Source organism: Rhinopithecus bieti, unplaced genomic scaffold (assembly GCF_001698545.2).
Source record: "Rhinopithecus bieti isolate Rb0 unplaced genomic scaffold, ASM169854v2 scaffold_30888, whole genome shotgun sequence".
NCBI lineage: Eukaryota > Metazoa > Chordata > Mammalia > Primates > Cercopithecidae > Rhinopithecus > Rhinopithecus bieti.
The window spans coordinates 973,128-1,081,689 of NW_016813548.1; the positions used below are offsets into that span (position 1 = coordinate 973,128).

Genomic DNA, 108,562 nt, shown 5'->3' on the forward strand with positions numbered 1-108,562 from the left:
TTGATGGGTGCTGACGAGTTGATGGGTGCAGCACACCAACATGGCACAAGTATACACATGTGACAAACCTGCACATTATGCACATGTACCCTAGAACTTAAAGTATAATAAAAAAAAAAAGAAAAAATGTTTAAAGCAAAAAACAAAACACCAAAACCCCAGACCAGATGGATTCACAGCCAAATTCTACTAGCCATATAAAGAAGGGCTGGAGCAAATTAACTGAAACTCTGAAACTGTTTCAAAGAATTGAGGAAGAAAGACTACTCCCCAACTCATCCTATGGAGCCAGCATCACCCTGATACCAAAACCTTCCAAAGACAAAACAAAAAATGAAAACTACAGAGCAATATTCCTGATGAATATAGATGCAAAAATCCTCAACAAAGTACTGCAAACTGAATTCAACAGCGAAAACACCAAAAAGTTAATCCACCATGATCAAGTTAGCTCCATTTTTGGTATGAAAGTTTAGTTCAACATATGCAAATCAATGAATGTGATTTACCACATAAACAGAACAAAACCACATAAACTAAAAACAAAAACCATACGATCATCTCAATAGATAAAGAAAGAGCTTTTGATAAAATCCAGCATCCCTTCATGATAAAAACCCTCAATAAACTAGGCATTGAAGGAACATATACCATCTATGACAAACCCACAGCCAACATCATATTGAGTGGGCAAAAATTGGAAGAATTTCACTTAGAACTGGAAGACAAGAACTCCCATGCTCACAACTCCTATTTAACATACTACTGAAATTGCTAGCCAGAGCAATCAGTTAAGAGAAGGAATTTAAAAGCATGCAAATAAAGTCAAACTATCCCTTTACAGATGATATTATTCTATACCTAGGAAACCCTAAAACAGCCATAAGAATTCTGGAAGTGATAAATGATTTCAGCAAAGTTTCAAGATACAAAATCAATATATAAAAGTCAGTAGCAATTCCATACACCCATAACATTCAAGGTGAGAGCCAAATTAAGAATGCAGTCCCATTTACAATAGCCACACACACAAAAATTAAATAACAAGGAATACATCTAGCCAAGGAGGTGAAAGATCTCTACAAGGAGAACTAAAAAACACTGCTAAAAGAAATCATAGAGTACACAAACAAATGGAAAAACTGTCCATGCTCTTGTATTAGAAGAATCAATATCATGAAAATGGCCATACTGCCCAAAGCAATTTACAGAATCAATGCTATTCCTATCAAACTATCAATGTCATTTTTCACAGAATGACAGAAAAGAACTATTGTAAAATTCATATGAAAATGAAAAGGAATCTGAATAGCCAAAGCAACCCTAAGCAAAAAGAGCAAGTCTGGAAGTATCACATTACCCCACTTCCAACTATATTAGAAAGATACAGTAACCAAAACACCATGGCACTAGTACAAAAACAGACACATAGGCCAATAGATCAGATTAGAGAACCCAGAAATAAAGTTGCACAACTACAGACATCAAATCTTCAACAAAGTCGACAAAAATAGGCAATGGAGAAAGGACTCGCCATTCAATAAATGATGCTCAGATAGCTTGCTAGACATATGCAGAAAATGAAACAAAACCCCTACCTTTCATCATATATGAAAATTAATTCAAGATAGATTAAAGATTTAAATGTAAGACCTCAAGCTATAAAAATCCTAGAAGAAAACATCGGAAACACCATTCTAGACATGGGCCTTAGGAAATAATTTATGACTAAGTCCTCAAAACAATTACAATAAAACAAAATTGACAAGAAGGACCTAATTAAAGAACTTCTGCACAGAAAAAGAAACTATCAAAAGAGTAAACAGATATCCTGCAGAAAGGGAGAAGATATCCACAAACTATGCATCCAACAAATGTCTAATGTACAGAATCTATATGGAACTTAAACAATTGAACAAGGAAAAAAGAACTCCTTTAAAAAATGGGCAAAACACATGAACAGACACTCTCAGAAGATATACAAGTGGGGTCAACAAATATATCAAAAAAATGCACATCATTGCTAATTAAAAGAGAAATGCTAATCAAAACCACAACAAGATGTCATAGTACATGAGTCAGAATGATTATTACTAAAAAGTCAAAACACAACAGATGTTGGTTGGGCTGTGGAGAAAAGGGAATGTTTTTACACTGTTGGGGTGGGAATACAAATTACTTCAGCCACTATAGCAAGGAGTCTGGAGATTTCTCAAAGAGCTGAGAATTGAAACTACCATTTGACCCAGCAATCCATTACCGGGTATACATCTAAAAGAAAACAAACTGTTCCACCAAAAAGACGCATTATTTGTATGTTCATTACAGCACTATTCCCAACAGTAAAGGCATGAAATTAACCCAGGTGTGCCCATCAGTAGTGGGTCACATAAATAAAATGTGGTACATATAGACCACGGAATACTACACAGCCATAAAAAGAATGAAATCATATCCTTTGGAGCAACACGGATGTAGCTGGAGGACATTATCTTAAGTAAACTAATGCAGGAACAAAAAAATAAAATATCACATGTTCTCACTTAAAAGGGGGAGCTAAACATCAGGTGCTCATGAACATAAAGATGGCCACAATAGACACTGAGGACTATTAAAGATAGAGAGGGAGGACACTATGTAGCCAGGTAACAAACTTAACACATGTACCTCCTGACTCTGAAATAAACGTTGAAAATAAGTAAATAAATAAAAAATAAAAGAATTCCATAGGTTTCTTTGAACAATCTCAAGCATGAAAATCTACCATATATACCAATTAAATATTTTATTTATGGCATATAAAATTATAAAGCAAAATATTACATTTTAAAAGCTGAAGACTAATAATTTTAGATTTTCTAAAAACCTGTGTTCTCTAAGTAGCATAGCACATTGTACATAAGGGAAACTGAATAAATATTCTGATAAAAAAATGCTGTGTTTTACAATGTTGGAAAACATTTTCATTTGTATGTTTCTCATTCACTTCACAGTAGTCCACATATCAATCCATCTGCTATCCTAGATGATGTCACGTTGTTTCTGTAGGTACCAGCAATTACTTACTGTACCAAAATTATGGATTAAAATCTTGAATTGATGGACAGATTCTGGCAAAGCATCATAGATACTTTATAGCATAGTATATGTTTACTAATGTTGTGACCATGTACATTCTTTGAGGAGGGGATAGGGAAATGTAGCAATATATATTAACTACAATTTTATGCTTTTTAGAAACAGAGAGGTACATACTATCTACACGTGACATCTAGATGTGTCAGTGTATACATTCACTATAATACATATGTACTTACAAAGAGAAATGTATTCTTCTAGTCATCAAGAATATACTAGTTTTATACAAAACGATAGCTATCTAAACCAGATGGGAATAAAAAAATCACTTACCCACATGATTACTGTTGCAAGAGTCCTTTGAATGTCCAGATTTATAAACTCCAACATGGGCAGAAAGATTGATGCCCTAAATGAACATCACCACTGCCACCTGCCTGGGGGATGTTAATATGATCTAGCATCACAAACGCTGATTAAATCCAGGGCTTCAGAGCAAAGTTTGCTTTGCATCATCAGCACGCTTTGATTCTGCATCATTGAATTTGGGTGCCTAGTCAATTCCAAATTGATCTGATAATGGAACTCTTCCTTTTTTCATTCTGTATAAATAAAACAAGCCCCAAACAAGCCTCTAGACAGGTGGTTTATAGTACAAGAAAGCAGCCGTATGAGAGTCCCAGATCTTGCACATTCTCAACAGTAAAAAGTTTCTGAGATGAATGTTAATTAAGAGTCAGTCATGGTTTCTTTTTAAAATAATGGTAGAACGGAGGGTCTATCAATACTCAATAACCTAGCATTTTTTAGTGTTTCACCAATTAAAAATTCCCATATCTACTTACTTTTTTTTCACTGCTCAGCAGCCTATTACACAGATTCTACTAAACTTGACTTTCTTGTAAGTTTCTAATGCTGCCCATAACCCAGACAATAAAAGATTTAGGAAGTATAATTAAACATTACAGCCTAAGATGCCTACCTTAACCAATATCCTTAACCTAATTTGATTGTCTTACTGCAATTTATAAAAATGATGCATCAGTCTTGGGGTTAGATGTGTGGTAGGCCAGATATTCTCATCAAAGGCCACATCTGACTTGAAAAGCTCTTAAAAACTACAAATACACAGGCTCTACCTTGAGATTCTGGTTTAAGTGTCACAGAAAAGGAGACTGAGCATTCTTTTTGTTTTTAACTTCGATAACTGTTGGTTGAAATAGTTGAGAACTATTGGTTTAGAATGAATATATATTTACATACAAATCAACATAGGTAGTGAAAAGAACAAAGTCATTATAATAGCCTTGACTCAAAGACCTTCAGAAGCCTATTTTTCTTGCTTCTATAGTAACCTAAAATAAATAATAATGTGGTGGTGGTGGTGGTGTGGTGTGATTTTTAAAATTTCATTTGGATTCTCAGGTTAAAAGATATTTTATAATAAATCAATAATAGCAACTAGAATTCATAGAGTGTTCACTATATGTAAAGCTCCATGCTATGTTACTTTAGAAGTTTCATCTTACTTAATCCTTATAACCCTTGGAGGTGCATATTATTACACCTATTTCACAGATTAGGAATCTGAGACTCAAGAGAGGTAAAATGATTTGCACTAGGTGAAACCAAAACAGCTTAAAAAGCAAATCTGTATAGAACATCTTTCCCAGCATCCTTCTGCTTTCCAATTCTACATTCAATTTCTCAACATAAACTGATCTGGTTTTATATCTACTTATCCTGGAGTCCAGTCAACACATTTCAGAGTGTAAGAACTGTCCTTCTCGGCGAACTAAAGTAAAAAGTTGAATGCTGACACAATTATCTGTGTTTTGGTTTCAAAAAACATTTTAATAATGGGAGCAAACTTCAAGAGAATATCCTCAAAAATGCATACTAATTACTTTCTCTCCTTCCCAGAGGATATGAATCCTAAATGAGATGCTTCCTGCCTACAGAAGAGCAATGGAAACAGAGAGATATTTGAGGCCATAAATATGCTTTGGGGTGACAGTTTACAGGATTTACTTGTACATAAATCATCTCAAAAACAGACCTAAATCCCAAGCATTTCCATACAATTTTCAACTACTAGTAAACAGCAATCCTGAACAAAAACACTCCTAAAAGAAAATGAAAAGACCCAAAACAGTAGAATCCTTTACCATAAGCTGATACACAAAGTTTGTTCAAAAACAAAAATTTCTTCCAGACTAAATGTTTCACTAGCCTTCTTTGAGCTGAAGAGGATGTTTGACCCATAAAATGTCATGCGGATGGGTAGAAGATGAAGCTCCTATGAGTATAGCCCTTAGCATAAAAAATAAAAAATCATGTTTACAAAGGTTGCATTATCAATTTATCCCATTCTTGTTTCACAAGAAATAGCTTTTCAGAAATCAAGATTAGGTTCATGTTTGTTTCCTTCACAATCTTTTATAGAGTAGTTTTAAGCTAATGATTAGTGAAAACACATATCAATGAGCCCTTCATCTTCAAATATCAAGTGAAAAAGTTTTCTAATATGAGAAAGTGAGAAATTCTTCTGTTCATATCATGTTAGATCTTTTCTAGAAAACTTGATGCCACCTCAGCATCTTATCTCAAAGTCAGAAAAATAAACTGGGTTCACGGTCAAAAAAACTCTTTGGCACAAAAAACTATAATTCAATCCTTTTTGCCTTCCTCCAAACTAGTCATCAATTCAGTAAGATAAAATTTATCTTGAATAATGTCAGCTTCCTGTTTTTTTTTGTTTCCCTTCTTAACTGACTGCATTGACCTCCTATGTAGACAGACTTTATGGTGTACTTAATAAAAACACCACAGTGGAAAGGCTGACAGAATCGAAGTCAGAAGACTCCGGTTTGACTCGAGCTCTCTAGTCCTCTGCCTTGAACCCATGATGTAGTCTAACATCTCAATTTCTTCATCTCTCATATTCTGATTTTAATGCCAACCTGAGAAGATAGCTTTGAGAACAAAATACAATAACACACATTAAAGAATTTTAAACAGAAAAAATATGATCCTATTGATTCGTCTGTGAAAGAAAGGACAGTAGTCAAGTTTTAAAATTCTAGGTTATTCACAATTTATATTCAAATTTCAAGTGTGTTAAGAAATCCCGTAGTCATAGTCTTGGACCTTCAAAGCTTTATGAGCTCAATATTTTCCCAACTAATGTGACTGTACCATTTTTCAAATGTGAGCGTCTCGCTGCTTAGATATTCTATAGAGTAAAAATTTGGAAGATGATGTAGACTATATTAAATTTAAAAATATAGTGACACTGTTAAAGCTAATTTGGAGCAAAGTTAAATTTTAGTTAAGTTTGTAATTACAACTGTATTTTACACTTATTGTTTAGAACAAAGGTGATGCCCAAAATGTAATAACCATATTTTAAACAAACAGAAAATTTTTACTTAAGGGATACTCTGATGCTATGATTTTCTATATCTTTATCATTATGAGTAGTTATAAAATAACAGATTTTCCTCATTTTGTCCTAAACAGCAACCACCCCAAATTTCTCTAATAGGAGAAATATTAAATCAATTTTTCTGTTTTTTCTAATCTTTTTAGATAATCTCTAAAAAAGAGGAAATATCCCTCTCCTGCCACCCTCCAACACAAATTCTGATTTTTATGAGGAAGAATCTGTTCTACACATACTCTTGGCCTGTCTCTACTCCTTCACTGTCTCTGCCACTCAGGAACACAGTGGTATATCTGACAAATGTGAGGAGAATAACTGTGCATGTAAAACTCAGCTCCACCCAGAACAAGCTGGCCCCCAAAAGTAGAAATTCCTCTCACCTTACTCCATCTTCTGTGGGAAGGTGATCCACATGAAAAGCATATTTCCCCAACTATTGGGTAAGTCAGCACAGTTCTTGGGTGTGGATATCAGACCCATTTAGCTCTTACAATAAATTACATCTTCGTACAGAGTCTCTATCAATAAGAGAGTTGGCATTTTGGCCTGCAAATTTACTCTTTATTTGTCACATTGTGTAGAATGGGTAGAAAAGAATGTTGCTATTATTGAGGGCTCACTTTTCAACTCCAACAATCTGTCTTACAAATTCTTATCAAATTCTAAGGAAAAACTAATACTCAAAACTATGTATTTTCTTCACAGAACATGCCCACTGGTGAGATATACTTAGTGGAAAATGTTAGCTTCACACTGATCTTCTATTTTCAAGTTGGGTGCTCAAGGTGCTTTGGACTAATTAAGAAAATTGTGAAAAATATATGTCAGCAAAGAGCTCATACAATCATTTTTCTCTATAGAAATAGCATCAGTCGGCTGGGTGTGGCGGCTTACACCTGTAATCCCAGTACTTTGGGAGGCTGAGGCGGGTGGCGGTGGATGCACAAGGGTCAGCGAGTTCAAAGGAGCGGGCAGGCCTGGCGCAAGATGTGACACCCCCCGATCCTCGTACTAAAAAAAAAAAAAAAAAAAAAAAGAGCCAGGCTTGGTGGCACACTCCTGTAATCCCAGCTACTCATAGGCTGAGGCAGAGGTTGCTGTGAGCTGAGATCATGCCACTGCACTCCAGCCTGGGCAACAGAGTGACACTCTGTCTCAAAAAAAGAAAAAAGAAATGGCATCAGTCTGGGCCCCCCAAATTATTTGTTCTTCGTCTTATAATCAAGCTTGGATCCTTTATTTAAGTTTCCTAGTTAATGTTATGGCTTTCAGAGAATTATCAGTTTATTTTTATTCTGGGTCCAATCCCATGTGTAAATATTACTTCTACTTGCCTCCCATTATTAAAGCCCTTTTATTGGCTGTCTTTCCTAGTCTCACTTACCTATCTTTCAAATAAATTACTTGCATTCAAACTAGAGGGAGCATCTAAACGATAATGCACCTCATTCTATCTACAGGCAAGAAAGATATTTTATTTCTTCAACTGGGCCACCAAAGCAATTTATCTTCTATATCATATCATGTTGATATGGTATGATATAATTATATTTATCATGATACAGAAATTGTTTTTACCTCCTACAATGTGGAATTTCTTTTAAAATATTAGTTTGATGTTCTCAGCACCTATTATGATGTCTAGAGCATTGTAGGGGCTCAATAATTTCTTATTACATAATTTTTAAAAAAATATATGACTGCAATAAAGAGCCTAATATTTAAAATATTATTTGATCTCTTCAAATACTTCTAATACTAACAGTGAGAAATCAGTAACATGCAGAAAAAGACAAATATATTTTGGGTAGGGTAAAACTAAGCAGTGGTTGAAAAGTGGAATATTAAGAAGAAATTATAACCATGCATTAGGCTTGCCAGTTAAATCTGTCATGTATCATAAAGTAGTTGTTTTATATGAAAATCAATATGTTCTCTAAAATATGTCTTCCTATGCAATTTATTCACTCAAAATTTAAAAATTATTAAAAATAAGTTTACCTGGTTTTCATAGCATTAAAGATGTCTATATTTATTTCACACATTATGCCCTACTAATGTCAAAATATGCTATGTGCACATTCTTTTCTTGCCAATAGACAAATTTCTTTTCTCACATAAAGGTTTGAATAAGTTAATGGTAAAAAGATTTTTTTAAGTACACTAAAAAATTAATCAACACTAATCCATGCTTATATGCCTATACTATAGGCATCTAGGCATCTACATATGTAGGCAGATGCTAGAAGTGAATAGTCACCTTGAGGAAGAGAAAGACCCTCAAATCACAACTGTAGCTATGTCAAACCTCTGCCATTGTTTTGAGTTCTTGCTTAAATATTTAATCATGACCCCATAATTCAAAGTAAGGGTATAACTGAAAAGTGAGTGCATTTTTAAATGTTAGTATTCAAATGCTACTGTATAAGGTTAATATATCTAGGTCATCAGAGTTAGATATTTAATGTACATTATCTGAAATAAAATATTCATATCATCTTCAAATATAAATAAATGAGTTCTTAAATTTCTTTATATAGTTTTACCAACCAAAAATAAAATACATACTCAAAGATACATAAGCATATTTCATATACTACTAAAAAATTAGTACCAAAATTTCTGTTTAATTATATCCAAAAATTAAGACCAAAATGAAAGCATAAAAGGAGCACCCAGCTTGGAATCAGACTCAATGTCTACTCTCTTAACCTCTATGAATTTCAGTTTCGCCATCAGTAAAACATGAACGATTGCATCTATAGCTCTCACAGGTTTACCCCCAGGATTGAAATAGAGAATATGTTAAGTGTCTAGGATAGTAATTGGGACCTAATGTGCATTCAATAAATGTTTCTACCATTTCCATTTAGTTATCAAATTGGAAACTGATCACTTATATATGCTATGTAAGTACTTCTGTAGGACACTTGCAGAGGGTAGAGGAATAAAATAAATGCATGTGTCATTGAGGCTACTGATGAGAATATACCAACTCATTTTGCCTATCAGTCCTGGCATTTTATTTTTATCCTGTCTCGTCTAAATCAAACCTTTAAAAGAAGTTGAAATTGGTTTATTTTATAAAAGATATGCTCCCTTCTAGATTAACATACATCATCCATTCCTAGCTGCAAAGGACATGAAACTCAGGCAAAGGCCACATTTCATTGATTAACACAGAAAAGAGAACTTAGTAGCATAAATGTCTCTTAACATTCTTAAACATTTCCATATAATTATTTGATTTTCTATATAATTTAATGGAAGCATCAGAATAAAGGTGAAGTGTAAAGGTGATTTTTTTAAAAATGGGTATTTCACAATGAACAAAAAAATTCAGATTAGCCTTATCTTCTCTGATACGTCAGCTGGAGCCAGAAATGTAATTTCGGAAGATGTGATGAGGCAGCCCTCTGGAGCATAAGCAATTCATGAAGAAACTGAAAGCTAAAGCCCATCTGCTGACAGCATTCTCAAAAGCTTGGGCTAGAAGTATTTTATTGAAGGAGCATATGAGTGACGGAGCACAGTGTTCACTATACTCAACTATATGCTATCTATAAGAAACACAATCTAAAAATAAAGGCATGGGTAGGTAAACAGTAAAAGGATTTTTTGAGGTACACTATAAAAACACTAATCAAATAAAGATGAGCTGGCTATATAACATTTTTAAATGATGTACTTAAGATTGAGGAATATTACCAAGAATAAAGAAGAACATTTCATAACAGAAAGTCTTAGTTTGTCAAGAGGATGTAACCTCCTATTTGTGTATATGCCCATAATTAAGTTTCAAACTACATGAAGCAAAAAGTGCTCAGAATTGAGGGAAGAAATAGATAAAACTAATGTGGATAATTTAAGATATTGACATTCTTCTTTTGGTAATAAAAAATTAAATATACACAAAATTAATAAGGCTATAGAATAGCTTCACCTTGTTAGCCAACTTAACATAATTGACATTACATTACACTATAACAAACAGCAGAACACACATTCTTCTCAAAGGTGTATAAACAAGCCACCCACTAAAATAAACAGACCATATGCTAGCCCATAAAATAAATCTCAGTAAATCTAGAGAGACTGAAATCACCTAGAGTATATTCTTTAACCACAAAAAGATTAAATATCAATAACAAAACCACATCTGAAAAATCTACAAATATTAGGAAATTAACATATTTCTAAAGATATGATGAGTCAAAAACATCACAACGAAACTTGGAAAATATACTGAAATGAAGAAAAATGAAACCACAACATATCAAAATGTATAGATAGAAATCAATGGAACCAAGTAGTGTGCAAAAGTAGACCCCATATATATGTTTAATCGTTTTTTTTACAATGTTGTCAGTATAATTCAGTGAGGAAAAGACAGTCTTGTCAACAAATGTTGCTGGCAAAAACTATGTTCATTTGAAAAAACCTCACACCTCACACAAAACCTACCTTTAAATACATCATAGACCAAAACAAAGAATCTAGAATTCTGAAATTTCTGGGAAAAAAATTAAGAGTAGGCAAAGATTCCTTAGATAGGACATCAAGAGAGAACTAATTATTTGTACTATTAATAAAGAGGCAAGCTAAGACTAAAAGAAATTATTTGTAATACATATATCTGACAAGGGACTGTTATCCAGAATACATGAAGAACATCTACAACTCAATAATTTTAAAATTTTAATTTATAAGTTTAAAATTATTGAGTTTAACAGACACTTCACAAATGGAAAATCTATAAATTGCCAATAAACATCTGAAAGATACCTAGCTTCACCCATCATGAGTAAAATACACATTAAAATCACAATGAGACACTATTGCATACACACTAGAATGGCTAAGATTTTAAAAGATTGACAGTACCTATTGTTGGGAAAGCCCTGGGGCAACTGTAACTCACATAGACCATTGGTGGGAATATAAAATGTATAAAACCACTTTGTAAAGCAGTAAAATATTTATTACAAGTAAACATACCCTTATTATACAACCCAGAATTCCCTTCTTAGGTATTTACCCAAAAGAAATGAAACATAGGTCCACACAAAGGCTTGTTCACAAACATTCAAAGCAGTTTTATTCACAATAGCCAAAAGCAGGAAGTAATCCAAATGTCCATCAACAAACAAATGGATACACAAATTGTAGCATTTCTATGCAATGGAATACTACTTAGCAATAAGTAAAACCTATTGATTTATAAAAAAAGTAATGAATGAATCTCAAAAACATAATGCAGAGTTAAAGAAGCCAGACAAAAAGAGTATATACTCTATGATTCCTTCTATATAAAATTCTAGAATAAGAAACCTAATCGATAGTGAGGAAGGACATGTTGGGGATCATGGGGGTTGACTACAAAGGGGTATGAGGAAATGTTTTAGAGAGAGATATTCCATATCTTGATTATAATGAAGGAAATTACATAGTTGTATCAAATTTATTGAACTGTACAACTAAAATGATTGTACTTTATTGTGTGTAAATTATACCTCGATAAATGTGATTTTTAAAATCCACATTCACAAAAGATGTCATCTTATGTTTGTGATTGAGAGCAAATATAATGATCAAATAAATTTTTTTCAATCTATATATATCTTAGTGTCCATTCCCCTAGAAGCATTTCCTGAGACAAAGATTTGAATGAAAGTAATTTATGTTAAAGGTGATTATATGAGGCATTAATAATGAAGAAGTAAGGAAGTGAATATCTGAAGCAGAAAAAAGTAGTTTAGTAAAGTGTGTTCCATCAAGCAAGTTACTACTGTGGGGTTTGGTGAATCTGTATACAATACACACATGAAAGGTATCCCTCTTGAGATCATTGGATGAGGACTTCTCTGGTAACTTGTAGAAGCCTGTTCTTGGGTACCAAAGAGCATTATTTCTTGAGCACTTCTGTCCTGCTGTACAGTTAGCAGAGCAGGCTCCAGTGGACAAAGAAAGCCTTCAGGGAAAGAAATCCATGTGCTGGCAGTTGGAAATTGAGCTAATGTGGACTGCAGTGATAAGGAAAGTAGTGACATAGACAGAACAGTGTCATTGTCTGCTACAGCAGTGCCGGAAAAGAACACTCGATAGCTTAAAGTTCGTTGCTAACTCAGGAATTTTAGGCATATAAATATTAGAGTTAAAGACAACTTTGTATCCCTTATACATTTATTTTCATTTTGTTTTCAAGACTAACACACCTTTTACAACTAGAAAGATATAAGTCAAAATGAGCTGACCACAAATTTGAAAGTCAGGTTTATGCCATTCAAATATGCCGGAAATAGTCAATATCATATAATGTTATCATCAAATTAAATACACATCATTGTAAAAAAAAAAGATACAAATACAGTTAATAAGTGTTTCAATTATTAATTCCTGCAGTAGTCTTTATTTGGCATTGATAACTACATCGTCCCGAGGATCCCTTATCAGCAGAAATATATTAAAGGATACATATAGTATTTAAGACACTTAACTGTTATAACTACCAAACTATTATTCTACAACAGAATACTAAATGCTATCCCAGAGGCCTATAAATATTAATATCAATTTTCACATATGAAATGACACAATTAAACTTGTTATTATTTTGTTTTGTTTTTAAACAATAGTATGAGGAGAGTCAACATTAACTGATGGCTATAGCGGGGTATTCAACCACCACATATATTTACATTTCTAAGTAAATATCAGTTCTACATATTTAATCTTCAAGCACAATACTTTTGAATCAATTGTCCCACTAAAGTACATCAATATGAATTAAATGTATTAGCCAGTGTACAATGGCATGCCCAATTACATAATCAATTTTTTCTAGACAAACAGATTATTATAGCCTTTCCATTGTATGATTTGTAGTTTCTTTCCTGGTTTTCAGTTTAATTGCACATTTCAGGGAAACCTGAGTACAAGACCAATGTTAGCGCTCACAGATTTTGAAAAGGTTTTGTAGATTAACAAGTAATTGTGGTGACAACACCTGATTTTAAGGTATGCCCCAAGTATGTTTCCAGACACTTTAGGATGATGTAATATTTTAAGTTTAAATTAATTATTGTATTGTTCATTGAACTTTTATTCAGAAGTTTAAAATATATAAAAGTTATAACCGTCCAGCCACCTCAAAATAATTTTTTAATTGCAGATGGTTAAGTATAAAATAATACTTTTTAAGTAATCCTCCAAAAATCTTTCAAAATTTTCCTTTATTAATTTAGCTAATTAGCGAGTAGCTTCAGTCCCACCAACCATTTTCTATTTCCTTAATCATTCAATTTAGTTGTTCTTAACATTTTTTTACTTTTAAAACCCCTTTCGTAAATATGTTGGAAAATAGAATGTCTCTTCCAAGAAAAAGGAATATATGCACAATTTGGGGAGTTTCATGGTCTCCATAAAAGTCAAATTCAGAACCTCTGTCCTATTGGCAGGTTATATGTAGATCTACTTAGATATGAATAAGAAATGATGGTTTAAAATGGAACATAAATTTACATGTTCTATTTTTTTATTTACTTGTCCCTTTCAATTTACTTAATAGTAAATTTTCTCTCAAATTTTCAACAATGGATGAATATAAAGCAAGTTTTACACTTGTTGAATGAGTTCTTCATATATTTTTAAATAATGGTATCAAAAGAAAATAACTGTGTAAATCTCATAATGCTTCTAAGAGCAATTAAGTGACTGTCAGAATGGTCCCAAAGAAGATATAGAGTATTCAAAATATAAAATTAATTTTCCCTTCTATGGATTCCAAAGAGATAGATCAAGTGTAATAGAATAGAGATCAAAGGGGGCATGAACATCTGTAACTTTCTACTAATGTCAAAGCAGATTTTCGAATGTTTGCTTTTATAAAGCATCTATCTTTATTTGTAACCTGAATATAAAAAATAAATAAGGCATCATTAACTCGCTCTTTCACACATCATAACCAATTCAGCCAATAAATCCTAGGCTCCACTTTTGTCCTATATGGAGAATCTAATCATTCCTCACTACTCACACTGCTACCACAGTGGTCTAAATATAAGCCCTCATGATCTCTCCTCTGTATTATTATGCTAGTTTCACATCTTGCCTCACTGCAGCCACCCTTTCCACTTACAATCTATTTTCCACAGTGCAGAGTGGTCCATAAAGGTAAGGCAGGTAATAGCATTAGTTCTGAATATTTATTTTACATTTATAAGTAAAGCCAACATTCTGCTCCCTTTCTTAGCTAATTTTCTAAGATTCTCTCCAGTGTTCACTCTGCTCCAGCTACTCTGGTCCTTTTGCCTTTCAACAAAACCACATCAAGTGAGTCCCTGTCTCAGACACTTGGAATTGCTATGCTCTGTTTTTTGGAATGCTTTTGTACTAGATATCCTTATGACTAGCTCCCTCACTTCCTTCAAATGTTACCATGGAATAGAAAAGCCACCTTTCCAAACCATCAATTAAAAAGAAACTAATAAACCCCTACATCATACCTCTCTTTTGTCTTCATAACACTCACTACCACCAGATGTACTGTTTATTTAGTGACTGCTATCTTGTCTTACTGGATTCTCAGCTCCATTAAGTCTGGCAGGGACTTTGTCTATATTGTTCACTACTGTATACTTAGTACCTAAACTGGCACATGACACATGTAGACATTCAGTATATATGTCAAATGAATACATGAATGCTAAGATAGAAAGTTACACAAATGGCTTAGTTCTGTCTCCTTCTTGGCCTCCTTCATGTCCTATTTCAGAGACCCAAGCAATGGAAATTTACTATAGCAATGTATATTTGTGAGGAAAACCTCATAAATACCTGAAGAAAACAAAACAAAAATCCTGTGATCCAAAGAAAACAAAATTTACCAGGCAATAGAAATTTACCAGACAATGGAAATTTTACTATATCTGTGGAAATTTAGGAATTTGGGACATATGTATAGACAATGACCCTAATATAGAAACATGATTTTACAATTATACAAGTAGGACCTCTCAGAGAGAGTAGAGAAAGTATAGTCTGGTATAACAGAAGAGTGTTAGATGTGTAACTGATGAGTTAGGTTGAGTCCTATTCCCAGGGAAATGCATCTCCATAGCACAGGTGTGTAAGATTTCCTAAAACGTCTGTTTCTTTCAGTATGTCAGCATTTGAAACTAAGTTCTACACTTATCCACAAAGTGTAAAAAGTCTTCTGTTCCTTTCAGTATGTCGGTGTTTGAAACTAATTTCTACACTTATCCACAAAGTATAAAAATTCCATTCCAGAAGGGGAAGGGGAAAGAATGTTGAAGGTGTGATTTGCAAACATATTTACACTCAACCCATCTCCTTCATGCTTCTATAATTGTCCTGTGAATCTAAAACCATTACTTATGAAAATTATTTAAGCCAATATTAAGATGTTGAATTTCTATTGGATGGGAAACATCATAAAGGTTGCAAAATCCTCTCTACATTTTAATAGACTACCTTGTCCTTCAATATAGGTGTCTCTATATTAAAACCTGTTTCACAGTGTGCTACCATTCTACTTTTTCCAAAATATATACCATCAAATTCCATCAAATGAATAAAATGACATCTAGTTAATGTTAATTAGTCACATAATCAACTGTAGAAAAAGTAATTTTACCTTTCTGTAACTTAACTTTTTGTCTTAAACCCAAATTCTATCAGATGGAGAACACACAAAATTTCAGCCAATCGAAGTCATTTTCAATCTCTCTAGGGATTATTCGAACCTGTTCCAAAGGTTGCATACAACTTTCACAGGGCATATATAATGCCATGGTGTTGGCAGAAGCTAGCACCCAATTCTCAATCACTATGGGCCCACACTGGCCTCCCAGAAACTCACATCCCATCTAGTCTGCAGCAGTCAGATCTGGTAGATGGCTCCTAAATACTTGTTGTTCCAATCTCAAGGCCTCTTTGGTACTCTGGGCTTCATCAAGTTTATGCCACTCTGCTACAACAGAAAACTTCCTGCTGCTCTTATGAGACTTTTGACACTCCTTTCCCAATGGCCTAGCTACTCCATACAGCCATCTCAACTCTGCTGCAAGACTTGCTGTTTCCCCATATTCCATTCCGGGAGGAAGTATACCCCTGCTGTCAGATCCCAAAGCCCCAAGAGGTCAAGGCTCTTTCCCAGGGCCACCCCAGCATTTATAATCTTGCCTCCACTAGTGAATTCCTTTTCTTCACAGTGTGAATACAGAACACCTATTTTGAGTTGGTGGAATGAGTGAGGAGGAACTGGCTCTGCATGACCTTAACTTTTTCCAAGAAACTCTATTAGATATGATGCAGAATTTATATCCTTGTGCTTCAAGACATTCCTTTTGATATGCATAACTCAAGTGGAAAGAAAACAAAGCAATAAACAGAAAAACTTTTTATGTCAAGATCATTAGCTCTACCAAATTTTCAAAATAAATTTGCCAAGAATTTCCAATTTTCTTATTTGTTTTTTGGCTCTGCTACAGCAAAGGCCTGAATGTGGAAAGCTGTAGTTGCCTAAGTTAGGGGAAGCCCACGTGGTACAAATAGGTAAATGTGTGTATGGGGATTTTGGGGGCACATACTGCAAAAGGCCCCAATAAAAGTAACTGCATGAATAATACCTCACAAATGCCTGATGGAAACAAACAAAAATCCTGTGAACCAAAGAAAACGAAGATCATTTTAAGCTCAACTAAACTTGTAGTGTTTTGTAATTTATAGAGAGTGAAATAGTTTAGACTTGAACATGTGTCATTTTAATAAAATTCACTTTTTTCTAAAATTGGGAGAAAAATGAAAAGGTGACCAGGTTCAGTTAATAACAGAAAGTTCATACATTGAGTTCATAGATTATTTATAACATGCTAGAATTTGAACATGATTCTACTTAACATAATGGAGTATAAGTTGCCTTCACACTTATGGTTCTCTTAAAGAATGTTAATTTTATACATGAGCAAAACATGAGTAACTTAAAAAAAATAAGTGACTATAAGTATCACTGTCACAGTCAGAGTACCAGGGCACAGCAGCCAAAAGCATTCAGTGTATTCCAATTCCTGTGTTTGTTTATAGAGCTGGGTTTCTAAGAAACTTGAGACAGTAAAGTAAACAAGTTGCTACCATTTTGGGTGTGTGTGTGTGTGTGTGTTTAAGAATAAAACCTTGAAAGCAGGAAAATGAAACATATCAGAAGAAAGGGTTTGAGCAACCTTTTCAAGGATCCTCAACTCACTTAAGTTTTTTACAGAAAATACCCTCATGTGTTTTTGTTTCGACTCTGTGAGAATACCCAATTCAAAGCCTGTCGCAGAAGGGCAGAAAGACTATGATACAAAATTTAAAAAGTTGAAAAAAGCCACATTAAAATTACCTGAGTCATTTTTGAGGACAACTTAAGTCACATTGCTGAAAGTTTCCTAAGCATGCAGTAGCATTTCCCTGAAATGAGATTCCTATGAAGGAATCTTGGGTAATTCTGAATTACATTATAGCTCCATTTATCCCTAACCTGCAACTTTCATATGTATCAAGCTCAGAAACAACTCTGGCCCTAAATCAAGAACGATTTTATAAAAGGTAGTTTGGAGAACAATGCTAGCTACCACAGCAGTGTATTGGCAGAGGCAACTACATTGCATAGCTGGTTTCTGCCTGAGAGCCACCAGGGCTGAAATTTGCCACAGGATTATGAGGGGGACCTGAGCAAATATGAGAAATAGCGAAAAGCCGAAGAAAAATAAATGAGTTAAATGAATTATTCATCTCTTTTCGATATAATGATACCATGCTTATGTTTACATTAAATGTGCTAATTTTGTATAGAAGTGTCTTCAATTCCATTTGAAAATAGAGTAACAAAGAGGAGTAACAGTTTAAAAAGTCAGTGTCTGGAGTCTAGAGGTGAGTTTTGACTCCTTGATTTATCACTTAAGAGCTGTGCTACTTCGGGCAGGTTACTTCATGTTTCTAAGCATCTGTCTCCTCTTGTAATACAGGTATGAGAGCACCTTCCTTACAGAGTCATGATGCTTAAGTGAGGGAATAGGTAGAAACAGATTAGCACAGTAAATGGTCCACCCTTATGTGTTCAACAAATATTAGCCATTATCATGGACTTGTCGCCTTTCTCTTTTGGGTAAGGGGATTAGTAAAAGAGAATAGCAATTGTTTACCTCTCTTACAAAGCTTGTGAATATTTTTAACCTGCTTAGGCAATGTCATTTGGCCATGCTTTCTATCAAAAATTGCTATAAAATGCAAAACAAATTGATTTTGGTAATAAAACTGGACTTCAGAAAATTGACATGGTAAATTTTAGCAGTAATAGAAACAATGGTAGATTTTTTATTTAAAAAAATACCTATTTTGGGAGGCCAAGGCAGGTGGATCATGAGGTCAGGAGTTCAAGACCAGCCTAGCCAAGATGGTGAAACCCCATGTCTGCTAAAAATACAAAAATTAGCCAGATGTGGTGGTGCACACCTGTAATCCCACTTACTTGGGAGGCTGAGGCAGAAGAATCGCTTGAACCTGGGAGGAGGAGGTTGCAGTGAGGCGAGATCACACCACTGCACCCCAGCCTGGGAGACAGAGCAAGACTCCATCTCAAAAAAAAAAAAAGAAGAAGAAGCATTTACTCAGCAATAGCTGAATTCTAACAACTTCTTACATTATTTCTTTAAATTATCACAATAACAAGGGCCAAGTTTACTCTTGTGTTTGAGTAGAAGAATTGCATTCTATTTATCCCTTTGAACTCCAAGATCAGGAAATAAAAAGCCAGAGACTTTTTAGTGAGCATGTGAACAGAGCTGTATGTCTAATTCAGTAGCTGGAATTTTGGGTAACAACACCTGGCCTCTGATGGCAACAACTACTCCAGCCACCAACAAAGTCTCTAAGTCTTCCACAGTCATCACATCTGGGAGCTTTACAGTGATCTTGCAAACCATCAGTGATAAAAGGCATGTTATCACTGATGCAGAATTATAAAAGTACTTTTGGACACCTGGGTAGTTGCTTGACACTAGTACTCCCCTAACTTAAGGCTGTTTCTCTAGACCTTGCTCACGGAGCAAATCCTAAGTAAAGCTTTTATTAGGAGGTTTCTGTCTTTCCCATCCTAGTAAACAAATTATAAATTTGTTAAGTAAAATATTCGGTATCATTGCATATAAAACTTAATGATACACTGCAGTTTTAGACTGTTTGTCTTACATACCCAACCCCCGCAATCATTCTTTCACATGCATGGAACTCCTGAGAAAACCCAGACCTTTCAGTAAGTTTTTCAGGATTTGATTCAGCCTATACTCAATTTTGTCATCTAGAGATTCGATAAATGGTCATAATTTTATGCAAATTATTTATTTTCAATTTTTGAATCCATATACTAATTTGCATTTTATTTGAAAAATGTAAATGAAATAAATGTAAAATAAATAGACAGTTGAACAGGTAAATAAAGGTCTAAAACTGGTAGATCCACCAAGTCTTCCAATGGTTTTTAACTACAGCCATTAGAATTTGTTTCAGGCTAAAGCTGGGCATTCATAGCTGATGGTGGAGATGGACATTGCTATTCCAAAGAGCTGTTTATTGGTTAGGCTGCTTCTTACATATAAAGCAGTGGGAAAAAAAAGTGAAAAGAAAACACTTTCTCAGGCTTCTCATGATTTTTTAATCTATTCTGTGCAAAAATATGGCTTACAATTTATTGCTGAAATGTAGGAACCTAAAGATTCCCAGTCCACACTTTTAAATTTAACAAGTATCTCAATTACTTGCAAAGTGATCACTTCCAGAAATTTACTGTGTGCCAGGGATGCCCTTCCACCTGTTCAGAGAAATTCTCCCAAGAATCATGGACCCAAAAATGCCCAACTGAGAACATAACATGACAATTCATTGTTTTGTTTCATAAATAGATAAACCAGTAATTTGTATCATTTTCTTCCATGAGGCAAGAAGCTACAACAATCATTACTTTATAATAATTTTGATTTTACTAAATTGTTTTTGAAATGAACAATAGGAGATGACAAACCCATGGTTTGTATCAGATACTAACCATTTCCACCTGGAAAGTTTTTTTTGCTGTACTTCAACAAAGGCGTGAAATAACATTTAAGATTCTAGAGAATGTTATTTTCTTAGTATTGCTTAAAGTTTATTTTTTTCCAAATAACAAAAGCATTTTCTAACACAGTTAAAACTCAACCAGTGTGTTTAAACAACAAGTGGATCTAACAGTTTTCCTCTAAGCCTTTGATCTTGATATTGATCACCTTCCTTCACCCATTTCTGTGTCTAAGAAAGGAAGAATATAATGGGTGCAAATACATTTATTTGAATCAAAGTTCTATATCATAATAATTTTTCTCTATTACAGATAGATGTGTTGTTGATATAAAAGTTCTGGATGAGTGTCTACCGGCCCAAAATAAGGGTCCTGAAGGTTTGGATTTTTTTTTAAATCAAAATGCTTGTTGGAAGTTTGCTACATCTTTTCTTATTGTTTTTCTTCTAAAGAAAATCTCAGTAAAACATTTCAGTCTATGAATGTTAGTTAACTGTGTTCTGTGTTTATAAAACTGTATAAGCTACATTTCATTGGGAGGTTAGAATGCAATATAGAGGGTTGGAGACTGAAGCACATTTTTATCTCACTTTGAATTTTGGATTACAAAATGACAGGTTAGACCATACAATGAGAGTCATAGTCCACTAATCAAGTGATCCTTTAAAAATATATGTATTTTTTTCCTTTCTCACTTACTCTCATGTTTGCTAAGAGCCAACTAAGTAATGACTTTTGATAAATAAACTCCAGAATGACAAGATTTAATCTATGACAAGTATGTTCAGTAGCCAGGACTCATTAAGCTCTTATTGCCTATTGTGCCAGAGACGCTGTTCTGACAGTAGCTTCTAAATTCCATGGTAAATTAATTAATATATTGATATAAATGGTCATCTAGATATTTTGCAGCATTTCAAGAAATGGACATTTAACAGAGTAATGGGTGTTCGATTTGCAGTTGACTCTCGTTAATCAAATCGGCTAGTGAGTTCTCACTTTAGAACTCTGTGGTTTTGTTTCTCTTGCTGTACTTCTATTATTTTCTATATGAAAACGGACTTATTTCTAAGTACCATGAGGGGAAGATAATGAATTTGTGTTCTTAATTTGACATCTTTTGTTAACCTCTGAAACACTTCAAGTTCCGATTCCTAATTCGTGGCTTTAGAAATTGATCACCTCACATATTTTTTCATCTGGTTATTTTGCTGAGATTGTGTACAGCAATTATTTTTTAAAATAAAGTTAATGTCCATAAACAATGTTATATATATACATATATATCCAATCTGCTATAGGTAAATTGAGCATTGAAGCCCTCCAATGTTATCACAATTTCTTCAGTTGAGTTGAGTTATTACAGTATAATCAGGAAAATTCAGCCACAATCTTCAGGCATCTTGACTCTTTTAAAGCAAAAAGAATGCCTTCACTTCTTTTCTTCTGCTAAATAAAGACTGGTCAGGAAATAATTCAACTACATATAATTAATTTAGGAGACCTCAATTATCTCCTTATGTTCATTGATTTTTGGTATTCTTGAATAGCATGACAGCAAACCAAAAATGTGTGCGATTCTATATGCCACAAATTCCCCAGGGTTCAGATTGAAACTCTTAAGTTGCTTTGACTAGGCAACTAACAGCAGTTTAGATAGTTCTGTACAAATTTAGAGATGCAAAGCCATGACCATATTCCAGCACATTCTTCTTGTCAGAACCATTTAAATCACCATCTTACACAAGTACATATTGAAACTCAACTTTAAGTGTTTTATTTTTATGTACATTTCATTTTGTCCAGAAATAAAATATCTAAATACAGACAGACTGTAATGTTGTATATGTATAGCTTTCAACAATACTTGATCTGAATAAATGCTCTGTACATTAAGTTTGTCTTTTTAATGGAGTTCACAGCTACATTGATAAAATGAATTCCTCATATCCTTTTTTCTTAACCAATAACAAGCAGAGAGACAAGTACAAGTTAATATTAATAAGCAGCTCAAATAACACTTGGTTAAACTATGTACAATACAAACCATTCATACAAATGAAGACTAGGATATTGAATTTGTTACAATATGTGTAGTAAAGATAAGACAGACACTTATAACTTACATGGTGTCTGCCAGGCATTTCCCTTCTTATATAATGATCAGAACTTATTTTAAGCAGCTTTAGCTGGTCTCAACTTCACAAAAGTCCAATGATTGGTGATGAAAGTTGTTATACCAATGTCTGCCCACATGTAAATTCCAAATGTTTGCTCATCTTTACTGAGAACAGGCCCCTTTCATAGAAAAAAAGAGCCATCTTGGACCACCTTGAATGTGCCTACTGTATGCTGGAAAGAAGTTACTATATTTTGTTGTGTTTGTAAAATAAAGAATACTGAGCTCTAAAGACACATTTTTCCATTTTAACAAGCAGATACTCCTACAGTAGTATTTACCAGTACAGCTACTCCAAGCAGTAGGAATGCATGAGTGGGGATTATTGATTAGCATGTACTCAAGACTTTAAAAGAGATTTCCATAACAGCAAGTGTTAGAAACATTCTCCGTCTAGTTAATCCTTCTGTTTGATGATAGTTGATCCCTGAACCATTATGAGTCAGACAATGAAAGCCCTCTCAACAGGAATCACGATAGATGCAAGCTGAAATGTGCATGACAGTGTGTTTGTGTACCTCTATATGTGAGAGCATGTCTTCAGGTGTGACTTCAAAACCTGTGATGATTTACAATTATACTGAGGGATGAAGCTGACTGGGCAGAAATTACATCAGATTGTTTTCCACTAGTGTATTTGCAGCCAGTTGACAAGAGCAGCAGTGTAGACACATTCCAGGCAACAGATGTGACCTTCTTCTTTGAGGTATCAGCCCTGTCATATGACCTTTAATTCCTCAGGCTTTAGTCTCACCCCCATGTTCACCTTCATCCCGAGGGGAAGTAAGGTGTGTCACTGTGGTAGTTGTAGTCAGGGCACACTTTCTGTACCAGTTTATAATCTGTACTATAAAAGGAAATGTAAATACAGATCACCTTAAAGGGCTTGGAGCAGAGCCAGGATACATGACTTTGGGTCTGCTCCTGGTAACAGGTTTTTGAAGGGTCATAATTGCAGAGTGTGTTCTTGGTAGCCTTGTCAACCTTTTCATATTCAATGCGACAATTGAAAGACTTGGAATCTTTGGCATCAATCACAGTTTGTTGTGCCAAGTCAAATTCCACGATTTTTGTAGGGGGTACCAAGCTGACAGATACATTCCCTTGACCAGTTGAATTATGCCTGAAATAAACACTAAATGTTCCATTGCCGTGATCTACAATTTTCCCAGTTATCAACAGGTTCAGCTTCACTGTTTTGATGTTGGAATGAAAATCGCCCCATCCAAACATTTTCTTAAACTTGCCCGTTTTAACAATGGGCCTTCTCTTGGCCCTGGGTCGAGGCTCTTGAAGGTCTGTGGAGTTCCTCAGCCAGTCCCAGAGGTCTTGCTCAGAATAAGGTTCTGGGGTGTCATATCTCAGGTCCAAATCTGTATCGTTCTCTTTGCCACGAAAAGTCTGTGACAAGAGTCGGCTGATAGACAAGTCTTTGCCGCTTTCTGTCCATATATGCTTTAGTGTGGATTTGCCGCTTCCTGATTTCAGAAGTTCTGACTTTCCACCATTCGTTAAATTGGCACATGTGACCTGAAAACAGAACAGAAAAATGGCATTTACATCTCTGCATCTGAGAAGAACACCGAATGCATAGATCCAAGCCTTCTCTGAGTCTCAGAATTAAATAATTACACTTCTTTTTTAAAAAGCACCGCATCTGAGAAGAACACCCAAAGCACAGATTCAAGCCCCCTTTCCCAGAGTCTCAGAATTAAATAATTACATTTTAAAAGCACCATCAGCATCTGGCCAATATTTATTAATATGTGATAAAATACTTCTATTTTTGTATAACAATGGAAGAAGGGAGATGTGGGTGGAAAAACTACTAAATATGACCTAAAAATTATATAAAACCATTGGTTAATGGAAGAAAAGGCCACCCAGCATGAATAAAGCAAAATGAATTCAAATATAAACCAAACTAATTACTTCTTAGCACAAAAATCCAAACTTTTGAAATCAAATTTTATAAATCATTACATTCTTTTTCTATTTCAAAGTTACCCTAAGCTTTAAAACTGTATGATTCTCTGGACACATAGAGGAAGACAGCACACTCCAGAGCCTGTTGAAGGGTGGAGTGGTGAGGGGAGGCAACTTAGAGAACGGGTCAATAGGTGAAGCAAAACACCATGGCAAATGTATACTTAGGTAACAAACCTGCATATTCTGCACATGTATCCCATTTTTTAGAAGAAATAAATATAAACTGTGTGATTCTCAGACATATGTCAACTGACACCCTTTAGACTATTTAGTTATCCATATTATAGTCATATTAGAAAAGTTAGTTTTGCAAAAGGACTCCACTATGTTTTAACTGATCAAAACAATGTTTACTACCACCTATAAATAAGCAAGGAATATATTGAATAAGACAATTTTTTACCTTGCAGGGCTTATCATGTGGTCTAGAAAAGTGACTTTTAGTAATTGTCAAGTCTAGAAAAACCAACAACATGCGGTCAATGACTGAGAGGTCACTTTAGGGTAGATTATGAGAGTCACATGCAGACACTGTTCTCCTAGGACTCCAAGATTATTTCTTAGGAAAGAATTTTATCTCAAACTGCACAGAGATACAGAAGAACCAGTGACCACAATGACCACATTGGCCTATAGTTAAAGCAGTAACTTCTTATCCTGACGTGGAAGAATCAAGGACAGGAGCTAACAGAACTAAAGACCCACAGGAACTAAAATAGCCAATACCAGTAAACCACTCAACATGCGGACTTGCTGTTTAAGGTACGGCTGTTGAATGGAGTCCCCAGCCACCCATTAAAAAGCCACATTTCACAATAAACTTATATTGCCGTGCCCCTGGAGAACCATTTCTGAGTCTTGTCTCAGATACCAGCCTGATTACTACTCGGCAGCTTCATTGGACCCTCCATTCTCCTTCCAAACTGTTCTTACAATGAATGGTCATTCCTGGAAAGCTTTTTAAAATTCAGGCCCATTAGGAATTATAACTGTGTTCCAGAGACACTTCCCTAGACTTAGCTGTGTGGGACTCATGTTAGGATACAAATGTGACCTGAAAATAGCATTTTAGTCAACCATTTGTTGCTGAAAGGATGTGTTCTCAATCTCTGGGGAGCAAGACCATAAATTTTAGAGCCAGACTCCCTGGAATTCCCTCCCAGCTCTGACACTGCCAACCTGTGTGCCCTTGGTCAAGTTACTTAAATTCCCTCTGCCTCTGTTTTCTGAATCTGGAAAATGTAGGCAATATGATATCTACTTCATAAGTTTGTGAGGATTGAATGAGTTAAAACAGGTAAAACCTTCAGGACAGTGGCTAGCATTTGGAGAGGGCTCAATAAATGTAGCTATTATTGTGAATACTAAGGTGATGTTTGAAGACAATTAGAGAAAGAACCCAAATAATACATATGGAGATCTTGTCTGGGAGAAGATTTTCCCAGGATTACACAGCCAAGTGCTTGGAATGTGTGTGTGGTGGGGTTGGGGGGCGGGGGGGAACGGGCTCCCCAGGGACATGGATGCAGAGAACCTTGGTCATCTAAACTAGAACAAAAGCTCTTAGATCTTGTAATCCTTCTTTTCAAGCCAGGAAGTAGTCTCCTCTTTGCCCTCTTCAAATTGAGGTAATGTGAGTGTAGTTGGACTATTCTCGCCACAGAAAGAATACCAGCTGAAGCTGTAATCTTCCTAATAATGCTGAGCTTAAAAACCCTGAAAGTTTGTCTCCATGAAAATTCATTGCATCTGAGATAACAGGCAACTTCATCATGCGTTCATATCCCGTGACAGCACCCTGAAAAGTCAAAACTGAAACTTTGAGTAGGTAACCAAAAAACTGTCAACTCTTTCAGGCTGCTAGCTTGAGTACAGTTACATCTGCTGTGATCCCCGAGGCAATGGTAATGGCTTCATGGAAAGATGCAGAGGGTCATTGTGTGCAGAGATGAAGGAAGAATAGATAACACTGACCAATGGAGAATTAGACTCTGGATTATTGTGGGGGCAAGGTCACATCTAAGAGAAACACAGACCAGACTCGTGTATACAGTCAGTCTTTTTAAAGTGTCAGCTACCCACAAAGAGCAAACACCCTGATGTGGAGTCAAATATGGCTATCAGATGGCCACTACTAGTCTTGAGGAAAATATAGGAAATTGAGAGAAGGTTATCTTTGCTGCCAACATTTTATTAGTTTTAAGTACTTCCCCTTCACTTTTGCTCAACCCTTGCTTTGCTATCTCTTCTTTCCCCTATGTACCCAAACTCTTTCCTGTTTACAGATTTTCTTCATACCAAAATATTATCCCAGAAATGGACTACATTCAAACAGTAGAAATGACTAATAACAGCAAAATGGTTGCTTTAGCACAAGCAATTTTTAATAAGAATTAAATATTAATTTCTAGTAGGATAAAGTTGAGAGGAAAAATATTCCTTGAGAGAAGAGGATTATGTATAGGAATATATAAGTTTTCTTAAGGAAAAAGCATTAAATTTCCAATCTATCCTGACAATAAAGCCATTGCATTAAGGAAAAAAATGCTTACTCTCACATCAAAAGTATAATCCCTTGCAGTTCCAGAGTTAGTATTTTCATTACAGTTATAAAGCTAATAAAACAACTACAGCTTTCCCACTAATTTTCTGAAGGTATTGCATTTCAGAAGATGCTGTTTTTCTATAACACAGAGTAGCTATAATGTAAAATTTAAAACTAACATTAATCAGTAAAAATAATACATACCTTTGGATTTGGGAGAGTGTGTGTGTTTTAATAAAATCTAATTGATTAAACATCTGAATCTGCACTTGCCTAGTTACATAAGCATTGCCCTTATCACAGTTCCTACATTTATGCCTCAGTATAAAACAAATACATGTGTATCCTCTTCTCTTGTTTTTGCCGGGAATTATATAGACAATTTCCCATTGTTTGTGTAGCAAAAAGAATAAATAAAGGCATGCATTTAGCAGTGACTTAGTACTTACATCTCAGCATAAGCACAGGGCTATACTGAGATGCTTTCATGATGCACTGGCTAATGAAGCAGTAATGAAATTATCCCAAAGAAGGAGGAGAAGAGGGATTTACAATTCAATTTACCAGTAGCATGGGGGAATGAAAGGAAAACATGGAAGTAGTGAATATGGTTTCAAGAAGGAAGAATCAATCTATTCAAAAAGATGCTAAGACTCCTCTGACAGGCAAACAAACCTCTGATTTTCAGGTAGAATAGAAAATGTTTAGTTCTAAATTATGTTATCCACAGCTGTAGTAATTATGAGCATGCACTCTGGAGTCAGACTGCCCGAATCCCAGTCCAGGCTCTGATCTTTTAACAGCTGTGAGATGTGGGCAAGTTACTTAACTTGTTTAAGTTTCACTGTTTCTCTCTTCTAGGGAATAGAAGAATAATATCAATCTTCTTCACAGGGCTGTTATGAGCATTAAATAGGGCACTCCATTTAAATTACTAAGGACAGTACCTGGAACACTGTTCAATATTAGTAGCCCTAGCTGTTGTCACCAGATATTTTTACCTCTGAATCTCACTACATAATATTTTATGTAAATTATTAATTTGTAATTGGATTTAAAAGCATAAAGCATTCTTGAAAGAAAATCTCCCTTCAATATAACCACAAGCTTAAAGCAAACAATTCAAAACAAAGCATGCTGTCGGGGAAAGCGGGAAGAAGAAAATGGAGAGAAAATGAGCATAAAGTTGTAATCAGGTTGAAATAAATTCTAAAGATCTGCTGTACAACATTGTACATATAGCCAGTACTGTATTTTACAGTTTAAAATTTTAAGAGGGTAGAACTCACATTAAGTGCTTATACCACAATAAAATATTTTTTTAAATTTATATTAAGGATAGCATCGATATATATTGAACTCTAAACAAACATGAATTGAAATGCTGAAAAGGAAAGAAAGCAAGCATTTATTTTTGAAAGTGCTGCTGTGACTATCTAAAAAAAATGGCAAGTAAAGTTAAGTGGTTGAACGCAAGTTAACAAAGGATGAGCATAAATTTAGCTATGAAATAGCTTAGCTTCCAAATGCAATGAATTATTTGCCTTCAGTGATATAATGGGAACGGCTTCAAGCGGTGCTGTCAGGAAGCCTCTCTGGAACATCTCAGTGTGGGTAAAGAATCAAAACAGGTTTCAGCTGTAATCATCATTAACACTGTCTTAAATATTCCTATTCCCTCAGTCCTTGCTTTTTACTTAGATTGGGAAGGGAGTAGGGCAATGTCTAAAAGAGAATGTAAATCTGGAAAAACCAGGAAGGTTCCTTAGCAAAGTCCCCAGAGCTGTTCAATACTAACAACTCCAATTTCTTTTGTCCTATTTACAAAATAGCTGTATCATGAGACTACATGAATATTGAATGGAATAAAGAAATGCAAACATAAATGGCACATGGTCCTGGCTCTCAAGAAGTTTATAATCTACTGGAGGCATCAATTAAGCCATCACAGTGTGATGCGACCAGCACTATGTGTAACATTCCGGCAGTCATCGTCAAAGTTGAAAGGTAGAGAAGGTATAACAAAAGAGATGATCCTTAGATGTAGCACATAAAAGAGGCTTGGTAGTCGAACAGCTAGTGCATGGGCCAGAGGAGTTCTTCCAAGAATAAAGAACAGGGCCGGGATGGTAGCTCACGCCTGTAATCCCAGCACTCTGGGAGGCGGAGGCAGGCAGATCAAGAGGTCAAGAGATCGAGATCATCCTGGCCAACACAGTGAAACCCGTCTCTACTAAAAATACAAAAAAAAAAAAAAAAAAAAAAAATTAGCTGGGCGTGGTGGCACGCACCTATAGTCCCAGCTACCAGGGAGGCAGAGACAGGAGAATCGCTTGAATCCGGGAAATGGAAGTTGCAGTGAGCCGAGATCGCACCACTGCACTCCAGCCTGGCAACAGAGCAAGACTCTGTCTCGCCGGGGGGGAGGGGGGGAAAGCAGACAGTTCAAAAGCACAGAGCAGAGAAAGGACACATCAAATGTAACAACGAAAAATAACTTGTTATTTTCTAACTAAAATTTTATATTCATAGACAAACATCTCTCTACTCCACCTAACCCCACCCCCAGTCTCTGGTATCCACATTTTACTCTGTTTTTATGAGTTCAACTTTTTTACACTCCACATATAAGTGATACCATGCTAAAACAGTAGATTTTAAACATTCTCACCACATACAAAAAATAAATATGTGAGATAATGCATATGGTAAATAGCTTGATTTAGCCATTCCACTATGTATACATATCTCATAGCCTTATACTGTACACCATAATTATATACAATTTTCACCTGTCAATAAAGAACGTGGAAAAAAAGAAAATAGCTTCTTACTGCTGAACCCTAGGGAGCATTACTTTAGAGGAGAAATAGAAGAGCTTGCCAAAAACGTGTAGAAGGTAGGCTAGGGCCAAATTGTAAGTGCTGCTGAGGCATTTAAACTTAATCTTACAGGAAACAGGGAGTCACTACATTTCATTTTGTTTTGTTTTTAAGTAGGTCATCCTGGCTCTAGAAGAATCGCTAAGTAGACATTGAAGGGTGATTTAACAGAGAGAGACCTTGAAGGAAGGGAGACTAGTTAAATAACTAATTGCCAATCCTTCATTTGAAAAAGAAGTGAACCTGAACCAAAGCAGTAGCAGAGAAAAAGAGGAAGAAATGATGGATCTAAGAGACAATTCAGAGGTAGGATTAATTCAGCTTGATGATTCTTGGCTAAATAAAAACATGAAAAGGTTGAGAAAGTGTGCTTGCATCTGTAAGGAAAACAGTAGTAACAAGTTGGCTGGAAAATAAAATTAAATCTCATAGAAATATTAGGAGTTGAAGTGCCTGTGGGAAGTCATTCTGGTGATGCCATCCACTAGGAAATTGGGAACAAGGATCTGAAGGTCTGGAGACATGAGAGGGATGGTGATGTTGATTTTGTATTATGAGTAGATGGTATTGTGCAAGTAACGTGTGGTAATAAAGAAGTATGCTAAGAATACCTTTAAAAATGTTAGCACTTTGAGGACAGGCAGAAGAGGAGCCAGGTTGATCATCAGAAGTGGTAAGGACTATGGCATAAAGATGATTACAAAAAAACAAACAAACAAAAAACCCTGACAACTTCTAATTAATCCAATTTCAAAAAGGCAAAGCATGTGAAACTTTTTCTAAAAACATTTTCTATATTATAATGAAAACACCAAATATACTTCCTGAGTATAATTTTCCCTGTCAAAAGTGGCCAATGCCCATTCCAAGGGGGACCTTGCTCTCTAGTTCAATGATACCATTTGCACAAATTTTATGTGTCTCATTGTTTTAGGAACATTGAGAAATAAAGATTCTTAACGTAAGTGTATGCATTTCAAAATGCATGATTCTTTTGAGACTATATAAAAATAGGAGCAAAGACAAGGGTCATTTTCTTCAGCCTTAAACAAAGACCAAGTTTAGATCTAATATCAAAGAGCATACCTGGGACACAACCTGAGTTTGGGGCTAGAGCAAAAAAACTACCATCGGATGGTGGAAGTGTGAGCACATGAAGAGTTTCCACACTTTGGCCGGGCGCGGTGGCTCACGCCTGTAATCCCAGCACTTTGGGAGGCCGGGGCGGGCAGATCACGAGGTCAGGAGATAAGACCATCCTGGCTAACACAGTGAAACCCCATCTCTACTGAAAATACAAAAAAAATTGGCAGGGCGTGGTAGCGGGTGCCTGTAGTCCCAGCTACTCGGGAGGCTGAGGCAGGAGAATGGTGTGAACCCGGGAGGCGGAGCTTGCAGTGAGCCGAGATTGCGCCACTGCACTCCAGCCTGGGCCACAGAGGGAGACTCTGTATCAAAAAAAAAAAAAGAGTTGCCACACTTTGCTCTAGCTCCTCCTCTACATGTCTTGGGACCATAATTACACACTGCTTGTTCTAATATCATCTTATAACAGGTTTATAGTAATAATGTCAATATATTATCTTTGAAAACATTGTTGAAAGACACCATTTGGGGGGGAAAACCACTTCTCGACTTCACTCCCACTTCAACTATTCTGGCCTTACATGACAAAATGTTTACTTCCTTATATAAACAATCTTCAACTAGAAGTATCTCCAAACATTTGTATACCTCTTTTTATAAATGAGAAATGAGATGTTTTAACTTTTGCCAACCTGCATGTTTTACTGTTGATCTATATTAGTATTCAATATAAACAATCTCAAGATTGCTTTGAAAATTTTATATTTATTTCACCAAATGTATGAACACAAAAAAAAATATTAAAAAAAAAAAAACTATTGCTTAAGCAGCATTGCTCATCAGTGAATAAGTAACCAACAAACTAGCATTGCTCTATAATTACAACTTCATTTTAGTGGTTTATGGCTACCTATGTTGAATACATGTTGCATAATATTGACTACTCTTGGGTACGGGGACACTGTATCCCTGACATTGTAATTAGCACTTTACATATGGCATTGCATTACATTTAGACCACACACACGCACACACTCACTAACTCTGAGGTCAATACCAAAGTCTTCAGCTTACTGAAGAGATATGGAAACTCAAATAGCGTTTTTCCAAGATAACTACTGGTAAGTTACTTTTTCCTATTCCATAGCATATATCCTTTATTTTTAAACAGTCATTTTAATAATGAAAAGTTTTTATTGTATATAAAATATTTTATTTTATTTTAAAATATTTACATAAAATAAATTTAATTATTGCTTTATTAAAGCATGTAAACATTTATAGGAGATTCTTATAAAATAAAATGTAAAATATTTTCTTCATCATCAACCCCTGCTCCCTCGCAATCCCACCCCCTCACCCCCCACAAAGGTAAAACCTGTTCAAATTTTAGTATATATTGCTCCTATTTTCATTCTTTTTCATATATAAATATCTTACATACACGGTATCATATTTTGCAATTAACAAAATATCTTAGAGAAACATCTCTGCTAGCATATTCAGATATATGACCTGTATTTTATTAACTAAACATTCTACAATACACATCACCTTTACTTTAAACTTAAGTATAGATAGAATTCTATATTATGAATATGCCATATTTTTACATTTTATATATGTTTTGTCTGATAGATCCTTAATTATTACATTGTTTCATAGCCAGGTTACACAATTACTATTTTAGCCTTGATTCCATTGTTTTCTTTGTTCATTGCTGTTTCAGATATCCCACTCCTCTCTCTCTTGTTGAATTTTCATTTTTCTGGGTGTATATATTTGTATGATTACTTTAAAAGAAGTTCATATAGGATAAAATGAGTTGTTCATACCCAAGAGTGTCTTTACTGACCGTAGACTTACATGGATAATAGTATTCCTTCATCTTTTAATTTGTTTTCCTTTATTTTCTCTCTGCAAAATTTTAGAATGTTCTCTATCTCAGGCACTCTGAATCTTACAAGATAGATTACATGGTGCCCATGTTTTCACTAGACCCTTTCTTAACTAGTTTAGAGAAAGGTAGGCAGCTATTTATAGATGTGTTAGACTCTTTTTCATACAATTATCTCAAGAGTTTAGTTTCCCAAGACTATAGTCTTAAGAATCTTTGAGGGACATTCTTTCTATTTTATGCCATGTGTATCTTGGCAAAAGATATACTCTAGCATAGAGTAAGCACTTAATAAATTTCCTGTATGGTTCATATTCTTAGTTACATCTATTTTAATAGTGAATGTTAATTAACAATCAATATTTTAGGGGGACACATGGCACTCAGAGATTCCTTTCTTACAAATTTAGAGCCTGTATTTTATTGATAATACCCAAAGTACCTGCATTTTACATAAGCCAGAGGAAAGAAGTTAGTGTTTAAATACATCAAAAATACATTCCTTCCTGTAAATCAAAACAACGGTGATATATCACCTCACACCTGTCAGCATAAATATTATGAAAAGGTCAAACAATAATCAGTGTTGATGATGATGTGCAGAAGGGGAACAGTTGTACACTGTGGATGGGATTATAAGATGGTAGACAGATTATGGAAAGCAATATGGAGATTCCTCAAAAACTACAAATAGAACTACCATTTGATTCAGCAATCCCACTTCTGAGTTTATATCCAAAGAAAATGAAATCAGGGTCTCAAAAAATCTGCATTTTATGTTCATTGCAGCATTATTCACAATTGCTAAGATAGGGACCTAAGTGTCCATCAAGGGATGAATGGAAAAAGAAGATATGAGCTATATAATGAATGAGAAATATGCATAATGGATGAGAAAATTATTCAGCCTTAAGAAAGAAGGAAATCCTGTCATTTGTGGCAACATGGATGAACGTAGAAGACATTGTGCTAAGTAAAATAAGCCAGATAACAGAAACAAATACTGCATGATCTCACTTGCATGTGGAATCCAAATAAGTGGAACTCAGAAACAGAGTAGACTGGTATTTGCCAGAGGCTAGGGAATGGAGGAAATTGAAAGATGTTGGTTAAAGGATACAAACATTTGATTATATGATGAGTAAGTTCTGGAGTTCTAATGTACAACATGGTGACTACAGTTATTAACAATGTATTCTATACTTGAAATTTCCCAAGAGAGTAGCAAAGTTCTCACTATATACACACACAAAAATGGTAACTATGTGAGGTAATGGATATTTTAATTAGCTTAGTTGTGGTAATCATTTCACAGTGTATGCATAAATCAAAACATCACATTATAAGACTAAGTATACACAATTTTATCGGTCAATTACATATCAATAAAGCTGAGAATAAATAAATAAATTTAAAGGAAAAAAAAAACAAGCAACAAAAAGGTACATCATTTCCTTCATGCAGAGCAGTACTTCAGGTACCGCAGAGCTGCATTAACAATGGAAAAGCAGAAAAGGAGCTTCATGGCTCTCTCTTAAGCCAGTAGGCTCCAGCCTGTATTACATAGGAACTAACAGAATGGGCTTTGCAGTCAGAGATCACAGATCTAAATGCAAATTCTGCTACTTCATCATTGTTTACCCCTTAGAGCCACATTTTATCCAATTAAAAAATTGAGACAATACCTAACTCATTGGGTTTTTGTGAAGACAAAACTAAAAAATTTGTATGTAGTGCATATCATGGGGATAAATACATGCCTGTATTTATTCTTCTTGCCAACCAAACAATGTGAAGCTATCTATATAATTCTGGGTAACAATCAGAGAAGAAGATATGCATTTATTTCCTTCATTTGTTTTATACTAAGGTATAAATATGGGGGTACAAATATAAGGCATAAATATAGCGTTATATGCAGTTTGAGCCCAACATATGAGATCTATTATGCCAAGTTAGGTTATGAAACCCTCAAGGAGAAAGGAAAATAAGGCTTTCAGAATGTACACTGCTATTCTATTCTTGTCTTCTGACTGGAAACATTACATCAGCTCAAATAGTCTAAACAAACTGAAGTAGGAATTAGCATAATTCTGACAACTCTGTGGTCATCTTTAGAGGTACAGTCACACACCTCCTGTTGATGCTCAAAGATGGACTGTATATACAATGGTGGTTCCATGAGATTATAATGGAGGTGAAAAATTTCTATCACCTAATGATGTCTTGATGATGCTGACCCTGTGTAGACCTAGGCTAATATGTGCGCTTGTGTCTTCATTTTAACAAAATGTTTAAAAGCAAAAAATAAAAAATAAAATTTTAAAATAGAAAAGTTTAGAGAATAAGGATGGAAAGAAAGAAAATATTTTGTACAGCTTTATAGTGTGTTTGTGTTTTAACCTAAGTGTTATTACACAATAATCAAAATTTTTTATAAAGAAAAAAGGTACAGTATGCTAAGGTTATTTTAAAGAAAAAAAAAAGAGAAAAATAGGTGGCTGGCAAGATGACCAAACAGGAACAGCTCCAGTCTGCAGCTCGCAGGCAAGATCAATGCAAAAGGCAGATGACTTCTGCATTTCCGGCTGAGGTGCCCAGATCATCTCATTGGGAATGGTTAAGACAGTGTGTGCAGCCCATGGAAGGCAATCAGAAGCAGGACAGGGTGTTGCCTCACCCAGAAAGCACCAGGGGTCGGGGAACTCCCTCCCCTAGCCAAAGGAAGCTGTGAGAGAATGTGCCTTGAAGGATGGTACACTCTACGCTTTTCCCATAGTCTTTGCAATCCGCAGACCAGGAGATTCCCTTGGGTGCCTACACCACCAGGGCCCTGGATTTCAAGCAAAGAACTAGGTAGCCATTTGGGCAGAGAAAGAGCTAGCTGCAGGAGTTTTTTTTCATACCCCACTGGCGCCTGGAACTCCAGTGAGATGAAACCGTTCACTCCCCTGGAAAGGGGGATGAAGCCAGGGACCCAAGTGGTCTTGCTCAGTGGATCCCACCCCCAAAGGAGCCCAGCAAGCTATGATCCACTGGCTTGAAATTCTCGCTGCCAGCACAGCAGTCTGAAGTCTACCTGGGATGCTTGAGCTTGGTGGGGAGAGGGGCATCCACCATTACTGAGGCTTGAGTAGGCGATTTTCCCCTCACAGCGTAAACAAAGCTGCTGGGAAGTTTGGACTGGTTGAAGCCCACCACAGCTCAGCAAAGCCACTGTAGCCAATGTGCCTCTCTAGATTCCTTCTTTCTGGGCAGGGCATCTCTGAAAGAAAGGCAACAGCCCCAGTCAGGGGCTTATAGATAAAACTCCCATCTTCCTGAGACAGAGCACCTGAGGGAAGTGGTGGCTGTGGGCACAGCTTTGACAGACTTTGAGACAGAGCACCTGAGGGAAGTGGTGGCTGTGGGCACAGCTTCGACAGACTTAAATGTTCCTGCCTGCTGGCTCTGAAGAGGGCAGTGGATCTCCCAGCTTAGCACTCGAGCTCTGCTAAGGGACAGACTGCCTCCTCAAGTGGGTCCCTCACCCCTGTACCTCCTGACTGGGAGATACCCCCCAGCAGGGGTTGACAGACACCTCATACAGGAGAGCTCCAGCTGGCATCTGGCAGGTGTCCCTCTGGAACAAAGCTTCCAGAGGAAGGAACAGGCAGCAATCTTTGCTGTTCTGCAGCATCCACTGGTGATACCCAGGCAAACAGGGTCTGGAGTGGACCTCCAGCAAACTCCAGCAGACATGCAGCAGAGGCGCCTGACTGTTAGAAGGAAAACTAACAGAAAGGAATAGCATCAACCTCAACAAAAAGGACATCCACACAGAAACCCCATCTGAAGGTCACCGACATCAAAGACCAAAGGGAGATAAATCCACAAAGATGAGGAAAAAACAGTGCAAAAGGCTGAAATTCCAAAATCCAGAATGCCTCTTCTCCTCCAAAGGATGACAATTCCTCACCAGCAAGGGAACAAAACTGGATGGAGAATGAGTTTGACAAATGGACAGAAGTAGACTTCAGAAGGTGGGTAAAAATAAACTCCCCCAAGCTAAAGGAGCATGTTGTAACTCAATTGCAAGGAAGCTAAGAACCTTGAAAAAAGGTTGGATGAATTGCTAACTAGAATAACCAGTTTAGAGAAGAACATAAATGATCTGATGGAGCTGAAAAACACAGCACGAGAACTTTGTGAAATATACACAAGTATCAGTAGCCGATTCAATCAAGTGGAAGAAAGGATATCAGAGATTGAAGATCAACTTAATGAAATAAAGTATGAACACAAGACTAGAGAATAAAGAATGAAAATGAATGAACAAAGCCTCCAAGAAATATGGGAACATGTGAAAAAAACAAACCTACCTTTGATTGGTGTACCTGAAAGTGACAGGGAGAATGAAACCAAGTTGGAAAACACTCTTCAGGATATTATCCAGAAGAACTTCCCCAACCTAGCAAGACAGGTCAACATTCAAATCCACGAAATACAGAGAACGCCACAAAGGTACTCGTCAAGAAGAGCAACCCCAAGACACATAATTGTCAGATTCACCAAGGTTGAAATGAAGGAAAAAATGTTAAGGGCAGCCAGAGAGAAAGGTCTGGTTACCCACAAAGGGAAGCCCATCAGACTAACAGTGGATCTCTCTGCAGAAACCCTGCAAGCCACAAGAGACTGGGGGGGTCAATATTTAACATTCTTAAAGAAAAGAATTTTCAACCCAGAATTTCATATCCAGCCAAACTAAGCTTCATAAGTGAAGGAGAAATAAAAATCCTTTACAGACAAGCAAATGCTGAGAGATTTTGTCACCACCAGGCCTGCCTTATAAGAGTTCCTGAAGGAAGCACTAAATATGGAAAGGAAAAACCAGTAACAGCCATTGCAAAAACATACCATATTGTAAAGGCCATTGACACTATGAAGAAACTACACCAACTAATGGGCAAAATAACCAGCTAGCATCATAATGACATGATCAAATTCATACATAACAATACTAACTTTAAATGTAAATGGGCTAAATGCCCCAATTAAAAGACACAGACTGGTGAATTGCAAAGAGTCAAGACTTATCAGTCTGCTGTACTCAGGAGACCCATCTGACATGCAAAGACACACATGGGCTCAAAATAAAGGGATAGAGGAATATTTACCAAGCAAATGGAAAGCAAAAAGAAAAAGGTAGGGGTTGCAATCCTAGTCTCTGAGAAAACAGACTTTAAACAAACAAAGACCAAAAAAGACAAAGAAGGGCATTATATAATGGTAAAGGGATCAATGCAACAAGAAGAGCTAAACATCCTAAATATATATGCACCCAATACAGGAGCACCCAGATTCATAAAGCAAATTCTTAGAGACCTACAAAGAGACTTAGACTTCCACACAAATGTGAGAGACTTTAACGCCACACTATCAATATTAGACAGATCAAGGAGACAGAAAATTAACAAGGATATTCAGGACTTGAACTCAGCTCTGGACCAAGAGGACCTAATAGGCATTTACAGAACTCTCCACCCCAAATCAACAGAATACACCTTCTTCTTAGCACCACATCACACTTATTCTAGAACTGACCACATAATTGAAAGTAAAACACTCCTCAGCAAATGCAAAAGAACAGAAATCATAACAGTATCTCAGGCCACAGTGCAAACAAAATAGAACTCAAGATTTAAGAAACTCACTCAAAACTGCACAACTACATGGAAACTGAACAACCTGCTCCTGAATGACGACTGGGTAAATAATGAAATTAAGGCAGAAATAAATAAGTTATTTGAAACCAGTGAGAACAAAGACACAACATACCACAATCTCTGGGATACAGCTAAAGCAGTGTGTAGAGGGAAATTTATAGCACCAAATGCCCACAGGAGAAAGCAGGAAAGATCTAAAATCAACACCCTGACATCACAATTAGACAAACTAGAGAAGCAAGAGCAAACAAATTCAAAAACTAGCAGAAGACAAGAAATAACTAAGAGCAGAGAAGAACTGAAGGAGATAGAGACACAAAAAATCCTTCAAAAAATAAAAAAATCAATGAATCCAGGAGTTGTTTTTTTGAAAAGATTAACAAAACACATGACTAAGCAGACAAATAAAGAAGAAAAGAGAGAAGAATCAAATAGATACAATTAAAAAATGATAAAGAGGATGTCACCACTAGTCCCATAGAAATACAAACTACCACTAGAGAATACTATAAATGCCTCTACACAAATAAACTAGAAGATCTAGAAAAAACGGATAAATTCCTGGACACATACACCCTCCCAAGACTAAACAAGGAAGAAATTGAATCCCTGAATAGACCAATAACAAGTTCTGAAATTGAGGCAGTAATTAATAGCCTACCAACCCAGAACCAGATGGATTAGCAGCCGAATTCTACCGAGGTATGAAGAGGAGCTGGTACCATTCCTTCTGAAATGATTCCAAACAATAGAAAAAGAGCCTCAATTAAAATGCCCCAAAAAAAGTTTGGGGCATTTAACTCATTTTATGAGGCCAGCATCATCCTGATACCAAAACCTGGCAGAGACACAATAAAAAAAGAAAATTTTAGGCCAATATCCCTGATGAACATTGATGCAAAAATCCTCAATAAAATACTGGCAAACCGAATCCAGCAGTACATCCAAAGCTTATCCACCATGATCAAGTTGACTTCATCCCTGGCATGCACGGCTGGTTCAACGTACACAAATCAATAAACATAATACATTACATAAACATAATCAATGACAAAAAACACATGATTATATGATTATCTCAATAGATGCACAAGGCCTTTAATAAAACTCAACACCCCTTCATGCTAGAAATTCTCAATAAACTAGGTATTGATGGAACATATCTCAAAATAATAAGAGCTATTTATGACAAACCCACAACCAATGTCATACGGAGTGGGCAAAAGCTGGAAGCATTCCCTTTGAAAACTGGCACAAGAAAAGGATGTCTTCTCTCACCACTCCTATTCTACATAGTTTTGGAAGTTCTGGCCAGGGCAATCAGGCAAGACAAAGAAATAAAGGAACTCAAATAGGAAGAGAGGAAGTCAAATTGTCTCTGTTTGCAGATGACATCATTGTATATTTAGAAAACCCCATGGTCTCAGCCCAAAATCTCCTTAAACTGATAAGCAACTTCAGCAAAGTGTCAGGATACAAAATCAATGTGCAAAAATCACAAGCATTCTTATACACCAGTAATAGACATAGAGCCAAATCATGAATGAACTCCCATTCATAATTGCTATAAAGAGAATAAAATACCTAGGAATACAACTTACAAGGGATGTGAAGGACCTCTTCAAGGAGAACTACAAAGAGACTTAGACTGCCACACAAAAGTGGGAGACTTTAACACCCCACTATCAATATTAGACAGATCAAGGAGACAGAAAATTAACAAGGATATTCAGGGCTTGAACTCAGCTCTGGACCAAGAGGACCTAATAGGCATTTACAGAACTCTCCACCTCAAATCAACGGAATAAACATTCTTCTCAGCACCATATCACGCTTATTCTAAAACTGACCTCATAATTGAAAGTAAAACATTCCTCAGCAAATGCTGAGGAAATCATAACAAGCCACTGCTCACAGAAATAAGAGAGGACAAAATAAATGGAAAAAAAATTCCATGCTCATGGATAGGAAGAATCAATATCATGAAAATGGCCATACTGCCCTAAGTAATTTATAGATTCAATGCTATCCCCATCAAGCTACCATTGACTTTCTTCACAGAATTAGAAAAAAACTACATTAAATTTCATATAGAACCAAGAAAGAGCCCGTATAGCCAAGACAATCCTAAGCAAAAAGAACAAAGCTGGAGGCATCATGCTACCTGACTTCAAACTATACTACAAGGATACAGTCTCCAAAACCAGTTTTGGTACTGGTACCAAAACAGTTATATAAACCAATGGAACAGAACAGAGGCCTCACAAATAATGCCACACATCTACAACCATCTGATCTTTGACAAACCTGACCAAAACAAGCAATGGGGAAAGGATTTCCTATTTAATAAATGGTGTTGGGAAAACCAGCTAGCCATATGCAGAAAACTGAAACTGGACCCGTTCCTTATATCTTATACAAAAATTAACTCAAGATGGATTAAAGACTTAAACATAAGATCTAAAACCATAAAAAATCCTAGAATACTTAGGCAATACCATTCAGGACATAGGCATGGGCAAAGACATCATGACTAAAGCACTAAAAGCAAAGGCAACAAAAGCCAAAATTGACAAATGGGATCTAATTAAACTAAAGTGCTTCTGCACAGCAAAAGAAACTATCATCAGAGTGTACAGGCAACCTACAGAATGGGAGAAAAAAATGCAATACATCCATCTGACAAAGGGCTAATATCCAGAATCTACAAATAACTTAAACAAATTTACAAGAAAAAAACAACCCCATCAAAAAGTGGGCAAAGGATATGAACAGACACTTCTCAAAAGAAGACATTTATGTGGCCGACAAACATGTAACAAAAAAAAAAAAAAGCTCATCACTGGTCATTAGAGAAATGCAAATTAAAAACCACAATAAAAATTTAAAAAGTCAGGAAACAACAGATGCTGGAGAGGATGTGGAGAAATAGAAATGCTTTTACAGTGTTGGTGGGAATGTAAATTAGTTCAACCATTGTGGAAGACAGTGTGGCGATTCCTCAAGGATCTAGAACCAGAAATACCATTTGATCCAGCAATCCCATTATTGGGTACATATATATATATCCAACGGAGTATAAATCATTCTACTATAAAGACATATGCACACATGTTTATTGCAGCACTAATCACAATAGCAAAGACTTGGAACCAACAGAAATGCCCATCAATGATAGACTGGATAAAGAAAATGTGGAACATACACACCATGGAATACTATGCAGCCATAAAAAAGGATGAGCTCACGTCCTTTGCAGGGACATGGATGAAGCTGGAAACCATCATTCTCAGCAAACTAACACAGGAACAGAAAACCAAACACCGCACCAAACATCACTCATAAGTGGGAGTTGAACAATGAAAACACCTGGACACAGGGAGGGGAATATTACACACTGGGGCCTGTCGGGGAGTTGGAGGCTAGGGGAGGGATAGCATTAGGAGAAATACTTAATGTAGATAACGGGTTGATGGGTACAGCAAACCACCATGGCAAGTGTATACCTATGTAACAAACCTGCATGCTCTGCACATGTATCCCAGAACTTAAAGTATAATTTTTTTAAAAAAAAGAAAAATTAAAAAAAATTTATAAGTTTCATGTAGCCCAAGGGTACAGTCCTTATAAAGTCTACAATAGTACAGAGTGGTATCCTAGGCCTTCACATTTCCTTACCACTCACTGATTCACCACTAACAAAGAGACAATAACCCAGAAAAAAAATAGCTTATATTTTATATTACATTATTTTAAAAGTTATAAGGAGTATCTCATCTAAGGACCCGTGGGTACATGGTTATAATAATGAACAAAACATTTAAAATAACATATTGAAAGACTATTTCTTTGCTAAAACAGATACTTCAGCATCACTTTTGTATTACCCATAAAACGGTTTGAATTTGTCAGTAAATCCACATGCCTTTCAGGAAGAGAGAAATGTTCTATATGTAGAAATTGCTTCTTTCTATCTGAATTAGTGGTCAATATAAATGATTTTTCCATAACAAGGCTATTATATGAATGGTCATAGACAAATTTTTAGCTTCTTAAAGTCAAAGTGCAACTCTGTCTAGAATGAAACAAATGAGGAAGGATTGACTTATCTTCCAACCATATTTTCAGAGTAGTATATGTAAGACATTTGTACCTATTAGACATTGGTATTCATAACATACTTACAGATGTTCTCATATACAACTGTGGTGTATAAAAACATACTTTGTAGCAATAACACAGCTTATCCAATAGAAGTCCAAATTCCTAAGAAAATAATGACTTTGATATTTTTGATACAATATGCCTACATTAACACACACTGATTATCCAGAGTTTCATCTGGAAGCCTTTTGTTAGAAGGAAGCATTATATAAATTAAGTAATGGAGATTAGTTGTCAAGGAATAACATTCCTGTGTCATTTAGATCTTAGATTGATTCAAAAACTCTTCTAGTGTCTTTCTGATCAGAGTATTGTGCATGGACAGTGCTCAGAGCTTCCCAGGTGCTGAGTGGCCAATGGCAGTCAACTCAGAAATAGAAAAAAAAGGTAAAGATCCTGGAAATAGAGCCTCTCTACACTCCTGTAAAAGTCCTGGAAATCTCCAACTCTCTGAAGCAGAGCAAATCCAATGTTCTATTGTGACATTATCTAAGAAAAAATAAAATCTAGTAGATAGAATGGACCTCTCGCCCTTTCAATAAAGGTGGGTGATGCTGGAGTTTGAATTATATAAAGAATTTTTTACATTAAGTAAATAAATATTTTGTGTGAATCATGCCTTGACCAGAGCAGAAAAATTTAGTAAAAACACATCCAACTTTAGAGTTACCAGGCCCTACAAATGATTTTTTTTTTTTTTGTTTTTTGTTTTTTGTTGTTTTTTTTTTCTCTTTTTTTTTTTTTTTTTTTTTGAGGACAGACTTTCACTCTATTGCCCAGGCCGGAGTGCAGTGGCAGGATCTCAGCTGACTGCAACCTCCACCTCCTAGGTTCAAGCCATCCTCGTGCATCAACCTCCTGGGTAGCTGGGACTACAGGCACCTGCCACCACACCCGGCTAATTTTTGTATTTTTAGTAGAGACAGGGTTTTGCCATGTTGCCCAGGTTGGTCTAGAACTCCTGGTCTCAAGTGATTTGCCTGCCTTGGCATCCCAAAGTACTGGGATTACAGACATGAGTCTCCACGCCTGTACTACAATGGGTTCTAGGCATAGCTCAGGGAAGACACAACTCATGCACTGAGAACATCAACCACCACTATTTCTATAACAAAACTATTCCCTTGAGAATTCTTTTTAAAAGCTCTTCCCTAAGAAGATAACATTCCTTGACCTTCTGTTTCTCCCTTGCAAGATTCCTAGCACAGGATTACTATACTCTGCCCTCTGCAGACCTCTTAACCAGTTACTGCCAGATTTGGAATCAGATGCTGCTGCTGTCCACAAGCCTGGGCTAGATTTTGCTTTGGTCTTGCATCACCCTTTTCTTCAATTCCCAGGTTCTTAAAGCATGGTGTGTGAAATCTCATACTAAAGAGACATGTGCTGATGAAAAAAAGATGTTTAGCCAGAGAGATCTCATAAATAAGCAAAAAGATGGCCTCTGGATTTAGATTCTGTTAAGAAAACTTAATCAGACATAAAACTGAGTGGTGCTTAAAAGAAAAAATATCCCTTGGTAACAAAAAGAGCCAAGTCTTAAGTAAACAGTTCCATTAAATCAAAGAAGGGTATTCACACAAATATCATAAGATGAAATAGGTCATAGAGAGAATGAGGCAGATATAACCTCAAAATGACTGGAGATGCTGTAAGTCACAATAGAGAGGTTGGATGAAAATTTGTATATATCAAAGCTCAGAAATTCCCTCAACCCTCTTTGAATGTAGCTTAAAATAGCTTACTCATAGGCAAACAGAGAACAGGTTGTTGGGGAAGACTTTCCTCTCCTAGTATGTCCCTAAACTCACTGACTTCAAATACTGTGAGGTATTTTAATTACCCTTTTCAGGCCGGGCGCGGTGGCTCAAGCCTGTAATCCCAGCACTTTGGGAGGCCGAGACGGGCGGATCACGAGGTCAGGAGATCGAGACCATCCTGGCTAACACTGTGAAACCCCGTCTCTACTAAAACATACAAAAAACTAGCCGGGCGAGGTGGCGGGCGCCTGTAGTCCCAGCTACTCGGGAGGCTGAGGCAGGAGAATGGCGTAAACCCGGGAGGCAGAGCTTGCAGTGAGCTGAGATCCGGCCACTGCACTCCAGCCCCGGCGACAGAGTGAGACTCCGTCTCAAAAAAAAAAAAAAAAAATTACCCTTTTCAAAGAACTGGGTAACATTCCAGCTGCCGCTAGAGGGCACAGCTAGGACATATGACAGCTGCCTCTATTCATGGTGCTGAAAGACAGGATTGTGTCACTAAGGGTCCCAGGTCTCTTTGAAGAAAGATGGACCAGCAACTTTTGTAGTAACTGCTGGCTGAGGCACTCTGTGGGAGCCACCTATTCTGTGAGCTTTAGTGACCAGGAAGGAGCAGCTATTGTTCAAGGAACTACTACTAAAAGCCATCATCTACTAAAGAAGTTATTGTGGGCCCTATTCCTGATAGAAAGGATGTTCAAAGATAAGATACACTTACTATTTATTTATTTATTTATTTATTATTCGCTTGCTTACTCATTGGAAAGTAGTCTAAGTCAATGCAACATGTGTCTGTATCTCTAGCTTCATGTTAGCTACTTTTCCCTTTAGTCTCAGGATTTTTGCACATCAAACTTTTTCATGTGCTCTCTTTATTCCAACTTTAGAACCTGTGTATAAGCTGCTTCCCCTTCCTGGAATCCTTTCTACCCATTCCCATTAGCTAAGCTAACTCCACATTATCTAGCTCACCATAAACTTCATTTCTACAGCAATCATTGATTCACTTATAGCACCCTATACAAATCCTTCATAAATATTATATATCTGGCAGAGATAAAGGTGTTTGTATTGTAATCCTTTGTGGAGGTTTTGTGTAATTCTGTAAACATGCACAGTGACACAAGAAAAAAGGTGGCATTCTTCTTGGAAAATACAAGTGACTACTACAGGCCATTTTAACCAAAATGTTGTATCAAAATCCCCAAATAAATGTATTTTTACTTAAGACAAAACTGAATAAGAGCAAAATACCTAGATGAGCATAAAACTATATTTTGGTGGGTTGACAAACATTAGCAAAACTTAATAAAATAGTGAGTATGGTCTCTTCAGTGGCAAGAAAGTTAGCATCATCTTCTATATTTTCTTCCTTGAATTTCTGGAAATTTGATCCTAATGTGGTATTGAAAAGAATACTGATAGAATTGAAGCAGAGAACAAGAGCCTGCCAAACTTTCTGGGAGCATTTCCTTTGCACTACTCAAGTGGACATTTGTGTTGACAAATAATAATTGCTTTGAAACAGGCAGTTAGACACGTGTTAGGCTATTTGTTTGCATAAATGCCTATTTGCTTGGGAAATGCAGTGGGGTTTTCAAAATGTGAAGCAAACACAATTTTATGAGTATGTTTGCAACAGTTTAAAATAGAGCTGTAAAAGTGTTCATTAACAGCACAAATTAAAATGATATTAAAATGTGAGTATTGAAGGCCTTTTTGGCTTCACTCTACAGTTGATAAAGTGTAAATAAACACAGTTTGACTGTGACATTTTTGCTCTGTGGCTGTGTCATGAAAATCCATGACCGTTGAGAGTTACAATCACTAAACATCTGAGGCTGGAAGGGGCCATTGAACATATTTTATAACTTGGAAAGCTGAGTCCCATAGAGCTAAAGTGACTCACAAAAGGCTATCAAGATGGTTAGGAGCAGAGCCAAAATTGTGATGAAGGTTCTTTAGCATCCAGCCCACTCCTCTTGCATTCCAAGATTTTCCTTTATTGAGAGCTTGTACTTAATGTCTTCTGCAGAGCTTTTGGAGCTTCAAAGCTCCAGAAATCAAATCACTTCAAAACAAGGAACTTGCTTAACTTTGCTGAAAAGTTTTAATTTTGTGAAAGGAAGCGATACTAGAAAATTGGCATCATTTGCAAACCCTAAAAAAGAGGCATTAACCTAGTCCATTGCAATTACACCTCGGGGTCTCTTGGGTTGACTTTGGACACAAACTTGTGCACAGACCTTCCCAGGCTTTCATCTGAACAGTGAGGGCTGTGAGGAAGGAGAGAATTTTAATGGCAGAACCATTGTAACAGAATTTCAGCCAAGGAAATTATAACACAGAGGGAATTATTCTTTAGGCTATGAAGGGAAAATGTTTTATATGTGTTTCCCAAAATCTCATTCATTCCTATTTTCAGAAAGTTTGCTTTTAAAAGGGAAATAAAAGAAAATGTCAGATATTCTATTTTATCCCAGCCAAAATAAATAAATAAATCCATCAGCAAGCTTTTGTTAAATAACTATGATATTAAAATTTAAAAAAAAATTATTCCAGGGAAGCCTTTCTTTTGCATACTTTAAATCCATCTAAAAGTCAACTCACTCCATATAACCCACATCATCAGTACTTTTTACCCTCTAATGAATAAAGGTCCTGGTATTTTGGAGGCTCTCTCCTGCTACAAGCCTTGAAAGTCAGTAACTCTCAACAGGAAGTACTAAAGTAAACCCAAGGTAGCTTAATCTGTAATATTTACCAAGGATCATGGAATTTGCAGTAGGCGTGGTGAAATTAAATAGCATGTTCTAAATGTACCATTAATTTCATTTTTAGTTAAAATGTTTATTTCATAGTTTCACATAATGTTAAAGGAAGGTATGAGATTTATGGTTTATTTGAACTGGATGATTGTTTAAACAATCAAGAAATGCATTTTTAAGTGAAACTGTCTTGCTTTAAGTAATCTTGGTTCTTAAGTAGACTGCAAAGATTATCCATCTTAATTTAAATCTGCACAAAAAAGTATTTAGATTTTTTATATTGATATAATTTTCCAATTTACAGAAAGTTACAAGAAACTTCCATATGCCATTTACCGAGATTCACCAATTAGTTTCATTTGATCATGTTGCTTTATTGCTCTCCTACTCTCTCTCATATTTATGCACATATGCATGCACGTGTGTATAAATTTTCTGAACCATTTTGAGAGTAACTTTGAGACGTCATGCCCATTTACCCTTAAGTAGGTCCTGGAGTAGACCCTAAGAAAATTATATTATCTTTATACAACCACAATAGAACTATCAAAATCAGGAAATTTAACCTTGATATATTACCATAATTTAGTCTATAGCCATTATTCTAATGGCATCTGTTACCCCATTATGTCTACCAATTTTTCTATTCCAGGATCTAATCCAATGCATGCAACTGCATTACATTCAGTTGTCATGATTCTACAGCTTATTTCCCTTCTATTTCTGGTTCTTTACATTTTTGAACAGCATAGGCTATTAATCTGTAAAATGTCGCTCAATTTGGGTTGTACTGATGTTGATTGCAAATCATTTTATAGTAAAGCTCTAGAACTTTAGATTGACAAATGTGATATTAGAGAAAGTGTACTCCTTGATTTGAGTATATAGGAAGCGGTGTTTTTAGTAGTTGCAGAGAGTAAAATATTATTGTACTATGCAAAATCATTGCCTAGTAAGTCATTTAGGCTCTTTAATATAATTTAACAGGTAATTAATTTGCATTATATTCAATTGTTTTACTGATAATAAGCTCATTAAATCTTGTCATTTTGTGGTCTGTTTCATTTCACATTTTGTTTAAATGAGGCTAATGTTTTTTTAAAATCCATCTCCTGGATTTTCTAAACTTATCTTTCAGTCTAAGGCTGACATTCTTTTGTTTTAATCATAAAGAAATTTAAACAAATATTTGCATAGTGTTTATCATTTCCATCACATGTTAATACATTATGTGAGTGGATTGATCCCCACAGATCTGCCTGGGATGTAGATACCAGTAACCTAATAATAGAGTAGAGAAATATAAGACCCACTGCCCCAAGAGACGGCCTTAGAATCACACATCCAAGAAACAGCATTTGGATTCTTATCCTGCTCTTCTGACCCAAAACCACAGGATTGTTCTGCTATTACCAAATGAAAGGTGGTTGTACTACCTATTGCTACTTAAGACTGTATATTATGGTGATTCAGTTCATTGAACAGGCATGAACCAAGAATGGACATTTAATGACATAGAGGTATTTTCAGGTTGCAATGCTGGAAGCCCAATCCTTGAACTTCAAGTTAAAGTGTAACCTCCATCATCACTCTCCAAACGGAGCTGACAGGCAGATCATACTGTTTGTAATATACCAGGTGCTTACACAGACACTCAAAGATATATTCAGCAAGGACTTCATAGCCAAATGACAATTAATTGTGAAGCCATAATCTCTTGAACCTAAATGTTCTTATTCTAAATTAGAGATGTAATACCCCGTCCCAGTGTTATTTTGAGAATTAGAATGTATATGAGGTGTTCTTCTCAGATATCAATATTTTTTATTTCATTTTTACTTATTAATAATATTATATTGATCTATGTAGTTAATTTTGTATAAAAGTATTTCATTTCCATAATTTAAATTCATGTTGGAAAACATTGCACATTTTAGGTAGCATGGCATAGTGGTAAGAGCCTAGATTCTGGAGCCAGGCTGCAGACTCACAGCTCTTAAGGCAGATGCCTTTTTTTATGAGAGCTCCCTAAATGGTGACTTTCCAAGTCATTTTGGCAACCAGAATGCTGTTACCTTTTTCAAATGGTTATCCACCAAATAAAATATAATTTTCATTAATAATCCTACTTTTAGAATGTGAAATTATGACTTTGCACATAGATTTTTGGTTGTTTTCTTAATAACATATGGAGGAAAAATACCACCCAATGTCCCCACTAGGGTTGTGCTATCCAAGCCATAACATTTTTGATCTATGCTTTACAGAGTATCCCATTAGAGTTCCAGAGAAACCCTTACTTTCTATTATGTCAATGACACCTTTGCTGGCCTGGAGCCATCATCAGCTCTTGGAAAGCTGAACCATGAAGCAATATCTCTGTAACTAGGCCAAATAGGCCATGACCTGACAGGCTGTAAAGCAGTCATTATCTCCTATTAAGTCTGAAATCTGCATTTTGCATATTTTAAAACAACTATCCAGTTGTGCTACAAAGGTATATCTGCCAAATAAATAATTAGATTTTTAAGAGACTATAAAGGGGACCAAAATGCTTTCTACTATGCCAAAAACAAAGTCAATTCAGATTTTATTTTCTCTCCTCCCATATTTTTATCCTCACTCTTTGGCAGTGAAACCAAAAATATTTCAGTAACAGATAAACAGACTTCCATTGCACAATTTACTGTATAAAATCAAGTCTGGGTTGACGGCATGTGAGTGCCAAAGCATTCTGTGTTGTAAACTGTACCCTGCTTCCTCATACAGTTAGGTAGAAAGCTGCAGATGGCTGGCACCTAATATTTGCTTGGTTTGGTGGATGTGATCACAAAAAGTGTGTCACAAAATGTAAAATGACTGAATGGGTCACCTAAATGTCAAAGCTCAGAAGAGATTTGCTTTTCTGGTTTAAAATTTAAGTGTTTTTTCCCCCTGCTTCCTGGAAATGTCTAAGTAACTCATTTCATACCTCTTTAATGGTAGAGATGCAAGTGACTTTAGAAAGATTTGGAAAAGGATTGAAATATAACTATATAAAATATCCTATTAACTCTTGCCCCTGTTTTACATTTTGAGAAAGATTTTAACTAAACTCTTGATGTCATTAACTATTTTCACTTCAGTGAATTGTAACTCCAGAAAATGTGCAACTACTCTTTTCAACAGGGGATTAAACTTTCAGGGAATAAATTAAATTGGGTTAAAATATCTAACAGCGTTTTCAGATGAGTGCTTTATTCAAGTAGCACAGAGACATGTTAGCTCTGAAATGAAACTCTAGTTAGGTAAATAACGTTTGTCAAGAACCAATTGCTCAGGTGCTACATTGCTCTAAGCCTACTTTATTAATATTGGTTTGCGGTCTTCAGTACAGTGCAGAAAGGAATTTTAAATGCAATTACAGCTAAGCTAGAAGGCCACATAACTATGTTTTAATCAAAAGTTGAGTTCAAGCCTGCTTTACATATAATATGTTCAAAGAAATATCTTTTTCACTGTAAGTAAAACTGCATAAATATGTTGAGAGAGAGCAAACTCATTTCAAGTAGAAATGTAAAGGAAGAACAGTTCCACATCATAAGGAATATTATAAGCAACTAAAGAAGTATTGTATCAGAAATAAATTAATATATTATTAAACATTAAGAGATACAACTTTTTACATCCTGAGTCAAGCCAAAATAAATGTATATAGGGGCTCTGTGTCTATGTGTATATGTATACACATACATATCTATATGTTGTGTGTGTGTGTATATATATATACACAGAGACAAGAATACACCCACATGATCCAGTTTTTATTTTAAAGTTTAATATTTATTAGGAAAACCTAGAATCCATTACTCTCAAATCCACTTTAAAATAGACGTGAATGATGTAAAGATCAAGAAGTTTGTCATTATTAAATTATATTCACAGGTGGTAGAAAAATAAGTTTACCACATATGTACCAGGAAGGAGCTAGCATCTCCTAGATGGGAGCACAAGTCTCATTAGTATTACAAAAGATTTCATTCCACTGCCTTGTGGCCCAGAAAATGAAGGCACCTTTATTCTGGACTTCTCAGTGAAAAATCAAAAGTCAGAAAAGGGACTTAGATGGTAGTCTTTAACGATTCAAAGTTATGATTAATTCAGTGATGGAGCTTCAGGAATCTTAGATACATCTAAGGGATTTTTTTTTTAATCCATACATTATCTCTTTCAGCTGAATCCTAGGAACATTTTGCAGAGGTTGACTCACTAAAGATCAGTCAGTCAATTTGTTGGCGTTTCTTCATCAATCTCAGAACTGTTATGCTTTGGGGAAACATACATAATAAATCCTTCTTGTTTTGAGTCTGTAGGCAAATACAGTGACCAAAATACCACTCTTATTATTTTCAACATTTTTTTTCTTAAAATCAGAACAAGAATATAGGATATTAATACAGCTAGAGACACATTTAACTCAAGAGAAAGGATGCATCACCTCCAAAGTTATATGTTTATGTTTCTTAGCAAACCTACTAAGGGAAGAAACATAGGGAAAGAAAGATGTACAAACAGAAGTACTTGAGTAAGAGAAGAAATGGTTACATTTTCAATCACATTCACCCAGTAACTTGCATGCTATTACTTGGGGTGCAATTCAAAATGATTAACAACTATACAACATGAAAGTGGGTACTGGGGCAGCAGGGCAGTATCTTGGAGCCTCCCTGCTGTACTAATCAACCCTTTAGATATTGTGCATTAAGGAGCTGAAGAAATAATCCTGGAGGAAGGGCTAGAGACTAGAGTGCCCAGTGCAGCAGTGGGAGGAAAGGATTGTGGGGGAGGACACTCCAATGGCTCAGGGCAATGAATGTTTACCAACTAGTACATCAGTTTTTAAATATTTTATTGCTGGCACATACTAGTTAAATATTCCCTAAAGGTTTTCTTTTTTTAAATCATGTACTCTTCATTGTTCGTCAGCCTAGAAACACAGATATATCCCAGTAATACCCATTTGACACCAAAATCCAAAGAATTCAAAATGGCTAAAAGGCAATGAAAAGTACAGAAACAAATTTTCACAAGTTTAAATTTTCTTATCTTTTATGTTTGCCCTTTGGTAATGCAGAGGTAGAATTCTTTTGAATTATTGCTGTCTGATACAATAAATTGTATAAAAATCTGTACTTAATAAATTTAGTTATAAATTGTCTAAACAAAAGCTTTTGTCAAACTGACCTTTGCATGACGTTATAAAACAACGTTAGTGCCTTTTTTCTCCTTGATTAATCCTAATCCCAGGGTCTAAGGTTTGGGAAAATTATATTGGCTAAACTCCATTTCCTAGCACTTTTTATACAAAGAATTTCAGACTAAAGCTATAGTCAGGGCCAACTTAAAGGGGAGATGATATGGGAAGACTTTCTGAAGTTTTGAGGTTGGCAATATGAAAAAGAGTAAGATATGAAATTTATTCTGACACTCACATTGGTTTACTGCCATGAGGAGTTTTAAGAATAATTTGAGTCCTGTGGTTCTGGGTTTCTTAATATCCAAAGATGCTGGTTTTTTCACCTTGTCTGCTGTCCCTCTTTTGCCTTTGCCATGTGAAACTCAACATTAGTGCTCAGCACCCACAAGGCACCATTGTACATATATACACATGTACATATGAATGCACATATACACGTATGTATGTATGCACATATATACACATACATATGTATGCACATATATACACATGTATGTGTGTGCACATGTATCTATATTCATATATCTGCATTGACACCTAACACATTTTTATATATGTATATATAAATGTATATACACACACATGATGTTTTATGTGCTCAGCACTAAGATTTCAAATCAGGATTTCAACTTCTTATAATGCTATTAATTTGGGGACACCTCTCTATTCATCTCTCACGTCAGCTGACTGGTCTTGTTTGCTGTCCCACATCCATAGTCAGTCTTTTGCATTGTAATTATAAGTCTGCCATTTCCCTCACCTAGAATGTTCTCTTGAAGACTCTCACCTAACCTGTGTTTTTTCCACAACCCTGGTGGCTCCTAAATCATGACTCTAGGTAACCTTCCCAAATCATTTTATTTTTAATTAAGAAACAATAATTTTGGCATTTTTGCCTTTTTATAACTGATTATAGCAACCTGAAAGGAGACCTGGCTTAAATTCGAGAGCCAAGAGTTCAGATCCTGGGGAAGTAGAGCAAGATGGCCAAATAGAAGCTTCCTCCTGACACCCGATTGTCCTCCCTGCAGGAACACAGAATTTAACAACTATCCACATAATAAAAGCACCTGCAAAAGAACCAAAAACCAGTATCTGGTTTCAACTTCATATCACTTAAAGAGTCACTGAAGAGAATAAGAAAGACAGTCTCAAATTTTTGATGCTACCCTTCCCCCATCCCCTCACAGCAGTGGGCCATGTGGTATGAAGAGAGAATCTGGGCACCAGAGGGAAGGAGAGGGTAGTGATTGTGGAACTTTACATTGGAACACAGGGCTGCCAAAACTAGACAGGACTTAGCCAGCACCCACAGAGGGAGCATTTAGACTAGCCTAGCCAGAGGGGAATTCCCTATTGCAGCAATCAGAACTTGAGTTTCAGCAAGCCTCACCACCACAGGCTAAGTGCTCTGGGATCCTAAATAAACTTGAAAGCCTGTCTAAACCACAAGGACTCCAACTCCTAGGCAAGTCGTAGTGCTGTGCTGGGCTCAGAGCCAATGAACTCAGGGTGCATGTGACCTAATGAGACACCAATCAGGGAAGCTAAGGAAGTGCTTGTGCCACCCATCCCCCAACCCCAGGCAGGGCAGCTCCGAGTTCCAAAAGAGACCCCTCCCTTCTACTTTAGGGGAGGAGAAGGAAGAGTAAAGAGGACTTTGCCATGCAACTTGGATACCAACTCGACCACAGTGTGATTTGGCACCAGGCAGAGTTGTGATGCCCCAATTCCAGGCCCTTGCTACCCAATGACATTTCTAGATACAACCTAGGCCAGAAAGGAGCCTGCTGCCTTGAAGTGAAAGAGCCAGTCCTGATAAGATTCATCCTCTGCTGACTAAAGGGTCCTTGGGCCCTGAATAAACAGCAGCAGTAACCAGGTGGTACATACTGCCGGCATTGGGTGAGACACAGAGATGTGCTGGCTTCATATGTGACCCAGCAGATTCACAGCTGTGGTGGCTATGGAAACACCCCTTCTGCTTGAGAAAAGTGGAGGGAAAAGTAAAGGGGACTTTGTCTTAAGCTTAGACACCAACTCAGCCACAGTGGGGAAGAGCAATAAGCAGGCTCTTGGGGTACCCAATTCCAGGCCTTGGCTCTTGAATGGCATCTCTGACATATCCTGGGCCAGAGGGGAGCATACTTTCCTGAAGGGTGAGTCAGTCCCAGGCCTGTCAACATCCACCACAAGCTGAGTAAAGAGCCCTTGGGCCTTAAGTGAATATCGGTAGTACCCTGACAATACTCTCCATGGGCCTGTGGTGGTGATGAACATAGGAAGAAGATCCTTTCCCTGGAGAAAGGGAAGGGAAGAGTGGGAAAGACTTTGTGTAGTGGTTTCAGAACCAGCTCAGTTGCAGTAGTTTAGGGCACCAGGTAGGTTTAAAAGATTTCAACTCTAGACGCTGGATCCTAGACAGCATCTCTGAACCCACCCAGGGCCTTGGTTGGCTGACACCTGCTAATTGTAGAGTCCTACCTAGTTCCTTTAGTATTCAAGGCAATAGGCAAACAGTGGTTACAGGGGCCTTGAGCAAGACTCAGTGCTGTGGTGGCTTCAGGTTTGACCCTGTGCAGTTCCAGCGGTGGTGGCCAAAGGGGTGCTTGTGTTCCAAGCTCCAGGCAGCTCAGAACAGAAAGAGAGACTCCATTAGCTTGGTAGAAAGTATGGGAAGAGAACAAGAGTCTCTGCTTGGTAATCCAGAGAATTCTTCTGGATCTTATCCAAAACCACAAAGGTGGTCACTCTGTGAATCTGCAAGAACTACAGTGTTATTGCACTTGGGGTACCCCCTAATGCAGATATGGCTGCAGTGACCAAAAACTTACATCAAAACACACTAGTCTCTTTGAATATCTGGAAAGGCTTCCCGAGAAGGATGAATAAAAACAAGCCAAGGTTGCAAAGACTACAATAAATCTCTCAGTCTTCAATGCCCAGATAGCAAAAAAGAAATCTGCAAGCATCAAGACCACCCAGGAAAACATGACGTCACCAAACAAACAAAGGCACCAGGGACCAATCCAGAAAGACAGAGACATGTGACCTTTCGCAAAGAGAACTCAAAATAGTTTTTTTTTTTGGAGGAAATGCAAAGAAATTCAAGATAACACAGAGAAGGAATACGGAATCCTATCAGATAAATTTAGCAAAGAAATAGAAATAAATAAGAAGAATCCAGCAGAAATGCTAGAGTTGAAAATGCAACTGATACACTAAAGAATACATCAGAGTCTCTTAATAGCAGAATTGATCAAGCAGAATAAAGGATTAGTGAGCTTGAAGATAGGCTATTTGAAAATATACAGTCAGAGGAGACAAAAGAAAAAAGAATAAAAATGAATGAAGCATGCCTACAAGAAAACTTCTTATAGAAAATAGAAAGACTATCTAGAAAATAGCCACAAAATGGTAAATATAAGATTTATTGGCTTTAAAGAGGAGGTAGAGAGAGATAGGGTAATTTATTCAAAAGAATAGTAATAGAGAACTTTCCAAACCTAGAGAAAGATATCAATATTCAAGTATAAGAAAGTTACCAAACACCAAGCAGATTTAACCCAAAGAAGACTACCTCAAGGCATTTAATAACCAAATTCCCAAAGATCAAGAATAAAGAAAGGATCTTAAAAGCAGCAAGAGGAAAGAAACAAATAAGAGTTTGAATTCCGACTCTGCAGTTTACTAGATGCTTGACCATGAGCAAGGTGGTTAACCTCTCTGAGTTTCATATTCCTCAACTGCAAAATTAGTCATGCTGATAGCACAATTCATGGGGCTGACACTAGAAGTAAATGAGGTAATGTTTGTAAAGTTTTTGGTACACAGTAATTATTTGATGCAGAGATGTTATTATTCTAGGATTTTTTATGTTTTCATTCAATGCTTAGTCTGTGCTTTTTCTTTTTCTCATTCTATTGAAATCTTATCAGGAGTGGAGAGTAGTCATCCAGTTCTTTTTGTAATCCCAAGACACAGAGGGAAGAATTTTCATTTAGTGGGCACTATTGACTGACTTTTTGAAGGAGTTTAAGCTACTCATTTGTCAAAGCAGTTGATTTACTTTGCTATCTTAGAGCATCAGGGAAATGCTGCAAAATGAAATCTGGTGAGATCATGATAGGTACTGACACAAAGATTTATTATCTAGATGAGATATCTAATGTATATTTAATTCAAGGGAATGGCCTTGTAAAAAATATTGCATACCTGGCTGGAAAAAAATAACATAAAGAGAACTGATCCTGAAATTATGCATACTGAATTCAACATTGATTTAGGGGTACATACTTGTGTTCATTTTTGATCTAAACATAAAAATGCCTGAATCCAGCTCCTATCAGTCTATACCAGAGCTGTAGTCACATTAGCACATGTCAGTTAAATCAAGCCCCACTTCTCATCTCTCTTTTGTCAAAGAACAACCTTGAGCTTTCAGAGGAAATAAAAAGACAAGCTGATCAAGAATTTCTGGTTGTGAAATCAAGCGAATGGCAGATAATGTAAACATAATTGTCTCACAACTGGATGGCATTCTAATCAGAATTCCTGACACTGGCCCTTTCCTGTTCTATCCCAGGTTCCCTATTGTAACCATATCCTTCCCAAAATTTGCTTTCAACAATGACTTTGTAATCTCTTTTGAATATCACTTACCCTGGCATTCAATTCCTCAGAGGTCAGGCTTCATTCCATTTACATGACCCTCTTCACCTTCAGTTCCTTCTTGAATTCAAGTCCTTGTTCGTTCTGCAGCATTCCCATCCCCTCACACACATATGTATGCATACACACCCCCACATGCACACATTCATGCTCCCAAGTGATAGCTTTCTTCCCATACCCCAAAAAAGCATGCATACGCTTCAGTCCCCAGAGCAGCCTCACTCCTTCCATAAATTGTGCCAGCCCATATTGACACCATTATTCTGACACTTCACCTGACTGCTTGTAATATGACTTAACTGTGTTTTCCGGCTATGGCCTATGTTTCCAAACCAGATTATGAGCTTCCAAAGACAAAACTTGCTGCCTTTATTTTAACTTACATGTCTGTCTCAGTGCTAGGCCTCTAGAAAGGATATAGTAAATCCTTTCATGGAAAAAATATACTATTTTGCATTAAAAATAAATATGTCTAACCCATGCTGGACTAGCCTAACAATAATATGTTACTAACTTCAAAAAGAAAAGTAAGAACAAAGAGAACCAAATATACAAACATCTAGAAGACCAATGGGGTCGAAAAATAAGTATGTCAATAAAGTCTTTGTTTTCTTCTCCAGGTATATTGAGAATCTAGGTCACTCGTAGGCAGTCATTACTTGGAAATGGTTCATCCTTTAGTTTTCCTTTTAGTAGGAATACTCCAGGGAGATAACTTGAAAGTTATGTTGCCATATCTAAATTTAAAACTGCTGAAGATAGAGCTATAGCAGAAAACTGTAGGAAATAAAATCTACTTTCCATGGAATACAGTATCCTTGTGTTATCACAAAACCGTAACAGTTGACATGCTTTGTTCAACAACCATGTAGGAAACTCTGAAAAGATTTATGTGTTTGGCAGTTGATTTTGGCCTTCAATGTCATTTGATTATCATGTTTCCCCTTGATCTCGTTTTCCTGAAAAAGGAAATTCAAGGCTTAATTCCTCAATCTGGAAAAATGCTTCTTTAAAATGTACAATGTGAATAGCAGAAGACAGAGAACAAACCTCACACATTAGTAAACTATCACTCCTCTCCCATGGAAGAATTGATTAAAAGATGAAAACCCACCACAAGATTTCCAGATAGGCAAGGAAGCCCATTTGCCTCAGTTGCCTGGAGACATTTTAACAGTAGGGACTTTGAGCTTTTAATGAAAATCAGGTTGAACACAGTGTGGAATCAGGAAGCTACCCAACCTTTCTGTCTGCCAGAATAAACTGCTCCACTTGCAGCACCCTTCCTCTTCTAATCAAGAGCTCAAACACCCCCACGAAGTCACAAAATTGTTCTTAAAACCAATTCTGATGCTTAAGAACAAGGCTTTAAAACAATATCAATACAGACACTGCCTAATTATTCAATTCTGTTCATAGGGCAAAGGAGATTCTTTTCTGACCCCTGTGGTGATTAATTTATGCCCCGAAGCATAAGATTTGATTACCCCTCTCTTAGCATGTATAACTTGTGAGCCTTATTACTGGTCATAAAATTATTCAGCCACTATAGTTGGTTCCATGGATTCCTGAGGCAGTAAGTTCAACTACTTGGCTGCCTGCTGGTAAAGATATATAGCCTAACATTAGCTCAGAATTTACCTGCGACTTGTTTTAACAGTACAAATTTGATGTAAATAATTTCTAGATTCTTAGAAAATCATTGTACTTTGATTTTAAAAAAAGGACTAGAAAAACAATTTATCTATAAAGACTTAACAGACTCATATTCACCAGTGTTCTCATAAAATAGAATGTTTTAATTGAAGTGAATGTTCTGATTTAGTCAGAAATCTTTTGGGTTTTCCACTCTTGTTTAAATTCTTTAGAAAACATATTACAGTCCATGTTTCTGGCTCAGTAAGTACAATATAGTGTGCTGAGTATAATTAATACTTCTCTGATAACTGTAACCCCCAGAGTGCCTCAAAAATCTTCATACTGAACATTAATTATGATGCTACAGAGAGGTAGATAGTAAAGAGGAAAGAGTAGGTTTGCAATGCACAAGTTATGCAACAAATCCTGGAAATATTTAGGCTCTTTATTTTGGTTTTATTTCTTTATACTCATCCCACCAAGAATTTGAGGCACCTAATACACCACCTAACAATTTTAAAAACTGAAGGTATCAAGGCAAAGGGAGCATGTGAATGACATACAAATCAACAAATAAAAGGATAAGAAAAGTACTTTCAAAAAGGACTACCATACAGTACTAAAAAGTGGTAGCATACACTGCCAAAACAGGTAGGGAAATGAGATCAACCACAAAATTCACAGTGTTCAAAAGACTGAAAACAGTAACAAATACTCTTATTTGGAGAAGCACAGTTTTTTTCTTAATTATGTGTACTGTCACAGTCATATAATTACTATTTTAAGATAAACTTTATCATAAGCTAATTTTATGAGGAATCTCATAAAAAGGACACTATTTGGACATAGTGTCCAGTGCTTCTCACACTTCAATGTGCATATAGATCACCTCAGCCTCTGGTTAAAATGCAGATTCTGACTCAGTTCATCTGCAGATAGGGCCTGTGGCTCCGAATTTTTAATAAGCTCTTGGGTATTGTCAGCATTGCTTATCATGGAACACATGTTGAGTAGCAAGATACAGAGAATATCAAGGTTGTTCTTGCTAACAATCCATCAAAAGTGAATTTCATAATTTCCTTATAGTGTTCTTCATGGTATAATAATAACATACCACCAGTTCAGTAAATGCAATTCTGTTAAAAAAAAATTGTATGGGGGATATAGAGAAACATGTATTCTAGGCCAGGCTTAGTGGCTCACACCTGTAATCCCAGCACTTTGGGAGACCGAGGCAGGCAGATCGCCTGAGATCAGGAGTTCCAGACCAGCCTGACCAACATGATGAAACCCCATCTCTACTAAAAATACAAAAAATTAGCTGGGCGTGGTGGCAGGTGCCTATAATCCCAGCTACTTGGGAGGCTGAGGCAAGAGAATCACTTGAACCCAGGAGGATGAGGTTGCAGTGAGCCAAGATCGTGCCATTGCATTGCAGCCTGAGCAACAATAGCAAAACTCCATCTCAAAACCAAGAAAAAAAGAAAGAAAAAGAAAGAAAAAAAGAAACCCATGCATTCTAGGTACACATATCTCTTAATGTATTTTGACCAAATGACAAAATTTAGAACACCTAGATAAGCAAAGGGGAAAAAACATATCTTCCTTCGTGTCAGTTGAATGAATTAACTAATAGACATCAAGTTCCTCATGTTTTATCATTTTTCTGAATAAAGAAAAGAATTGAGAACTCTTTATAGACCATCATTTGGCTCTTTGTCACTATAGTGATTCCAAATGTAGGATGAATCCTTTGTAATAGCATGTTATAAATATTTTCAGCTTCAAATTAATCCAATTTAAAATTTGCATATTCATATATATGAGTGCATATTTAATTATTTAAAGATTAATGTTTTGTATCCTAGCAAAGTTTTAAGCATTGATCATTTTCAAAAGAAAAAAAAGCTTTTATCTGCATTATTTAAGTAATTAAACTATATGAAAGTAAAGAATAAAAAAGGGAAATTCTAAAAGTTAATTGTTCCTATAATACAATTTATTTCTTTTTTTGAAGTGAGTAATTAAATAGTAGAATTACAAAGTTAAAAGAGGCCTCCTTTCTAGAAAAGAAGAAATCAAAGCTCAGGGAAGTTAAGTGACTTTCTCAAGGTCACGCACCTAGCAAATCCTAGAGTCAGGCCTTTGAATATTAGACAAATGCTTATCTCTCATATGTCTTACTGCTTTACTCTCATTATTCAAACTGACCTACAGATCCTGATGGATCTGTATGAGATGATGATCATTATATAAATATAAATATAAATATAAATATATATATACTCATTGCCATTCAATATAATGGTAAAACCAGAAAAAAAGTAGAAAGTACCATATTCCATTCACTGACTAATATATACTGAGAACAAACAATGTAATAGTCATTGACTTGGAAGCAGAAGGACAGGATGCAATAATAGCATTGGCAAATCCTTGTGAAACATACTATTTAGATGGGGTAAACATGCACTTATAACGTATCTTAATAATACAGCCTGAGAAGTATTATGCTGTAAATACATAGGAAATGTTGTCAGGAATTAAAGGATGTGATATTTAAGATGGGTCTTGAACATTGAACATTATTTTGGCCAGGTAGAATAGAAAAGCTGGGCCTGCCAGAAGCTTAAAAAGTATAATATGTTAACAAATGACAAATAATTTCCCTGTAACTGTAAGAAATATTGGGTGGAGTGAGTGTGAAGTGCTAGAGAGCAAATTAAAGATGGAAGTCAAGGATACATGTTTCTAGCTTAAATAGTAAAAGTCAAGCTAGTATAGTCAATAGTCATTAAAATACATTAAAACATTTTTGTTTTTTAATTTGTATAAATTTATGGAGCATGTGTGCAATTCTGTTACATGGATATATTGTGTACTGGTGAAGTCTGCGATTTCTGTGTATTCATCATGTGAATAATGTATATTGTACCCAATAATTTCTCATCACTCACCCCCTTCTCATTCTCTCACCTTTCTGCACCTCAAAAACATTTTTTAGGCAATGAAAAGGAATCTCTCTAATATAGTCAATCTGCTCCTAAGAGGGTCTCCTCCTCCCTCTTCAATGGGGTACCCACAGAGGACACAGCCTTAGCCTCTACAATTGTCAGATTAGTCACTCAGGAATGGAAACAATTGGACCAGTCTTGGTAAGGGAATATTCATGTTGTTGAGCCCAGGAATAGTATCTAGTTTTGCTTCTATGGCCACCCTGTCCATGAATCCATTGAGCAGGAATGAGAACGGCTAAGGAGAGAGCAAATTGACAATCAGAGGATGGGTCTTCTATTCCAAATGGTTGTTCTGAGCCTGTTCTCTGGTAGTGCCTTTTTTGAACATTTACATAGAATGTGACATCTTCACACTCTGACCATTCCAAACAGATCACTCAAATACTTCAATCAAGTTTTCCTCTCAGCACTCAACTATTCCTAAGGAATTCCCCCATGAGGGCTTAGTTATGCATTGAGGGAGGAGAGGTAATGCAGAAAGACTACGTGTAGTAAAAGTTTGAGACATCTGCTTCTGCCTTCTGAATCTGCTTAAGCCTGCTCTCTAATGTATTATTCCACACATGATAAATTGTTGCACACATGCCTAATCAAATAGTTTGTGATGGCAGCTTAAATTGCATGGTTACTTGATGATCCATGTTCAGGTATTCCAATGCTACCAAGGCCTGATAGCTTTGCAGGAACTATTTTTTGAAAAGAGGTTAGTTAACTGCAGAAGTTGACATAGCTTTCCTCCAAACCCTAGAGATTATAACTCTGATTCTCCTGTAAGGGTTTTTAAGAAGTTCCACAAGTATCTCCATTTCCAGATACATCAAATATTATTAGGTCTACTGGGACACTAGGCTCAAGTAGAAGAGTAGTTTGCACTACAGTGTTACTAGCTGCAGAGGCTTTTCTATGAGATGCCTTTTCAGTTACTCAATAGACACAGTGGGAAAATGTGGTTTATGTTGTCCCCCAAAGCCAAATAAGCTAACCAAGATTTGTACCACCATAATCTTTGAGGACTAAATTAAGGCAGAGAGAAATGTTGACATAGCCCTGAGGTAAGACTATACAGATACACTGCTGATCTTACTAGGTAAAAGCACACCGCTGCTGGTGATCTTTGCAGTAGTTACAGAAACAAAAGCATTTACCAGATCAATGACTGTGTACCAGGTCCAAAGGGCTATGTTGATTTGCTTCAATAATGAAACCATATATGGAACCACAGCTGCAGTTGGAATCAATGCCTGATTACATTTAAGATAATCCATAGTAATTCTCTAAGATATTTGTATCTTCTTCAAAACCCAACCAAGGGAATAAAATGAGAACATAAGGGAAATAACCATCCCTGCATATTTCAAGCTTTTGGTGGTGGCACTAATCTGCAGTTTCTCTAGGGCTGCAGTACTACTTTAGGTTCACCATCCTGGCAGGGATGAAAAGTTTCAGAAGTTTATACATGTCCCATCCTGCCAGAAAAACTTTCACTTCAGGAATCAGGGGTCAATGTATGGAACCTGACAGTTGTCATATGAGTGTGTTGCAATTATTCACACAGATGCCAGAGAAGTAATTACAATATGGATCCATGGACCCACTAGAGGAATAAGCTTTGTTCAAAACTCCATTCTTTAATTCAGGATTGAGACTTCAGGGAGAGTCAGCACTTGCATAAACCTGTGAGTGCAGCCTACAATTTTTTATACCTTACATGCCTGACTTGCTTTACCCTAGTCCTGGCTCTGTGTCAGGACCAGCACAATCTCCACTTTGACTAGGTGATTGCAGTAGCATTTTGGGTCCCATGAATTAGTATACATTTAGACACTAAATTTACTAATCCCTATGTATTTTGGGTATTTCTCTCTCTCAAGTGTATAGTAACCCTATTTAGTGGCTGCAGGTCCTTTTGGGTAGAGCTTGAAGGAAGATATTGTATATACTTGTGAAAGTGCTTTAGGATTTACCATTAGGAGGATTTTGCCTCCAGTTCTGAAAGCTGACTTAACCTACGAACTCGGTGAGAGGCCAGGACGCTTCATTGTGGTGATTCAAGTCAAGTTCCTGGCCACAAAATCTACGATTTTGTCTTTTTTTTACAGATTAAGTGATATTTTAGGAAAATGTTTATATATTTGCTTTTATGAATACCATAAATATCTATAACCAAAAACTCCATGCAGATGAATAAAAGTGCTCCATGCTACTTGGCTACTGCTGCCTTCTACTGATGGTCTCCCCTTAATTCTAAAGGTTAGGCATCACCACTTGGAATTACCTTGCCCCTGTAGAATTCCAGAAACCCCAGTGAATTCAGGAAGTTATCTCATTGGCAGCATCTCCCACCATCATCTCTGGCTTATAGAAGACAGTGACTTCTGGGGTATTCTGTTCGTCAATGTATTTCTCAACGCCTAAGTTAAGAGAATGTCCTTTGGGATCTCTCTAGGAATACAGTGTCTAGTGTGGTGGTGATGTCATGGGGTGAGAGAATTGATTGTGCAAGACACATGGACTAAATCTACTCCAAAATACCTACCTACCTCCATATGGCCTTTTATTCCTTCCTTCACAGTATGCCACAGAAGTTCTGGGATTTCAACCTCAGTGAATGTAGGCTACCACCGAGTTAAAGTTTCAGTTATTAACCAGGTAAATTTTTACAACCACTTTCAGCAGAAAACTGGAACTAAAATACTAAACAAACTAAAACATGAAATTACAAATTTCTGCCAAGTTAACCATAGCAATAAGTTTGACCTTATCTCATATACATATATAAAATTATATATCTCCTCCTTAGTCTAAAACCCTTGAAACTGCTGCTATAAATTAGCAAAATATTTCATTCATTCTAGAATAGAAGTTGTCCTGCGTCAGACTTCATTTTTCCTCTGGAGTGTTCTGATATCTGATTCTAGTTCTGGGTCTGGAAGTAATAGGAATGGGTTTGGAAAGAAAAACATCCCTTTGTACTGCAAGTTCCTCAGGTGAAATAATTGAACAAAGGGAGAATAGTGTAATTTATATTTATTTCTAGTGGGTTGGCCCCACAATAATAAGAAATAAAGTCTTTCAGGGCTGCTATGAAAGCTCTCTGATTCTCTAACAGTGATTTGAAACAAGGGTTTAAAGAAAGGAGTTTGCCCTTTTCTTTTTTGAAAGCTCCTCAGTGAAGTCATAAAAAGCTATCCCACCCATTTAATCCCTCCAACAACTTGCTTCAGCAGACACTTTATTTCAATCAACCAGATAATAATTTGAGTGCCACTACATACTATAAGCAAAAAGATCAGTACTGCTTCCAAAACAAAGATAAATACATAACCAACCCAACCCCAGAATATAACCCAATCCCAGAGTGTATTTTCTGTGACTACTCATGATAACAAGCATACCATTATGCAGGGTGTTTTCAGGAAAATGAAAACCAAATCAGGTATTTCAATAGAGTGCCTATAACATAGGGAATTGATTTCACAGGTATTAAATTAGGGGACTGAGAAAGCATGAATGGAACACTAAAGTAGCACAGACATAATAATTGTAGAAAGCAGCTACCATGACTAAACATTGAGAAATATGAGAGGTGTTGTAGTGATCAGAATCTCAGAAGTTCATAGGAAGGGCTGGGAGTTGAACCTCTGAGAAAAGGTACTGCTTTGTGGATGCTGGTAGCTCTAAGGAAGTATGATGAGACTGGTTTGGGGAAGGCCAGGATAAGTTTCTATTCAACTTCAATTACTAGGGATATGCTGACAGAAACAGCAAGCAAAAAGGGAAAGGTAAAATGGGCCCTCTCCTCCTCCAGCAATATCTAGCCTCCTCATGTGCCCTCTATTGGCAGAAACTAACAGGAGGCCATCTAATGGAGGAGAACAGGACCCTGCAAATCCTATCCCTGTACCACAAATCAGAGTAAGGAAGGATAGTTTTAGAGCCCAGAGGCAATAGTTTGATAATGAGTACATATTTTATATGAAGAAAAAAAATCAGAGAAAAATTTCATGGAGTCAGGAACTAAGTTTTACTCTCATCACATCTCTAACTGTGAGAGTTTTAGCCAGTAATTTCATTTTTCTGAGCATCTGTTTCACTTGAAAAATCTCTAGAACAATACCATCTATGCCTTCCTAGCAGGAGGCATAATGTAAGTGAAAGCACTTTAAATAAGTATGAAGTACTATGTAATCATATGCTTGTCTCACTATTATTGTCCATACTAAATGGAGCCAGGAAAATAATAGATGAGTGATACTCATAGATAATCTTAAAAATCTTTATTTAGATGGTTTTATATTCTTTCCCATCCAACCAGTCTATGTAAGGCACACATATAATAGTTCAGTAAGGCCCATGACTAGCCTCCCATTGATGTGCTAACAAGCAGTAATGTGACTCCAAGGACAGAAGCAGAGGGAATGATAGGACATCAGAATCTTACCTAATTCCTCAAATAAATGTCCAGTTTGAATAAGTGAAATGTAACATATATTTTTTAGGTTTTATTGTATTATTGACACAATCGTTGTATATATTTATGGAGTACAGTGTTATGTTTCAATACATGTATACAATATGGAATGATCCAACTAGGATAATTTGCATAAATGATTTTAGGTGACAGAGAGCCATGTACTATTTCTACATGACCTGATCTTCTTGCTATTCTAATCTTTGAGATGCCAAAAAAGCACCAGAGAAAGCTGAATTTGAAAATTTATTGCCTATAGAAATAATTAATTCATTAATTAAAACTAGATCAACATAACACAGACAACAAAAGTTAGAATACAGAGGGCTTTTTTTTTCTTTAATTGGGATCATGAATAATTATTTGGGAAAGAAATAGTTAATAGATAAATTGGTACATTTTATTCAATAAATTTGCAAGTTAGGAAACCACAGAATTAAATAAGGAAGACTGTTCTAGATGCTTATCAAAGACTTTTGGATAATCACCCACAAAGATTCAGAGGTTCATTCCAGACCATATAGAATAATAGACTTGATTGTTATTATTTTTAGAATTTTGGTTCTGCTGAATTAAACTGAAGAATCTTTCTAAAGTAAATGAGCACTTATTCAGCCAACAAATATTTACTGACTATCTTTGTAACAAATGTGAGGTTCTGAGGATACAAAATGGGGAAGAGTTCCAACTTCTACATAGATGATTAAAATACAAGTGCAGAAATTCAGTGGGAGAACACTTAATTTTACCTGAAAGCCCTTGAAAGAGATTCTTAAATGTGACATTTAAGCTGAATCTCAAAAATTTAAATCAAGTTTGCTGTTTAAAAAGTAGTAAAAGGGCAATAAAGATAAGGCAGCTGCATTACAAAGGCAGAGAATTTTGAAAGAAATCAACATATTGGGGTACAATAAGAAGTACTGTCTTGTAGGAATTTAAGATACAAGAGGGGCAAGAGGAGGGAACAGGCAGTCACAAGAGATTAGACTAGAAAAGGAATCATGGCCAATGAATGACAGGATTTGTTACGGTGCTAAGGAGTTTGGACTCGATTCTACGGAAAGAAGGATCCCAATGACATCTTTAATAGGGGAGAAAAATGATCTAATTTATTAATGTTCATGAGATGATAATTCTGATACTATTATAGAATTACATTTTATTGATGAGAACCAGGAGTTATGGAAAACTATTGCAATCGTCCAGGCAAGAGATAAAGGTTACAGTAAAGAGAAGTTTGGTCTGGAGATATGCCTTATATACACTAACAGAATATGAATATGAATAAAAGGAAAGGTTGGAAGGTGATTTGGTGGTTTTAAGATTAGGAGTTGAGAGAGTGGTGAAACTTTCCAAGTGTGACTGTGTTCCAGAAAAGCATTATTTATAGACATAGAAATTTTAATTTCATCTAAATTTCATATATCATGAAATATTACTCTTTTATTTTCTTTCAACCATTTAAAGATATAAAAATATTCTCACTTTACAAGGCCATGCAAAAATAAGCAGTGGACTAGATTGAGCCCAGAGACCATCATTTGCCAATTTCTGTAATAGAGAAAACGTGGGAAGGAACAGTGCTCAGGCTAAATTTAAGGTGCTATGGGATAACCCGGTAAAGATGTCCAGAAGGCAGGTGTACAGCTATGGACTTCAGTAAAGGGAGCTACCCCAAATTCTCTGCAAACACTGCTCTTCATGGTCATAAAGAACCAAAACTACTTAAGAAGGCAAATATAATAAAAAAGTGAAAGACCAGAGTGTACTCTAATGCTGCTTTTAAAGTACTTTTTAATTGAGGGTAAAGCAACATTTGAGGTTTTTATATTATCAAACCCAGACACTTATCTCTATAATAGGCTGTTAGAAGCCAAGGCCAAAGAGGTAAAGCATTTATGACAGAACTTATAAAAGTAATGAAAGATGATAGAGTACAGGAACTGTCTAAGAAGCAAATAATGTTTCATTCTTTATGAGTGAAAGACAGAAATGAAGCCTGATTTAATTTTAGAAAAGGAATTTCATTTGTTACCTGTCAAACACTGATGCAAAAGATAAATAGAAGTAATAGAAACCTCCTTCTTAGGCAATATGTAACACTACTCCACAACATTATGCTTGTTAAATAACATTCAAACTGCTCATAAACGATCCTAAATAGGAAGAGTTTACAATTCAATTTGGTAAAGAAACGATGACAGTTTCTCTCAGGTGCCTCACTGGAGAGCTTTTAAACATGTGCTCTGCTGCCTTTCATAGGCAGAGTAATGAAAAGTAAATTTATCTTCAGGTTTCACCATTCATTTGGTTGAGGTGCAGTATCTCTGGTTCACACTGGATTTTTAACACATGAAATATTTCCTAAACCAAGTAATTTGATTCTGTGAAGATAATAACCACAAGCAGTGTAATTAATTTCTTTTATATCTTCCACATAGTAAGTGGATCTTCCCTTTCTATCCATAAGACAAAGACAGCACAAATCACCATGAAGAGCAAGGTGCAACATGAAGATTAAGAAATCTTCCATGATATTTTGGATTGCCCTACAATAAAAGGAAATGTTAAAATCAATCTTTTAAAACCATGTCAATTTCCAGTGTGAAGTGGCCCAAATGGAAGAACACAGATTTAGTATTTTAACCTATATTTTCCCCATCATCAAAACCCTATCAAAAAACTCTTTGATATAGTACACAATGTGTTGATATATTATTCCCTAGCAACTATATTTCTTAACTGTTGCAAATTCTTTTAACATTCAAATTAAAATGCTTTAGTGATAGTTGGACAATGGCTCACAAAACTGTCATATCTGTTCAAAATTACTTTTTTTCATGAGAATTACTGCCAAGTTAATTCCTTCTTAGCTATTCTTCTGCAGAATAATAATATTGTTGGTATACTTGCTGAGATAAAACATTGACACTAAAAGAACATTTCACTATGTGAATTTGCAAAGGGAAAATCAGAGATAAAACTGAACAACAGCTTTTCTAATAAACAATTAGTAGTTTTAAAATCTTAAAATAAAAATATGTATGTTTCCATTTGTGATAGTCCTGAAGCATTTATCTAACCGAGTATGAGGCAAGTTTGTGATAATAGAAGATAATTAGAAACAAATAGAAACCTGTTTTCATGTTTAAAATGAAAAATCATGAGAAAACCTAGACTTTTCCATAAGACATCTCAACAACTGGATCTAAATGAAAAGAAACCACAATCAGGTTTTGTTCACTATATAATCGACCAAAAAAATTGATCTGTTCTAATCCTCCAAATTTAATTATTTGTATCACTAAATTGGCTGAATCAACAAATTTATTTCATTGTTAAGACACAGCTTTAAAACATTTTCTTTGCACAAAGAATTTAAGCAGCATACTCTACTACAATGAATAAACTTCTGAAAATAAATTTTTACCCTGATATAATGGTATAATGGAATGAATATGGGCTCTAGAGACAGTCTAGGCTGAATTCAAAACCAGCACAAGTGGCTGATTAGCTATGTGTTCCTGGGAAAACTACATTAATATAATAGACTACTAATTCTAATTCCATCTAGCCTAAACTTGTCATAACCATAAACTTAAGATTCCAGATTATCCATAATTATATAGATCTGTGGTTTTCAACTTATCACTCTAATAGCCTTCTTCATATAGCAATAGTTTATTACTCTGAAATAAAGTTCATAGATATTGTAACCTATGTACACTACAAAAAATCAGTATAGTACCCCATGTCTTTCAATATGTAAATGCATAGATACTACTATTCTACAAGACGTGTTGAAATCAGATGCTTATGCCTATACATAGAGCAATCAATAAGATAGCAATTATAAATATAGATATATACTGGTATGAGATATTGGCCACACCAATTTAAATACCAGGTGTGACATTACCATCAATGACTTGATTTTCTAAAATGGTGAATAGCTATTGGTATAGTTCTGAACAAAACAAGTACAACATTTTCTTCAATATGTGCAATAACTGTATTCCTGAAAAACTTAGTGTACAATAAAAGTATGCAAAAAATGGTTTGTATTTATATATAATATAGAATTGAAAATAGGTTTATTACCTCCATGAATTTTCAGTTGAGTATTCAAACACCACATGGAATATTGGTGGAAATATTTGTCGTGGTTCAGAACTCAGTCATTCATTGTAAGCTGTCTAGTATCTCTGGTTCTGAAAGCCTCCTAGTAAGCTTTTTATCTCCCTCTTCTACTTTTGCTCTCTGAACCGTCCTTTTCCCATCAATTCTTCATATAACAACCAAAGTGATCCCTTTAAAAATGTTGATCAGACCATTTTACTTGGGTAAAGCCACCAATGATTTCCTGCCACACTTAGAAGGCAATCCAAATTATCTTGCATGACTTTCAGGCTGTAAACGATCCTGCCTGTAGGAGTCATCTCTGTGATCTCTATTCTACCAGTGTGTCCCTCTTGCTCCACGCTCCAAACACACTGACTCTCTTGCCAGTCCTAAAATTCATCAAGTTTATTCTAGTCTTTGTACTTGCAGTTTTCTCGCTCTCTGGAACATGCTTGCCTGAGCCTTTCTCTGGCTTCTGTATCCTACCTCACTTCTTCACCTGAATATTGAGTACGCATTTTCCAAAATGGATACTTTCTTCACTCTCCTCAAATCATTATCCTCTCCATCTCATCAATGGTGTACAAATTGAAATATCTGTTTACTAATTATCACACAAACAAGAAAATCTCAATTACAAAAAAAAGAGACACACCAAGTTGTTCAGGCTAAAATCTCTGACAATACTCTTCTCCTTACCCCAGCACTTCAGTCTGTCTAAACGATGAGTGAGTCTTCTGTCTAACTCTAAAATATACCACAAAAAGCAGCCATGGCTACTATTGCAGTCTGAGCCACTATCATCTCTCACCTATACCATTTCACAGGCCACCTAACTGGTCATACTACTTCTATTCTTACCCTTATAATCCATTATCCATGCAGCATCCACAGTGACCTTGTAAAAGGATTAAAAAACATATCACTCTCCCATTTCAAACCCCGAACTGGCATCTTTCACACTGAGAATGGAGCCCAAACTCTTGGCACCATAATCTACAAAGGTCTTTGACAATCTGGTCCCCTCACTTCATCTTTCAGTTTTTTTTTTGTTTGTTTTTGTTTTTGTTTTTTAAAACAGAATCTTTCCCTGTCACCCAGGCTGGAGTGCAGTGGCGCAATCTCAACTCACAGCAACCTCTGCCTCCCTGGCTCAAGCGATTCTCCTGCCTTAGCCTCCTTAGTAGCTGGGATTACAGGCACCCACTACCACGCCCAGCTAATTTTTGTATTTTTGGTAGAGACAGGGTTTCGCCATGTCAGCCAGGCTGGTGTTAAATTCCTGGCCTCAAACTCCTGGCCTCAAGTGATCCACCTGACTCAGCCTCCCAAAGCGCTGGGATTACAGGCATGAGCTACCATGCCCAGCCTCACTTTTATTCTACTCACTCTCTATACAACTTGCCTTCTTTCTGGTAAAAGAAAAAGTCACACTCATTTCTGCCATAAGACTTTTGCTCTATACTGGAACTATATGCCTGGAAATTGCTGCAACATATATTTGTATGACTGGCTTTTGCCTATCATTCAGGTGTCCATTTTAAAAGTTATATCCCCAGAGAGATCTTTCTCAACCTATGGGGTCTGAAAAAGTCCATGTTTATTCCAATCACAATATCTTGCTTTATTTTCAACCTAATATTGTCATGTGGCATTTTCTGGCTTACTTAGTTATTTAGTAATACTCCTCCTCAGAATGTAAGACCCATGAAAGCAAGAACCTTGATGGAATTAGTCATTAGCTTGTACCCAATGTCTGCATAGTCATTAGAGTGAATTCAAACAAGAATATCTGTTGAATGAATCAATGGATGAGTGGCTCCATTTTCTAGCAGGATCTCCTGGAGAAAATTCTTTAGCTTCATGATTTTCAAACTAGACCATGTGCACCACCAGAAAACATGAGTTAGTTTTCCAAAACAGTTCACACCAGAGGAAAATGTAGCACATCTTCCTGAAACATCAGTTTTATGTGAAAGTATTTTAAACAACATATTTATATCATATAGATAAGAATATACAAGTTAGAGTGCACTCATGAATTTTTAATATGAAACAAAACTTGAAACTTTATACTATTAGAAGTTACTTCAGACTGTGCTTCCAAATCCCTGGACACATGGTGTTATTTTCTTTCAGTTTTAAGGAGTACATCGATATTTTTACAAAGAATAAATTAAGAAGCAATAGAATTACTCCATGAACTTTCACTTGGGCACAGCTGAGAATAGGATCCACGTTTAATCTCAGTTAGAAAATTTCACTACAAAGGGTAAGCAAAGCTTCCTATTGATTAAAATTCAACAATCTGAATCTTAACATTTGTAGGGTATTTTTTCTTTATAAAAAGTTTTGAATGCTGACAGTACTTGTCAATGGTAGTAAATGTTTAACTATGGCACAAAATACTTAGTATATTAGAAGTTAAGTTGGAAGACCAGAACCAAGAAATATCCAAAATTCCTTAACAAAGAAGGCTGAAATGGTTCATGTCTACTTAACCATAGAAAAGTAGGAGGTAAAGGTCATATAAATAGCAATGTAGTTAAGGCTAATGATGGCAATCTGATAAATAAGGGATAAAGAGGTGTTTAGCAAGCATTATGATTGCAGTAAATTGTGACTTCCACTAAAGTTATGACATCCAGGAAAAAAACATAATAACTCTTGTAAACAAACCACATTCTGTAACATGGTAAAAGAGCAAAGTCTAGCATTGAAAACTGGCTCCATCAATCAATAACTGTGTGGCTTTGACCAAGTTAGTAACTTCAGTTTCGCCACCTGTGCTATGAAGATAACACTAACTCTTAAGAAGGTAGGGAGGATTACATGAGACAGTAAACTTCAAAGACCTAGCATTCACCAAGCCCTTAAATTGGAGCTAATATTGTTATAGCACAATGTACCTACCATTATAAAAATTAAAAGTACCATATTCTAATTCCAGATTCAATGTAGAAGAAAATTTGGAATAATATCAGCAATGAACATCTCATGCTTTTTCCTAAAAGGAATGTTTTAATAAAAGTTGATATTCTAGTTCTGCCAGACATCCAAAATTATATCCAATGCTTTTAAAAGTCTAAATCCTCTAATACTTGGTTTTTAAATAATAATGTATTCAGAGATTTTCTTTCCTAGGTAGACTGAATTATCAACAGAATCCCAAATCCTGCCCTGAAGTATTCATTTTAAACTTAATTTAACAGTTATTTTTTACTCTCTTCTCATTTTCTTCAACTTTTTTTCATGTATACAACTCTGAGAAGTTAGCAAGCCAGCTGAAAGCAGATGCTATTTCATGTGAACTGTTTTATATGAATTTCTAGTTACACTGTGGTAGGAAAGAGGTTGGCATAGAAAGTAGAATGAGATGAATTTTAAAGGTACTTGACTTTTGTTAATTATAATATTATGAATTTTTTAGCTCCTTTCCTGCTAGAACATATAAAAATCAATCAAATGATGAATCAAATATGAAAAAAATAGATGCGTTATTATCACCTGTTCAAGGAGAAATGAAATATTAAGAATTCAAAGTTTCATAGTTTTCCAGTCTGGTGTGGAACTAGGACTATGTCCAGACTATACTTTTTAAAGAGCCTCTTTTTCTCTACCATATGACCAAGTTGAAAATGAAATCACCATTCCCAAAAAATGTCATCCCAGAGGTTCCCCCAGAACCACCTAGCTATACTTTCTGTTGAGACTTCAAAAATTCATTTGACCTAAAGACAGTCATGTTGCTTTTACAAGCATCCCTGACATGGGTGTCAAGGGACAATTCAACCCTCCCCCAATGCGCATAGGGGCACCTGAATCACAGAGACCACTGTGCACCTGCACTTGGGAAACAGTGGATTGCATTCCAACATCATGAGCACTTTCATGACATGCAACTTGAGGAAATGATCCACAAGAATGTATCTGGTCTGCCCCAGCATGTTCCAGGAGTGACAGATCATCATGAGTGTCCCAATCCATCAGGGCTGGCCAGTGGATTCATTGCATATTCAGTAAATAAGACAGTGCTTTGTTTCAGAAAACTGTTTTTACAAATGTAATCCTGACATGACTTTTTCTTCAAAAAATTCAAAGATATATACTTTAAATTATACATTGGATGATTACATGAGTAACAGGAACCATTAGTGGGGTGGCAACATAATTTGTTGTCCAAACTGGGACACTTTTAGAGTGACAAGAGAAACCATTAGTAATTACACCAAACTGAGAGGGAAAGAAACCATGCAGAGATCCCAGGAGAAAAATAGTTCAAAGCAAGTATGTACTTATTTAAACAAACTTGAAAACCAACGTATAAATGCTGTGCAGGAGTGATATTCTGTAATGGAAGATGAACAGTAATAATATACAAGAGTTGAAGAAAAAATAACAGAAAGGAAAAAATATTTATTGATTGCTTTTTCTGACCTGAGATTTTAAACACTGAAACTTCAAAAACAATAATACTTAATGATAATGTCTTAGACAACAATCTTGTGACATAGATATTAGTCTTGTCTTAGAGATGAAGAAACAAAGTTTTAAAAGAGTAAGTATCTTGCCAAAGACAAACAGACAGGAGTTAGAGTCAAACACAGCCAGCTCATTCAATGTTTTCTAGTGTCACTATGATTTAGACATTACATCTCCATTTTCTACATGAAAAAATTGAGACTCAAAGGCAATTCCCTGTTGAAAGAAGCATGATAGAAAGGGATGCTGTGTGTAAGCATCCCTCTCTTACACACAGAAGGACACATGTATAATTTGGAATGTGGATTAAAACTCAGGCCTGCCTGACTCTAAAGTCAATGTTTTCTTCCAAATCTTGACTTGGGCTTTGTTCACAGACTGAGGTTTGTTTTTGTTTTGGGGTTTGTTTCTTGGTTTTTGTTTTTGAAGCAAATGGAAAATGAGACTCTTCCCTTCTTTTTGCTTTGACTCTGCTTAAGTTCCATTTCCACTCTAAATTTTTCCTCCTTGCTCCTTCACTTGCCTCTTCTATCTCTTTTCCTAAAAGCTCCTTCTAAATATTTAATCGAGATATCAGCCATGGGCTTGTAGGAAGACTTCATTTACTTGTAAAGGGCTTCTGTAATGCATCCTTTGCATCACTTACAGGCGGTGTTTTGTCTAAGGGTGATTTGTTCAAATTCCCTTCTTCCTTGTCACATTCATTCAGCACGGGTCATTTCATCTCATCTTCCAAACAACCTACTTACACACAGCATCCCTTTCTATCATGCTTCTTTCAACTCGGCTTTAGAAGTTACCATCACCCTTTTCTAAATAGCACAAAAATGTATGAATTACAATTGTGTACAAAAGAGATACTGGGAGTTAGACTAACACAAAGCACCCAGTCAATATGGGCAGGTTGAGAGGCAACTATGGAGACTTTTCCCATAATATTTTATGAGAAAAGTTGAGTAGCACTTTTCCAAATAATAGGCCAAGAAAACTAAACAGAAAAAAAGTAGTATAGCTAGAGCACATACAAGTCCCTCCTGAGTTCTTACCTAGGAAGTCTTGTTCTGTTAAAAAGAAACCAACAATCCTTTGATTCTAGTCACCAACTATTACATTCCTATAGACTGCTTTCTAAAGTCAAACATCCAACAAAGCAAAACTTGACCCCATTCTGCCTATTTCTCTCCAGTGCTGTCACCACTACCTTATTGTCAGCCACCACTGTCTCTCACTGGTGGTGCAATAGCTTTTCAATCATCTTCAAGCCTCCTTTCTAGCTTACGTGTGTGGTTAATTCTTCACTCAGCTGCCCAAGTAATCTTCTAAACATGTTCATCAAATCATTTCACTTCCTTATGTAATACACTTCAATTATATCCCAGAGAACAAATAATAAAATCTGAACTCTTTATCCTGGTTTATAAAGCCCAACAGAATCTAGTAAGCCCTTCCTGCCATCTCATAGCACTCTCCTCTCTGCTCACTCCAACCTCCCTGACCATCTTCTGGTGCCTAGAACCTGCCAAGCTGGTTCTAGCCCCAGCCGCCTTGTGCTAGAGATTCCTACAGACTACAAAAGTATCTCCCCAGATCATTGCTTGACTGGTGCCGCTTGTCATGCAGACATTAGCTTGACAGTCACGTCCTTCCAGAGACCTTCCTTAACCTAGAAAGCAGCCACTCTGTGACCCCATAACAGCATTCTCCACATAGCACTTGATATTCTCTGATGGTTTATAAACTGTTTACTTGTGTTGTAGTTGTGCATTGCTTGTCTTCCCTACTTAAAATTTAAACTCGATTAGGTTAGAGAACATGCCTATCTTACTCACCATTGTACCCCTATACCTGGAACATGTGGTGATAACAGGACTTAAAAAGTATTTTGTGAATGAACAGATACAGTAGTTAAGCAGCTTATTTGCAAATATTTGCTTTACCTTTATATGGTAGTTTCAGTGGTTAAAATTTTTCCATTTCTACTTTTCAATTAAAAAAATTGTATTTGATAGCAAAAAAATACTTTATTATAATTACATGTGCCTTTTTAAAAAATCATGTTTACCAATACCAAATTGTGTAAATTCCTTAATTTGTTTTTGTAGGGGTGACATTAAGAAGTTCTAGAAAGGGGAGGATGCAGTGGCTCTCGCCTATAATCCCAGCACTTTGGGAGGCTGAGGAGGGTGGATCACCTGAGGTCAGGAATTCGAGACCAGCCTGATCAACCTGGAGAAACCCCGTCTCTACGAAAAATACAAAAATTAGCTGGATGTGGTGGCTCATGCCTGTAATCCCAGCTACTCGGGAGGCTGAGGCAGGAGAATTGCTTGAACCCAGGAGGCGGAGGTCGTGGTGGCTGAGATCATGCCACTGCACTCCAATCTGGGCAACAAGAGCAAAACTCCATCTCAAAAAAATAAAAATAAAAAAATTAAGTAGAAGAAGTTCTTAAAAGAACTCATTGGAAAGTTAGGATTATACCCTGTCTTTCAAAAGGGTTGGAAAACACTAGGGCTGAGAGAGCCATATGCTACCCCAATCAATTAGACTCACAGTCAAGTGAATCTACCAATTGTTAACTAAAAGAAAGTCTCTAGAGGAAAGGAGTAACTCACTCCTTGAGGAGACTTTATTCAAATCTTAATGAATGGCAAAGGAGCAGTGCAAGATCCTATGAACAATTGGACACATCAAAGTTGGGCAAAGCAAGCATTTTCAAGAAAGTCAGTGGGCCAGGAAAGGGAAGCAGCAGGTTATTGATGTTGGAAGGGATGTCACAAACAGGGCAGTAAATGCGTCAATATGAAAATGGAACACTGATAAGCAGACATCACCAGGATTATTTATTTCTCAAGTATGCTGTCAAAAAAATCACACTGAAGACATATATACAAGGTAAACCACAATTTCCATACAGTTTCCTTTGTTCCAAATGCACTTTATTCCATTTAATCCTATTGACATTTCTTTACTTAAATAAAATTGTTTTTGTCTTTGAACTTACAAGTTATCTATGCTGAACTGTTTGTTGATATCATTAATTCCCTGTATTTATTAGTATTCTTATTTCTTGCTTGAAATAAGACATTAAAAACCACTCCTGGTCAATCACCAATATTAACACAAACTAAAAATACTAATCACAGATATCTTTAAAAACGTAGCAACCTACATGTGAAATAATTGGGCTTAAGATAGAAATAGAAAGACCACGGCTATAGGAAAATAAATAGCTCACCAAATTTGTTCATGCAAAGCATGTATATCCCATTTACTAATAGACTTTCTGCTGCTTCTACTGTCTTCAGTGCTCAAAAGAGGTTTCTAAGCAAAGGGAGACTACTAAACAAGATAATCAGGACTTAAGTTTAACGAATAACCTAAATCCTTTGCACTCTTCTGGCAGATGTTAGCAAGGGACTCAGTAATAATTATGACTTTGGAAAGCCTGCCACAGGGGTATGAGTCTAGATTGCTTTATTAAAATAATCCAATCTTCTTTCTCAAAATACTCGCATTACACTATTATAAGAAAAGAAAGAATCTGAGAAAAGTGGTTAAAAAAGGAAAGGCAATTCATATTCACCTAGGCTTATTATGCTCTTAGTAAGGTAACAGTAAGCCCTAATTTGCCTGACTCAGCTCCGCTTTATGCCCGTTGTCCCAGTGCAGTTATTAATAGTGATGTCTCCTTTTGTTCTCGAAAGTGTTGCAATTTGGACAATAAATTATATGGCCACCCTATACGCTAGGTAGCAGTCACTAAGTCCATGACAGATCCATAGACAGCTAAATATGTGTATTTTCCTCTCTGTTCCACCATTCTCTGTTCCCTAGAGGCTGATTTCTATAAATTGCATTAGTGGATTCCCTTCTGGCTGAGTATGGCCAATCAGAAGCCCCAGCAAAAAATGGGAGAGTGGGAATCAAGTAAAGTCAGTGTATTTACTTTCTGTTCTCATGCCCTACCAGGCTACGGTTCAGTTTCATTCTTCTGCCAAAGGCCACACTTCCAGAAGGCACTCTCCTATACCCTAGCACTATTTCTGGGTTCTGGAAACTTCACTCCCCTCACTCCTTCTGGCCTATGCATAGTGAGAATCCCTCACGGTTGCTGGCCCACAATACTTCATATTACCTTGTAGGCCCCCTTTAACCTTGCCCATACTTGTATAAAGGGTTGCTTCCCTCAATTTCCCATTTGAATGTGCCCTATGTTTCCTGCCAGTAAACTGACTGATAGAAACCTTTTTTTCCCACTTCATCTACATAGAATGTAGCATGTAATAGAAAGCACACCTACTTTACTTGTGTAAAAGACTAGGCTCAGCGAAGCTACATTATTTTTTCCAGCTAGTACAGAATAGAATGAGATTCAGAGATGAGTGCCCTTGACTCTGAAAACTATGGGTTATCCTCCTATATCAAGTTAGTCGTCCTATATACTCTCATTCTATAGATTAGATAATGAAGGGTACAATACATGCTTTAAAAAATTCCAGAGACATATGAACAAACGCTCAGTCAACAAACATTTTTTGAAAAACAGACCACTATGAATTTGGTGCTGTAATAATTAAGGACAGCACCAGAAGAGATCAAAAACAAAGACCATGGAAAAGGAAGGTACCTAGAAACATTAACAGATGTCAATTTCAAAATGTAACAATACAGTATCCAAGAGCATCTTTAGAAGGATGTGCCTGAAAGCTATAATCCAGTTCTGCAAATTTACCAATTACTTTCTGATAAATTGAATCCTAATTATTAACTGTGTCATACAAGGAAAAAGTATCTGCAATGTCAAATAAGGTTTCTCAATAAGACTAGGAGATGATGAGATGAATAAGAGCAGGACTCACAATTCCCCTTTCCAGCACAGGACTGTCTGATGAATGCCAAAGCCTTGTAAGTGAAAAGAAGATAAATGCATGTGTCTAATTTGAATACGACACACTAAGCTAAAACATTACTTACTTTCTATCATATCTTTGCCTGTCATGCAACAGATCAATGACCTGTAATCCTTTGCTTCTTTAACTGTACTTCCCAATTCTGCTGGCAAGCAGACACAATCTAATGATTGGTTTGGCCTAAAGCAAGGAAGATACGCAAAACAAGGACAGAAGCAGCAACCTAATATATTACAGTAATGGAAAAAAAAATGAGAACCACATTTACCCAGATATATACTATAGGACATTAAATAATAGAAAATAACATTTAAAATGTTGAATTAGCTACAAGATATGTAAATGAATTTATAATGAATCAGTTCCATGACTTATATTAGTGTTATTTAAAAGTTTATATTTCTGCTTATCAAGTTTCTGAATAATCAGTCTTACCTGCATCAAGAACATCAGCTCCTAGAGCATCCTTTTGCTCAGTCTTCTGTGCATTTTGAAGACACCCTTATACACACAGACCTCTGGAAAGTAAGCAAAAGCTCCTGTCCAAGATGCCATGGAGAAGCAAGTAATAATGTACATTTCATAATGATTACATTTATACAAAGAACCATAACAATTTTCACATAAGGAATCTACATTTCGTGACATAAAAAGGTTTGACTAAGATTCTCTTACCTCACTTATTTAAAATCAAATCAACTATGCATGAATTCGTACCACTTGGGAAAAAACAACAGAGCCCGATAGCCCTGATTTTCAAATATATTAAAATGAAATAACAGTTATTTTTGTTAAGTCTGACCAAAACACTTATTTCTAGGAAGAAATAATTTTTCAGAATGTCTCAAAAGAGAGATAGCAGTATCAATGATAATGATACTAGCTAACCTTGAACATTTACCATGTACCAGCACTCAATGAGGTGATGTACAGATATCACATTGCTCTATAAAAATCTCATCAAGGTTATTATCTCTATTTCTCAAATGAGAAAATTATGATCAGTGTGGTTATTTAACTTGCCCAAAATCACTTTGCTCCTATGTGGCAAAGGCAGTATTTAAACTCATTTCTTTCTGATTTTGTACCCATGCACTTTCAGGGACAAAAATGTCCAAAGACATAAATGTTACAGGAAAAGAACCATGTTTCTATGATTAGAAAATGAGGTAAAATGATGTTTTAATATAACATTTTTCCCAAGCAAATGTCTACATGTTGACTTTTCACAAGCTAAATATCAAATGGGAACAAGTTAGTAATACTAGGCCTAAAATTAGTCCTACTTATTATTAAAAGATTTGATGAAATTTGGATTCTCTGTCTCTCATGTTAGCATTCCTCCTTCTTGGAGCCCCCCTGCTCCTTTTCCTCACTCACCTCCAAAAGCTCACTCAGGCAGTGCTCAATCCTCTAAAACCCAAAGTTAGTCTAATGGTCCCAATACTTCACCAGTCACCACAGTTTACATGCATGGTATCCCAAGAGCCTCTGCACTGATGCATTACATGCTGTAAAGTCTACTGAAAGGATTAAGTAGGAAGGTAATGAACAGCCTTTACATATAGACTGAGGTCAAAAGGGTGTCTTGTTTTGAGACTGAGACCTTTACTTAGCACTTGCCAAACTACATTCTATGAACAATGACATATTTTGTCTTCATGAAAATTCTATCTTGCCAAACAGGACAACTTCTTGTCTGCTTTTTTTCATTAAAAAAATAAAACTTCTTATAGGCATCAAAATTATTGTCATTTGTTTATGGTAATGTGTAATTCAGAATAAAATGCAGCATCCTTGGCCATAAATACAATGATGGCATAAATGACAATGACAACAGTTCCAGTTTATCATAATGTTAAGTTGGTTTGAAGGAACCTAGATTCCAGTTGTGTATGATATTCCACACATGGTATTTTAAAGATTATTCTCCTCTCTTCCCTAATTTAACAAGATTAGAACTAAAGGCAGATGAAATAATGCCACTTGTCTCTTTGTCTTTAGCACATTTGTGGAGCTAACTTTCTTCACCTTTTTCTCATTACATATCAGAACAGGAATATAATTCTGATATGAGCAATTACTTAAAGAAACTATACTTTTACCATGTATAGATGACTTTTTATTCAGCCACAGTTCTCCACTGCTTCTTTAACAAAACCAGGCACTATATTATTTTCCCAAAGGTCATATCCAAGTGTAATAAGTACACCTGATATTTTCTGCATTATTTGCATGTAATTTGTTTATGCCTAAACAGGCTTTGATTTTGAAGAGTACAAATCTAATTTAAATTTTCCTGAACTACCGCAGAGAAATGATAACGGTTCTTTTTGAATTTTGACAGCAATACAGAATTTTCATTAGATGTAAGAAAAGAAACATCCAAACACTTGAGGAATGAAACACATTCTAAATCCAAACTAGAAAGAGGAATCTTGTAGGTATAAAATATCAGACATGTTTGCTAAACTTAAGGTCATACCTAACAAAGAGCTTTAGAATATTTAATCAAATACTTAACTTTTTTAAATGGCTCTTTTGATTGGGATAAGAGAGGAAAATAATACATTTTTCATTTTAAAATTAATTTTTGTGGGTATATGGTAGCTGTATATATTTGTGAAGTACAATGAGATGTTTTGATATATGCATGCAACATGGAATAAACACATCATGGAGAATTAGAGTATCTATCTTCTCAAGCATTTATCCTTGGTGTTACAACCAATCCAATTACACTCTTTGATTTGTTTTAAAATGTGCAATTAAGTTATTCTTGACTATAGTCATCCTGTTGTGCTATCCAATAATAGGTCTTATTCATTCTTTCTGTCTTTTTAACCAATTAACCATCCCCCCCTTCCCCCCGCCATTCCCTCACTACCCTTCCCAGCCTCTGGTAACCTTCCTTGTACTCTCTATGTTCATGAGTTCCATTGGTTGGAATGTAAATTAGTACAACCACTATGGAGAACAGTTTGGAGGTTTCTCAGAAAGCTCAACTTTGAGCTACCATATGATTCAACAATCCTACTGCTGGGTATATACCCAAACGAAAGGAAATCAGCATATCAAAGAGGTATCTGCACTATGTTTTGTATAGCACTGTTCCCAATAGCTAAGATTTGGAAACACTTAACAGTCCAGCAACAGATTAATGGATAAAGAAAAGGTGATACATATACACAAGGAGTACTATTCAGCCATAAAAAAAAATGAGATCCAGTTATTTGCAACAACATGGATGGAACTAGAGATCATTATGTTAAGTAAAATAAGCCAGGCACAGAAAGATAAAAAATCACATGTTCTCACTTATCTGTGGGATCTAAAAATCAAAAGGAAACATTTTAATCAGCCAGGAATGCCTCTGTACTTCAAACATACCCAATTAAAAAAAAAAAAAAAAAAAAAAACTCATTTGGCTTAGGGTATTATAGGCTATTAAAAGCAAATGCACATACTAAAGGATAACTCTCAGTTATCAGTTGATTAAACTATTGTGTGAATGAATTTAAAGGAGCATCATATAAGGGAAGGTTTTGAAAGGAACAGGTAGAAACTGTTCATGAGAGACGGAAGCCAAGACCACTGACAGGAGAGGGAAGGGACAAGAAAAGTAGGTCTAGGATGCAGAACAAAGTTCTCTTACTTCTAATTCTGCCCAGAGCCATCCCCAGATACACCAATTGTAGTTGTACAATGCGACACGGCAATCTGCGCTTGAAATCAAACCCACACATTATTTATGTTGGAAGATAGTTAAATAATTAACACAGCAAGTACATCTTATGGAAGGGCCTAAATATGACCAATGGGACAAAATTAATAGATTTAAAATAGGCAAACAAAATGGTTTCCAGAGGAATATAATAAATAGCCCACGAGACATTGGACACAGAAAGAAATGATTTGAAATTTTCTTCTCACCATGACAAAAGTTGGTTTTAAAATATAATTAATGATTAGATCTGATTTATTAAGGTAAAGCCTCTCCAAATGCATAGTCTCTTCTTGCAGTTACAGTTCTGTAAGTATGCTGGATGTTAGCAAGACTATCATGAAGCTCTCAACATCCAGGATCATTAGTACTTAGTATCAGGAGACTTGTATTTTCTCTTTTATTTCAAGTGTCAGTTTCTCCTTCCAACATACATACCATCTTGAAACATACTGAAGGAAGGAGACTAAGAATTAGTAAAACCAGAGTATGGCCTGAAAGAAAACAGTCAACAAAGAAGGAAGAGTGAACCTAACCTTTCACATCAAGTATCACATATGAAAGGCCAGGATACCATGTCAAAAGTCTCCTGAAAATAAGCTCTGGTAAACACACACATACTATGTGGTGATCACAGCTAATGGTAAAGGTGCCTCATGGGCAGGAATAAGACATTAACAAACCCAAAAACAGCCTGGCCGTAGAAAGTTGCTTCCTGAAAAGGCAAACCTGTGAGCCATAGAGGCACTTCACCATCACTCATACAACCCATCTTTTCAGCTCATTTCCCAGGGATTCTCTTCTCATGTCCCATGCATCAAATTTAATTATTTGCTGTTCTCCAAACATGGTACAGTTCTTTCGTCTCTCTCTACCTGAAGTGCTGTGCCCCACCAAATTTCCATTTCTAAATCCTTCCTGAACTTTAGTACGCAACACAGATGCCATCTCTATAAAGCAGAATCAGGCTGGGTGCGGTGGCTCATGCCTGTAATCCCAGCACTTTGGGAGGCCGAGGTGGGAGGATCACGAGGTCAGTATATCGAGACCATCTTGGCAAACACGGTGAAACCCCGTCTCTACTAAAAATACAAAAATATGAGCTGGGTGTGGTGGTGGGCGCCTGTAGTCCCAGCTACTGGGGAGGCTGAGGCAGGAAAATGGCATGAACCCAGGAGGCAGAGCTAGCAGTGAGCCCAGATCACACCACTGCACTCTAGCCTGAGCAACAGAGCAAGACTCCGTCAAAGAAAAAAAGCAGAATCATAGTAGAAATAAGCTCTCCTAGTCTGAATTCTTATAATTATCATTCTATAACAATGTCTCTAGCTTCCTGGGCATTGTCTGTTTCTTGTCATCTCTATTAATCTCTAAATTCCTTTGGGGTTAATATTTTTCATATTAAGCAGGCTAGTGTCTTGAACATAATATGTGTCAATAAATATTTGTTAAATGAATAAATAAATGGCAAGATGATCTAGAACAAAAAAAAGCTAGCTTGGTGCAAAAGTAATTGCAGTTAATGACAAAAAAATTGCAATTACTTTTGTGCCAACCTAATAGATCAAAGAGCCAGGAAAAAAATGTTATTTTTTAACTAAAGATATTTAAAGACTATAAATGGCAAACCCAGAAATGATCTTGTCAGTTGTAGCATTTTACCAGAAGAAACCACACTGGGCTGATGCATTTTCTGCCAACCAACCACTGTAGTACTGCAGTAATCTGACCCATTCCTGTCTAAGAATTCTAAATCACAATGGTAAATAACATAGAAAATTAGATTTTGGGAAACTTTGGAGATATAGCCCCACTCTTTTTCTGAGTCACTAAGGAGCACTGTGCAATTCAGCCAGTGTAGTAGTTTGGATGTTTCTCCCCTCCAAATCTCGTATGGAAATGTGATCTCCAATGTTGGAAGTGAGGCCTAATGGAGTTGGATCCCTGAGAAATGGTTTGGTACCCTCCCCACAATAATGAGTTCTCACTCTATGCATTTATGCAAAAGATGGTTGTTTAAAAGAGCCTGACATCTTTGTTTAATCTCTTACCATGTGACACACCTGCTCCCACTTCACCTTCGACCTGGATAAAAGCTTCTTGAGGCCTCACCAGAAGCCAAGCAGATGCCGGTGTCATGTTTCCTGTACAGTTTGCAGAACTCCAAGCCAAATAAGTGCCTTTTCTTCACAAGCTACACAATATTCCTTTATAGCAATGCAAAACAAAAATATACCCAGCTAGTTAGGAGCTGAATGACAGCTAGAACGCAGATTTATTGAATTGAAATCAAGGCTCTTGGTGCTGGAGCAAGCTGCCTTGTGGCAAATTCATCTTCTCTTGATACATGAAAATATTCAACATCACATTCTAATGACTTGAACTATTAAAAGGTTAATAATGTGTGCATTTCTTTAAATGGCATATCTTGTACTGCATTTCTGAAGAAGCATCACTCATCCTTTATAAAATGTTACAATGATTGCTTCTGACTGATGGTCAATACTTCTATTTATTCATGCCCAGAGTCTAGTTGGTGGGTACTCATTTCCATTAAGCACTAGAGGCACGAGATTATATTTCAATTTTGTATCTGTATGTTGATTCCACTGATGCTTATTTCAAGTGATTTTTCCCCAGATAATAAGTCTTGCCTCTTATTTGTATGACCTTTATATGGAGCAAAGGAATTTGGTAAAGTAAAAGTGATATCTTGTAAATATTCCAGAGTCTTTATTAAACATTAAAATATAATCATTTAATCATTGTGTGAGTACTGTAAATAATTTCCAGAGGAGTATAGCCCAAATCAGCTGTGTATCAGAATCCTTTAGTGTGCTTTTAAAAAACATACACTCCTGATCTCACCCTAAGACCTATGAAGTCAGAATGCATCTTCCTAGGAATCTGATCCCAAAGAACTTCTGATGCACAGCTAGGTTTGAGAATTACTATTCCTAAGGCCAGAAGAGACTTAGAGAGGTTTGAATTATTTTCCCACCTGTGATCCTCAGGACCTTAAGTAACCACATTCATCCTCACTGCCTGCTCGGCCCCTCCCCTTGCCCTTTCAATGAAACAGGCATACTCAAGCACAATGGTGAAGACGATCAATCACCCCTCACACCGGCACCCATTCAGACACTTCCACTGGCCTGCTCACCCTTCACTTCTCTTCTTCCTCCTGTTTTTCTCCTCTCCTGCCTCCCTGGCTCTTGCTCCTGATAACTGTCCTGAGGACTTCTGGTTCTGGATCTCAACTTTCAGATTTCTAGAAAAAGGGCAAAGCTCAGTCTCATTGCAGTAAATGAGGCACATATGGGCTGGACAAGTTTCTACAACCTCCCAATAGTAGAGAAAGACTGGAAAAATATAGATGTCATAGGCCAGATAGGCATCATGGGATCTAGGATGCAGCCTGACACAGGGCTGATGTTCCTCAAGAAAAACAGCCACACTGTACTAATAATCATAAACTTTGTAATGCAGTATAATAAAGATTTCATTTCACCATATATTTTATATTATGAAATCAAAATTTAGATATGACTGTTAACACTGAAGAAATGCCTGAACAATTGTAATTGCCCTCTACATGCACACACCCTTCCCAGAAATCCTGTGACTTACTGTCTAGTCATAGAGACAAGGGGTCAGTGGAGGCAGCAAAGGTCAGGCCAGTGGCACAATTCCAACTCATGGACTTCTGAGCAGCTTCATTAAACTATATATTACAATTTATGTCATACATATAAACAAGGTCCCTTTGGTGTCTAAGAAGTTAAAGAAATCCACATTACTGGGTAAATTGTCTCAAAATATTACTTAACTTTCACAGAAAGAAGCATAAAGCAATTCCAGTTTATATTTGGTATTTTTGCATCATATATCACTTTGGTCAGAAAATAAACGCTTACATATGAAAGATGGTGTGATATGGTAGAAAGATCTCAACATCTAAAAGTAAAAGAGATGGATTTATATTATTATAGTTCTGAAGCTAAATGACTTGTGCCACTTAATGGTGTCATAAATATCTATTCATCTAACTACTTAACACAAAGGGGCTGGCCAGGGACAGCAAAGCACTGTACTGGACATTAGCGCTGGCTCTGTTCCTAGCCAGTTGTGTGTTTGAGCAACTCTCTTTACCTCTGTAGCCTCAGTTTGTTCATCTGTAAAACATCTAGTTCGATAGTCTCTTACCCTGTCCCAAGTGAAGTATTCAGAAGGTTGCTGATGGCTTTAGGTCATGTGATCCTTTTCCAGTGCTAATATTCTGTTAATAGATATTTTCCTCATGGCTCCTGCAGGAGCTGTTTTAGCACTTTTCTGCATATAAAAGATGCTGATCACAGGTACCCTTGATGGGAGCTACCTCATTAGCACTGGCAGCTCCGGGTGTTAACTTTAGATCAATCATTGTTACAGTGATCCCTGGTATTACACTAATTCATTCCTTTGATTATTGCATAATAATTCTACAATTTTTCTTAGTCACTACTAAGTATATTGGCATAATACTTCACTTTTTGTGTGCACCATCTTCCTACTTCCATCAGAAACATATTTTTTGTTTTGTTTCATTTTAAAATGCTTTATGCCATTGAACAAGTTTTAACTAAGCATCTGTATATACTACCTAACATTTTCTCTTTCGTCATTTGGAGAAATAATCTATAAGACACAAGATTCATTTTTCTCAATGTAATCTACAATCTTAGGTTAAATGGCTTGGAAGAACAGACTCCATATCTTTTTAACTTTACCTGCACTGATTATTCATCTGACCTCACACAGCCCATGTGTTTTCCACACTCTGTGCTTTCTGCATATGCTGTTCCCTCCATCTGAAACAAACTATCCCTCTCCCTGATTCGCCACCAGCACACTCTTACCATGTTGAATGCACCTTCATATCCCCAGGATCTATCATAGTACCTGATGCATCACATGTACTCAATAAATGTTTGAAATGAATTTAACTTCTTTTGCGCAATTACCAACATAGGAAAACCCACAAATGGCACTGAATAAAAGCTTTATGCTGTTGATGAGAGTCATCAGAACATGAACAAATACCACTCCATGTCTGAAAAAATACTAGGGTTTCAAACAGATGATTTAGCTTTTGAGATGTAGTCTTGCTCTGTTGCCCAGGCTGGAGTGCAATGGCACAGTCTCGGCTCACTGTAACCTCTGCCTCCTGGGTTCAAGAGATTCTACTGCCTCATCCTCCTTAGTAGCTAGAATTACAGGCATGCACCACCACACCTGGCTAATTTTTGTATTTTTAGTAGAGATGGCGTTTCACCATGTCGGTCAGGCTGGTCTTGAACTCCTGACCTCGTGATCCACCCACCTCGGCCTCCCAAAGTGCTGGGATTACAGGCATGAGCCACCGCGCCCGGCCTAGCTTATATCTTAATGAAGAGAGTACAACAAATAAACCTGGTTAATTAAGGCCATCGTGAAACAAGCCTTCATCCAATTCAGACACATTTGATCACAAACATTTATTCTTAACCAAAGACTTCCAACTCACACCAAACATAATAAAAAAGTTAATTTTTGACAAATAAACATTGAGGGAAAATTGACAATAAGAGTTTATTAACAATTTCAAACCTACTGTGACTAGAGTGTTTTTAATTCTTACTCTAATGTTATCAATTAAACATGTTACATTAATTTTAAAACATTCTGGCCATTATATGAGATACACAGATAAATGGGATACAGTTTCTCTTTTCATAGAGATCTCCAGTGCAGCACCCCAATTTCTTGAAATTATATTTGTCTAGCCCATAATGTTGCAAATTGTACTGAATTACACTTGAACGTGTTCTTTACAGAAATATTTCTTTAAATGTTAGGGGCCAGTAAGAATTGGATAAAGCAGGCCGGGCGCGGTGGCTCACGCCTGTAATCCCAGCACTTTGGGAGGCCGAGGCGGGTGGATCACGAGGTCAGGAGACCAAGACCATCCTGGCTAACACAGGTGAAATCCCGTCTCTTCTAAAAATACAAAAAAATTAACTGGGCGTAGTGGCGGGCGCCTGTGGTCCCAGGTAGGAGAATGGAGCGAACCCGGGAGGCAGAGCTTGCAGTGAGCTGAGATCCTGCACACTGCACTCCAGCCTGGTGGACAGAGCAAGACTCAGTCTGGGGGGCGGGGGGAGGTGGGGGGAAGAATTGGATAAAGCAAAGATAAATCTAGAAAAGTGAACCAAAACTAAGAGAGGAGAGGTCTGCAAGGATAAAACAGATTTTATACTAGGGTCCAAAGCAACTCTGCTGTGGGACCACTCTAAATAAACAAAACAACAAGAGGACTTTATTCCCCCCCCCCCATAGGAGTAGTTACTGTGCAGACCACAAACCTGCAGGCAGTCGTAACAACCTAAATGGCACAAGCAGCAACCAACAGGAAGTGACCCATTCCTTAACAGGAGGCTCTGTGGACTCATAGGAGCCTGCGATTTGGCTGAGAGCAGTGGGAGTGAGAGTAATAAGAGATTTTTGGTGATCACGAGAGGATGAGAGAGGCTCAGCTACCCTGAACACTGGTATAGCTGCCCATCCACTACAGCCAGCAAACAGCTCCAGTGCTGGCTGTAGTGAACAACAACCAGAGGAAGCTAGACTGCAACTGGAGAAAAAACACTGGAGATGCAAAAGGACTGTAAATGAGAAACTCCCGCAGACTCCCAGAGATGTTCTAGAAGGGGAAAGGGTACATAAGAGAGACATAAGGAGTTCTAGGCAGAGTAAAGGAAAAGGAAAAATGTATCTACTCAAGGGAAAGATGTGAATTTATATAACGACAATTAAACCAAGCACCTAGAGGTAGTGTTTATTGAACTTCTGGACTAACTGCTGGCATAACCTTCTTCTGAATCCATAACTTGGTGAGTTCTGTAGATGCTTGGGCTACTAAACAATAGTACTAGTGTACTAGTGACCTAAAACACTTAGGAAATCACCTACTTTAGAGAGTACTTGAAATAGGATAAATGTATTCCTCTTATCCAACATTTTCTCTCAAAAGTATCCTCTAACTCCATCAAGCTTTAACTAATCCTGTCTAATTATTCTTCATTTTCATTGGTAACATATAAGATTGAGATGCTTATATTTGCTGATACTAAAGATTATTTTTTAACCGTATATATAGTTGTAAAATATATATATAAACGTATGTATGTTTATATATATGTAAACACTAATTCTTTGGGCAACTATTTGGTAATGTAATCTAATTACTTTGGTGACAAAAAGTTAGATTAAGAGTACATTTTATCAAGTCATTTTATAAGTTTCAAATAAACTTTAATTAATTTATAACCTATAAAATGCATTGTTTTACTATCAATAAAAATCATCTTGTTCATAGCTAAATTAATCTTTAATTTTCTTCTAAATTAAATGCATTTGCATTTTCTTTTAATATAGTGCCTTGTATATTTGGAAACTAAGCATAGAGAGGAAGGTTTCTTTCTTTCTTTTTTCATTTCACAATCATGGGATGGGCTCCATATGGCCGGGAGCTTTTTGTCAGACTTCACATTCTAATACCTTGATCATCTGGTTTTGTGCTATCATAGTTCCTTTTTCCTCTCTGGGGAAACTCATGTCTGTTGCTGGCATCTGTCCCCTGCCTTTCCCTGTAAATATCTTAGCAAATAATTCATTTAATGTCTACTCTTCCTATTAACAAACTAGCATTTTCTCTTTGGTCTGTCATTTCTTAAATGCACTTCTAAATACCTTCCCATTATTTCTTTATTCACATTCTGACAACCTTCTACTTAAATGGAACCCAACTACAACATTAACTCTCTAAGGAATCATAGATCTTAGTATAAATGTTATAACCTTAGAAATTTTTAAATTTAGTTTAATTCCCAAATTCTGTGATTGTCAACCTGGTTAAATATAGCATGGGGAATTTCTTCAAAAACTGCCCTTTATAATTATTCTAGTTTCCTTAGGTCTCAACACCAAATTAGTATGAAACAAAGTACATCTATAACTTTCCTGTCTGTTGTCAAGATAACTCTGGTATATCAGACAGGACATCACAGATGGCTACATTCAACCTGTACCATGCTTTCAGAGACTTGGAGACTAAAGGACACAATTGGAATAAACAAAACAGAGACGCAATATTTGCTGAACAGTGTAAATTTGTAGCAGGGTTAGCATTTCTGCATAGGTCCATATACTTTAGAGTGATGAGAAAACATATTTGGTTCAGAAGCCTTTTCCCCCTTAATCACCTTGGTTGGCTCTTTACAGTTCTTGATAAATAATGAGATTTGAAACAACAGAGTATAAAACTATAGGTCCCAAACAGTATGTTTTCTCTCTGGCCTTTAAGTCCTGTGTCATAATGGATTAGACATATTTAAGTTGCTACTTCTTTACTTCTTTACCCAGTTAAGCAACTTACTAATATTCCACAAGTACTAGAAAACTATAAAGAGGCAGCCAAGATCTGTATTGATAAATAAGCACATCTTGGATTCTTGTGTCACCAGCCATCACTTCTTTTCTTTTCCAGTAATGTAAATGTATTTATTCAACATTTCTCTATATATCCATGCATTTCTGTGAGCTTACACTTTGCTAGACAAAGTGACATTTTAAATACATGTATTCCAATAATATACAAACAGCAAATTCTTTTGTCCAAAATGTGTTATCCAACTAAAATAAAATAAAAATCACGATTGTATAGATGAGGACTGATTTGGGGCTTTCAGGTGGAGTGTTATGCAAATGACTTCAGTTTGCAGCTACTCATCTTAGCATACACAAGTCAACTAAAGTACAGAGCACCAGAATTCCATCCTTTGCTTTGATAGACTATTTGTACAAAATTTAAACACTGTTTTTAAACTAGTCACATTATTGCACACAATAGATGCTTAGAATAACACACATCTTAGATGTAGGGAGTTACAATCCTTTCTGGTTATTTAATTTATAATACTTCTTTTCAAGGCTGTGTGTAAAGTATAGCAGCAACTGCACTGAAATGTTAATTCCCAATAAAACTTTACACTTTTATTTTTTGTTAACACATCTGTGGTTACATTGTTAAGAAAACCATCCAGACTCTGCTTGCAAATCTAAAGCCTATCCCTAGAGCTTTGTTAGTTTACACAGCCAAACAGTATAGAAAACTAGATAATTAGAGGTCGCTGGAGCAAAGAATGACCAACGAGTGGCAAAAGAGAAGGATAGATGGAAATGGGTGTCTGTGATTAGCAGCTGAATTGACTAATTTATTGGAAGTCAGTTAAACATTATAAATGGCCTAAAACACCAGAAAGAGACACATATTTGTCCATGCAAGGCCTCCATATCTTTACATATGTTATCCTTTTGGGGGAATGTATCATTATTCTCATCCACCTTTACCTGGATAACCTATACTCATACTTTAAAATGTACCACAGATGTTAACCATCACTCTATCTGTCCAAAGTGCTCCATTAGCATCCTGTACTCACCATATTGTACGGAAGTTGTCTATGAATGCTGCAATGATTAACTTGGAAGAAAGTCTATATCTTCTGTTTCTGCAATCTCAGTACCTGACACTGTTCCTGGCACATTGTATTTGTTCAATAACTGATTGTTGAATGAATAAACAAATCATCAACTTTAAGAAAAAAGCAACAATGTGAGGAAATTATAATCAGGAAAAGACATGAAGTACACTGTATATCAATTCTGGTCTCAAATATTAATAGGAGACTGATAAAACTAATATTTATTGGCTTATGCCTAAAAATTAGAATATTGAATTTAAAATTTTAAAATAAAATAAAATTATTAAATAGATGTTACATTACAGAAATTTGTGTATATTATATTAGGCATTTTGAGGTAGGTATTCTTAGCCCCATTTTAGAGATAAACTAAAGCCTAAGAAGGTAAATAACTTACCCAATAATATATAAAATAAATGGAAGAGCTGAGTTTTGAATCTTGGTCTCTCTGACTCCAGAGTTCCTATTCTCCCACCTACACTGCAAGATCAGGAGGATTTAGCCTAACCCTTGTTCTATTTTAGGGTTTACTCATCCATACCCAGTCCAGAAAACCTGTCAGCCCTGACAGGAAATACTCAAGGTTGCTCTGTCACTAAGTTGGCTTAGAAAAATTATATATTTCATCTGGAGCTGTCTACACCAGTAAGTGCTTGACTGTAAGATACACCTTGAAATGCTGGCCTTGGTTTCTAGGTCGATTGTTCCTGATGAGCGTTCATACCTCATCACAGTGATGTATGGATCCTCATTAGTTAGCATCCCTTCTGTGATAGGTCTCCAGAGAGCATGATTTACTCTTTGGTGCATACTGCTGGCTATCAGCATGGTTCACCAAAATTGACAAGAACCTGCTTCATTAACGCAGCTACAATTCAACCCCTCTGTGACTATGGTCACATTTTTCCAGTCTGTCTATTGATCAGCATCTTCCATGCTTATCTCTGGCATGGAAGCCTGGAACCCCAAACTCCTTTAGAGTGAGTTTTGTTTCCATTCTGCCTCCAGAGATTTGCTTGCCAGTCTCAGACCTTCAGAAGCTCTCCATATGAATGCACCCATATTTCTTAGTAGAGATTAATTGCAAAGAATGAACTTTCTTCTTAAATATAATATGTTTTCTGAACATAAAATATAGCAGAGGTCCACAGAGAAGTGTAATAGTCATACACTCAGGAAGTGAATATACTGAGAGAAACAAAGAGACCCAAAGAATAGTCAAGAAGTCTCCCATTTACTCAGTTTAGTTATCCCTTTAGGCAAGCCACAGAATTTTCTCATCTCCAATTTTCCATTTATGCAATAGAAATATTAATACCTGCCTTGCAGAATTGCAGCAAGGATTGAATTGCGTGCGTGCGTGTGTGTGTGTGTGTGTGTGTGTGTGTGTCTATATGTTTGTAAGTACTAGGGACATTGATTAAAAATGTACCCTACAAAATACAAATGTACAATTGATATTTTCACAAAAGAAAAAGTAATTTTTAATTAGGCACAACTCCAATAGTGTATCTTATTTACAAACCAAGTAGACAATAGATCTTTACTTTGTTATGTGGAGTAGCTTTCAAGATTGTGGCTATCTTTAACTTCTTCATCAATAAATAAATGCAATACTGATAATATTGATCCCCTTGTTTTAGGCTCAAACAGTGTTTTCTTCTAGTCTGTGAAGATATTTAATGCTCAATCAATGTTACTCATAAAATAATTTGGGGAAGATGTATTTGTTTTCAAGTCGCACTATCTTCCTGTAGCTACTACTACTGCTAATGATAGCAATAAGAGGACCTAATGAATATCAAACACTTAGTCTTTGCCAAAGAAAGTTATAATCCCTTTCATGAAATAATTCAGTTAATTATCATACACACATGCACACAGACACACAAACTATGTAAGCACAGAACTATTATTATTCCAAATGTATGCATGAAAGCAAGAAGCATGAAGCAGTTAGGTAGCTTGCCCAAGGTAATACAGCTAGTAACAAAGTTGAAATACAAACCCAGCACTGCACTTAACTCTAATTCCACATAGCTTCTTTGACTCAGAAAATATCACATGCTTTCACAAACCAACATACAAATTTGAAATATATTTGCATTTTTGAGTATATATCTGAAATATTATTTCTCCATAGTGGCCTCTAATTTAGGAACATTACCAGAGGTATCTATCCTCAAATTATATCTGAGAACTTGATATTTTTCTCATAATGTATTTGGTTTAAAAGCATGCATCTTAATTGAAAGAGTTTATGTTAATAATGCCTGCTTTTATTTATGTTTGGCTATCTCATTCAAATAACTTTTGCTTCTATTTATACTTTTTTTCCTAAAGCCAATTTGTATTCCTTTTATTAGGCTTAAAATAACTATGTTTATATTGGGTTGTGGTGGTATTTTGACATGGCATATAAAAATAGAGCAATAATGCCTAATAATTATTGAGAATTCATTATTTGTCAGCAACCCTGCTAAGATGTTTTCAATATATCACCTCGTTTTGTAATAGAAATTATGCCAGTGTTTTAGATGGAGATATGTAACTTGACTAAAGCAATCTTGATGGTAAGTAATAAAGCAAGATTCCAATTCAGGTCTGTCTCATTCAAAATCCATGTTCTTTTCACTCTACCACCTTGCCTCTTCCCTTAATAGCACACAGGGGAAAGAACAGATGCTCAGGCCAGGAAAAGTAATGAGGAAAGAGATGGCAGAGCAGACTGTGGGATAAGAAAGAACCGTTTGAAAGAAAACGTCTCAAAGTTGGAAAAGGAGAAAGGACCCACCATGGTTAGTACACAGTGTTGATATAAGCTGAAACCACTTAGGTCACCTCTATGAAACAATGGTATTCCCTGACTTTCATTCTCACTTATTATTTCTTCAAAATACAGACTTCTTTTATTAATTGCCTCAACCATCACAACAGTTCAGATGTATAGAGATTAGAAAACAATTAGACAAGACTGTATTGGATTTTTCTTTCAAGCTGTTTTCTAAAGAGGCAACAGAATGTTTACATTTATTATTTCATTCCATCCTAAAACTCTCTCTTTAGAAGTGGTGACAGGATTAAGATTTATGCAATAATCTTATGACGGAATCAGTGCCAGACCCAACTTTTCTGAACAGGAGTGTTTTTCTGTACCAAACTTATCTAAAACATTAAAACTACTCAAGACCTAAAATGACCTCAAAAAACATCACAGAACCATTCCTCCCATGTAGAAAGAGCTTCATTAAGACAACTCAAGAAATACAAATAACCATTTTGTTTTTAAAGACCTTAATGGGAGGTAATTATACAGTCTTCCACAGTACCTCATTCCAGTGCTCTAAAATGTTTCTCTTGCTAAAACTGAGGGAAAGCATCAGTATGTTCATTCTTTCTGGCAAATACATGAGACAGAAAGTCTCTGAAACCAAACGTCATATTGGCAATCAAAAAGAATGTTTTTAGAATGCTCAGACACATATCTGTCCAAGAAAGCTTCAATGGCCAAAGACAGCTGGGTGCTTAATATGATAAAATCTTAGTCAAACATATGGTCTTAACATGATAGTATTTTCCTGTAATAACGTTACCAATTGTTTCTCTTTCACATAGAAATAAAACTGTTCATTTAAGCACTATGAACATACAAAAATAACATATGTAATTTATTTAACTATTTGTACAGAAATATTCTTGCCTTAAAAGTAATCTGAAAATGTGTAGCCTTTATTAGAGTTGAAAGGTATGTATCTGTGGAGTGCCTGTCTTAACTGTCCACAGACCATGGTAGGGCAATTTTTTATTTCTTGTTAAAGAACATGATGATGATTCAGGGAGATGAGCACATCCCAAGTAGATAAGACCATGTCAGAGGTGCTATCAGCTTAGATATTACCTAACACACTGTATATGGATTTCTATGATTAGAAAGCAGTATCAGAGGGGAACCCATAGTGAAAAACCTTCCATACCACAAATCCTTGAAGAAGCTGGAACAAAGAGACCCTGTTGCTAATCCTCTACATAGAAAAAGAAAATTCTTCTGTGATGCAGGTAACTGAAGCATCGAAAAGTTTTTCAAATTGCTTTTATATTGTGATATATATTGGACCACTGACCTACATTTTAAAGAATACATTTTTTTCTGGTAAATGATGATATTGGGCAGCCTAAAGGTAATGCTAATAGAAGTTACAACTTCTGTTAAAACAGTAGAGGATGAATTCCACTGAGATTAAATGGAAAGGAAAGGAGGGAGGGGACAAAAGGACTTGGATATGTTGGCAGAAAAGATGCATGAGTTTACATGAGAAACTTTGCATTGGATAATTCAGACAATAGTTGGTACCATTAAATCAGTAAGTTACAAAAAGTCATAAATTTGGGGTTAGTTAAGTTCAATTTTATATAATCTTTGGTAAACCCAATTTGGTTTTAAACATTGGTTTTAAGTAGAAATGCTTAGGAAGAAAAAAGGGATAGAACTTGTGAGAGATTTCAACACTAAAAATGTAAATTTCAGAAAAGTAAATTTTCCAGAGAAGAGTTTATTAGACTAGAAAGCAAAAGACACTATCTCAAGGGACATCTACATTTAGGAGAGGGAGAGGAATAAAAAGTCAGAACCGAAGAAAGAGAATCAAAGGCAGAGGAAGTTCATCTCAAAAGATGCAGCAGCCATTCCAAATGCCAGAAAGCCCAGAAAATGACATTAGTTTGCGTCACTACGAGTTACTGATAACCTTCAGGAGAGCAATTCCAGTACTTGTTTATAATAGAAAATATTCTGAATCCTTAACAACTCAAGACTGGGGTTCTGATCAGCAAGATGTCAGCAATATGGCAGAATAGGACTTTCCAGTTCTCATTCCCTGGCTTCCTGCAGAAACATCAATTTGAACAACTATCTATGGATGAAAATATTTTTATAAGAGCTAAGGAAACAGGTGAAAGATTATAGCACCTGAGTGTGACACAAAAATAAGAAAAGATTCATTAAAGAGAGTAGGAAGGACAGTTGTACATTACCCACATCAATCCTTCTCATGTAGCACAGCATGGAGAGAAATACTCTCTGCTTGAGGGAAAGGGAGGGAAGTAAGCAATGGACTTTGCCTTCGACTCCAATACCAGGCTCACCCCAGTAAAACACAGCTGGGCAAGCCCACATGCTCCCAGAATTCAGGCTAGTACCCTCAGACTGAACCTCCAAGCTAGTACCAAAACCAGTTGAGTTCCTATAGCTCTAAGTTTCATACTGTCCCCTAGGCCAGGTCTGAAATTCAGGCCAACCCCAGTGCCAGGCCAAACCCCACATCCCTAGTAATCAGGCCAGCATCTTCAGACTCAACCTCTAGGTCAGGCCCTTTGGTCTCCATGTCTACCCCAGGTTTCAGACCAGCCCAGAGCTGGGTGGACCCACACAGTCCCAGGCTTCAGGTCCACACAGGACTAGCTTAGCACTCCCGGTCTTGGGACCTAGGTTGGTACCTATGGACACATGTTCCATGTCTGCCCAGTCTCAGACTCGCCCCAGCAACCCCACATACCAGCAAATCCAAGGTCCAGGCCTCCTCCAGCAAATACAGGCTTCAGACCCATCTCAGTATATCCCAGCAATTTACTGGCTCAGACATACTCAAGCCCCAGGACCATCCCTATGGACCCAAGTTCCAGGATGGCCCTCATAGAATTAGTCTCCAGGTCAGCACTCACACACCCATGCTCCAGGCAAACCCCAGAGGACCCAGGCTTCAGGCCAGTCCCCATGGACTCATATGCCAGTTGGACCCAGAGTCGAATCTGGCTTCAGCATACCCAGGGTTTGGTCTAACTGCAGTAGACCCCTGAGTGCCAGGGCAGTGCTAGGGCAGCCCTCATGAACCCTGCAGACCCAGGCTCCAGGCTAGCCCCCAGTGGACCCAGAAGACATACTTGCCCCCATGAACATAGGCTTCAGGCCTGCTACAGCAACAAACCAGACCCTATGGACTCAAGCTCCAAGCCTGTTCTAGTAGACCCAAGTCCTAGGCCCATCCCAGTGCCTAGTCAGCCCCTGCAGACTCAGGCTCAAAGCCTGTTCACCAGTACATCAGCCTTTGTAGACCCAAGTTTTAGGCCAGCCCCTGCAGATACAGGCTCCCATGGACTCAATCAACAGGTCTACCCAAGTGGATCCAGGACCCAGGCCCGATCCCAGGGACCCAGGCATCAGGCTTGCCTACCTGCTGAACCCAAGAATCAAGCCAGCTTGCATGAGAACTCCAGTAGCAAGCTCACCTATAGACTATGGTAAATGGCCTGCCTAGAATCTCTGGATGGGCTGATTGCTGAAGGGTATTCGCAAAGTCAGTCTGCAAAGGCTAAAATAAGTTTCAACTTCTTCAAATGTGTGGTTATCAGCATAAGACAACAACAACAACAGCAACAAAAACATAAAAAAAACAAAGAGAGAAAACACCATCAAAAGAATACAATAATCTCTCAGCAGCTGACCACAAAGAAATGAAGAAACAAACTGTCTGACAAGCAATTCAAAATAATTATTTTAAGAAAGCCTGGAAAACTTCAAGAAAATACAGAGAAATAAAATGATATCAGAAAAACTGTAATAAACAACCAAATTAGAAATTTAACATAGATTACAATCATTTTTCTCCAAATCAGAAATCCCAGAGCTGGAAAAGACAATGAACTAAACAACAACAACGAAATACAATACAGAACATCAACAGCAGAATTGATCAAAGCAGAAGAAAGAATCTGTGAACTCAAAAACAGGATCTTTTAAAAGGAGGAAAAAGAAAAGAGGATGAAAAGGAATAAACAAAACATGGGATTTATGGGACAGCTTTAAAAGATCAAATATTCAAGATTTAGGAGTTCAAAAAGAAGAAGAGAGGGACAAAGAGGTGGAAAGCTTATGCAAATAAGTGATCATAGAAAACTTTTCAGATCTAGGTAGAGATATAAATATTTAGGTATAGAAGAGTCTCCAATTAGATTGGATCTAAATAAGACTACACAAAGTCATATTATAACCAAACTGCCAAAAATCAAAGGCAAATAGAAGATCCTGAAAGCAGCAAGAGAAAGGATGCAAATCACATATACAAGAGTTCTAATCAGGCTGGAATCAGATTTCACAGAAAAAAAAAAATTAAAGGCCAATAGAGAATGGGATGGCATATTCAAAATGCTGCAGAGAAAAAAAAAAAAAAAAAAAAAAAAAAAAAAACCCTGCCAACCAAGAATACTGCACCTGGCAAAGATATTCTCCAGGAATAAAGGACAGATAAAGGCTTTCTCAGACAAAACAAAATGAACATTAGGGAAATTAATTACTACCAGACCTGAAATGTGAAAGGGAGTTCTTCACGCTGAAAAAAAGTGGGACGCTAATGTATAACACACAATCATCTGAAAGTAAAACTCTCCGGTGAAAGTCAAATTCAGAATATGCTAATACTGTAATGGTTAGTTATCACATATCCTTGTATAAAGAGTAAAATGCAAAAGTATTTAAAAAACAGCTACATTAATCTGTTAAGGAATACATAGTTAAAAAATTAAACTGTGGCATTTAAAACAAAATGTTAGAGCATGTGGAATAAAAGTGTTCAGTTTTTAAGACGATAAAAGTTGTCATCCGCTTAAAATAGCCTTAGTTATAACTATAAGATGTTTTAAGCAAGCCTCATGTTAGTTACAGAGCAAAAATCTAGGGTAGATGAACAAAAAAATTAAAAGATAATAAAATTGACAAGGCTTTAGCTAGATTAATTTTTTTCTTTTTTTTATTATACTTTAAGTTCTAGGGTACATGTGCATAACGTGCAGGTTTGTTACATATGTATACTTGTGCCATGTTGGTGTGCTGCACCCATCAACTCGTCAGCACCCATCAATTCGTCATTTATATCAGGTATAACCCCAATGCAATCCCTCCCCCCTCCCCATGATAGGCCCCGATGTGTGATGTTCCCCTTCCTGAGTCCAAGTGATCTCATTGTTCAGTTCCCACAGAATAGTGCCGCAATAAACATACGTGTGCATGTGTCTTTATAGCAGCATGATTTATAATCCTTTGGGTATATACCCAGTAGTGGGATGGCTGGGTTATATGGTACATCTAGTTCTAGATCCTTGAGGAATTGCCATACTGTTTTCCATAATGGTTGAACTAGTTTACAATCCCACCAACAGTGTAAAAGTGTTCCTATTTCTCCACATCCTCTCCTAAAAAAGAATCAAAATTAGAAATAATACAGGAGGGCCGGGCGCAGTGGCTCAAGCCTGTAATCCCAGCACTTTGGGAGGCCGAGGCGGGCGGATCACGAGTCAGGAGATCGAGACCATCCTGGCTAACACTGTGAAACCCCGTCTCTACTAAAACATACAAAAAACTAGCCGGGCGAGGTGGCGGGCGTCTGTAGTCCCAGCTACTCGGGAGGCTGAGGCAGGAGAATGGCGTGAACCCGGGAGGCGGGGCTTGCAGTGAGCCGAGATCCGGCCACTACACCCAGTCTGGGCGACAGAGCGAGACTCCGCCTCAAAAAAAAAAAAAGAAAAGAAAAGAAATAATACAGGAGACATTACAACTAATACTACAGAAACACAAAAGATCATAAAAGACTGTTATGAGCAATCATATGCCAACAAATTGGATAACCTAGAATAAATGGATAAATTACTAGACATACACCACCTACCAAAACTGAATCATGAATAGAAAATCCAAACATACCAATAATGAGTAAGGAAATTATGTAAGCAATAAAAAGTCTTCTAGCAAAGATAAGTCAGGACTTGATGGCTCTGCTGCTGAATTCTAACATCTAAAGAATAATTTATACCAATGTTTTTTGAAGTCTTCCAATAAACTAAAGAAATTGGAATACTTCCAAACTTATTTTACAAGGCCAGCATTACCCTGACACCACCACCAGGCAAAGCCACTACAAGAAAAGATCATTACAGGTCAATATCCCTGAGGAACATAAATGCAAAAACTCTCAACAAAATACTAGCAAAGAACTTAAGCAGCATATTAAAAGGATTACTTATTATGATCAAGTGGTATTTATCCCAGGTATTCAATGATGTTTCAACATACACAAATCTACAATTGTGATACACCACCTTAACGGAATGAAAGACAAAAACCATATGATCATATCAACAGAAGCAGAATAATCCTTTGACAAACATAATAACCTTTCACGATAAGACCTCTCAACAAATTAGTAATAGAAGGAATATACCTCAACACGATAAAGGCCATATATGACAAGCCCAAAGCTAACATACTCAGTGGTGAAAACTTGAAAGCTTTTCTCTATGATCAAGAACAAGGCAAGGATGCTCACTCTTCCCACATTTTTCAATGTAGTACTAGAAGTTTTAGCCAGAAAAACTAGACAAAAGAAAGAACTACAGGGAACTAGAAAGTCTCCAAATTGGAAATTAAATGCTAAATTATCCCTGCTTGTAGATGACATGATCTTACAAATAGAAAAACCCAAAGACTCCTTGAAAAAAAAAAAAAAAAAAAACCTCTTAGAACAATTCAGCAAAGTTGCAAGATACAAAGGATACAAAATCAATATACTAATAGCAGTAGCATTTCTATACACTAATAAACTTTCCAAAAAAAGAACTCAAAACATCCCTTTTATAATGGCTACCAAAAAATAAAATACTTTAAAATAATTTAGCTAAGAAGGTAAAAGATCTGTGCACTGAAAACTATAAAACATTGATGAAATAAATTGAAAAAAAAACCCACAATAAATAGCAAGATATCCCATGTTCATGAATTCGAAGAAATAGTATTGTTAAAATGTTCATACTACCCAAAGTTATCTACCAATTCAATGCAATTTCTATAAATATTCCAACGGTATTTTTCCCAGAAATAGAAAAAACTGTCCTAAAATTCATATGGAACCACAAATAGACCCCAAATGGCCCAAGCAATCTTGAACAAAAGGAACAAAGCTAAAGGCATCACACTATCTGTCTTTAAAATATGCTACAAAATTATATTAAAACAGCATTGTATGGCATATGAAAAGACAAGGAGACTAATGGAATAGAATAGAAAGCCAAGATATAAATCCATGTATTTATGGTTAATTGATTTTTAGCCAATGTGCCAAGAACACACAATGGGGAAAGGACAGCCTTTTCAATAAATGGTGCTGAAACATTTGGATATTCAGATGTAGAATTAGGAAATTAGATCCTTATCTTACACCATTTACAAAAATCAACTTAGAATGGATTAAAAATTTAAATATAAGAACTGAACCTGTAAAACCACTAGAAGGAAACATGAAAAATCTCTACAACATTGGTCTTGGCAATGATTTTTACATGACCCCAAATGCACAGGTAACAATAGTGAAAATAGACAATTGGATTACATAAAATATAAAACTTTCTGACAGCAAAGGAAAGTATCAACAGAGTGAAGAGATAACCTACGGAATGAGAGAAAATATTTGCAAACTGCACACCTGTTAAGAGATTAAAATAAAAAAATACAAGAACTCAAACAACTTAATAGCCAAAAAAATAATAATAATAATAATTAAAAAACAGTCAAATAGGCCGGGCGCGGTGGCTCAAGCCTGTAATCCCAGCACTTTGGGAGGCCGAGACGGGTGGATCACGAGGTCAGGACATCGAGACCATCCTGGCTAACACGGTGAAACCCCGTCTCTACTGAAAATACAAAAAACTAGCCGGGCGAGGTGGCGGGCGCCTGTAGTTCCAGCTACTTCGGAGGCTGAGGCAGGAGAATGGCGTAAACGCGGGAGGCGGAGCTTGCAGTGAGCTGAGATCGGGCCACTGCACTCCAGCCTCGAGCGACAGAGCAAGACTCCGTCTCAAAAAAAAAAACAGTCAAATAAACTGAATAGACATTTCTTAAAAGAAGACATACAAATGGCCAACAGGTATATGAAAAAAAAAAATGCTGAACATTACTAGTCATCAGAGAAATGCAAATTAAAACCACAATGAGATATCAGCTTGCATCTGTTCAAATGGCTAGTATCAAAAAGACAGAAAATGAGAAGTGTGGGTGATGAGTTGAGAAAAAAATCCCTTGAATACTGTTGGTGGGAATATAAATTAGTATAGGCATTATGGAAAACAGTCTAGAGGTTTCTCAAAAAATTAAAAATAGAAGTGCCTTATAATCCAGCATCTCTGGAGAAAGGTATTAAAGGTAATTTTTCTTTCTTTTGTATACCTTTGTAAGTTTCTATAGTAAATAGATATCACTTTTTAAATCAGACAGAAAACAATAAATGCCAGTCAAGGCAGAGCAGAAGCAATTTCAAAAGGGCAGTAGGAGAAAATTACCAACTGCAAGAGGTTAGGTAGTGAGCAGTTGAGGCACATGTGAAGTGTGCTTTGTGCAGATTACTTTTAAACAAATTGGGCAATGTAAGGAGGGAAAGAAGAATGCACATGTTCTAGGAAGCACAGGATATTTTTTCTTGGTCCTCATAAAGGGGAAAAAGCTGGCAAAGAGAAATAAAAATGAAAGAGAAAGTACTTGAGGGAGGAGATGGGATAAGGTTACCCTTCTCTTTCTCTAGGAAGATGGGAGACAAAGAGAAGAAAATGAGTGGAAATACCAAAAATAGACAGAGAAAATGTGTTAGGGATGGAAAGTTAAAACATCATACATGGTGTTCTAAATTCAGTAAAAAAAGTAACAAGACCTTTGAGAAGAAATAAGGATTCAGATTAGAGGCTAACAGACCCTGACGACCAGACCTCTCTTCAAGCTATCTTGACTCAAGCTATCTCCATGAATTAAGACTATCAGACACTGGAAACCCAATTATTTCTCTGTATCACAGGATTAGACTCCTTTCAGCTCAGTTAAATTTGAGAAGGCTAATGCTGGATCCCCTGGCTGATTAGTCAAGTAATTAATGTACTTCTTAAGAATTTTCATAAATGAGAATATTCGATTAATGTTAATAATTTTGTAAGGGGATGTCTTTATATTTAGGCAATTGAGAAACCTGTAACAATTTTAGTAGGTTTTGTAGCCTTAAAACAGTATTATCTGGAACAGAAGCCAGCTTTAGCTATTTTTTGTGTGCAATTATACATACAACCAGTTAATTTTAGATGAAAATGCCATACGGATTTTTGTTTTGTTTAGCAAAAAGAGAACTTGGAATTAATCTACAGTGGGGCGAGGCAGATAACAAAAACTGGAAATCAGACGGATCGTAAGACTAGAAAGGATGATGGGGCCCATGGTTAAAAGTCAAGTGCATCCTCTTCCAAAGGGATTTAAAAAGGAAAATTGTGCACATTATGAGCGCTAAAGGGACGAGAAGGCAGAATCAGCCAGAATTCAACAATGAGGATCCTGATGTCTACCAATCTCCTCCTTTTTACAAGTAAGAATTTTGATACTCACAAACATTGACTCCAGTATACTAAATGACTCCAATATCTCAATTTCTATCCCAGAGCTTTCTGTGGGACCACATCCTGATACCCTCTGACTTTGTCATTAATCCTTTGTAGGCAAGCATTCCATCTCCCAACACACCAAAGTATTCTATCCATATCAGTTCAGAGTATTACACTCATATCTTCCTTTAGCACTTACTGTGTTATAATTAGTAAATTTTTGATAAAGATAAAAACATGGATAAGATAATCTTATATAGAAATATCCTCACTTGTTAAAAAATGCATAACCTTTTATTGTTGCATCTTCTAAGCATTGAATAATGACATGTATTTTAAAATATATTTAAGAAGCAACACTAGTAGCTGCACAAATATCACAAACTATGGCTTGTTGATATCACTGCAATATTGAATAGATTTAAAACATTAGTTGTAGTTTAATGAACAGAACATTGAACCTGAGGTCAGACAGCCATAGTTTAAGCCCTGACTGACACTTATTTACTTGCTATCTGACTTTAGTCACTTCTCACTTTTCTCATTTGCATAAAAGTAATGCAATAACAATTACCACTCACCCAGACTTGATAAAAAATTGGAAGTCCTTTATTCACAAATTTTTTAAAAATCTACATAAAAGTAAAATATTAAATTTTGTACAATTTTTATTTAGGAAATAGAATCATAATTATGCTTGAAGTTGTCAAAGTACATTTTCTCATTCTAGTTAAATATATTGGTCAAAAAGTTCTACTAACTTAAGCCAAAACTTATCCCCATAGTTTAAAGGAAACTGTTCTGACATTTATGAACAGAAATAAATAAAAAATAACTGTCCACTTTTCTTATTGGAATCACAAGGCATCAATATCACGTAGTACCAGTTACAAATTTATATGGCAATGTTAAATCAAACATAGAAACAAATACCAAGACTATATGACTATGCATCTCTTCTTGAGATACATATGTGTGTGTATAAATATCTATATATANATTTTGTACAATTTTTATTTAGGAAATAGAATCATAATTATGCTTGAAGTTGTCAAAGTACATTTTCTCATTCTAGTTAAATATATTGGTCAAAAGTTCTACTAACTTAAGCCAAAACTTATCCCCATAGTTTAAAGGAAACTGTTCTGACATTTATGAACAGAAATAAATAAAAAATAACTGTCCACTTTTCTTATTGGAATCACAAGGCATCAATATCACGTAGTACCAGTTACAAATTTATATGGCAATGTTAAATCAAACATAGAAACAAATACCAAGACTATATGACTATGCATCTCTTCTTGAGATACATATGTGTGTGTATAAATATCTATATATATAAAATCATATGCCATATCTCAAAAATATATGAAATAATCGTTTAAACTAGAAATGTAATCCAAGGCATTTAAGAAGGCATTTTCAAGCTCCTGAGCAACTTTTTGGCTGGTATCTACCTGGGAAATCTTTATATTTTAACTTACTTGATATATTTTGTTTAATTTACAAAAGACTTTATATTTTAATTTACTTATTACATTTTGTGTAATTTATAATTTCAAGTTAATTGGTTTGTTTTTTGTGGGGGGTACTTGATATATTTCAAATACTTGTAAGTTTTCTTTCATAGTATAATTTTATGTGTCGGTAATACTTGGTGGTTAACTATTTGGAAACATACGCAATAATAAATTTTTATATAACAGAAGACTGAGGGGCACTCCTCATTTAAGAAGTTAAAAACTGAGTACTATCTTTATATTTGAGAATTTTTGATCTCCCCTTGGTTATTTCTACAGATTTGGGATATCTGGGATGTAATTGAACCAAAGTCATAAATTCCACTTACATTTTTGTTTTTTTCTTTGTTTTACAGACTTTTTAATGTCCTTTTTCAGGTGTCCAAGGGAGAGAATACAGACATAGGTTCTTAGTTTGTTTCTGGTTGGGCCAGTAAAGCCCCTTCCTCTTCCCTCTTTTCTGCTTACCACTTCAGACAGAAAACAAAAAACATGACTTCAGGCTGCTAAAAGCCCAAAACAAAACAGAAAAACAACAACAACAAAATAAGGTGGGTCGGACAAGCTTTCTAGGCAGTTGTCAGATCCACTTAGGTTGAATTGTTTTGATAAGTCTGGGTGTGGTGAGCCAAATTGTCATTTAAGAATCAGTAGGTATAGGAAACAGTCGCATTAGTAGTGGTATTACTTGGGATAAAAAGATCTTTTCATAACCCATCCTCAGTTCAAACTGTTCTCCAACAATATCATTTCATGTGCTGCAAACCTTAAGGCAACAAAAGTTTCAAATGCATTTTAAAGATAAAATAAATTGGTGAAATATTCTGAGGTTAGAAAATGAAGACACCTCAATATTCCTAGTTATTCTTGCTTTGACTACTTATTATTCAGATATGATTTGTAGAGGAAGCAATCACTCTGCTATATTTTTCTATGTCACTATGCAGCTTCTTAATCAAAAGAGATTACCTTAGGAAAAGATCATTCCATCTAAGGCAATATATAATGGTGTTAGCCACTTAAAAAAAATAAAGGAATGATATAAAATTATGTCCTCTGATTTTCCATAATTGATGCTTTTCTTCATTTGTGAAATTAACCATTTTAGACTGGAAATTTTAATAAATAAAAAACAAATAGT

At 36.2% G+C, this 108,562-nt stretch overlaps 1 protein-coding gene across 1 annotated transcript; it reads right to left on the bottom strand.

Annotated features, from left to right (window-relative positions):
• Positions 1-22,385: 22,385 nt before the first annotated feature.
• On the bottom strand, positions 22,386-80,652 carry NXPH1 (neurexophilin 1). The gene is made up of 2 exons (XM_017848578.1): positions 80,594-80,652; positions 22,386-24,342 (listed from the first exon to the last, which is right to left on the bottom strand). The coding sequence occupies exons 1-2, from the start codon at positions 80,606-80,608 to the stop codon at positions 23,581-23,583; spliced, it is 777 nt and encodes a 258-aa protein (XP_017704067.1). The 5' UTR covers positions 80,609-80,652; the 3' UTR covers positions 22,386-23,580.
• Positions 80,653-108,562: the final 27,910 nt, after the last annotated feature.